This window comes from Rhinopithecus roxellana, chromosome 4 (assembly GCF_007565055.1).
Source record: "Rhinopithecus roxellana isolate Shanxi Qingling chromosome 4, ASM756505v1, whole genome shotgun sequence".
Taxonomy (NCBI): Eukaryota; Metazoa; Chordata; class Mammalia; order Primates; family Cercopithecidae; genus Rhinopithecus; species Rhinopithecus roxellana.
This window is the reverse complement of record NC_044552.1, coordinates 130,152,531-130,296,709: the sequence shown is the minus strand read 5'-3', so window position 1 is coordinate 130,296,709 and position 144,179 is coordinate 130,152,531. Positions and strand designations below refer to the sequence as shown.

Here is a 144,179-nt window from a genome sequence, read left to right as displayed (position 1 = left end):
CGAAGACATACTAAGAAGACCCCTTTGTGCATCATAATATCTCCTAGCTGGAGGCTAGAAGGTCACTAGTACAGATTTGTTTCTCGTGATTAAAGCTGTGCTTTCTGAAACTATAATCTTTAGTTACAAGTGCCTTTGGAGGTACAAATGAGGGATGCAGTGTTGTATTATGGCTACATACCAGGCTTGTGTGTGCTGCCTGGCTCCATCCACCATCTACCACCTTCCTAAGTTACCTGAGAACATCCAGCTCTTTAAGTCTAACTGACCTCTTAAAATGAAGGTAATAATAATGCCTATTTCCTAAAAATGTGCTAAAGGTCAAAATATTGCATAAATATAGCCTTTTGCTCAGTGCCTAGTATATGAGTGCTCAATAAACCTTAGCTATTATGATAGCTATTAGTAAGTCTTTGTTAGCCACTATCACTAGAATGGATTTAGTTAATCAGATTGATTTCCACAGTAATAGTTACCTAAGAATATTGGACAGGCAAGAGAGAGAAATCTTTCTTGATCTGTGAGGGGGAACTTTAGACAGTATAATTGTGAATTGAGGAGGAGTGGAGGGCTTAGGCATGACACATACCTGGATTTCAAACCTGATTTTATTACTTGCAGTACTTAGGATATTAACTTGGGAATTTACATAATTCTCTTGGCCTCAGTTGCTTTTTACATTAAAAATGTGGAGGCCAGGCATGGTGGCTCACGCCAGTAATCTCAGCGCTTTGGGAGGCCAAGGTGGGTAAATCATTAGGTCAAGAGATTGAGACCGGCTGGGCACGGTGGCTCAGGCCTGTAATCCCAGCACTTTGGGAGGTTGGGGCGAGCGGATCATGAGGTCAGGAGATCAAGACCATCCTGGCTAACACGGTAAAAACCTATCTTTACTCAAAATACAAAAAATTAGCTAGGCGTGGTGGTGGGCACCTGTAGTCCCAGGTACTCGGGAGGCTGAGGCAGGAGAATGGCATGAACCTGGGAGGCGGAGCTTGCAGTGAGCCGAGATCGCGCCACTGCACTCCAGCCTGGGCGACAGGGCGAGACTCTGTCTCCAAAAAAAAAAAAAAAAAAATTGAGTCCAGGATTTAGCCGGGCGTGATGAGGGGCGCCTGTAGTCCCAGCTACTCAGAAGGCTGAGGCAGGAGAAGCACTTGAACACAGGAGGCGGATGTTGCAGTGAGCCGAGATTGCGACACTGCACTCCAGCCTGGCAACAGAGCAAGACTCCATCTAAAAAAAAAAAGGTGGAAAGCAATACCTGCCTGTTTTGTAAAGCAGTATCTGGAATAGGGTAAGGCGAGGATAAATGAGTACATGATAAATAACAGCTACCTGAGGTGGGACTCCAACATTTTGGAGCCCTTTTTATTAGTTGTTTATTTTTCCACATCAGCCTAACATATATATGTTTTTATTAGGGTCATGCTACAATTAAAAGTTACTGAGAAAGAGGAAGGAAATTATGACATGTGTTACAACATGGATGAATGTTGAGGTCATTATGCTAAGTGAAATAAACCAGTTGCAAAAAGACAAATACTGTATGATTCCACTTACATGAGGTGCCCAGAGTGGTCAGATTCACAGAGACACAATGTAGAATGTGGTTGCCAGGAGCTAGGGGGAGGGGAACAGGAAATTATTGTTCAATGGGGATGGAGTTTCAGTTTTACAAGATGAAAGAGGGCCGGAGATGGAGAGTGGTGATGACTGGGCAACACTGACAACGTATTTGATCCCACTGAACTGTCCACTTAAAATAGTTAAGATAGTAAATGTTATGCTGTATGTCTTTTATCGCAAGGGAAAGATCACCTAGGGAGAACTGACACCTTCTTAGGACTGACTTTTCTATCCTTGATATTGAACAAATATCTTCATATTCATTCAGCTTTGTAATTGTATTCTTCAGGAGCACTTTTACATTTTCCTTATATACATTTGCACGTTTCTTATTAAATGTTTTATCTGGATATTTTCTGTTTTTAGAGGCTACTGTAAATATGAGCTTCTATCCCATTTATCTCCAGACTAGTAGTCATTTAAAATATAAAACATTAAGAAGCATCATGAAACAAACCATATATTGCAATAAGTAACTTATAAGGTCAGTCCAGGAAATGCAGAACGAATTTGCTCAGAACCATTTCAGTAAACAAAATTTGTACAGACATTTGTTCCTACCATTAAGTTACTGTAATACATGCTAGTTATGTAGTTTCTGAAATCTTAACCACAAAGAGAGATGGCTGTTATTGGAAATAATAAAATACCAAAGCACAATTGGAGATACAGTTGTAAAGGATACAGTTTGTTCTCATTTATAACTCCTCATTGTCTTCTAATGGGTGACCTTAGTCTCTGGAGGGCCCTCTGCTTTGCTGATGGTCTAGCTGTGATAATATAAATTAAGCAAATGTTGGGTTGAGTGGGAATAAATGGTTTGGGTAAGAAATAGAAGAGAGGCCTAGACTTCTAGTGAAAGATCCTGGACTGTGAAAGCCTGGAATGAACTGGGCTGGAAATTGGAGGGGAAAGGAGTGAGAAGGAAGCCCTCTAGCTGGATGGAAAGTTTGGGAGTGGAAGAAAATCCTGCCCTGTGACATTTTAATTCGTGTGTTGAGAACTGGGCCATGTCAACCTTTTCTCAGGTGAAATGGTCCTTACAGGTTGAGAAATCAATCCTTATGAATATTTGCACCTATTTTTTTTTTTTTTTCTTTTTTGAGAAGGAGTCTCGCTCTGTCCCCCGGGCTGAAGTGCAGTGGTGGGATCTCAGCTCACTGCAAGCTCCGCCTCCCGGGTTCCCGCCATTCTCCTGCCTCAGCCTCCCGAGTAGCTGGGACTACAGGCACCCGCCACCTCACCCGGCTAGCTTTTTGTATTTTTTAGTAGAGACGGGGTTTCACCGTGTTAGCCAGAATGGTCTCCATCTCCTGACCTCGTGATCCGCCCGTCTCGGCCTCCCAAAGTGCTGGGATTACAGGCTTGAGCCACCGCGCCCGGCCCGCACCTACTTTTTTTTAAAAAGCAATCCATAAACATTGTTATTTTTCCAGAATTGGGTTACTTCTCCCATCATGACTCCCCTCCTGACTGCACAGTGTTACAGTCAATTCTTATTTGTGAAATTTTGTGAGGAACCGTTTTAAAAACAAAGTTTCTCTTTCATTTCCAGCAATTGACTCTAATAACCCTGATTCTCATTGCATTTTGGATAAAGAGAAGGGCCTTGCTGAGGTCATTTGCATTTGCTGTGGCCTCCACTTTTGCTCCTCCAGATGACCTCCAGATTGCTGGCTTCTTGTTGGGTAAGTTCTTGGCTCTCAGGTCACCATGTCTTAGCTTCTTTCTGGGATATACCCATATCTAAAATTACTTTTATTTTTGTTTATTTCTTTGTTGCAGCTTCTCTTCCTAAAAAGCTTTGGTGGAGAGATGAATGTGGATCTTGTCTACTTTGTTAACTGCTATATTCCTGGTCGTCAGAATGGTGCACATGATAAGGCCTTAATAAATATTTGTTGAATGAACAAATTAATAAGATATGGTTAAGCCTCTGTATTTCTTTTGCTCCCTTAAGTTGCAATTTGTATTTATGGCATTGGCTGAAGCATAGGTTGAGTATAAATGGTTTCATCCTCATTGCAATAATTAAGAAATGTATGACAGCAATAAATTAAGAAAATGACTTTTGAGTTTCTTCTCTGCTCACAGCTTTTTAATATTAAATGACCTTGTGTTCTCACCGAATAATGATAAAAAATACATAAAAAATACAGTAAACCCAAAAGCCTCAAACAATTCTAGATGTTAAATATTTAGCAGCACAGAGAAAGAAAGGAAAAATTAGGGTGAGAAAGAAAGGAAAATTTAGGGTAGGAAAGAATGGGTGGATTTGGTTTGTACTTGAGAGTATTTTGTTTTTTTTTACTTGCTATGAAGGCCCTACTTTTCTTCTTTATATGATGCAGACTGTGATTTCTAGCAATATATTTATTTTAGCCCAGTTATAAAATCTATTTTTAAAAGCAAACATCATCTGCAAAATAGTAGATAGAAAACAGTTCAAAGCAGAAACATTTTTTGTTAATGGGTACAAAAATAGATACAATGAACAGGAATAGATACAATGAACAGGAATAGATACAATGAATAGGAATCTAGTATTTGATAAGACAACAGGGTGGCTACAGTCAGCAACACTTCGTGTACATTTTAGAATAACTGAAGGAGTACAATTGAAATGTTGGTAACACAAAGGAATGATGAATGGTTGAGGTGATGGATGCTCCATTTGCCAGGAGGTGATTATTATACATTGTCTGCCTGTATCAAAATATCTCATATACCCCATAAACATATATACCTACTATGTATCCATAAAAATTAAAAATAAAAAAATTAAAAAGAAGGAAAGAAAAATACCTTGGTCAAAGGTTTGGAGTTAAATATATTAAATTTTAAAATAAAATTGTATTAGGTTCAAAAATATTTGTCACCAAAGCAGTAATATTAATGTAGCTCACATTTACTGAGCAAATTTTAAAAACTAAAAGATGAACATAAAACAACTAGGCATTTAACTGAAAATTCTAGAGGAAAAAAAGCAACAAACAATAAGAAGAAGAAATAAATAAAAATAAATGTGAAAATTAATGAATTTAAAAGCAAGTACACAAATTAAAGGTAAAAATTAATAAGTTTGAATACATCAAAATGAAAGATATCTGTTAAGTAAAAGATTCTCAAAAAAGTTAAGGCATACACAATATACTGATATTCACAATATTGATAACTAACAAGTGTTATCTAGAAAATACAAGGAACTTCTTGGTGGCTCATGCCTGCAATCCCAGCACTTTGGGAGGCCTGAGGTGGGTGGATCACGAGGTCAGGAGATCGAGACCATCCTGGCTAACACGGTGAAACTCCGTCTCTACAAAAGAAATACAAAAAAATTAACTGGGCGTGGTGGTGGGCAGCTGTAGTCCCAGCTACTGGGGAGGCTGAGGCGGGAGAATGGCGTGAACCCGGAAGGCGGAGCTTGCAGTGAGCCGAGATTGCGCCACTGCACTCCAGCCTGGGCCAAAGAGAGAGACTCCGTCGGAAAAAAAAAAAAAAAAAAAAAAAAGAAAAAGGAAAATACAAGGAACTTCTTCAAATGAACAACAGTAACAGCTATCACCACAGCAAGTGAAACACTCTGGAAGAAAATGAGGAGCGGATTCCTAGGAAGCGGCATGGATAGCAAGCAAGCACATCAATAGATGGTCAACCACATAATAATCAGAGTGCTTCACAGGAAAGCCCCAGATCTTAGAGCTGGACGGCAAGCTTTGATATGCAAATGAAGGCCATTAGAAACTGGATCCACCCAAACATGGCGATTCCTGCCCTCTTCTTCCTGCCCTTGGCCTCACATGTGCCTGGCAGCTTGGCCGCCCCTATGTATCTCCACGTGTGCAGAACATCATGGCGCCCTATATTTGCACATGAAAAGGCTAGGGTGGGAGGTCCAGCTTTTTCCACCAGCTATGTGAGTGACATGCCTGGTCAAATCAATCTCCTGAGCCCTATGCAAATTAGACACTACCTCCTCCAGCCTCCTCATACAAGCAGCCACTTTTCCGAGGCACACAGGGTTTCACCTCTTGGCTTTGGAACCCACCTCCTCGGTCTCCGTGTGCAGGAGCTTCTTCGTTCTTTCTTGCCTATTAAACTCTCTGCTCCTTAAAACCACCACCAAAAACAAAAACAAAAGCAAAAAGAAACATAGTGCTTCAATGAAAACGGGAAACCATTTTATCCCCGTCATTGTAAATAATGAGAAAATCTGATATTACCATATATTAGCAGGGTTTTGACGAAAATTACAGTCTTCTTGCACCGCAGGTGAAAATGTAAAATGATACAGCCAATCTGGAGAGCAACCTGGGAATAACTGGAGAAATGGCGTGTGTGTACACAACAAGCTGGCAGTAGTTCTTCCCAGTATCACCCATGGCTAGTGAGTAGAATTTTGGTTTTGAAGGGAAAATTGCTGTCAAGTCCCCAAACAAGGGTGAACTTGGCAACAATCTTTTCACGGGATTTGTTTTGTTATGCAGTCTAGGTACTTGACACCCTTCCAGATGATGGGGCTTGGGAATTTGTGTCAGCTTTCCCCAGTCTCACATAGATACTCAGGGGACCATGTTAGAGGATATTTATTGAAGAGATGTACGTGGTAGCAGCTGTTTATTTGTAGGGAATGGATAAGTAAAATATGGGGCAGATATGCCGCAGAACACCGCACTGTTGTTAGAAGAGATGAACTGGATGAGCATTGTGGTAGGCTGAATAACAGTGCTCCAAAAATGGCTACATCCACATGTCCACAACCTTTGCAGCTGCGGTTAGGTTAGTGATCTTGAGATGGGGGTGGTGATCCTGGGTTCCTAAGGTGAGCCAATGTGATAACAAGGCTCCTTATCAGAGGGAGGCAGTAGGATCAACAGTCAGGAGTGGAACATGTGATGAAGGAAGTAAAAGGTAGGAGTGAAGCAAGCAATCAGCCATGAGCCAAAGAATGTGGGTGGCTTCAGAACCTCCAGAAATGACCAGTTCCACTGATAACTTGAGTTAAGCCCAATGAGACTGATTTTGGACTTCTGACCTCCAGGACCGTAAGAGAATAGTTTATTTTTTTTTGGTGGAGGCATAACTAAGAATCTTTATTGATGGACATTTACATTGTTTTCAATCTTACCCTTTTAAGTAGATCACAAAATGTACATATGTCATTGTGTCTGTGTTAGTTTGTCTTTAGGATAAATTTCTAGATGTGCCTGGTTAAAGCATACACAGTCTTACATTTTTGATAGATTATTTGTAATTTTGCCATGTTGCCCTCCAGAGGGTTTGTAACTATTTACATTCCTGCTTGTTTTCCCACAGTCTTGCCAAGATAGTCACTAAACTTCTGGATTTTTGACCTTCTAATGAGAGAAAAGTAGAATTTCCATGTATTTTTAATTTGCAGTCCTTTTGTAAGTCAACACTGATCATCTTTTCACATGTTTAAAAATCATTTGCAGTTATTTTCCTGTAAACAATCTGTTCATATTCTTTGCTCAGTTTTCTACAGGGTTGATGGCCTTATTGATTTGTAGGAGCTCTTTATGTAAGAGATTAGCCCTTTGTAATAGGAATTGTAAATTTTAGCAAAATATTTATGACTTCTAACCTAGGTTATCATTTGTTTCTTTGTTTTGCCTACAGAGGTGTCTGTGTGTGTGTGTGTGTGTGTGTGTGTGTTTGTGTGTGTGTCTGTTGGCATGGAGGATTTGTAGGTTTTGTATAGTCACTGTAACAATCATTGTTATGGCTTCTGGATTTTAGGTAATAGACTTTCCCACTTACAGGTTATAAAAGAAATGTGCTACATTTTAGATAATTTTTTTTGTTCTTTGAAGCCACTAAGTTTGTAGTAAGTTATTATAGCAGCATTAGGAAACTAACATAAGCATACAAGGTGTGTAGATGTTCAAATCAAGCAGTTGAGTAAAATAAATTTAAAAACATATTACATTTTTTTCTAGGATACACACAGACCCAAGGACTATAAGAAGTATATTCGGGAAAAGGGAATGGGAGTTAAGATGAAGGTAGAGTGAAAAGACAAAATAATTAAAATAGACTGTTTTGTCCAGAGTAAGTGTGATATGAGCCATAAAGAAGAGAGTATAGTGAACACTTCTCTGCATCTGAGATCTCCCATAACACTCCTCCTATTACATTGAAAACAAAGAAAGAAGGAAAACAATGGAATAAAACTGGCTGAAAAACACAGAGCTGGTTCTATGGAAAGACTTAGGTAAACCCCTGGCTTTTGTGACCACAGAAGAAAGGGAAAGGGAAGAAAACTGATTAACATTATCATTTGGTGTAAAAAATTGGTTTGGCCGCAGATATAGAAAATACTTAGAAATTAAATACTACTTAGATGAAAAACATTTTTTGGGGAGAATGGTAAATTACCAAAATTGATTCAAGGAATGGCTTAAAAAGCCCCAATGTGGTGGAAAATCAAAGAGGAATTTAAAATGTTCTCCCAAATCTAATCCTCCAGAAGCCAGATCCAGAGATTTCAAAAATAACCCAATTTCATCAATATCTTCAATAAATATGTGAGTCCTTAATCCGTTCTGCAATGTAGAAAATGACAAAAACCTTCTGTCCTACCCCTAATAGTAAGCCCAGGGAAGATTAGCAGTGTGATAAAGAGGAATTCCTGTTTAAGAAGCAGGTGACCTGTTTTCTAAGCATGCACATTCCACTTGTAAACTGGATGCTCTTGAGCAGTTATCCTAATATCTGCCTGCCTTATATACTCATCTGTCAAACAGGTGCTTAATAAATGCTGACATTAGCTCTGCCCTTCATCTCCCAGCTGTTCTCTGATCTTCACTATTGGGTATGCTGTTGCCTCCCCTCCCCCTATAATTCAGAGCACATATAGACTGGGGCTATATGCAGTCAGAATTGGCTCAGACACTGGAATGGGATGGAGCCTATATCCATAGGCTCCACAGGCTGGGATGGAGCCTATATCCATCCATAGGCTCCATCCCAGTCTAGTGTCTGAGCCAATTCTGACTGCATATAGCCCCAGTCTACTCTTCCCCATCTCTTCAATCCAAGACAGACTTTATCTTTGTGACTTTCATAGATTCTGGATGAAGAGGAGGCAGGGCTGACCACTGAACACCAACACGATTCCCTAGCAATCAAAGCTCCCCACATCCCACACTGTTCACCTCATCCCCCGAATAGCTTCATTTTCATGTCAAGGATTTTGTCTTTCTTCTTGCCAACCTGTCCATTTTTAGTCCAGGGTTTCCTGACTTGGTGACTAGGACACTAGAAGTTTGCAGGTATCAGTAGCAAGGGATTTCAGAATGCGTTCTTATACCAAATGTTATCTGTAGATTGAATATCTCATACACATAAGTGTTGCTATTTTTTCAGATGAACTTCTATCACTCTGAGTTCAAGCAAGAGACAGAAACCACATGGTAATGTAAATCAAGAGAAGTTTAATATAAAAAAATTATTCAACAGTGATGGAAGAGTAACTATAACAATGTAAAGAGAACTTTCAAGGGTATCTGAGGATTGAGGGAGAGTACCCAAGGAAGGACAACTTGGAAAGAGTGTTCTCTCCCTAAGGCTGGGGTTCAGGCCTTGTTGGAGAAGGTGTGTTTGCAGTCCACCAGATGTCAGAGAAGCCTGCTATTTTCCAGGACCAGAGCTGGTCCATAGCTGCTGGGCAAATAGGATGCAATCTCTTGAAGCACAGGCAAACTGAGGCTGTGGTTAAGTGCACAGTCAGGCCACTGCTGGGGACATGAGGCCTGGAGCACACAGTGCCTTTGTTGCAGGGCTGTGAAGTGGCCACAGGCTCAGGATCAGGCCAAATAGTCAGTGAGGGACTGTGCCTCTGGGCAGGTGGTAGGGGCAGGGCACACAGTGGGATGGTCTTATACATAGTATCACTGATGGATAATGCAGCTGGAGCAAGAAGAAGAAAAGTAGCACACCAGAATCAGGAAGAGAAACTCGCTTTCTTCTGCATTACTGCTCCAGTGGCATCTGCTGACAAAGCTTAACGCTGTGCTCACTGTAAAGGAGAAATGCTTAAAGAGTTCAGTGCATGTTTGTAGAGCGGCTGCTGAAGAAATCTGGAACAAAGAGGTAATAAATTGAAAACTGGCATAGCACTGGTAGAATTAGTGAAATATAAATTTATGTTAAATCTCTGCTGATTCCTAGTTGATTTTTATCATTATATATTTTTAATGAACAGATTTTTATTGTTATATATTTCTCAATTAACAGATATAAAGAAGAAGACAATTAGCACGTGGGGAGTCCACAAGACATTTTGATATGAAATGTGGGTCCTTCTTCTTGACAAGGTGGGAATATGCTGCTCTAGCAAGATTGCAGTGATGAATCCCAGGTGATGCCCACCTGTTGGCTTGACTCTAAAATAGTGTTTTCCTGTCCAGCTGTCGGGTTTCTGTAACTCATACTATTAACTCTAGTGTGAATCATTTGCATAAATTATGGTTGCAATTCCTGAACTCCTGGTGTATCACTTCTTGACCTTCTGAGTCCCAGGATGCAATCAGCCCTGCAAATACCTGACGTTTTCTCTAACTACCTGTTCATTGTCTCAAAAAGCAGTCTGGTCACTTGTCCTTCTCACGAGCTAGGATAATTGATTGAATGAATGAGTGAATGAATGAATGCCTGTCCCCCTCCTCCATGGTTTTCAGAATTATTATTAAAAATGCATATAAAGCCTATGTCGAAATGTACCAAGAGCATAAATCATCATAACTGCTATTACTGATAATAGCCACACTTTTAAATGAGGCTTTATTTGCCTTTCAGTAGATCTCATTTGCAAATGGTGGTTTAAAAAAAAAAAATAATTGGTTTCTACTTATAACCAAGCTCATTGGTAACTAAGCAATTCAAAAATTCCGTGGCATATATATTGTCAACAAGACTCTGTTTTTAGACTCTACTCACTTGCAAACCCATGTCTAAACATTGCAGCTATAGCAACATGCAGGCCCAGGTGCTAAATCACCTGGTTGGGAAGATAGAAACCATCTCACATTGCATCTAAGAACTCTGACCTGAATTATATTTTCCAGGAAGTAGGTGAGAGTAGGGGAGAGGAAAGAAGAAGGGAGAATTAAGAGCAAAAGTTAGTTTCATTTAAACTGAAACAAGTGGGTCAGCTGACATTGTGCTAAGTGAGCCTGCTCACTTTTCAGGTTAAAGTTTTTCCTTAAACTCAATTTTTTGGTAAAAGAAAAAAGAACAAGACAACGCCGGGATACAAATTGTGAAACTTGTAATGATGATGTGATACCTTAATTCGGTTGAAATGCATGACAGCGTAAGTCAGGACAACCTTTGGCTGACACAAATGAGGAGTTATGCTCAAGTGCACAACAGCTTTCCCATGAGCCACTTGTTTTTGGTTTTAATAAGGCTTCATCTCTTTAAGTGGATTACCAGTAAATTCTTCTGCTAGTTAATACTAGAAAACAAATGGGAAGCCTGAGGGTTTTCCCCACAATATGGCTATTTCTAATATCAAGATTGTCACAGCCATTTGGGGGATGGGAGCACAAAGTCAAGAGAAAGCATCAAAAAGTGTTTTGGGGTGGGGAAGTAACATGAAGAGACTCGTGCTTAAAGAAGAATATGTTTGCAGGTTGGTGATGTACACAGCTAAGCAGCCTAATAAACCGATGCAGTAATTCAAGTATAAACGCCCTCAGAAGTTAACTAGTCAAGCCCCTTTCTAGTACAAAGGAGGAAACTGAGCCCCAGAGATTAGAGAGGAACTTGCCTAAAATCTCTTACCTGGTTGTTGGCAGAGCTATGACCAGTCTAAAAAGGTTTGGCTACTATTCTTTTCACCAAATGTCACTGAACTTTAGAGGTGACATGACATTCTCATTTTTAATATTTTATATTTTGAGGTGATCTAAGAGTTGCAGATCCCAGGGGGTTATTTTTCCTTTGGGATCTTAGTTATAAATGTTCTTTTCTCTAACTGCAACCTCCTTATAGATTTCCTCTCTCTTTCCTCCAAGTCTACTCCAGTTGCTTTTCTTTTTCTTTTCTTTTCTCTCTCTCTCTCTCTTTTTTTTTTTTTTTGAGATGAAGTCTCGCTCTGTTGCCCAGGCTGGAGTGCAGAGGTCTCAGCTAACTGCAACCTCAGCCTCCTGGGTCCAAGCAATTCTTGTGCCTCAGCCTCCTGAGTAGCTGGGAATACAGGCTCACATCACCACTCCCAGTTAATTTCTGTATTTTTAGTAGAGTCGGGGTTTCGCCATGTTGGCCAGGATGGTCAATCTGGCCACTTGAACTCCTGGCCTCAAGTGATCCACGTGCCTTGGCCTCCAAACATGCCAAGATCATAGGCGTGAGCCACCATACCCAGTCTACTGCAGTTGTTTTCAAACCAATCATAGCATAACAGTTTTGTAACATTAGACATATTTCTTAGCTATTTTGTGTCTCAATTTCCACTATAATATAGAGAAAACAATACCACCTACCTCATGGGGCTGTTTTAAGAATAAATTAGTTAACATGTATATAATACTTAGCGCCTGGCATATCAATGCTATATAAATTTTACCTATTTTTAGAGATAGAAATGTAAGAGAAAGAGTTTCTGTGATACTTTGTTTATTTGTCCTATTCTGAAAAGTTCATGACACCTGAACCTGATCTTACATGAGCTGGTAAAGACTTGCTTGAAGGTCCTGAAGTTAATTCCATTCTTAAGGACTGCATAGTGAGCCTCCAAAATGCACATGGGGTGTTGCAGGGGAAGGTCTAGGATGGAAAAGATGGAAGGAAATGTCAGCTGGGGGATTGGGTGAATAAGAAGTTGAGAGATTAGAGAGAGGGAGACACCCATTTGAGGAGCAAAGAGCAGCAACTCTTTTGATCCCAAGGAGTGTGTGTGTGTGTGTGTGTGTGTGTGTGTGTGTGTGTGTGTGTGTGTTCCAGGTATGGTATTATGATCACAACTGAGATATTATATTCATCTGATTCTCAAATCTCCAACCACTCACCTCTTATGTGGGTAAAAGTTCTGTATCTCCAATAGTCTGTGAGGCATCTTCCCAGGAATATCCAGCTATTCACTCAGCACAACATGAGTTCATTTTCTTAGAGCCACCTCTGTTCAAAAACCCTATTTATGCCATCAGTAACACCTTCCCTCCAATCACTCAGGCTTAAGATCTGTATTTATTTGCAACTCTTTACTCTTAAAATTTAAGCTGTAATGTATGCTAGGTAAGTGATCATGAGTAGACTATTTATATTTCTGATCTTTGTTTACTTATTTGTAAATTGTAGTTAATTTTAACTACCATATAATAGTTGTTGAAAAGAATAATAAAACTACTACAGTAGTAGTATTTTTCTTTTCAACAACCAGTACAAGGTAGTGGAAATTAACTACTAAAAACTATTACTATAGTATTAATAGTAATGTGGCAGAATAGTATTAGTATTAGTAAGACTAAGTATACGGTATTAGAAATACAATACTACTAATAATAATGGCTAACATTTATTAAGTTCTATTTTCTCATTTAATCCTCATAACCACTCTATTGGGCAGGTTGTATTTTTATCCTTAGGTCATAGAATAAGAAAATGAGGCTTATGGAGGCTCATTCACATGTTCAGTAAATGTTTACTGGGTGTCTAGTGTGTGCCAGGAACTCTTCTAGAAGCTTGAGATTCACCAGTACAGAAGATAAGGTCCTCACTCTTATAAAACTTACAACCTAGTGGGGAAAACCAAGACAACAAATGAAATGATTACAAACTGTGAAGAATCCTGCAAAGTAAACAATAGAGTCTTGTGAGAGGGAGTAACAGGTGGCTGGGCCTGCTTTAGGTAGAGTAAGTCATGAAGGCATCTGGAAGAAGGTGACCTTTAAGCTGAGACGTAGGGATGAGGAGGATTCAACCCTGAAAAGGCCTGAGGGGAGAGTGCCAAGGCCTCTGAGCAGGAAGGAGCTGGCATACTTGAGAGACTTCAAGACAGGCAGGGGCTGAAGAAAAGTAGGGGCAGGAATGTTGGGGAGGATGAGGATAGGGAGGAGGGGCCTGGCCTAGAACATGGAGAGCCCCATGCACCACGGCCAGCAGTTTGGAGTTTTATTCTCATGCAATGGCAAAGCTGAATACAGTGAAAGCTGAGCAGCGAGTGGCTGATTTGAGTTAAAACTTTTAAATATTCCTCTGGCTTTATTGTGGCAAAAGGCTTATAAGGGTGTATGAGATAAACCTGGCATACTAAATAGGCACCTATTGCAGTAGTCGAAGCAGATGACAGTGCTTGGACCAAAGGAGCGAGTAGAGATGGATACAAGGGGATAGGTGGGGCCTATTTTTTAGCTGAGAGCTGTAGAGGAAAGCGAGGAGAAGGGAGGAGCCAGAAAGATGTTTCTAGCTTAAGCAACTGGGTGAATGGCAGTGCCAACAACAGAGTTAGGAGGACCAGAGTAGTAGAAACAGGTGTTAAGAAAGAGAAATGGGACATGCAATCAAGAGTTCTATTTTGGCCATGTAAAAAAAAAGATGATCCAATAGTCAATTAGAGAGTTGAATACAAGAATCTTGATGAAGAATCTGGCTAGAGGTAAAAATATGGGATTATCTGCATATACACTGTTTAGAACCATTGGCCTGCAGGAGAAAATACACAAAGAAGAGAAGGTGCCTCTGTTCTGAGCTCTGTGGAGCCCAGACATTTCTGAGACAGGCAGAAGAGAAGAATCCAGGTGCATGAGAAGGGAAGCTTGTCCCACAGCACCCAGTTAGTAAGGAACTGACTGCCGATGCAACGTTTGTGAGGAGTCTTACAAAGTGCCCTGGCCCCTGCAACCTCAATTACTGCAACAGCCCCTTCCGCCTCAAGCTCCTCAGTCTGACTTTCAAGGCCGGCTTTGACTCCTCTCTCCTTCTCCAACCTACTTCTGACACCACAAATATTCCTACACACCCTACAATTTACAAAGCTCTAGAAGCCTGTAGGATGCACTTTTATGTAACAGTAACCATTGCAATGATAACATTCGTTCATTCAACACATATTGAGTGCTTGCTGTGTGTCAGGCTCCCTTCCAGCCTCCGAGGAGACTCCAGAGAACAAAGTCTCTGCTCTTGTGGGTTGACACTGGGGAGGGGCTTCTCTAGTCTGTTTTTTTTTTTTTTTCATAGATCCCTTATTGGTCACACTCATTTCCATCTCTATAAATGTTCCCTCCTTCCTTCTCAGCCTCTTTCCTCCCCTCCACTTATCCAAATCCTCCATTTTCCATGGAAGCCAGCCAGGCTGAAAATAGCATTTTATGTTCCCACATATGAGCACTGATATATCTAAACATAAACACTACCTTATCACCGCTACTTCCTCCCACAGGGATGCACACCTACCTACCGAGTGACCTCCAAACAGAGACATCAACATAGAAACCTCCGCAGAGATAACCGGATCTCCATATTGCAAACCCATGCAAAAAGTAACCTAGAGAAACAGACGCCCAGATGAAGAGGGGTGTGAGTACAAGCTTTGGTGAGTAAAACCAAAGAGTGAATTTAGGGGGAAATTGGTACCGTAGAGAAAATGAATAGGGCTAGAGGAAATAGAGGAGAGGGTAAATAAAGGTCAACAAAGCAAGTTTAGGACATTCAGACGGAATGCTAAGCCTGGATAGCCCCTAAAGGACTTTTGGTGGTATTCTGAGCTCCCATGCCTAGCTCATTACCTACTGCCAAGATGAAAAGGCAGGGCTAGCCATGTTCAAAGCTTTTCTCAGGAGCCCAAATTCAGGGAAAGGCTCTTGCAAGGAAGGTCAGTGCATCTCCATCCAGCACAGGCTATATTAGGGAAATTTCACTGGGTGTTAACCTATTTAACACTAAAGCCTTCTCAACAATGTAGATTAGTCTAATGCTCTCTGATGGGGTTACGTAAGTAATTCTCTCCTCCGCTTACCTATAGCTAATAAACAACTTCCATTAGCACAAGTGACCTGGTCAAATAGTGAATTGTGATTTAGTACATGCGAAGGCTCATCTATATCAAACAATGGGACACTGATTAGTTTCCTTCTATTCCAGCAGATGGAGCCACTGCCTGGAAGGACTCAGTGTGCTTCAATGGCTGATGCCCACTCCTCAAAAAACAAAACCAAACCCAAAACAACAAGTGGTGTAGAGAGAAACAAGAATTACCAAAAGGGAAAATTACTTGGTCTAGAATTATTTTGTGATTGTCCAACTACCTGCACCAGTGTCTGACCGATAACCCACACTCAGTAGATAGTGAATGAATACGTGTGACATAATCTGATGACCAGACTGTAGCTTGAGTTTAGAATAGTAATTCTGTCTGCCTTTTTCTGCTTTGTTTTTCACTCCTGTCCCTTTGATATTTGTATATTCCTGTCCTTTGGACACCCACCTCCATCAAAGTGTCACAGAAAAGTTCTGTGAAACCTGACTACAGGGTCAAAGTGATGTCAAAGGGAGGTTTGGGGAGAGGCACGTGATAAAAACAGCCCAGCTGAGGTTCCCATCTGTTTCCCATGCCGTAGCACTATGCCCTAGGCGGTGTTTCTCGAAGTGTTTCCCCAGCGTCTGCATCAGTATCAGCTGGGTTGTTTGTCAAACATTCCAATTCCCAGGCCACACCCCAAAGAATCTGATTCAGTGCTGCTGGGCTGGGGCACTCTAAGTAGTTCTGCAAAATGCAGCTTGAGAATCCCACTTGCAGGTTAAGGAGAGTGAACAATCTTTTATCCTTAATCCTGAAATCTAAAGAGTAGTGAAAACTGAAAACTGCTAGGCTTTCAGAACTCATTTTGGTGGCAAAATCTGATCCATGAAGTGACATCACACTATAAATGATCCTTATTTATTGCACATAATGTGGACATTCACACACTTTGCTGCAGAAATATTAGTGTGTTTGATTAGACGTAGCTCTCCCTGACCCTACTGGGAATGTTGATGGATGTATAGTACGTACACTGTGCTGAACTGTCTTTCTAAAATCCAAAGAATTCTTTTTTTTCCTTGAGATGGAGTTTCGCTCTGTCGCTCAGGCTGGAGTGCAGTGGCGTGATCTCGGTTCACTGCAACCTCCGCCCCCCAGGTTCAAGCGATTCTCCTGACTCAGCCTCTTGAGTAACTGGGATGATAGGCGCGTGCCACCATGCCCGGCTAACTTTTTGTATTTTTTCTGTAGAGACGGGGCTTCACCATATTAGCCAGGATAGTCTCAATCTCCTGACCTCATGATCCACCTGCCTCAGCCTCCCAAAGTCCTGGGATTACAGGCTTGAGCCACTGCGCCCGGCCCAAAGAATTCTTGAATTCAGAAACACACTTGGCTTTAGGGGGTTCAAGTAAAGGGCACCTGTACTAAATCCTCATGTGCAGTCTCTAGGTGGTGTTTGAAGTAGTACTATTTGATTTTTTTTAACAAAAAAAGCCTAATGAAAGGAATGTTGGTTTGGGAGCCAGAAGACTTCATCTTTCTGGCTTCAATTCTCTACCCTGAGAAGGAGATGTCATTTAAATCTTCTGTCTCTAAAATTTTGATTCCACACCTTCTTGCTTTCTTAAAAAATGTTCAGACATTACTGCCATAAAGATGAGATTGTTGTGTATTGTTGTTTGTATTACAAATTTAGAAAGGTGAAAATCGTTTTCTTTCTCATAGGTTTCCAGCAGATTCTTGGCTGACATTTCTGTCAGTGATGTGAAAGAACATTTACCCAGATTCTATAGATATTTTGGTTATGCACTCAACAAACCTACAATGAAACTACCAGCATACAAAAGCAATTGTGAACTCCAGAGAGCGCTAGAAAACGTTATGGACGGGGGTATGGTTTATGTTAATTATAGAGGACTAAAGAGATGTAAAATAGGAGAACTGAAAAAGCCTCCAATTCCAGTGGCTCTTAGTGTGTAATTAGTCCAAGGGGCAGCAAGCTGCCTTCTAGCAGAATCCTTGTGATCCCAAAGCCTGCATGAGCGGGGCCCCTCTCTAGTGCTTTATACAGTAATTAATATTTAAATGATCTTGCTAAAGCCCTGTCAAGTCCTGAAGCAAGATTTTGAAAAACAAAACAAAACAAAAACCCATAAAACACAAAATGGAACAAAAAAATGAGCTCTGAGTTTGCTCTGTTGAAAGCAATGGGTGGAATTGCATCTCCCCATAATACGTATGTTGAAGTCCTAACCTCCAGTACCTTAGGGTGTGACCTTATTTGGAGATGCAGACATTACAAAAGTAATCAAGTTAAAGTGAGGTCATTGGGATGGGCCCTACCCTGATACAACTGGCAATTTGGACACAGACACGTTCAGGCAGAACACCATGTGAACATAAAAGTGGTCATCCACAAGCCAAATGGGAGAGGCCTGGAACAGATCCTTCCCTCACAGGCCTCAGAAGGAACCAACCCTGCTAACATCTTGAGCTTGTACTTCTGGCCTCCAGAACTGTGAGACAACAAATTTGTGATCTTTTGTTACAATAACCCTAGCAAAATACACTGTGACTCTCAGTTTCTAATCTGATGACAAAGGGAGGCATCTACAGTCTCTGAGGATGTTGTGTGTATTTGGGCACTCATTTCACCACTGTCCCACCACCATTTATGTCCTATTCTGTGTTTTCCATTTGTTTCGTCTTTCTAATTTTATCTTCTGTTTTTAAAAAAGTTTACTGTACTAGACATAACTTTATATGCTGTCTGAAATTCGTCTCAGGTTTACAAATGATATAAATTCGTAAACAAAGATTATCTGACCTTAAGCACATATGGCATACATGGTTGGGATGAAACAACTAACTAGCAAAATATTACTTTATAAAACAAATTAAACAGCAAAAAATTAAATAGTAAACTCCAACTCTCCTGGACCATTGGAAGAGGACCTGCAAGGGATGACAAAGATTTCATAGAGCAAACGATTTCTGCAGTCTGGGAAAGAACTCTTCAGGCAGCACACCACTTTAAAATGGTGCTTGACTCACCAGAACATCAGGGCTGTCTTCAACTTTTCACAACACAGAGCAGAGAGAGAGGAAGATCACTTCTAGATGGAGTGTGGCAGGAATTTTGTGAAGCGTATAAAGAAGTTAGCAAGTGTATAAAGAAGATAGCCATTTTCTAAGCATCTGCTGTGTAGCAGGCACTCTGCTAGACATTTGTTATGGAATGAATCATTTAATCCTTATAATAGATTTGCAAAGATATATTTTAGCCCACCCGCATTTAAAACCAATAAATATGTGGCTTAGAAAAGTAAATTAACTTGTCTAGGATCAAGTAATTAGTAAAAAGTTGAGCTGGGATTTGATATAAAGAAAAATCTGATCTAAACTTGACAAGATTTCTGCTTCTCCAAATTGCCTCCTTAAAGTTTACACATTGTTTGGTCTCTTCCATACACATCAAAATTATCAATACCTATAGAAATGTCTGATGAAAAGTCTTCCTTTAAATTAGAATATTTAGAAACTTTAGGCCCAGAGACTAAAAAGTATGTGAAATTAGTATAAAAGTATGTAAAATGTTTGTAAAGAAATGATGATACTTTTGTAGACCAATGTGGCATGCAAAACATGGGCCACAGAGGAAGATTAAGAAAAAAATATATGCAATCATAATAATAAAAGTGGAGTTACTCCAGACTATGCTTTTTGCCAATTCCTTAGTGCAAAGGGATTGATAGTTAATTATAGAACTACTTTCTATATTAATTCTAGATAATATATTCTAATCCTTAGAAAGTAGACTGTGGAAGAACTAATAATCGCCCTCCAGGATCCAATCTCTTCTTCTCATAAGAGAATTTATGGTTGCCCAGCTAAAGCTTCTATTTTGCAGCACTCTTTGCAGATAGATATAGCTATGGACTCAGTTCTGGCCAGTGGACTCTGAATAAAGGTACTGTGTGACACTGTTGGCTGTGCTCTAAAGCTAAGGGATGTGCCATCTCATCCCCTGTGCTCCCTTTGTTGGCTGGGAAGCTGGCAGGGTGATAGGAGTTAAGCCAGCCATTACAGACTTTCAGATGGAAACCAGTTGTTGAGGATGACAGAGCAACATAAAGCAGACCCTCAAGATTGTGGGGCTAATTTACCAGCCTGAATTGCCAATCTGCGTTTTTGTATTACAGGAAAATAAAGTGTGTGTTTTTAAAGCCACAGTTATTTTGAGTCTCATTGTAACTGCAGCCAAACCGATATTCTAACGAATAAACTATATTCTAGCTAATAATTAAACAGAACACTCCATTCCCCAAATCTCCTGAATATGAATGTATGCAAGAATTCTCCATGTAGAACTATATCATTTATTTTGGTATTCATATTATGGTCCATTTTCTCCCGACAACTCATTAGGACTTGTCATTTCCTTGGTTTCTGAACTCTCTTCAACGAAAAGTCTGCCAAGGGATTCTGGCTTCTCACGTTGTCTTGACTTGGGTCCAGAAACCCTGGGTCATTCCTTTTAAGTGCAGGATAGGTACAACTGGGAAAGTGAAGACACCATAGGATGATCTAATATTTATTAGTGATTTTGTTTATGCCCAAACAGTCCAAAAAGTGTCTGGAAATTTCTTCCATAATCTGATTTATAAGAACCCTTTGAAACCTGCGCAGCATGTTGGATCAGGATTTTCTCAGACTTGTCTGAGGTTTTTAGATCTAGTACATGGGCAGCTTCCTGAAGAGGGGTACAGGGGGAAGCATGTGTGTGGAGGAGGTGCTATAACCAGAATTCCCCTATAGTTGCCTTTTCTAAAATAGGGTTTAGAGAAGATGTGGGAGGAGTCCCCCTAAACCACTAAAATGTCTCAGTTGTAAAACTGATGACTCTTTGGTGAGCACACAAAGCCAACAGCTTCACGTTCTATAGTCCATTTAGATGAAGAAAGAAAAAGTAAAAGGGCATTTACCCAATTTCTGTGGATGATTGAACAGGCTATTGCACTATGCAAAACTAGGAAGTTCTAAGCAAATACTAGAAAACTTATTACAGAGTTTGAAGCAGAGTTAGTTTCAGGTAGGATCAGGAATTGCACATAACCTCTTGAATTCTTTGTCTTCACTTTACATATCCTATAGCAGAAAACAAGGGGTCAGCCTCATATAACGGATGCTAGAGTTTAGGGGGGCAAGGTGGGATGGAGGAGGCAAGGAGACCACCTGGGGATATTAGCTATATCCTGCCTTATAAGAAATGCTATAGGGGGTCGGGTGTGGTGGCTCACACCTGTAATCCCAGCACTTTGGAAGGCCGAGGTGGACGGACCATGAGGTCAGGAGATTGAGACCATCCTGGCTGACATGGTGAAACCCCGTCTCTACTAAAAATACAAAAAAATTAGCCAGGCAAGGTGGTGGGCACCTGTAGTCCCAGCTACCTGGAAGGCTGAGGCAGGAGAATGGTGTGAACCTGGGAGGCAGAGCTTGCAGTGAGCTGATTGTGCCACTGCACTCCATCCTGGGTGACAGAGCAAGATTCTGTCTCAAAAAAAAAAAAAAAAAAAAAAAAAAAAAAGCTATAGGGAGTTCTTCAAGTTGAAACAAACAGTAAAAAATGCTAACAATGTGAAAACATGTGAAAGTATAAAACTCACTGTAAAATAAGAATATAGTCAAATTCAGGATACTCTGATATTGTAATGTATGTGCATAAATAACTTTTAACTCTGATATAAAAGTTAAAAGATAAGAGTATTAAAAATAACTATATCTATAATAATTTGTTAATGATACATGATATAAAATAGAGGTAAATTGTGACATCAATAACATAAAATATGGGGAAGGAAAGGTAAAGTGTAGAGCTTTTCTAAATTTGACTACTTACTTTTACAGTGAGCTTTATACTTTCATATGTTCTCATGTTGTTAGTCAGAATCTTTTCATTTGTTTTCATGTTGTTAGTTAGCATCTTTTCATTTCAACCTGCAGAACTCCCTTTGGCATTTCTTATAAAGCAGGTCCAGTGGCAATGAACTCCCATATGCAACTGAAGTTGAGTTGTTTTCTGCTTAAAACAGACTATTATAACTACAAGATGCTTTATGTAAGCCTCATGGTAAGCACCCACCCAAAAAGCTGTAATAGATACACAAAAGATAAAGAGAAAGGAAGCAAAGCATATTACCACCAAAAATCATTACATTATAAAAGAGGACAACAGAGGAAGAATGGAACAAAGGAACTAAAAATTAGTGAGAAAACAACATGGCAGTAATAAGTTCTTCCCTATCAATGATTACTTTAAATGTAAATGGGTCAAATTCTCAAATATAAAGTCATAAAATGGCTGATGGATTAACAAAAGACCTCCCTATGTGCTGCATACAAGAGACTCACTTTAGCTTTAAAAACACACACAGGCTGAAAGTAAGGAGATGGGAAAAAAATATTGCGTGAAAATGGTTACCAAAAAAAGAGCAGGAGTGTCTATACTTACATGAGATAAAATATACTTTAAGTGGAAAACTGTCACAAGAGTCAAAGAAGGTTACTATATAATAATAAAGAGACCAATTCATCATGAGGATGTAACAATTGTACATATATATGCACCCAACATTGGAGCACCTAAATATGCATATATTAAGCAAGTACTAAAAGAACTGAAAGAAAAAATAGACAACAACAAAATAATAGTACGGGACTTCAGTACCTGACTTTCAACAATGGATAGATCATCCAGACAGAAAATCAAAAGGAAACAGCAGACTTGAACAATGCTATAGGCCAACTAGACCTGATATACATGTACAGAATATTCCGCCCAACAGCAGTAGAATACATGTTCTTTTCAAGTGCACATGGAACTCTAGGATAAATTATGTGTTAGGCCACAAAACAAATCTAGGAAAATTAAAATCTTATCAAATATATTTTCTAACTGCAATAGTATGAACCTAGAACTCAATTATAGGAGGAAAATTGGAAAATCCACAAATATATGAAAATTGAACAACATATTCCTGAGCAATAAATGGTTCCAAGAAAATATTTTTAAAAATCTTGAGACAAATGAAAATGAAAACACAACATACCTAAACTTATAGGATGAAACAGAAACAGCTGAAGAGAAAAGTGTATAGTAATAAATGCCTACATAAAGGAAGAAGAAAGATCTCAAATAAATAATCTAAACTTACACTTCAAGGAACTAGAAAAAGGAGAACAAACTAAGTCCAAAGTCAGCAGAAAGAAGGAAATAATAAAGACCAGAGCAGAAGTAAGTGAAATAGAGGCTAGAAAACCAAAAGCAAAATGCAATGATACTAAGAGTTGGTTTTTGGAAATAATAAACAAAATTAAGAAACTAGGTAAATTAACTGAAGAGAGAAAGAAAATTCAAGTAAGTAAAATTTTACATAAAAAGGAGATATTACAATGATATCACAGAAATACATAGAATCATAAAAGATTACTATTAACAATTATATGCCTGGCTGGGTGCGGTGGCTCTCGCCTGTAACCCCAGCACTTTCGGAGGCTGAAGTGGGTGGATCATGAGGTCAGGAGATCGAGACCATCCTGGCTAACACAGGGAAACCCTGTCTCTACTAAAAATACAAAAAATTAGCCGGGCGTGATGGCACACGCCTGTAGTCCCAGCTACTCGGAAGGCTGAGGCAGGAGAATGGCATGAACCTGGGAGGCGGAGCTTGCAGTGAGCCGAGACTGTGCCACTGTACTCCAGCCTGGGCGACAAAGTGAGACTCTGTCTCAAAAATAAAAAATAAAAATAAATGATATGCGAACAATTGGGTAATCTAGAAAAAATGGATATATTCCTAGAAACATACAATTTACCAATACTAAATGATGAAGAAATAGAAAATCTTTACAGGCAAAAAACAAGTAAGGAGATTGAATCTGTATTTGAAAATCTTTTAGTGAAGAAAATTCCAGGATCTGATGTCTTCACTGGGGAATTCTATCAAAGAATTCTTCTTAAAGAAGAATTAATGCCAATCTTTCTCAAACTCAGCCAAAAATTTAAAGAGGAGGGAGCACCTTCAAACTTACTTTACAAAGTCAGCATTACCCTGATACTAAATCTGGAAAAAGACATCACAAGAAAAAAAATTGTAAGCCAAGATGAACAATGATGTAAAATCCTCAATAAAATACTAGCAAGCCATATTCAATTGCATATGAAAAGATCACACACCATGATCAAGTGTGATTTATTCCTGAGATACAAGGATGGGTCAACATACACAAATCACAATGTGGTATATCTGTTATGTGATACACCACATTAACAGATTGAATAATAAAAATAATATAGTCATCTCTATAGATGCAAAAAACCCACATTTGACCAAATTCAACATCCTTTCAAGATTAAAACTCTTAACAATGTAAATATTGAAGGAATGTACTTCAACATAATAAATGCCATACATGACAAGCCCACAGATAACATCACATTCATTGGTGAAAATCTGAAAGCTTTTCCTCTAAGATTAGGAATAAGATAATGATACTCAATCTCAATACTTCTATTCAAGGTAGCATTAGAAGTCCTAGCCATAGCTATTAGGCAAGAAAAAGAAATATAAAACTTCAAATAATAAAGGAAAAAGCAAAATCACATGATCATATGATCTTATATATAGAAAACAGATCACATGATCTTATATGTAGAAAACCTCAATGACTATAGATTCAATGTCATCCCCATTAAGCTACCAATGACTTTCTTCACAGAATTGGAAAAAACTGCTTTAAAGTTCATATGGAACCAAAAAGACCCCGCATTGCCAAGACAATCCTAAGCCAAAAGAACAAAGCTAGAGGCATCACACTACCTGATGTCAAACTATACTACAAAGCTACAGTAAACAAAACAGCATGGTACTGGTACCAAAACAGAGATATAGACCAATGGAACAGAACAGAGCCCTCAGAAATAATACCACACATCTACAGTCATCTGATCTTTGACAAACCTGACAAAAACAAGAAATGGGGAAAGGATTCCCTATTTAATAAATGGTGCTGGGAAAATCAGCTAGCCATAAGTAGAAAGCTGAAACTGGATCCTTTCCTTACTCCTTATACAAAAATTAATTCAAGATGGATTAGAGGCTTAAATGTTAGACCGAAAACCATAAAAACCCTAGAAGAAAACCTAGGTAATACCATTCAGGACATAGGCATGGGCAAGGACTTCATGTCTAAAACATCAAAAGCAATGGCAACAAAAACCAAAATTGACAAATGGGATCTAATTAAACTGAAGAGTTTCTGCACGGCAAAAGAAACTACCATCAGAGAGAACAGGCAACCTACAGAATGGGAGAAAATTTTTGCAATCTACTCATCTGACAAAGGGCTAATATCCAGAACCTATAAAGAACTCAATCAAATTTACAAGAAAAAAACAAACAACCCCATCCAAAAGTGGGCAAAGGATATGAACAGACACTTCTCAAAAGAAGACATTCATACAGCCAACAGACACATGAATAAATGCTCATCATCACTTGCCATCAGAGAAATGCAAATCAAAACCACAATGAGATACCATCTCACACCAGTTAGAATGGCGATCATTAAAAAATCAGGAAACAATAGGTGCTGGAGAGGATGTGGAGAAATAGGAACACTTTTGCACTGTTGGTGGGACTGTAAACTAGTTCAACCATTGTGGAAGACAGTGTGGCAATTCCTCAAGGATCTAGAACTAGAAATACCATTTGACCCAGCCATCCCATTACTGGGGATATACCCAAAGGATTATAAGTCATGCTTTTATAAAGACACATGCACACGTATGTTTATTGTGGCACTATTCACAATAGCAAAGACTTGGAATCAACCCAAATGACCATCAGTGACAGACTGGATTAAGAAAATGTAGCACATATACACCGTGGAATACTATGCAGCCATAAAAAAGGATGAGTTCATGTCCTTTGTAGGGACATGGATGCAGCTGGAAACCATCATTCTCAGCAAACTATCGCAAGAACAGAAAACCAAACACCACATGTTCCCACTCATAGGTGGGAATTGAACAATGAGATCACTTGGACACAGGAAGGGGAGCATCACACACTGGGTCCTATTGTGGGGAGGGAGGGATAGCATTAGGAGATATACCTAATGTAAATGATGAATTAATCGGTGCAGCACACCAACAAGGTACATGTATACATATGTAACAAACCTGCACGTTATGCACATGTACCTAGAACTTAAAGTATAATAATAATAATAATAAAGAAAACCTCAATGACTACACCAAAAAAAAAAAAAAATCCCCAAAACTGTTACAATAAATAAATTTGGTAAGGTTGTAGGACACGAAATCAACATACAAAAATTAGTAGCATTTCTGCTACTAACCATGAACATCCAAAAAAATCTAGAAAACAATCCCATTTACAACATCATAAAAATATTTAGGAATGAATTTAACCAAAGAGATAAAAGATTTGTGCATTGAAAACTATAAAACATCTATGAAAGAAATTGAAGAAAAAAAATTGGAGGTATCTTGTGTTCATGGATTGAAAGAATGAATATTGTTAAAATGTCCATACTACCCAAAGTGATTTATAGATTCAATGTAAGCTCTATTGAAATTCCAATGATGTTTATCTTAGAAATAGAAAAAGCAATCCTAAAATTCATATGGAACCACAAAAGACCACAAATAGCCAAAACAATCTTGATCAAAAAGAACAAATCTGGAGGCATCACATTACCTCAGTAATTCAAAGAGTATATTATTGGCACAAAAACAGGCATATAAGTTAGTGGAACAGAATAGGGCCCAGAAACAAATCCACACGTTTATCGTCAATGATCTTCAACAAAGGTCCAAAAACACACAATAGGCAAACAACAGTCTCTTCAATAAATGGTGTTGGGAAAACTATATATCCACATAAAGAAGAATAAAATTAGGCATTTATCTCAAAATGGACTAAATACTTAAACATGAGAGCTGAAATTGTAAAACTACTAGAATAAAACACAGGAAAAAAGCTTCTTGACATTGGTGGGCTGGGCAATGATTATTTGAATATGACCCCGAAAGTATAGGCAACAAAAGCAAAAACAGACAAATGCAATTGCACCAGACTAAAAAGCTTCTGCACAATGAAGAACATAATCAACAGAGAGAAGAGACAACCCACAAAAATGGGAGAAAACATTTGCAAATGATTTATATGGTTTTGGGTTAATATCAAAAATATAAAATGAACTCAATCAACTAAATAATAAGAACATAAATAACCCAATTAAAACATAGGCAAAGGACTTTATAGACATTTCTCAAAAGAAGACATATAAATGTCCAACATATGTAATAAAAAGAAGCTCAACATTACTAATCATCAGGGAAATGCAAACCAAAATCCCAAGGAGATCTCACCTTACACATGTTAAAATGACCATTATCAAAAAGACAAAATGTAACAAGTGTTGGTGAGGATGTGGAGAAAAAGAACTCTGGTACACTGTTGATGGAAACATAAATCATAAATTGGTATAGCTATTATGGAGGTTCCTAGAAAAATTAAATATAGAAGTATCATGTGATCCAGCAATCCCACTTCTGGGTACATATCCAGAGGAAATGAAATCAGTATGTTGAAGAGGTATTTGCTCGCCCATATTCATTGCATCATTATTCACAATAACCAAGATATGGAATTAATGTAAGCATCCATTGGTGAATGAATGGATAAAGAAAATGTGACACACACACATACATACACACACACAGACACACACACACATAGGGGAATATTATTTAGCCTCTCAAAGGAAATCCTGTTATTTGTGGTTACAGGGATGAACGTGGAGGACATTATGCTGAAAGAAATAGGCCAGGCACAGAAAGACAAATACTGTATAATTTCATGTATTTATCTAAAAAATGTCAAACTCAGAGAGTAGAATGGTGGTTGCTAGGGGGTGGGTGGAAGGGGGAGGTATTGTTCAAAGGCTACAAAGTCTCTGGCAGGATGAATAAATTCTGCGGATCTACTATGCAGCATGACAGCTATAGGTAATAATAATGTAATGTATACTTGACATTTGCTTAGAGTGTAGATCTTACATATGCTTGTCACATATACACAAAAAGTTAACTATGTAAGGTGATGGATATGTTAATTAGCTTGATTGTGATAATCATTTCACAATGTATGCATATATCAAAACGTCATGTACACTGTAAACATATGCAATTTTTATTTGTCAATCGCACCTCAATCAAGCTGAGAGAAAAAGGACATTGGGAGGGAATTATTTTGTAAGGAGAGAAAAAAGTATAAATGTAATTTTTTTTTTTTTTGCCTAATGTAAGAAGTCTGTTCATCAAATTGACAAAGTCTAAGGTCCTAGGACTAATATTTGAATAACGTCATCACATAATATCTCTAAGTCCTAGGCAAATATTAGGTGAAAAAAATTAAACAGATATGGCTCCTGCTTTTGACAATAAGTTCCGAGTAAACAGTCTTGTTTGCTGTTTACAGATGACAGTGATCTAGTTTGAAGAAAGCTGTAATGCTCTAAGCTATGAAGTTGGTGTTTAGACTACAATATTATTTTCAACATTCTTGCTACCCTCCCAACATTTCTGCTGTGGTTGTATTGAGTTGAGCTACAATTCAGAAATATATGGGTTATGAACAGAGGCAGTGGCTTATGCTTATAATCCCAGCTCTTTGGGAGGTCTGGGGGGAGGATCGCTTGAGGCCAGGAGTTTGAGACCAGTTTGGGCAACATAACTAGACCCCATCTCTATTTAAAAATAAAAATAAAATTAAGAAAAGAAATATACGGCTTAAAAAACTTTCTCCAGAAGGAAAACAGGTTATGCAAGAAGCAGCCTGTTTTAATAGAAAGTAACTGTAGGCACCTAAAGACTACCTCTGCATGTGTTTATTTTTATTTTGTTGGCAGGGCATTACTGGTAGAAAAATGAGTATTCTTAACAAGTTTGAGTGAATAAGCTCCACATGTGGTCTCAAGCCAGGTCCCATCATCACATCTGGCACGAGAAAAGCACCACAGTTTTCTGAACCTTTTCCCCAGACTGCCTGAGCCTCTTTGCTCATTGGAAGGAAGAAATGCTGACGCAAGTTGGTTTCCAGACTGAAGTTGATACTCAGCCTTGCTGGCCAGCTCTCTTGTTTGGCAGACCAAGGTCTTCTCATGCCTCAGGCTAAATAGCAAGGAAATGCCCAAGGCCAGAATTATTTGAAATAAGAGGAAAGTTGGAGGTGCTGCCCAGTTCATGACTCAATGAAACCAAACTCTGAAACACAGCAATCCAGAATTGAGAAGCTAAAATAGGAAGGCCTGAATGGAGCAGTAACCCAGCCAGGACTTGACAGAGTATTTGGAAACAGGTGGCATAAAAGATTAAATATACCAGGCCTGAACGGGATTAATTAAGAATGGCAGGGGCCAGCTGAGTCAGGAACACATGGGCAGATCTGGAATAAGGCTTGGTTGATAAAGATAGGTGAGCCCAAAGTGCTTCAGATTATATAAATGATCCCTACCTTAAAATTTTGTACTGTAGCCGACATACAGATCACAGACACTAAAATCACAGAGAAATATTTGCCAGAAGCCTTTCTCTTGACCCCGCTGACTTGCGTTCTATGAATTGTCAGCACTGACCTGGGGCAAGAATAAACAACAGGTAGATAGACGTCCATCTGTTTTTCTAAGACAGGAAGAGATAGATATGAACTCAACATTTTTATTAGAACAAAAAGAAGAAATACATTTTAAGGCCTAACCTGTTCAATTTAATACTCTAATATCATTTTCTTATGTTAACATTTTTGTTTATTGAAAGTCTAACTAATTTAGTTGAGTAATAGAAATCCTCCATAGAAGGCAGGAGGCCTGACTCTGTCACACAATCAACACGGAATCCTAGTCACCAGAGTTAGCTTTTATGAACTTCTGGTTTACCTTCCTGAAAAATGGTTTTGTTTTTGAGGATCAAATATGATAATATTTATGAAAGTACTTGGAAAACTATAAATTTTATATAAATGGAATGTATAATTTTATGAAATCATTATTCCTTTTTTTTTTGAAACAGAGTCTCGCTCTGTCGCCCAGGCTGGAGTGCAGTGGCGAGATCTGGGCTCACTGCAAGCTCCGCCTCCCGGGTTCATGCCATTCTCCTGCCTCAGCCTCCGGAGTAGCTGGGACTATAGGCGCCCGCCACCACGCCTGGCTAATTTTTTTTGTATTTTTTAGTAGAGACGGGGTTTCACCGTGTTAGCCAGGACAGTCTCGATGTCCTGATCTCGTGATCCACCTGCCTCGGCCTCCCAAAGTGCTGGGATTACAGGCGTGAGCCACTGCGCCCGGCCATGAAATCATTATTCTTTGCTCACAGAATCAGAATCATGGCTTGATTACCCTAGGGACCAATTGGGTTTTTTGTTTTACTAAAAACAAAGAAAAAGAAAAATAAACTTTATTACTTATCATTGACTTATAAAGAATTCTGCTATAAGTCAAATTATTTAAACCGAGCCTAGCAATTATCTTCCTTTTTCCTTGTTTCTGAAAGGTAAGATTTTGTACACAACTTGCTACTAAGTACTGCTACAATTTGATTAGAAGGCTTAACACTTGAGCATCACAAAGAAACATCTTTTATGTCTTCTGAATAATAAAAGGGAATATTCATATTCTTACATTTCTTTGAACAGAAACATGTCTAAATGGTTCAAGTCAATGTTTAAAAGACAGTGGAATAAAATATTTAGACTACATCTGATAGATAAAGTATTGGCAGTTGATAAAAGAGCCCCTCAAGATAAACAAAAGTCAATCCAAAATAAAAGTGGCCAAATGACATCAACAGGCAATTCCTAGAAGTGAATGTGCAAATGATTAATAAACATATGAAATTTAAAAACCAATGAGGTATATTTGCACCCAACAAATAGTGCACAATGAAAAAGACTGATAATATGTGATGCTAATAAGAATATGGGAAAATAAGCAGGCTTATATATTGGTAGTTGGTAGTACAAATTATTGCAATCTTTTTGGAAAGACTCTGTGAATCACGGTAATTCTAAATATTAGTGCCAGAAAGGATGGTTGACTACCATCTTCATTCACTTATTCATGAAACAAATGTTTACTGCACACCTACCTTGTGCCAGGGATACAGGCTTACATCTGTAAAATAAATCTCTGCCCCTGTGGAGCTCACAGTTTATTGTGGGAGAGACAGACAATAGCCATAATAAGTAAGTACAGTGCATAGAGTATAAGGAAGTGATATGTACAATGGAAAAAATACAACAGGCCAGGGAACACCTGTAATATTGATATGAGAGTGTGGGCAGCAACTTCAGGTGGGGAGTCTATATAGGTCTGGACTGAGAAAGTGAAATCTGAGCTAAGACTTGAAGGAAATAGGGAGTGCGTCTGAGGATGTACAGGGGAATAAGGTTCCAGGTAGAGGAAACAGCCGGTATAAACATAAATAAGTAAATATAACAAAGTGGTTGAATATAAATATAAAGATGTCAATGAAAGAAGAGTCGATGGAGATTTCCCTTCCAAGGTTAACAGTTTCCTTTCTGCGTATTTTCTTCATTTATTTATTCAGTTAATGGGATCTGTGTCTGTAACATCTAGGAGGGTGTGTTGATCTGTCAGTTATCAAAAAGAGTCTCACTTTTGGTCAATCAGGCATGCTCATAGAGTCCAGAGACTTTTGGCAAACGACTTCCTTATTTTTTTCCATGAAATTGGTCATCAATCCATACAGAGTCCACCTGCAACAAGAGTAGCTTGAGTGGAATCGCTGAATCTCCTTATCTGGTCCCCTCTCTTGTCTCCTTGGAGCTTTTTTTTTTTTTTTTAATTTTCTGCCTACACTCAGAATCTGCTGGCAGCTTCAGAGCCTAAAGATTTTGCCAACTCCTTTAGGTCCTTCATATTGTTCAGTGAGGAACCCTTATGAGGGCAACAGACTTATCTCTTGTTAGTGTGAACTTCTGTTATTGCATTAGCATTGTGGCATTAATTTTGCTAACAAAAATGCTATTACATTACTCTGTTGAATCAGAGACCTCTATAATCATATAGTGGTAATCATTATACTTGACAACATTACGATAGATTTTCCTGTACTCCTTTACCATCTCTTCTGACCACTTTTCATACTTCACAAGTTTTCTAAATTTCTTTTGAGGTATAACGTACTTTTTGTATAGAGTTTGGTGGATTTCAAAATAAACGTGCCCTATTTACCACCCAGATTAACACTGCCAGCACTCCAGAAGCCTCTCTCTCATGTCTCCTTTCAGTCAATAACCATCCCAAGGTAGCCAGCATTCTAATTTGGATCACCATATGTTAATTTTTGATTATTCTTTAGACTTTATATAAATAGAATCATTTTGTAAGTACTCTTTGTACAACATTATGTTTGTGAAATGTATCACTTTTGTAGATAGCAATAGTTTGGCTGGGCGCAGTGACTCACACCTGTAATCCCAGCACTTTGGGAGGCTGAGGCGGCTGAATCACAAGGTCAGGAGTTCGAGACCAGCCTGGCCAATATGGTGAAACCCCGTCTCTACTAAAAATATAAAAAATTAGATGGGCGTAGTGGTGGGTGCCTGTAATTCCAGCTACTCAGGAGGCTGAGGCAGGAGAATCACTTGAACCCAGGAGGCGGAGGTTGCAGTGAGCCAAGATTGTGCCACTGCATTCCAGCCTGGGCAACAGAGTGAGACCCCTTCTCAAAAAAAAAAAAAAAAAAAAAAAAAAAAAAAAAAAAAAAAAAGCTGGGCACAGTGGCTCACACCTATAATCACAGCATTTTGGGATCGCTTAAACTGGGGAGGTGGAGGTTGCAGTGAGCTGAGATCGTGCCACTACACTCCAGCCTGGGCGACTAGAGTGAAACTCCATCTCAAAAAAAAAAAAAAAAAAAAAAAAGCAATAGTTTGTTCTTTGTCATCAATTTGTAGTATTCCATTGTGTAACTATACCAAGATTTATTTGTTCTACTGTTGGCAGACATTTGGGTGGGTTTCAGTTTTTGGCAATTGTGTGTAAAACTGTTACAAACATTCTTATAACATACTGCTTTGTGAATATATGCATTTATCCTCCCACGTAGACAGAGTGGCACACTTCTGCTGTAAAAGATCAAATAGTAAATCCTTTAGGATTTGCAGGTCATATGGTTTCTGTCTGTCGCAATTATGCCATTGTAGTGCCAAAGTAGCTCTAGAGAAGACATAAACAAATGGATGTAGCTGTGTTTCAATAAAGTGCTATTTACAAAGACCAGATTTGACCTGTACACCATGGTTTGTTGAACCTTGCTCTGTTCTTAGGTCTATACCAAGGACTGGAAATACTGTGTGTTAGGTAATGCTGTGTGTTATACACCAAGGAATGGTAATGCTGTGTGTTAAGATGTTCATTATGCTTTACCAGTTTTCTAAAGTGGTTGTATCAATTCACACTCCCACCAGCAATGAATGGAAATTTCATATATTCACCAACATTTCCCAAATATTTTTAAATTCCTGAAAACATTCTATTTTCTCTCATTTGTAAATCAGTGCCATTATTGCTATAATAGTAAAATGTTATTTTTTTCTTCTCTAAGGAGTCACTATGTCAATGACCTGTCACTAATGCCTCTTATTCTTGCAAAGGAATATTGAGGACCCCTACATTGTGCTTTTCTGCCCCTTTAATTTGATGCAAAGAGCACTTTATTGGCAGTTGGGAGACTTCAGCTTAACCGCACTTTGACTTTAGTATAGGCACTTCTGTGTCTCATTTCCTTTTCCTTTCCTTTTTTTTTTTTTTTTTTTTTTTTGAGACAGAGTTGTGGTCTGTCACCAGGCTGGAGTGCAGTGGCGCAATCTCGGGTCACTGCAACCACTGCATCCTGGGTTCAAGCAATCCTCCTGTCACAGCCTCCTGAGTAGCTGGGACTACAGGCATGCGCCACCACGCCCAGCTAATTTTTGTATTTTTGGTAGAGACGGGGTTTCGCCATGTTGGCCAGGCTAATCTCCATCTCTTGACCTCGTGATCTGCCTGCCTTGGCCTCCCAAAATGCTGAGATTACAGGCGTGATCATTTTCTTAATCTGTGAAATGGGGCTAAAAACATGTGCTCTGGCTATTACTCTGGGTTTTTATAATAACAAATGAAAAAAAGATGGATAAAACTAAATGATAAAAAACTAATTACACTACATGAACTGAAAAAAGCCATGTTATAGAACAGTATGTCTAGTATGATCCCAAATGGAGGAGTCGGGCAGGGAGCTGGGGGGTGATGATGAATATTTAAAGGTATAGAAAAAAATGCTAGAAGAATATTTCCCAAAATATTGAAGTGCAATTTTGGGTAAATGATCTAAAACAATAATTTTTTCTTCTTAATGTTCTGCAAATTTTCTCAAAATTTCTCATGTAAATGTGAATTACTGATATAATCAGAAAAAAAGTGAATGTTTACAAGTACACTGTAGATTGAGAGACTGCACCTTCTCCCCCTTGCTGGGTGGCCTCACTTGCACTCCATTGCTTGATCCTTGGCTGAACAAATCAACAACATAAACTAACAACAACAACAAAAATACACAGACTATGACAAAGTAAGGAATTATCATAATGAGCATTAATAGGTAGCGGGAGGCCTCTGTCTTTGGTTTTGTAAAATGTGATTTTTAGTATTCTATCGGCACTGAGGGGCTTTTGAAATATTATATTGTGTCAGGGCTTAGCAGTGGAAATAAGTCAAGGAAAGATGTCTCAAAATTGCCTGAAAACAGATGACAGAAGCAGTTTGCTTTGCTGGGAATCCTCAGCCTCTGTCACTTTGGGGTTGCACAGTGGAGGGAGGTGGGAGGAGCTTTGCTGTGGGTGGCAGAGGCCTGTCCTGATGCCAGTTTCTGCAGAATGCTGCAAACATCAAGAATGCAGAAGTGGCCCAGGCAGGCTCATTGGCACTCTAAACACAGCCCGACCCAAATTCAATGTGGAAATGAACTTTGAGGAAGAGTGTAAGGATGGGACAAGTTTGGCTTTCTTTATAAAGTGACCATTATCTTTCCTATATATAAAATTTACAGAAAGAAACTGCTACATTTTCCCTTCAGGCCATGGTAAAGGTTAGAGACGTGTATGAAGTGTATTTTCCAAAATGCAAACCTTTTTTGTTTTTCAAAGCAAATACAAGCTGTTTTATCAAGAAGTGCTGGCAAAAGTCCAGAAACTAGCACAGAACTGAGACGAAGGTTGAAAAGGGACGATTCAAAGGAAAACATCTGTTCAAGTGGGAACCACACCAGCACGTGGGATTTGGCTCCCACCGGAGGAGCCCGCAGACACCAGGTGTCACGTTTAACTGATAGTGCTTGTTGCTGACCCTGTGGGTGGCAGGAAGGAAGAGGAGTGACTGTGGCATTCGGCAGAGGATGAGCTTTGTCCTATCGCTGGCACAGAAGTTGAATTCTTAGATGGCTCAGCCACGGGGTTGTGTGGTGAACAGGGGGATTTCCACTTTCAAAAATAGTATGACTTCAGTTAGGTTTGAGATTGCCTTTTTGGGAAGTTTATTATATTTAGAAACCCCCATTCCCCCCACCCTGCAATGACTTTTAAAGTCCATCTGCAACATGGCACAAGTTTTCAAAAGTTTAGTGACTTAATTTATGCCAGGGTCCAATTTGGAGTCAATATGTTTTCTTAAAATGTCTGAAACAACCATTGCATTGACAAAAATACATTTTAATTAAAATGCTGAAAGTAGGAAAATGGCAAGGGACCTTTTTTTCGTCGTCGGGTTTCTCTCTACTTTTCAAATTTCCTATTTTGTGGTTTTCACAAAGGGTATTGATATCCCAGCTCTGGGCAGTGTGCTCTGCTCGCTAGCTTCTGGGAGCCACTGCCTAGAGCCAGGCAGCCACAGGAATCTCCATATCACCTAGAATATCAATTACACAAACTGCAAAAATAGAATCGACTAAAATAATTCAATAATGAACATTTTTGTTTAAAAAGTAAAAATCAATGTATTGCATTTAGAAGAAAGAAATCCTTTTAAAATACAGTAGTCCCATAAGGAAAGATGAGTTTTCAAAGATGAGCTTTTCATGGAGGCTAAGATGACAGCCCACTTCCAGTTCAGCAGGACCCCCTTGGTATGTTTGGCCACCCAGCACAGTGCAATGTGAGAAGGCAGGCAGATTATATATTGTGGATTTAATTTTGGATTTAGGGAGGCACATGGTCTGCCCAATTCGGTTTCCATTTTTTTCTCTTCTCCTTGAAAACAACTTTCTGTGCAACTTCAATGTGCCGTTCCTTTCAGTAACTCCAGCCTGTAGCTAATTTGGACCAGGACAAGGAGAAAAGCTATTTCTTGCTACGAATTGCTAAAGGATTCCTAGAAGCTAGTTCTTCGCCTCCATTTGAAAAGTGGAAGGAAGGTAAAGAATTCCTACTGATCTCCTGTTTGCTGCCTTGGGGCAGTGATGTCAAACTCTGTAATCAGCGGAAGCAGCTTTTTTTTTTGTTTGTTTGTTTGAGACGGAGTCTTGCTCTGCCACCCAGGCTGGAGTGCAGTGGCCGGATCTCAGCTCACTGCAAGCTCCGCCTCCCGGGTTTACGCCATTCTCCTGCCTCAGCCTCCCGAGTAGCTGGGACTACAGGCGCCCGCCACCTCGCCCGGCTAGTTTTCTGTATTTTTTAGTAGAGACGGGGTTTCACCATGTTAGCCAGGATAGTCTCGATCTCCTGACCTCGTGATCCGCCCGTCTCGGCCTCCCAAAGTGCTGGGATTACAGGCTTGAGCCACCGCGCCCTGCCCCTAGGGAGCAGCTTTTTATCACATATTTCAAAATATCTCCTTTACCTGATTACCATTAACTTGAAATCACTGATTTTTTTGGGTGCAGTCTCTGCCCCAAGTTTCTACAGAATGTTTTATAACAAATCTTTTGGGTTTTTTTTTCTTCCCAACCTATTAACCATTCGCCAGAATAAGCAGTAACATGACCAGCAGACAGTCTTTTTGGGTAACCCTGTGACTACCTTTCTCTGTTGGTGGAATTTAGGAACCATGTGTAGCAATGCAACAACTGAGCCTGCCAATCTCTAATGAGAGCTTGGGCCATTTCAGGCTACTCTTTCGTCCTAAATTCCTCTCCTCTCATGGAAATTTCCTTTCATCTATCCTATCCTTTTGCAAGACACATTCCAAGATGTTGACCAACTGATCTATTAATGAGCTTCTGGGAGTAAGTGAAAGGGAATTTAGGTGCCTATAAATGAAGTCTTATAAGTCCAACCCCTTTGTTTACTCAGAGGGCTGTAACTACAGCTGGCACGGGGGAGGGGAACTGGTCCTGGCAGGTCAGGATAAAGAGGTGTTTGGAATATTACCCCTTCCCTTAAGAGGTGGGCTTGGTTTAGTGATGGTGATTGACACCCAAAATTGTACTTGGAAGCCAACCAGCAGTCTACAGTTTGGAGGTAATTTTCTCTTCGAAGTTGGACCCAATCCCCCTTTTCCCTCCAGCTTAACTACTTTATTCCGGGCCAGGGCCAGTTTTGTTGATGTTTTTCAGAGTGCCACCTACAGGCGTCAGCAGAACCCCTAGCGCAAAAGAAGAGATCAATGCCAGTGTCTGGGGGGTAGAGAGGAAGTGGGCTTGAAGGGGTGGAAATTGGAACAGTTTTGGGAACAAAGCACACAGCCGGAGGCCTGAGAGGAAGACTTCCAGTGGGCAGGACAGTTTGGGGGTCCCACTACCACAGGGAGAGGAACTGGAGTCTGGTGGAAAGGGAGGGGAAAGGCAGAGTGGCAGAGCAGGTGCTCCTGCCGTGTCACCAACAGGGAAGGCTGGCAAATCATATTGCCCTTCCAGGACTCCGTTTCCTACTTGGCAGATTGAGGGAATTAATTTCTTTGGATCAATGCTTTCTCTCTGAGGTTCCTTCATCTAGCTTTGCCTTTGAGCAAGATGAGTTTCAGTGGAGCTTCTAATCCAACAGAAAGCTCTTAAAGAGAAACGTCGACAGGTCCTGGAAAGGGAATACTGATGGGATTCGTGAATGGCGAGAAGAAAGAAAAGACTGAGGATTAAAATTGTGAGGAGCAGTACAGAGGGGTGGGTGAGGGTGGCTCTGCTGCGCACTAGCTGTGCCTCCTGTGGCTGTGATAGCATCGCTCTGAAGCATTCTCAGCTATAAAACATAAAACCAGGATAATACCAGGACCTGTTAAATTGGTACCTGTGCAAATTGTGAGGTTACCTGACGATGAATGTGAAGATCTCAGCTCAGAGCCTGGCATGTGGGCGAGAAATGTTGGTTGCTGCTGTTATGCACATGAGGATGGAGTATGGAGTACAGTAAAGGAAGGAGAAGAGCACACTGAAGACTTTCGAGGGTGCTGTGGCTTAGGGAAACTCCCACTGGAGGTGCATGATCCACACAGACAATGAAGCAGTCTGGGTAAATCAGAAAAGACCTTGATGAAGGAAACCTATCAAATAAATAGATATCCCAGGCCAGTGCTATGCCAGTTTACATTGCAGCCTGCAGCCAAAGGAAAACTCAGTATTATTGACCTCAGGTTTATTTAAAATTATCATATTTTGCTCGTCATAGACTTTTTTTTGCATTAGTGTCTATTTTTAAAAGGCACATTAAAATACTATTTATCTTGATTATTGTGTTTTTGGCCATCTCCTTAAATATTGTGCTCACGGCAAGTGCTTCACTAACCTCATCCTAGTCACAGCCTTGTCTAAAACAAGGTTGAAGACTTGATCAGTCATCAAAGTCGATTCCATAACAAAAATGTAGTAACTTGGTATGGAAGGCCCAGAGCCATCTAAATGATGACAGCAGCAAGGACAGAAGGAAATATGTCTTTTTTTCTACTGACAATGGAAGGAAGTCTGAAAATACGAAATACCCCATCCTAGCACCCACTCCATAAAAAAAAAAAGAATCTGGGCCTCTTTAGACCCAGATTCTAGGAAAATTACTACAGCATCATTAAATAGCTTTGCTCCAGAATGCCAGGCATGAGAAAACTCTAAGGAAGCTTTCTAACTTAGGGAAGGAGCATGAAATGCTTTACAGGATTTGAGTAGGAGGGGGTAGGTCAAAATTCAGCTAGCTCCAAAGTTAGGTGGTCCAGGAAAGGTTCTCTGAAGAAGGAAGAGCTGTTCTTACACAGTAGCAGCTATTGGGCAATTTGGATTTTATCATGATGAATGAAGAGAAACAGAGGCTACAGTCTTGTGCAAAAGGGGGTGTGGAGAAATAGTTGCAAAGGATAGGACAGGCAAAGGCCACTGTGGATGATGCACAACCCTTCAGGGCCCCTCTCAGATCTGTCCTGGGCATTCACAGGTGGGAGTATTCTAGCAGATGTCCAGCAGGAAAATCAACATTTTCAAGGAACCTCTGATTATTACCTTAGAGCTGGTGGATGACAGTATCTTGGAAAGTTCTTGTTTCCCTTAGGCTCTTATCTGATTTCAAGAGAGACAAAAGCACCATTCACAGCTAAAATGACAGGCAGCATAAGCAGCAAACCTACTCAACAATGCTCACTTCCAGCTCTATGCTAGACCCGGGGGCTGCTCACAAGGGCCCTGCCCAAAGAGCTGATGCAGCAAACTCCAGGACACCTAAGTGACCAGAACATGATGGGAACAGTGCTTTGCTATCTATGTCACTTCACAGAGCATGGAAAGGGTTTTACTGTGAAGAGATTTGACATATGTTACCTAGTTTTGATTTGCACTATGGCACTGTGATTAGGGCAACAACTTTTAGCCATTTCTTTTATGGACGAAAAGACTAAACCCTTGAGTGGTTAAGTGGCTTGCCCAGTGTCACTCAGCTGGTTAAGAAAAAGGCTGAGGACTGAGTTTTTAAATTCCCATACTGCAGTTATTTCTAGGAGGCCACATAGTGGAAAAGTTTGCAGCTATGTACCCCTCTGACCCCGTAAGACCTCTCCTTCTTTCAAAAGTCATCACGGTGCTTTTGTTCCCTGATCTCCCTGAAGCAGGTTGGGAAAAGGGTGATAGCCTGAGCCCATCAGCCAGTCTTCATGGGCCAGAGTCCCCCAAGCTTCCTTGCACCCCTTCCTTCTTGCCTTCATCCCAGGGAAATATCAGTATCTAAGTGACCCCACCACCAGCCACCAAGAACATTTCTGACTGGGCTCTGTGGTCTAATCCTGGTTCTTTCTCTAGTGGAAGGGAAATACAGCAGAGGAAAATCCCCAGTGTGTCCCAGACAGTATTCAAATGTATTCATTAAGTGATAAAATATTGGTTCAAAGCCAGGGACATCATCATCATTATCACTGTCATTATCAATAAGTGCTGCAATTAGAAGGAACATAGAAGACTCTCTGTCTTCAGGGAATTTCTTGTAAACAGGGGCATCATAGGGAGATTTTTAAACAGAAAATCTCCACACTCTGTGATTGCTGAGGGGCAAAACCGAGTCAAGGTGCAATGGGAACTGAGAGGAAAAGGGACCATGATCTCCCTGGGGGTCTAATGAATAAATTCCCTGAATGCAGACCCCTTGTGAGGTTGTGGCCACGTGTATGTGCATGTGTGGAACATTTTGAAGAAGGTTCATTATATATAAATGAATCTTACTTAATCTTTTAGAATTATGCTTGGGGCTACAGGGTCACCCACATTTCTATGGTCAGGATTGGCCAAAGAATTAAGTAGTTGAATAAGACATTCAGTGACAATTTTGACTTTATCATGTCCTTGGGGCATGGTGCTCTGATCTGCTTTATAATCAGAGTAAAATGCAAACACAATTTGTTGAATGCCTATGCTATGTCAGCTAGTCTGGGCACTCAGGTAATTTCTGTGAACAAAACAGGAAAATGAGGTTTATATTCTAGTGGTGTAAGTTGGAGACCCTCTCAAATGACATATGCTTCCCTTGAGCAGTGGTTCCCAAGCTGCCCATCAGAATCACTGGGGACCTTTCAAAAAATTCCCAAACCTGGCCAACCCAGGCCAAATTCAGAATCTCATGGGTGGCTTATAATTTTTTAAGTTCCCCAGGTGATTCTCACGTGCAAGTTGGGTTGAAAACCACTGTCCTCAAAATTCTGGTGGACTTCCCTAAGGAGGCATGTCTTCCCCGCCCCACTTCCAACCACCCTTCGAAAATCATTTATATAATTCACAGATGAAGAAACCCAGACCTAAAGGCTCAGAGTGACATGTCCAAAAAAAAAGGGGCACATCGAGGTCACCAGGCCAGAATTTGAACCTAGGTCTTCTGATTTTAAGCCTAGTGTGTTTTTCATCACTTTGAAAGAGTTAAGAAAACTGAAAATTGTTATTGCCTATAGCAAAAATCTGAGGGACTCCCCAGGGAAGAGAGGAGATTGTCTGCAAGCCTCCTTGTCTCTTCCTGTCACTCATTAAAAACTTTAGCACCTGGACCAGTCTTCATTCTTCTAAGAAATGTGAATATCCAGGGGGCACATTCAACATAGAGCCCACTGAATGAGCTCTTTCCTGGGACCCCCTCATTGCCAATACATGTTTTCTGCACTTCATCTCAGACATCCACTCCTGCGGCCACCCGCTGGACATCACTGCTACTGTTACTTCAAATAAGAACTTCTCCATTGAGAAAGCCTCTCCTTCAGTGCACAGGCTTGAGGTCCCTCGCTGAAACCGTTCTCCAATCTCGGCAGACTTGGTCAGACCACCAATGTACTCACTCGCTTTTTTCTTTTTCAGTACCTCCCTCTTTCATTTCCCTTCATGCCTGGTTTGCATCCCTTGGGCCATCATTTTCATCATTATGGGGCAAGTACCATATTTGTAACTCCCATGCCCACTCCTCTAAACACTCTTTCCCTCGAACACCAGCTCACACACCTGCTGTTATTAATGTCTGAAGCCCTCTTCCCCTACCATTTTGTCTAATTCCTAATCATCCTTTAAGTTTCAGTTTAATTACTTCAAGAGGTCCTCCCTGACCCTTCAGTCTAAAGGAGGGACCCCCTTGTTACACCATTCCTTCTCAATTCTTATCATAAGCTGTATTTGTACATGTATTTCGGTGCTGTGTTTAACATGTCTTTCCCTGCCAGGCATGGGCATGGGGCTGTCTGTTTTGATTACTGATATATCCCCAGTGATTGACACACTTCTGGCACATAACAGTTACTTTATAAGTACATGAATGAATGAATGAATGAATGAATGAATGAATGAATGAATTTATTCATTCAAAGTCACCCAGAGTTATTTAGTGGTAGAGCCACAACTTACCCATTTGACTACAGTTTGACCTTTGAGATGAATTTTGCGATTAAATTTTCAATTGAGCCCCCTCAGATGCTCATTTGCATAGGCCCTGTTGACTGGACTCTGCCAGAGGTAGAGTTTGCCCAGTAGTGAATCCTAGAACCCCATGTGTTCTACATGATAGCATCAAGCAATTGTCCGTGGGGATGAGTTATGAACCCAAGAGGCCAGAGTGCATTGCAGTGGGGTTGAGGGTTACACGTTTTAAGAAGCTATGCCTCTGGCTCTGCTGTCTGCCCTAGAGATGGCACCTTTAATTCTTTCGTAGACTAGGCCAAAGGTGCCTTGCTTAAAGTGTCATTTCTCTAATCCAGTAGTAAGTGGGTCTTTTACATGCAATTTTAAACCTTTCTTCACATAAAATGTTTCTTTACATGGAAGGACCTTATAATTCCTGAATGTCCTCAACTGCTCTTGAAAAGGTCACCTTCAGACTGGGCCCCCCAGCTTTCATATGAGTCATTATGGTAACATTTTTCCCTATAGGCTATTTGAGATCCCTCAGAAATCTCAAACATGTGTTCCTACTTTGAATATTTATTTAGTTTCTGAAGGAGAAGGCTGAGCTAGAGACCTGGAGAATGAAATAAGGTATTAGTATCTACTGCCTTAATCGGTTAATTGATTGAGCACAAATGGGAGGCTGACTGTGCTCAGAGTTTTATAGAAAGTAACAAGATGAATGAGTTGGAAAGTTTGGGCAATTGGCCATCCAAAGAGAACTAGGGAAGAAAGGTCCCGTTTATTGTCTGCATGGTGTCCCACCAAGGACAGCACATGACAAGTCCTTCTGTCATTCACAGGTGTCCAAATAGAACACACGGTTGGGTGGCCTTCTGTAACTACTGCTTTCAAGTAGGCTGTGTAACCTTGGCTTCCAATCTCACACTGATTTTGATGCTTGAGCCCCTACCCCCTAGAGATCTGATGAAGAGGAACTGGAGAAGTTGGATGTCTGTAGCATCAAAAGGCTCTCCATGTGAATCTGATGCTCTGCCAGCACTGGGCGTTTGCCACCTTCATAGACATCTCTGAGCAGGAGGCCTTTGGTGATTTAGGTTACTGATGGTATGTATTTTTTTTAGTGTCAGAATCATCTAGTCCCTGCACTTTAGAGAGTCCAGTGTTTCACAAACACACAAAGAATATAAATCTATTGACGAACACACAGTTGCCTTTGTTGCTTGGAATTTGCTGCCCAGTGCTGCCCTAGTGTATAACCCAAAAACTTAGACATCCACTCAACAAGCAATGCTCTTCAAGCCCCAGGGAAGCTCTACAGTGTTAGGGGTGGGCCTGCATGACAGCACAGAAATCCAGGTCTTTTCTGAGGATAAGTCCCACTAGGCCCCATGTCACACATGTTCCTTTTTACCCTTAGCCTATCCTCTTTTTCTGCCTCCCAAACCAACTAGACTATCTTTTAGCTCTGCTAAGATGTTTTGATAAAAAAAGGAATGATCCACTGGAAGTTCATTCTCAGAAGATCTGTTTTCTTCTGATAAAGAACCCAGGGAGAACCCAACTGGTGAAAGCTGTAGCTTTGTTGGGGCTATTAGTCTTTATTGAACCATGAATTCCCCTGGACGGAGGCCTAAGCAGAAATCCCTCATTCTTTACATAAATAAACAAATAAATAAAATATTTTGGCTGGTACCTAATAAAAACACACACAGGCAAATCAAGTTTAGCACATATCCTGGAAACTCCCAGCTTTCAAACTTCAATAAGATAGTTAGTTGTAGGGTATTCAGCCCAATTAAAGCATATACACAAAATCCCCTTTTAGCTTAAAAAATGACAAGTAACAGGGTCTTTTTCTTTATTCTAGACCCTTTGATTGTGGTTTAGTGGCTAAGACTGAGATTAGTGAAGAGAAATATTACTAATCTGAAAACTTTTTTCTTGGGAGGAAAATGCTATGAAGTATCAAATTGTCCTAAGCAATTATTCAAACAACACAAAACAAAACAACCAGGCTAAAGATGATCTTCTAGCAAAGGGATTTGCCATGCTTGACTTCTGTGCTTATTTTGAAAGGAATGAGGGAAAATAGATAGGCATTATACCCCCACTCTGGCCATATGGTTTTAGTTTTATTTGGATCAGTGTGAACAGGAACTTTGAAAAGCAGAGACAGACAGACACAAAGAAAGAGAAAGAAAAAGGAAGAAAGAAAGAGAAAAGAAAAGGGAAGAAAAGAAGCGATTGTTCAGATTTCCGGCTTTCAAATAATGCCAAACCAGGATATATGCCCAGGCAATTTTGGTCTCAAGGCCCAAGGCCAAAATCACATAATGAAGAATCCCCAGCAGACATAACTTACTTTTAGTGGCATGCGTTTCCCATTTTGAGTTTAGAAACTCTGGTCTAATGTGACAGAGGTACAGGTTTTAAGATCTTCGGGGCCCTTTTGCTTTTCTTCAAAAGCACATAATGCCGTGATTCTCATGGGGGGTGGTTTTGCTCCTTCTAGGTGCATTCGACAATGTCTGGAGACGTTTTTTGTTGTCACAGATTGGAGATGGGAGTGGGTGGGGATGTGGAGTGGGCATTTTCTAGTCCGGAAAAATCAGAGATACAGCTAAACATCCTACAATGCTCAGAACAACCAAAAAATATCTGGCCCAAAATGTCAATAATGCCAACAATGAGAAACCCTGACTTAGTGGGCCTCCTTAGCCGACTACAGAAGTTACTGTGTGATGGACACACTCCCCGGGAAGATAGAGATTAAATAATTACAGCTATTATTCATTGATTCATTGATTCATATTATTCACTGATACTTGTATATCAGATGCTTCATGCACATTAACGTTTTAAATTAATAGACTTTAATTTTCAGTGCAGTTTTAGGTTTACAGAAAAATTGCATAGCAAGTTCTCATGTGGCACTACATCCACCCCTCAGTTTTTCTATCACTGACATCTTGCAGTACTGTAGTATATATACTACAATTGATGAACCAATACTGATATATTATTATTAACTGAAGTCCATAGTTTACATTAGAGTTCAGTTTGTGTTGTAGATTCTATGGGTTGTGAAAAATGTATAATGTCACGTGTCCACCATTATAGTATCAAAAAAAGTAGTTTCTTATCCCTAAAATCCTTTGAGCTTCTCACATTCTTCCCTCATTTCCTCCCCTCAAATCATTGGCAACTATTAATCTTTTTACCATCTCCATAGTTCTGCCTTTTCCAGAATGTCATTTAGTTGGAATCACATAGTATGTAGTCTTTTCAAATTGGCTTCTTTCACTAAGCAATATGCACTTGAGCTTCTTCCAAGTCTTTGTGACTTGGTAGTTCATTTAGTCTTAGCATTAATAATATTCCGTTATATGGATATACCACATTTTGTTTATCCATTCACTATTAAAGGGCATCTTGGTTGCCTCAAAATTTTGGCAATTACGATGAATACAACTTCTATAAACATTTGTGTGCAGGTTTTGTGTGGAAATAAAATTTCAGCTTATTTGGGTAAGTATCAAGAAACGCAACTGCTAGATTGTATGATAAGACTATGTTTAGTTTTCTAAGAAACTGCACACTCTCTTCCAAAGGAGCTTTGCCATTCTGCATTCTCATCAGCAATGCATGAGGGTTCTGTTGCTCCATATCACTGCCAGCATTTGATATTGTCAGTGTTCTGGATTTTGGCCACTCTAATAGGTGTGTAGTGGTATCTCAGTGTGGTTTTCATTTGCAATTCCTTGATGACATAAGGTATCGAGCATCTTTTTATATGTTTCTTTTTTGTCATCTGTATATCTTCTTTGGTGAGGTGTCCAAACATTTTGCCCATTTAGAAATTTGGATTGTTTATTTTCTTATTGTAGTTTTAAGAATTATTTGTATATTTTGGACACTGGTCCTTTATCAGATATGTGTTTTGCAAAGATTTTCTCTCAATCTGTGGATTTTGTTTTCCTTTTCTTAATAGTATCTTTCACAGAGCAGGAGTTTTAAATTTTTATAACATCTAACTTATCAATATTTTCTTTTAAAGGTCATGCTGTTGGTGTTGTGTCTGAAAAGTAATTGCCCACTTGAAGGTCACTTAGATTTCCTCTTATGTTTTCTTCTAGGAGTTTTATAGTTTTGTGTTTCGCATTTAGGTTGATGATCCATTTTGAGTTAATTTTTGTGAAAAATGTAAGATCTGTGTCTACATTGATTTCTTGAATGTTCCTTGTGTACCAGAACATTTCATGTCTATATATATATTTTATTTATTTATTTTAGATGGAGTCTTGCTCTGTTGCCAAGACTGGAGTGCAGCGGTATGACCTCAGTTCACTGCAACCTTCACCTCCCAATTTCAAGGGATTCTCCTGCCTCAGCCTCCTAAGTAGCTGGGATTACAGGTGTATGCCACCATGCCTGGCTAATTTTTGTATTTTTAGTAGAGACAGGAATTCGTAATGTTGGCCAGCCTGGTCTTGAACTCCTGACCTCAAGTAATCCATCTGGCTTGGCCTCCCAAAGTGCTGGGATTACAGCATGAGCCATTACGCCCAGCCAATGTACATTATTTTTAATCCTCATACTTCTTTTCAAGATTGGTACTTTCATCATTTTAAACTTGAGGAAGCAGAGGCTTAGAGGATTAAATATCATACCTAATTTAATTATGTACTAAGTGATAGAGGTGAGATTGCAGTTAGGTGTTTCTTGAGTCTGACTCCCCAAACCATAATCTTTCTACAACACTATGTTCTCTTTCAAACTGAAACAAAGATCCTTTTTGGAATGGGTTTGTAAAGTCTAATCTTTCACTCTAAAAATCCATATCCATTTCCGGGCAAAATTTATTTTGAAAATAAATAGTTATTTTAAGCTATACTAGAATGCTGAGACCCACACTGTATAACAGAAATTCAGGGCTTGACTTATCCAATAAGCTACAATGTATGCAATTACGTAATTCAAGAAGAGACCAACAAACACTAGTGCGGACCCTCAAAATGTTGTGAATGAGACGTTTCAATAACAAAGATGCATTAAAGTACGTTACCTAACAAGTACCTGGAGGTAGGGAATCCAGTCCAGCAACATCATCAGAAACACTTGCTCTCTCTCACGTTGAGTTCTATAATTCTTAGTGGGCTAATCTGTCCTCGGGCTTGTTGGTTCATGATGGAAAAAATGGTTGGTCCATTCATCACAGCTATACTCTACACAGAAAGAAGGGGAAGAAAATGGCACCTGCCTCCTTCTATTTATTTTATCTGGAAAGAGAGAACCGCTGATATAGTTTGGCTGTGTCTCCACCCAAATCTCATCTTGAATTGTAGTTCCCATATTCCCCACATGTCATGGGAGGGACCCAGTGGGAGGTGATTGAATCATGGGGGCAATTATCCTCATGCTGTTCTTGTGATAGTGAGTGAGGTCTCACAAGATTTGATGATTTTATAAGGGATTTTCCCCCCTTTTGCTCAGCACTTCTTCCTGCCACCATGTGAAGAGGGACATGTTTGCCTTCTACCATGATTATAAGTTTTCTGAGGCCCCTCCAGCCATGTTGAACTGTGAGTCAATTAAACCTCTTTCCTTTATAAATTACCCAGTCTTGGATATGTGTTTATTAGCAGTGTGAAAATGGACTAATACACCCTCTCACAAACTTTCCTTTACATCTCATTGTGTTACACGGCTGCTTTTAGGTATTCTAGACTCTATAATAGAGGCTGGCAAGAAACTAGGGGGCTGAAAAAAGATGTTGAGTGTATCCACTTAAAAATATCTGTGGTTGGGCAAGATGGCTCATGCCTATAATCCAATCACTTTGGGAGGCCGAGGTGTGTGGGTCACTTTAGGCCAGGAGTTTGAGACCAGCCTGATCAACATGGTAAAACCCTGTGTCTACTGAAAAACACCAAAATTGGCCGGACATGATGGCACATGCCTGCAATCCCAGCTACAGAGGAGGCTGAGGCACGAGAATCCCTTGAGCCTTGGAGGCGGAGGTTGTAGTGAGCCAAGATCATGCCACTGCACTCCAGCCTGTGTGACAGAGTGAAACTCTGTCTCAAAAAAAAAAAAAAAAAAAAAAAAAAAAATTGCCTTGGGAACCTCTTATCATAAAAGAGTCCTTCTCTTTCATCCTATCTCTTGCCCAACCTGTTCCTGTGTATAAAACCCCCAGCACAATGACTGCTTAAACTTCCCATCCAATTCTGGCTTCTCTAATCATTAAGTACAGTTTTCTCGGACTATATATATTTACTTAGAGAACCACTGGAACTGCCCACAGAACCTCAGTAAAGAAGCTAGATTGGTGAAATGGGAACTGCTACTTTAGAGAAAGAGGACCTCCACTGGCTGTCTCAAATCCTGGCATCGTCACCTAGAAGTCACTCAGTTCAATGAATTCATAAGCACCACGTTAGTGCCAGGGAACACATCAAGAACAAAGAAGAGAAATATATACTAAGGGAAAAGAAATCCAATTGTTACACTAAATCTCAAAAAAGCTTTCCTTTTCTCTGTGGTCATCTCCAATACCCAGTAGAGTACACATTCAGATGCATTTTGGAAGTCCTACCCAGAGTAAGCAGAGAAGAGAAAGAAAAGAAAAGACATCCAAATAAAAAAAGAGGAAGTTAAATTATCTCTCTTCACTGACAGTAAGTTTCCATACCTTGAAAACCCTAAAGATTCTGCCAAAGGACTTTTAGATGATAAATGACTTCAGCAAAGTCTCAGGATACAAAATCAACATACAAAAATCAGTAGCATTTCTCTATGCCAATAATGTTCAAACTGAGAATCGAATCAAGAATGCAGTCCCATTTACAATAGACACACACACACACACACACACACACACACGCACACACACACAGAGCTAAGAATACATCTAACCAAGGAGGCGAAACATCTCTACAAGGAGAACGCTGAAAGATTCCATCACTGCTGAAGGAAATCATAGATGACACAAACAAATAAAAAAGCATTCCATGCTCATGGTTTATAAGAGTCAATGTTGTTAAGATAAAGTAATCTACATATTCAATGTTATTTCCATCAAATTACCAACATCATTTTTCACAGAATCAGAAAAACCTATTCCTAAATTCATATGTAACCAAAAAAGAGCCCAAATAGCCAGGGTAATCCTAAGCAAAAAGAATAAAGCTGGAGGCATCACATTACCCAACTTTAAACTATGCTATGAGGCCACAGTAACCAAAATATTATGGTACTGGTAAAAAAAATAGACCTATAGACCAATGGAATAGAACAGAGACTCTTGAAATAAAGCTGCACAGCTAAAGAATACCCTATCCAATAAATGGTGGTTGGACAAGTGGCTAACCATATGCAGAAGAATGAACCTGGACCCCTATCTCACACTATATACAAAAATTAACTCAAGATGGATTAAAGACTTAAATGTAAGACCTTACACTATAAAAATCCTAGAAGAAAACTTAGGTAATACTCTTCCAGACACTGGCCTAGGCAAAGGATTTGTGATGAAGACCTCAATACAACACAATAAAAAAATAGACAAATGGGACTTAATTAAACTAAAGAATTTCTGCACAGCAAAAGAAACCATGAACAGAGTAAACAGACAATCTACAGAATGAGATAAAATATTTGCACACTATGCATCCGATAAAGGGCTAATATCCAGAATCTAAGGAACATAAATAAATGAACAAGAAAAAAACAAATAACCCCATTAAAAAGTGGGCAAAGGACATGAACAGACACTTCTCGAATGAAGAAATACAAGTGACCAAGAAACATGACAAAATGCTCAACATCACTAATAATCAGAAAGATGCAAATCAAAATCACATGAGATGACATCTCATACCAGTCAGAACGGCTATTATTAAGAAGTCAAAAAATAACGGATGTTGGTGAGGTTGCAGAGAAAAGGGAATGCTTATACAATGTTGTTGGGAAGGCAAATTAGTTCAGCCCCCATGGAAGGCAGTTTGGAGATTTCTCAGAGAACCAAAAATAGAATTACCATTTGACCCAACAATCCCATTACTGGCTATATACCCAAAGGAAAATAAACGGTTCTACTAAAGAGACAACCGCACTTGTATGTTTATCACAGCACTATTCACAACATCAAAGACATGGAATTAACGCATGTGTTTATCAACAGTGGATTGGATGAAGAAAATGTGGTACATATACATCATGGAATACTACACAGCCACAAAAAAAGAACGAAATCATGTCCTTTGCAGGAACATGGATGCAGCTAGAGGCCATTATCCCAGGCAAATTAATGCAGAAACAGAAAATCAAATACCACATGTTCTCACTTAAAAGTGAGAGTTAAACATTGGGTACACATGGGTGCAAAGATGGGAACAACAGACACTGGGGACTCCAAAAGCAGGGAGAGTGGGAGGGGGCAAGGGTTTAAAAATTACCCATTGGCTACTATTTTGGCTACTTGGGTGACAGGATCATCAAAAGCCCCAATCTCAGCATCACACAATATATCCAATAAAAAACCTCCACATGTACCTGCTGAATCTAAAATTTAAAAACAAGAAACTAATGTATTTCATCATCCAACCTGATATATACACATATCTTTTTATATTCTCACAGGCAGTTAATACTTATAGCATGTGGACCATTATATGAGTTCAGCACTAAGACTACAAGTGACCTGATACTGAACCAAGAATGTCTTTCTGGGTCAAGATGGGTCTATGCCAGAGGCATTTAAAATCCAGTGCAAGACCACTGCTTGGATATATCAGTGTAAGTGTGAGCACGTTAGTGGGGGCACAATATTGTGAAGCAGAATGATTTTTTATAAGTACAGAACACAATACATTCCTTTTCTCAAGAAGCCTACCTTTTAATTGGGGAGGTCATTCACTCACACTGACAAGTTGAAGGGGGGCATCGGGAATATAAATGCTAAAGAGATGCACAGAGGGGCGATCATAAACTTGGATGGGATTAATCAAGTCTTTTAGCAAGAGGTAAAATTTTCAATTATACTGATAAATGCAAGACTGCTTTTGTAGTTCAATTTGATTTCAAAGAGCTTAATTAAGAGAGTTAAACATGATGGAGGATATGGTAGACAGACAAAAAAGGAAGCAATCATACCTGTTGGATAAATTCATCAGTACACCCTCAGGGCCTGCCCAGGAAGAATCTCTAAACAGGAAATGAATTAAAATGAAAAGCATGGCCACCAGAGAAGAAGAGCTCAAGGGGCAGGATGAAGACAATTTGGCCCCGGGATCCTGTTGTTTCCCTAACACGTTCCCTTACTGTCCTCCTGCCAATGGACCTGCTTTGTAGCATGAAGGTGTTTCCCCAGCACTAACAAATGGTGAAGACGCCAAAAAGGAATGAAGCTTTAGCCGTCAATCTTCACTATCATTCATTTCCTAAATCTGCTTGTTTTTTCTGCTTGGCTTGAAGGGAGGAGGGTTTTTTTTTTTTTTTTTTTTTTTTTTTTTTTTTTTTTTTTTCCTGCAGAACAGCCTGGTGAGAGACTGTGGCTGTCTGAAGCGTAGAGGGGGACTCGCACTGCAGATGGTACCTGGTCTGGGTGTTTCAGCTGCAGCCAGCTGAAAGTCATATGGCCAGACAGGGCATTTCACATTCTTTAACTTCATTTTGGTTCAATCAGCATTGTCCAGTGCCTACACAGAGGTTGCCCTCTAATGTGGAGGCTGTGCTGGGCATTGGGGATTAAGAGGTGAGTGCAGCATGCTTGCCCTGTGGAGTTCACAGTGGAGTCTCTAATGTAAGTGTCTGAACAATGGAGGTTGGAAACCAGGGGAACACAGTGAGGGGCTCACAGCCCCCCATGAGGGTCATGGGAGACTTGTGAGTGGGCAATAAGCATTGAGCGCCTGTAAACAGCACTTTTTAAGAATGAAAACAACTAAGCCTTTGTTTACTTATAGGAAAATAAAATGGGAATAGAAAATATCCTGTTACTAAAAGGCCATTGGCTGGGTGTGGTAGCTCACATGTGTAATCCTAGCACTTTCCGAGGCTGAGATGGGAGGATTGCTTAAGACCAGCAGTTCAAGAGCAGCCTGGGCAACACAGATCCTGTCTACAACATACATAGGTAAAAATTAGCTGGGTGTGGTGATGCATGCCTATAGTCCCAGCTACTCAAGAGTGTGAGACAGGAGGATCCCCTGAGCCCAGAAGTTTGAGGCTGTAGTGAGCGATGATAGCTCTACTGCACTCCAGCCTAGGTGACAGAGCAAGACTTTGTCTCCAACAAAACAAAAGAATAAGATGACTGGGTTGGGGAGGAGACTTTGAAAAAGTTATGAATTTGAAGCTACATAGTTCAGCTGGTGAAAACAATGAATAATCCCCAAACAATTCATTTATAGGTGCCACAACAGCAGATATGGCTACATTATACTTGAAACTAGAAGTTTTAAAGTGGTAGATGGTAAGGCAGAGACAAGGAACCTAGAAACCCTATTAGCTAAGTAAACCTCTGGAAAAACATAGTATGATATTGTAAGAAAGAATCATATAAATATGTATGGATGTGTTGGCTTTATTTTAGATGATAGAAATTCCCTGGGTTTGTGTTTCTATAAATGGATTATACTTTGGAAATTGTGCTTGAAGTCATAAAGTGGAGAGGAGCACAGACGAGCACAGAAAGGGACCTCAGCCAAGTCACTGTGGTTTGACTTCCCCCAAGCCATCCTCAGTCCCTTCCTCCTTTCCCTCCTCCCAGGAGGCAAGCAGAACAGTCATGCAGTCTCTTTCCCACCCTCCCTTGGAGCTGAGGATGGCCATTTCACCCATTTCTGCTAAATGAGGCATTAAGTAGATTTGCAGGAGGACTTTTGGGAAAGTTATTTTGCTTTCTGATTAAAAGGACAGAACCTTTCCCTTGCCTTTGATTCCAGTTTGAGATGCTGAATTGAGGACAAAATCTTACAACCATGAAGCAAAATCACAAGGACAAAAAACAACACTTAGAGGTTATGCAGCCCTCTAAAGGACCCAGGAAGGGACTACCTCAAGACTTCTTGTGAACATTACCACTGAAAACATGAATTTTTTGGTATATGCCAATAAAAACATTCTTAATTTTTATAGAAGGATTAAGAAAGATGCCAACTGGTAGAAGCAAGATTTTCTGATCTCAACCCCGCCCCTAATCATACGCTTTCCCCTTCACCATTTCAGTTAAGGTAGATGGATGTTCTACGACAGATACATAAAATATACGCGAACGTCGTCTGAAAGGAGATAAATAACTGATGTTTATTTTCTTTTTAGGTATGCACAGCTTTTATTGACGAAGAAAACAACTGAGGAAGGAACCGAATAGTAGATAAATAGATCACTGAGGAGAGTTATAGCATGTCTGCCTATGATGTCTTCAGTAGTTGCCGTCTTGTTGAGAGTTGGGATTGAATTACCCCATCTTTCAAGACCCACTTGCACTGTCGGAGTAGGAGCATCTGAGCAAATGGGAAGGCTGTATTCTTGATTTCCTACACTTTGCTTCATTTTTCTGTTGGAGGTGAGCCCCCGATATTGGTGTTCTGTGTGCCTCTTCTTCCTCTTCTGTCTACCATTCTCTGCTTTGACCTCTTTCTATCCCATCAATTTCTCACTCAACAAGTGCCCAACTGATATCCCTACCTGACCCTCACAGGGCTCCTCTCTGCAATGGCACTGCTCTTCCTCCTTGTGTGCTTGCCTGTTCCCTCGCCTGGCTTCTCTCGCACTTTCTCTCCTTTCCCTCCTTTTTGTCCTTCTCATTTTGTTGTGTTGTCCCGCCCTCTCCTCTCCCCCTCTACTCCTTCCCTCCTTTCTTTTTTTTTTTTTTTTTTTTATTGCACATCACTCCTTTATTATACCGATCTGGAAAAAGGATTTAGTACACTTATGCTCAGGTGAACACTGGACCCATGTGGCAGAGCCAAGCAACTAGAACATGATTCGGAAATCAGTGAAAGACACTTGGAGAGGACCAAGGGGCGTTTCACTGCCATGAAACAAGGCAGGAAGGGATTCTAACACACACGGCAGGAAGCACTCCTGCCCCTCAGAGGTCGAGGAACTGATCCCATACTGGTATGAGGAATGGCTTATTTTCTGATGACCACATGTGGGACTATTTCAACCGCCACAAGAAACCCCAGAAGGGTTACTGTTTTGTATTATTTATATATACTATACTTTTTTAATAAAAGTAAATGTAACACATAACTAAATTCAGGATTGATCCCAAACTTCTAGAGCCAGGTCCTCTAGGGTCAGGGAGGAAACAGCCGTCACATCACCATGCAGGTTACATTCATCCTCCACTGGAATGACTAGAGCTCCCAAGCAGTGGCCTGACTGCAGAAGAGCAGAGGACTGGCTCCTGGGGACAGACAGGCTCTGTTGCTTCTCCTCATTGGTCATGGCTTAGCATGGTTCCTCCCCACAAGTCCTTAGTAAACAAAGAACTCGCAAAAACCCAAGTTACTACCTTTAAACTCTGTTGGATAAGGGGAGCTTTTCCACAGCTTGGACTAGAGAACCTATGCTCTAGAAGTGCTATTCTGACTAGATTGTACGAAGGGAGTGGGTGCAGAAGACAAAATGGCTAAAATGAAAATGGGAGCGACCGATCCCCATCTGCAGCTACAACTCAAGATGTCTACAGATGTGGTCAGTGTGACATGTGCAGGTGGGAGGGGCAGAGGGACAAGACAGGCAGGGAGGGTGCTCCTGGGGACAGTATCCTCCCGGCTGGCCTTCATTTCTTGGCCTTGCCCTGGGCAGCCACAGCTTCCATAGCTTTGCGAACCGTCTCTTCATCCCCCAGGAACTGCATGGGCTTGATAGGCTTCAAGTTCTTGTCCAATTCATAGACAATGGGAATACCAGTCGGCAGGTTCAGTTCCATGATAGCCTCTTCAGAGAGACCCTCCAGATGCTTGACAATGCCCCGGAGGCTGTTTCCATGGGCTGCAATCAGTACACGTTTCCCCTCCTTGATCTGGGGAACTATTTCTTCATTCCAGAAGGGCAGAGCTCTGGCAGTAGTGTCCTTCAGACTCTCACAGGAGGGTAGCTGATCTTCTGTGAGGTCTGCATACCTGCGATCCTTACTGATGTTGCTGTAGAAAGGGTGGTCGGGCTCCATCGGAGGTGGTGGGACATCATAGGAGCGCCTCCAGATCTTCACCTGGGCCTCACCATGCTTTGCAGCAGTTTCTGCTTTATTGAGACCGGTTAGACCCCCATAGTGCCGCTCATTGAGGCGCCAAGTCCTCACCACTGGCAGCCACATCTGATCAATGGCATCTAGCACTGTCCAGAGGGTCCGGATCGCTCTCTTCTGTACTGAGGTGAAGCAGATGTCAAACTCATAGCCAGCATCTCGCAGCGCCTGCCCGCCGCGCTTCGCCTCCTCGTGGCCCGCTGGGCTCAGGTCGGCGTCGTAGCAGCCGCTGAAGCGGTTCTCCAGGTTCCATGCGCTCTCGCCGTGCCGGATCAGCACCAGTTTGTAGGCGGCCATGGCGGCGGGCTAAGGATGCGGCACCGACTGCGGTTCGCAGATTCCGGAGTCCCCTCCTTTCTTTAAAGGAAAAGAACAGGTAATAAACCATGAAATTACACCTTCTACTGAAAATACTCACAATTGGTTAAGCAGATTACTGAGCAGAATTGGAAGTACCAAAGATGGTGATGAAATGATGAAATTCTCACACCCTCTACTTTTCATAAACTGACACGATTTAACCTTCCTCTACTTTAAAACCACAAAAGGAGAGAGACTTTCACTCCTGCTTCATGAGTCTCCTCTCTTCCACTCAGTTCCTGTCTTTATCCAGTCTCCTTCTTCTTTGGAGGGTCATTTTGATCATCTGGAGTGGTAGACCGTGGAATCCACATTAAGACACCCATCAACGATCAGAGGTGATGACTTAGGCAAATTAAATCTGAATCTCAGGGGCAAGGCTCAGACATGGATTTTTTTTTTTTTAATTCCCTAAGTGAATAAATTTGTAGCCAGATGTGAGAACCAATATTCTACCACATGCAGTTCTCAATATAACGCTGCCCATTACAATTGTGTAAGTTCAAGTTGGGCCTAGGATATAAGGAAACCCCACGTTGGTTTGAGAATGAAGCAGAAAAAAAACCTCCTCATGAGGGTATCAGGACTTCCCAAAAGGGTAAGAGGGGGCTGAGATGACAATGTGTAGGCGCTGCCCACGTTCAGGGGTATGCCCGAAGCTAAAATTATTTCCAAAAACCCCTACGTGACCACGGACAGCTCTGAACCTGTCATGCTTATATTTAGAAACAAAGCAGTACATACATGAAGGGATTCTATCAGACATAGTACAATTAAAAGAAATGGCTTATCTCTACCCTATAAAGAAAGGAGAATAAAGTATTATACACTAGTAGTCTTGTTGAGAAGTACCCAGAAAATAAATAAACTTTAAAAAAAAAAAAAAAAAAAACTCAGTGGGAGCTAGCACAGCCATTTCTAGGGTGGGTAATTTTGCAAAGTTTTCCTAGGTAGTTTTAGTGAAACTTTTAGGAAGTTTTTGGTTCCATTTAATGATTCAAGTTTAGAGTCCTGGGGTGTGTGTGTGTGTGGTGTGTGTGTGTGTTTGTGTGAGAGAGACAGAGAGAAAGAGAGAAAATGATTACAGAATGGATTTGATACACAGTTGGTGAGAGTCTATATTGGAACAAAATCTCTGGAAGATAATTTGGCAATGCTATTTAAAAAATGTAAAATTTTGCATTCGACTTCCAGACACTTATTCTGAGGGAATCATCATAGGATGATAGAAAGTCATAACAATTTTATAATAACAAAATACTGAATACAGTGCATATGCAATAAAACTGATTAATTATAATACGTACAATGAAATATACAATGCATTCAACAAAAATAATGTGGCAAAAGAATTTTCAGTAATGTCAAAAAATGGTTACATACATAGTTTGTGAAAAATATTAGGTTGCATAACTGCATGTACAATATGACCTGTTTGTGTTAAAAATATGTATTCACTTCTAGAAAAAAGCCCAAATGAGTATACTATCAAAACATTTATGGTAGTTATTCCCCAGAAAGCAAAATCTTTGAAAATAGGAAATAAGTAGTGCATTTAGAGCACATGGTAAGTCATTTAAAACTATATTGTTGAATTCTAATTAATTGTGTGATAGGATTATGGGCATTGTGATTTTCTTCTTATGTCTATTTGCTAAGTTTTCTGAATGAATAAATATTACTTAACTGAGAAAACAGATAGAAATTTATATATATTGACAGAGAAATGAAATAAACATATAAAATAAAATTTATTTTTTTAAAGTGGCAAAATAACAGAATAATGAATACCTTTTGAGTCTTTAATGTATTTTTAAACACACACACACACACACATCTTCAAAGTCACCCTTCAGATGACACAATTGTGTTTATGAAGAACCCAAAAGAAACCGTAGATATTAAAACGCAAATATTTACATAAAAGTCAATTGCATTTTTACATAACAACAAACAAGTTAAAAAAAGAAACCAGCCTATAATCTCAGCTACTTGGGAGACTGAGGCAAAAGGATGGCTTGAGGTCAGAGGTTTGACCTGATCAACATGGCGAGACTCTACCTCTTTAAAAAAAAAAGGAAAGAAAAAGAACACCCCCCCCCCAATTTTTTTTTAAAGGCAGCAGTCACAAAAGCAGAAAGTTAGAAAAGGAAACTAAATTGAAAAAAAAAAAGACAATAGTCACAAAAGCAATTAAAAACATAAGATACATATAAAAACCTTTTTCAAGAGAGGAGCAAGAATGTTATGGAGAAGATTGTAATATTTTAATTATAGAGCCCACATGGTGTGGTTTCAGACTGTGGCTCCCCTGAATTCATGGAAAAAATAAAATTCAAATTCCTGCCTATTCTTACCATATCCCCAAATCAATTTCAGAGATATTAAACATTTAAATATGCAAACCACAAAAAACCATTTTAGATGAATAACACCTCTGGAAATGAAAAGATTTCATAAATAAGGTTTTTACCCATAAAGGGAAAAAATTAAAATTTGAAAATGTTAAACTTAAGACTTTCTCTGAAAAGTCAGCTGAAAATTTGGAGAAGATATTTGCAACTGTATGTCTAACAAAAAAAGTAATAAAAATATGTAAAGGCAGCCTACAAATTAATAAGAAAATGAGTGGCAAACAGAACAGTAGAAAAACGATGGGAATTTTTTTTTTTCAAAATACAAAAAAGTAATTGACATGGTTATGTAAGACTGAACTTCACACACCCTTCAATCTGCCAATTTTACTCCTGGATATATACCCAAAATAAATTTTAGCATGTGTTTACCAGGAGACTTGGACCAGAATATCTATTTGATTTGTAACAGCAAAAACCTGAAGCAACACAGATTCAGGCAAATGGGATAATGGGTAAATGGAATTGAACAATGAGAACACTTGGACACAGGTAAATGACAAGTTAATGGATACAACATACCAACATGGCACATGTACACATATGTAACAAACCTGCACGTTGTGCACATATACCCTAGAAGTATAATTAAAAAAAGTATAATAAAAAAAGTATAATAAAAAATAATTTTAAAAAGTGTGGTATATTCATACAGTTGAATATTGGATAGCAGTGAAGATTAAGAACTATACACTATACTCATCAACATAGGTGGTAGTGAATGAAAAGAGCAAGTTACAAAAGAATAATTATATAAAGTTCAAAACTAAGCAAAATCAAATAGTACAGTGTTCAGGGATAAATGCCTATGTGGTAAAATTAAAAAGAAAAATGAAGACATGATAAACCCAGTTTTTTTCTCAAGAAGTCTACTTTCTAACTGGGGAGATGGCTCACTCACACGCACTAAATCATGCCTCTGGATTGGGGGAGATGAATAGATTGGGGAAAAGGTACATGAGGCTTCAAAGGTGTTGCAAATGTCTCATTTCTTAAGCTCAAGGGTGGGTATGCAAGTATCCATTTTATTATTATTCTTAGACCTTATACTTAGGTTATAAATATGCTTTTTGTATTATTTATTTCCAGTTTTTCGTTACAGAATAGAAACATTGAAAATGAGGGAAAACTTTATTAGAACTAGTTTGAGAGGTCTGCACATTTCTCTTAGAGACAGCATAAGATGGGTTTTTGAGATAGAGAGTTAGGATTTTTAAACATGACTGTGCACATTTCTGAGACCCGGTTTCCTTGTTTGTCAAATGGGGATAATACTTGGCTCATAATGTATTGTTAGGATGAAATTTGATCGTATATAATCTTCATAAACCCTAGCTTGTGTACTGTCATATATTAAGTATGTAATGTATATGGGTTATTGTTATTATTATTAAAATATAATATTACAATAGTGAAGAGTTCTTTAAAAATAAACAGAAATAGAAATTACAATTGGTCTTTTGAAATGAAATATACTGACATTATATTAAATGAATGCTGCATTATTTATAATATTGCTCTCAAATGTGAGGAGTATGCATGTGAGGAGTATGCTTTATTCAAATGACTAAAAATAACTGCTGTACATCATCTAAACTTTCTCACATTTTGCATGGGACATTTACACATAGTGTGTATTTTGTCCAGCATATCAGGCTTGATTACTAAGAATTACTGTGGGTCTTCAGAGAACCGGCATTGAAGAGCATTCCTATTAATGTTCACCTGCCTTCCAAAGGAGATAAAGGAGAAAAGTAAGATAAAGTTTAAAGAGGAGATTTAAGGTGACAGGTCTGAGCAGACATGGCCAAGAAGTGACACTTCAAATTACCCAAGGACCTAGAGACAGGCAGAGACCTTTGAAGGTCAGGGTTTTGTATGGGTGCACCATCTGGATGACTTCATTTAATGAAATTATATAAAAGCAAGTGGGTTTTACAACCCCACAGAGGTGGGCTTGGGGTAGCTTCCACTGAAAAGTCAAATTACTTCACAGAAAAACAAAACAAAACAAAAAAAGGTTATGTTGCTGAAACTTTTGAACCAAAAGGAGAAGACAGAATTTCCTCCAATCACAAGGAACCAAGAAAAATATCACATTTCCTGGCTGCCCACTCAATTTACCACCCCCCACCCAGTCCCCTTTAGTAACAGAGAAAGAAATCACAGTAGTGAATTAATAAAGCAGTGAGCCAGACTTTCCTTCCTCGTGTGATTCAGCCCTGCAGTTGGGGTGGCGAGGTGGCGGGGGGGCGGGTAGGGAGCGAGTTCTTTAACACTGAGCGCTCTGGACTGGCTTTCAATATTAGACATCCGGAGTTTTTGAAAATTAACACTGGAACAAAAGTGACTGTCATACGCCATGTCCCCTTCACCCGCCCTCAGTCAAAACTTTATTTTAAGGTTTCTTTGAGGCTGATTTAAAAAAAAAAAGAAAAAAAACTTAATGGGAAACACTATCTAGAAATTGAGAAATCAAACCAATACTAAAGCATGCTGTAGCAATTACCACCACCCATGATTGATTTTACTATAGGAAAAATGTGTTTTACCATAAATGACACTCCTTAAACTCCGTAACCAGCCTCCTTCCTCTCTCTTTCCAGCATATCTAGTTAATCATATATGACTGCAGCAAGGTGATGCAATAGTTTCAATGTAACTGTCTTATCTAGGCAAGGGATGAGAAGACCTGTGTGATTGAGGAGCTGGAGACACTCACAGCGTGGCCCCTTGGGCATAAGAATAGTGGTGAGAGTTTTTCCACTGAGTCTTGAAGGGGTATCTGTGGTACCTGCACCTTCTGGGAGGTGCCACCCGGAAACCCGGAGACCAGATAGGACTCCAGAGCACTGTGCTGATTTTCTTGCTCTGAGCTTACATTTCTGAGATAAAGATCTAAGAATTAATTCAATTTCCAGTCCCCTCACTTGCTTTGTGCATTTTCAAAACCTGAAAAGACCTACCTAAAACAGCATGCACATCCAGAGGTACTCCTGTTAACCGCTAGTGGCATTGATGACTATGAGATGCCCCACTGACAAGGAGATGCCCCTTCATTTTTGAGTCCCCCGCTGACATTCTCAGGATGATGTCTGCAGGAGACACACTTCTAAGTAGGTGAAATTCACACTACCAGGCAGGGTGAACTCTTCTAGACCACCAGAGAAAAAGCAACACTTTATGCTAAAACTTGGACAATACAAGTGTAAACAGTACTACCTGGGGCCAGGTGTGGTGGCTCATGCCAACACTTTGGGAGACTGAGGCGGGCCAATTTCTTGAACTCATGAGTTCAAGACCAGCCTGGGCTACATGGTGAAAATATCTATAGGTAGGTAGGTAGATAGATAGGTAGATAGATAGATAGATAGACAGATAAAAACAAAATTTAAAGCCAACTACTGGGGGGTGGTTGTCTCTCCCGACAGAGAATGAGGGAATCCTCCAAGCACAAATCTCTGTGAAATTCACCATTATCAATCTTTAGCACATGATAAAGCGTTCTAGAAAGCACCCAAAAGCTGCTCTGTCGCCCAGGAATAAGAAGCCTCAGATGTGAGCTGAGACTAAAGGTACCTGGACAGCTGCCCTCCTCTGAGGAGGAGAGGTTGGGCCTTGGTGCCCAGAGCAGTGGTGAGTAGTCATCTTATCTCTTTCTACTTCCCCTGTGAAACCTCTGCACTGGATTTTGACATCATAAATCAATCTGATCCTATTCACTATATGCAATTCACAGAAGCACTATGTAAAATACTTGAATAGAGATTCTGTCTTCTAGTTACAAGTTGTTCTTACTGTCAAAAAAGAAAATTGGCCTCAGTCGTTTCTTAAAATGCTAACATTTACTTCAAGAAGAAAATTGCGGGCTTTAACCTTTGTGCATTTGATTCTTCCACACGGTCATTCAAGGAACTAGGGTAAATAGACAAATAGTTCTTATAATTTAATGCTGCTTTTTAATAATAGATACTGTACTGATTTTTTTGCTAATTATATTAATAACTTCAAAGCCTTTTATGGAGGATGTTTGCTGGAAACAGAAAGTATTTTTATTTCACTGAAAAACGTGATGAGATTTGGGTTTAGGATTTTGGAGGGAGGACCTGGAGTATAGTGCAGTTGTTTAACAAATTTGTCAATATGTTCTTTTAGGATACCATATTTGGTCTTGTTGAAGGAATTCTTTTCTATCCTCAAGTCAGAAAAATATTCACCCATATATATTCCTCTCATAAAGTTTTGTTTTTGACATATAAATTCCTTACTCTGTCTATAATTGATTTTTAAGCATACTAGGAGCTGGAAATCCAAATTCAATTTTGTCTGTATTTATAATCAGTTTTCCAACTGTACTTTTTAAAGATTCCTTCCTTTCTCTACTTTTCAGCTATGTCACCCCCATCGTGTGACAAATTTCCATGTATTAGTGTGCCATATGAAGTGATAGTCTCACTGGTGAGCAAGGAAATCCAAGTCAAGACTGTTGAGATATCATCTACACCCTGTTAACTGGCCTCTCCATTCTATTCCACTGAAAATTTGTCAGTTCTTTTGCCAGTATGAAACTATTATTTATGATAAATTGTTCTTGTAGGATGAAGACAGCTAGCTCTTAGTGTGTTATCTTTCTAAATACAGTTAGATTTGGTTTTCCAAGAGTTTGTTTCTTTTATGTTGGAAAAAAAAAAAAAACTTGATGGCTGATTTGGGCCTGTATATATACATTGATGGCCGAGTTTGACTTGTAATTTTCCTTTCTTATTCCATTCTTGTCTAATTTTGGTAGCGAGGTCATATTGAATTCATAGACTGAGCTGTGGAATATTCATTCTTTCTCTATGAATTGTAGAGATACTATAAGAGATAGGTTTTCAAAAAATCTTTTTAAAAAGATTACAAAAGTAATGTAAACTCATTGTCAGGAATTATAAAAACACCCAATATTACAAAGAACAAACTAGAAGTAATTTATAGGCATTACCATCCAGAAAGTATTGTTAAATATATTTTGATATATTTCCTTCTAGAACTTTTTGTTAGTCTCTGCAAGATATGTCCAATTTCCTCTTTATCTATATCTGTATACACATAATATGCACACACAGAATTCTGACCATAGTAGCATATACTATTTACCAACTCTTTGATTACTTCATTAGAACTTCCCATGCCTTAAATATTCTTTAAAAACAGAAATTTTAGTACCTATTAAGCTGATTAATAACAAATTCAAATTAAGCTCCCTTTGCATCCCAAATAAAAAATTTAATTTTTTAGGTGAATAGTTAATGTTTAAAACTTAGTAAATAATATGTTAATACATATATTCACTTCCTGTTAAGCTTTGGGCACCTGCCACCTTCATTCTTAGCTCCATCCTGGTCCTGACGCAACTAGCCTGACCAAGCCTTGAAGTACATCAGGTGCTGTAACCCTACTCATAGGTACAATCTTGAATTTGTGCTGGATCCAAGGCCATTGCGTCTGGGGTGAGCTCCAACATCTTTGAGCCCCTTGAGCTATATCCTTTTTCTTCCTCCTGGCCTTCACTGAGCTTGCTCTGTCCATGTCACTAGGCAGCTTGCCCTGATTAACACTGAAATCCCTAACGGGGCCTGGAGCCAGGTCACGAACTGCACTCAGCTTCTCTGGGTCTTGACAACATGATATCTTATTGCCAGATATGTGTTCATTTATTCTGTTTATCAGTAGGTCAAGTCAATAAAAATATATTGAGTGCCTACACCATGCCAAGCTACTATGTGGGGGATAGTACTGTCTGGACTTTGATCTGCTGTTGAGATATCAATCCAAACAGCTAGATCTCAGTAAACCCTGCCAAATGCCTGATTCCAAAATTCACCATTGGCTAGACAGTCTGTTTTGCCCCAGATTGGACCTCTTAGATACTGATACCATGTCAAGCTTACTATATCCCTTTTGACACCATAACTTGAAGATCTAGCTATCCATCTCAGGTCCCAGTTCTACAGACAGGTTAGTCCCCAGTAATTCTGGTTTCTTTTCCTGTGCTCACGTCTCCCTCACCAATATCCTGCAAACTTTCCAGGTAAGCCTTCTTGGGTTCTGACCTTTACTATATTTATGATTTACAAAAATATCTTTATATGTATTTTCCCATTCTAGTTTTGAATCTTAAAATAACTCTTTGAGATAGGAGGGGAGGCTTGTTAAATTTCTGTTTCGCTAAAGAGGAAACTGTCTTTAAGAAGCCTAATGACGTATTTATGTTTAATAAATGGCCTCTTTAGGATGTGAACTCAGACCTTATCTCTCATTTTAGTGTTCTTTACCCTGGGGGGTGGGGTGGCTAACCTTCACTTTGAACAGACCTTACAATTCATTTCAGGAAGCAGCCAAGTCTTTGGTATGAAGGATTAATGTGTTAGACCTCCTAGGATGACACTTTAACCCCCAAATAATTACTCAAAACACATAAATATTACATACTATGTAGTTAGAAGGATAAAAATCAGTAGATGTAGGGCCAAGCATGGTGGTTCATGCCTATAATCCCAGCACTTCAGGAGGCCAAGGCAGACAGATCACTTGAGGTCAGGAGTTCGAGACCACACTGGCCAACATGGTAAAACCCTGTCTGTACCCAAAATACCAAAAAAAAAATGAGCCAACCAAGTGGCACATGCCTGTAATCCCAGCTACTTGGGAGGCTGAGGCAGAATTGCTTGAACCCAGGAGGCAGAGGTTGCAGTGAGCTGAGATCACGCCACCACACTCCGTCCTGGGCAACAGAGTGGGACTCTGTCTCAAAAAAAAAAAAAAAAAAAAAAAAAAAGAAAGTCAGTAGATGTAAAGGACCTTTGAGCAATGTGAGAATATGTTTCTTAGCTAGGCATAGACCTATCAAAGGGAAAGCTCTGTATGGCATCTCTTTTTTAAAAAAATTTAATTTTTATATTGAAATATAATTGTACATATATCTGTGCTACATGTGATATTTTGATACATGCATACAATGTGTAGTGATCCAGTCAGAATAATTAAGATATTTGTGACCTCACATAGTTATAATTTATTTGTGCTAGGAGCATTTCAAATCTCTTCTACCTATTTTGGAATACATATCCTATAGCCTTTCTGCAGACTGAAAGACGGCTTGGCTACTTCAGAGTAGAGAAGTCACCCACCCCAATATACATAGTGCATAGCAGTGTTAGGTATCACCACCTTCAAGAGCCCTTCTCAGCTTCCCTTTCTCTGTTGGGGCTGGAAACCTGGAAACAACATTGCCTGACCTGTGTTTCTAGCAGAGTTCTTATTTAGAGCTCACCTCCAAGAAAACATCACCTCCAAGAAAAAATCACCAGAGATTTGGAAAGCAAAGGAGAAGGAGAAACCATTATCTTCTGGCGACAGCTGTAGGTAGTGGATGTAGGCAGGAAGAAAACGTCATCAAATGTAATTCCTGAATTTTCATACTTTTGAAAATCATCAGCAATTTATCCTGAGCTTCTCTTGCCCAGCAAGAGTCTATCAGTTATCTTAGCATCACATTTCCTATGAAAAATCCTTTCCTGCTTAGAATTTCTAACATGGTATAGTTTTCCCCCAGTCTAGTTTCAACTGATTATCATATTTTCCCCATGATTTTGTCATTTTTACATTTATTTTATTATTATTTTTTGAGACAGAGTCTGGCTGTGTTGCCCAGGCTGGAGTGCAGTGTCAGGATCTCAGCTCACCGCAGCCTCCACCTCTTGAGTTCAAGAGATTCTGGTGCCTCAGTCTCCTGAGTAGCTGGGATTACAGGCCTGCACCACCACACTTGGGTAATTTTTGTATTTTTAGTAGAGACTGGGTTTTCTCCACGTTGGTCAGGCTGGTCTCAAACGCCTAATTTCAAGTGATCTTCCTGCCTTGGCCTCCCAAACTGTTAATATTACAGGCATGAGCCACTGCGCCTGGCTACATTTACTTTTGTTTCTCTGGATGGGAGCTCTTCAAGGCATGGATGTGTCCTATTTACTTTTGCATCTTCAATGCTTGCAATATAAGAGGCACTCAGTAAATGTTGTTAAAAGGGAACATAAAAAATAAATTTGGGTGGGAGGAGGATGAGATATTTTGGAGCAAATGAAGAATCGAATATCCTGAGTGAGGGAAAAAAGGAAATCTTCAAAATGTCACTCTTTGATTCTAGAGTTGCTTTGTATGGATCAACTAGCTATTAGCATTTAAGGCACTACCTTGAAAAAATCCTATGCAAACACCTCCTCTTTATAACAAAGTTGGACTTCTAAAAAAATCACAGAAATATTTGTACATCATGCAAATTCAGACTGACATGCTTCATTAATGTTTGATTCAATGGTGACATGCCTTCTAATGAGGTATATTAGTGGTGATCACCACAAGTGAAACTACTCATATTTAAACTTTTTTTGAGCCCATGGTTGGAGGTATAGAAGGCAGACACTGGGCAAAAGATGAAATTCTGATCCCTAAAAAACATCTTACATCTCAAACATTGTCTCAACATTCACTTTTAGAGAAAGTCCATACTGTGTCAGACATATGGTTAAGCATTTGAGACACAGAAAAATCAAGCTCCTCTACTTTAAGAAATTCACATGTATGATAAACATTAACCAATAATTATAAAATCATGACAGAAAGTACACAGGTTTCGAGGAAGTACCTAGGAAAAGCAGTTAAATCAGATTGGAGAGTGTGAGACCACGTGCCTCTTGGATTAAAGGACTCTATAGTTGAGTCATGAAGGACGCATAGGGCTTGGCTAAGGAATAAAAGTGGTGCAGTGGTGGGAATGGCAGAATCAGGCTCTGGATGGAGGACTCAGGGCATTCCTGGATTCTCTGTGGGTATGAATAGAGGCAGAGAGCCATTGGCCCACATATGACCAAAGGGCCTTGTGAGCCACATTAAGGAACTTGGACTTTGGAAATCTATTGAGGGCCATTAAAAATAAGTCTTACAGTCAGTGGAATTCTGCTCAGAGTTTAGAGACCTGGACTTCATTCAAGTCTTTGTCCCTAAAATCCTTCAGATCTAGGGTGTTCCATGGCCCCAGGAGGAGAACATAATTAGACGGATATTTAGAAAGATCCCACTGGCTGCATTTTGGCGGGTGGTTTGGAGGGCCTATGACTGAAAGTAAAAGGCCTAGTTACGGAGCTTTTGGGGTGGACCAGGTGAAGAGTAATCTGGTGCATGGGCAATGGTGTACTAGACAGATTCAAGAGGTTCCAAATGAATACTCTCTACCCTTCTTCTCTTTTTTTGGTTAATTAAAATTTTTTCATTAAAATTTTTTCTGCACATTTCATTTCATTTTCATTTACATTAAATAATTAATAATCTTCTAACTTTTACTGATGGCTTGGAATATATGCATGCTATATTATTATAACATCTGTTAACAAATTCTCTGACAATCAGGTATTTTCTTTCATATACTTTTAGATTGGAAGAGACATTCATGTGTTTTGTTCAGACGTGAAATATCAAGCTGTTCTTTTCTTAAAAATACAAAATCCTACATAGATAACAAAAGAAGCTTAAAGTTGGTTTAAGCAATATGTTTCTAAACTCGGTGGTTAAATAATTACAGTATAGTTTTCACAGACCCACAAACGATTTTGCTGCCTCTGAGGACATGTGTAGCTTGTGCTGGGTCAATGGGGTCAAGCCTCTTGTGGAGTCAGAGGCCTGTGTGTCAACAATTTCCTCTCTACTCTTTGAAACTACTCCTGTTTCGTTTTGTTTTTTTCACTGCCAAAAAAAAAAAAAAAAAAAAAAAAAAAGACTGTTCCTTTTTAATACCTGTGTTAACTGTTCTTAAAGTATCTACTTTAAGAGTCACAAACTTGTTGATGTCTTTAAACCCTCAAGAATGGATACAACTACCAGCAGACTTTTCAGTTTTCTAAACTTAAATTTAAGTCACTTAAAAGTTTATGTTTTCTAAAGATGATCATGAAAAGTGCTGAGTACTAGCTACTTCCTATTTTCTGACTCATTATTCTACTGGAAAATCTATAAAATTGGAATTCACAGAGAAGCATATTCAGTAAGCTAATTCAGTATTCAACCAATATGTCAATTAATCTCACCTTCATGAAACTGTTGGTGTGAAAGGGCATAGAACAGCCAGGGTCTGAAGGATTTCACCGGTAAGTCTTTGAATGAAGTCCAGGTCCCTAAAATCAGAGCAGAAGTTCACTGAATCATAGGACTGGGAAGATAATAGAACATTCATAAGATAAGTGTGTTTTAAAGGCAGAGGGTGAGTGGATGGGGCAGTGCAAGAGAGATTTATTCTACTTCTTTCCTTAGTCATTTCATATTAGGAATCCAAGCTTTTTTATTTTTTGAGATAGGGTCTTGTTCTTGTTGCCCAGGCTGAAGTACAGGGGCTTGATCATGACTCACTGCAACTTCCACCTCCTGGGTTCAAGCTTTTTGCCTGCCTCAGCCTCCCTAGTAGCTGAGATTACAGGCACCTGCCACCATGCCCAGCTAATTTCTGTATTTTTAGTAGAGGTGGGGTTTCACCACTTGGGCAGGTTGGTCTCGAACTCCTGACCTCAAATGATTGGCCCGCCTTGGCCTTGGTGCTGGGGTTACAGGAATGAGCCATTGTGCCCAGCCATCATGTTTCTTAATATTAGGAAATTCCTGCTTGTTTGCTGTGCTTCTTCAGGCTGTAAATCATATCTTCTCTTGTTTTGATTCCTGTGTAGTCTGACAACAGCTGGATGTCCTTCTTACTATAATAAAGTATTCCAATAATAATTGAAACTCTACATGCCAAATCTTACTCCAACAAACTCTAAGCATTTCCCAGATTCCTGACTTCTAACTCAAGGTTTTGGATAGTAACTGGAGGTAACACCTTGGAAATAGATTTTCCTCTGGGAGTTAAATAATAAACCAGTTCAGATATGTACAGAGTCACCAGAAGAGACAAACTATGGCTTAAAATTGAAAGTGTTGACCAGGATTAGAGGAAAGTGGACCAATCAGAAGGTGGGGGTGGTGACACAGAGAACAGGCAGGGTTTCAAAGGCAGAGACATTGGCGGGACTCATCAAGCCATGTATGTGGAGACAGTATCCTGAAGGACTGTGGCTGAGTAAGGAGAGAAGACTCACTCTATTGGGACTTGGAGATGGATAAAGCCCAATGTGCAGAAGGATACGTCAATCGCGCAGACAGTCACTAGCTCCCCTCAGTCTGACTCCAGGCTTATCAGGCACCCTGATAATAAGCATTGCTATGGAATGTGCCTCTAAGGAGGGATGTCACTGACTGGAGAATACAGTGTTTGTACCTTTTTGGTAATCAGTGGATCTTATGAAAATAATCAGTATCGGTAGCAGCATATCTCTGATCTTGACTAATATGATATTGTCTCCGGGACACTAAGTTTTTATGGCACTTCTATACTAAAATGGATTCACAATGGTAATAAATGCCACCTAGTGCATGTGCACATGACAAGCTGGTCACCTGCAGAAGAAGGTGCCTGCCCTCTTGTAATGCCCCAGGTACACACTGTAATTTTATTCGCTTTCCCTCAATTGCTCTTTGAAAACAGTGCTCTTTTGGCTACTAGCAATTCTAAACTCTGGCTGCATATTAGATTCACTGGAATTTTAAAAAAGGAAATACCCAAGACAGCCATCACAGGCCAATTAAAGCTGGGAATCTCTGTGCATTGGCATCACTTAAAAGCCCTCCTGGGTGATCCCCAGGATTGAGAAGCCTTAGCTGGGTTATCGATAAAAAGAACATTATCTGGTAGGGTGAGGGGGAAAATTCCCTGATATATGTTTGAAAGCGTTTAATGAGCATTTTACAGATGAGGAAACTGCGACTCAGAGACATGAGGCAACTTGCTCAAGGCTGAATAACTCGTGGGTAACGGAGCTGGCATTTGAACCTAAATATTTCTTTTACAAAACGTCATGTTCTTTCCATGATATCTGGGAGAATGCAGGACAGAAAGCACAAACTCTACCAGGTTCTGATGAAGGGAGAGAAGAGAGGATGGCAAAAAGGGGACAATGGAGTTTTCCAGAGGCTCCATGACATGTCGTGATGTCAGCATTCTGGAAGCTAAGAGTGTTTGCTTGTGAATTCTGGCTGTGACATTTTTCTCAGTTTTAATTTCTAAAATGGTAAATATAAACAAATAAAAACACATATAAACAAAAGCTCTCTAGAGTCTTGAATAATTTTTAAGACGGTAAAGGAGTCCTAAGACCAGAAAGGTGTCCCATTCTAGAGAGACTAGGAAGCCATAATATGTATATGTGTGTGTGTGAAGGCAAGAATGAATACTTAACTTGGTTTATTCTAAAAAGCATTGCATATCATGTTGGGAATTGGACTCCAAATCCTTTTTTTGTTCGTTGTTTTGAGGCGGAGTCTCTGTCACCCAGAGTGCAGTGGTGCCATTTTGGCTCACTGCAGCCTCTGCCTCTCAGGTTGAAATGATTCTCCTGCCGCAGCCTCCTGAGTAGCTGGAATTACAGGCGCCCACCACCAAACCTGGCTAAATTTGTATTTTTGGTAGAGACAGGGTTTCTTCATGGTGGCCAGGCTGGTTTTTAACTCTTGGCCTCAAGTGATCTGCCCACCTCCGCCTCCCAAAGTGCTAGGATTATAGGCATGAACCACCACGCCCAGTTCCAAATCCCTTTGATCTCATACCATCTTTAAAAACATTTTTTGAGCATACTTTTACAAAATATGAGTTATTGCAAATCAATTATAATGTACTATTATTTAAAACATTAAAAATCACCAAATAGAGGAATTTTAAAACAATGAGATACAGATGAAGTAGGTAATACTTTAAAATAATTATTTTTATTAATGGTAAAAGTATATTTTAACCTCAATAAGAAATAGTAAAAGATTAGTTAATATGTTTTATCGAAAAAAAAAGTCTATCACTTTGTGAGAAAGCCATTCCAAAATTATTCTAAGTTCATTTTGTTGTAATCCTTGATGATAATGACTGTCAGGGCTGAAAAAGACACCTCAAGAGAGCAGAAAAAATAGAAAAAAGATAGAAGATATGTAGAAAAAAATCACTGGGTGTGCCTGCTATTTCATGGTGAATCACATTTCATTGTCAGTTATCAAGTATGAAGAAGTTTTTGTTGAAACTCAGCTAGTAAATTCCTATCTTCTTTGATGTCAGTTAGTTGGGAAGTTATAAAGATAAGTTGAAATTCTCAACATATGGGTTCAAAATCTCTTGATACCCTTCATTTGGGTAATTTTTAAGCTGACTAGAAAATTTGGTTTGCAAGTTTAAGTGTGCAGATAATAGAGTTTTGTAGGTGGCACATCTGCATCATTTCTGAATGAATGAATGAATGAATGAATGAAGGTGCCTCTGGGACCCTTCTCTGAGCTAAATAAAGCATACAGTGACAGTGACCCATAGACACTGTCAACTTATATACCAAATATTAGCAACATGTGGTTTATATCATAATTTTTAAGATGAAAAAATAAACTCAGAGGTGTTCTATTTTGTTCCTGCACCTCCTGGCGGCATGCACCCTGCTTTGGGCTTTGGGAGCAATACAAAGCCCCCAAGAAGTCTTAATTAGAAGAGAAGCATGTCCAGGCCCATGATTTACAGGCGTAGGTCACTAATAAAGATACAGCAAAAAGTGGGTTGGAAAAAGGGATGAAGGAGTTTCCAGACCAAGCTAGAGCAGCAGAACGGGAGGGAGAGGGGTGGATTTGAGAGAGACATTTTGTAGATACACTTAAAAGTTTGGATGTGAGGCCAGGCGTGGTGGCTAACGCCTGTAATCCCAGCACTTTGGGAGGCTGAGGAGGGTGGATCACTTGAGGTCAGGAGTTCAGACTAGCCTGACCAACATGGTGAAACCACTTCTCTATTAAAAATACAAAATTAGCTGGACGTGGTGGCGCATGCCTGTAATCCCAGCTACATGGGAGGCAGAGGCAGGAGAATCACTTGAACCTGGGAGGCAGAGGTTGTAGTCAGCCGAGATTGCACCATTGCACCCCAACCTGGGAAAATGATAATGCCCCTTCCTCCCTGAGCATGGGAAGAAGAGGGTGGGGCATGAAATGTAATGAGTTCAGTTTTGGATGATATGAGGTCCCCTTCCCTCCCTCCATGTGGTATATGGGAGGCTTCCTGCAGCATTGGGAGTGACTATCTGGGCAAGCTGAAGCAAAGCCAGTTCCTTCCAAGCTTTATTTTTCAGGGTTCTAATCCCTAGGCTCTTTGTCTTTTTGGAAAGTTATTTATTTCTTTGAGACTCTGAAGAAAGCCATGGGTTCCAGTTCAGAAGAAAGTGAATGTACATACCACAGCGTAAATTTGTACTTGTGCTTTATAGGACACTCAGCCCCGGAGATCTGTCCATGTCCAGATGGGAGCCCTGCTCTAACTGGCTCCTTCAATGACCTCAAAACCTGCTCTGTTTCCCTATGTGCCAATCTTCTGAGTCAGAGATAATTTGCTAATTATAAGTCACTTCCTATTTTAGAAATCCTCATGACTTATGGTCAAATGCTAATGTTCATCACGCTGATTGATGAATTGTAATTTCTAATGCCGGGTGTGGGATGGCAGATAAAATGGAGACAAGAGGAGGTTCACTCTGGGACTTTGATTCCTCTGGGCCAGCATTCATATGGCTCATCCAGGATGGAATGCAGTAGGAAACACACAGCACCATCTGCGAATGATTCTTGCCTCACGGAACCAGAATCTAGTAAGAAGTACAAAAGAACTAGTTACATGACACCACAAGAAAGCAACCAGCCAATCCAGAATGTGGGATACTGTATGAAACAGATGACCCCATTGCTCTAACAAATGAATGGCATGAAAAATTAAAAGAGAACATTCCAGAAAAAAAAAGAGCCTTGGCTGGGTATGTGGCTCATGCTTGTAATCCCAGCACTTTGGGAGGCTGAGGCAGGCAGATTACCTGAGGTCAGAAGTTCGAGACCAGCCTGGCCAACATGGTGAAACCCCATCTCTACTAAAAATACAAAAAGTAGCCAGGCATGCTGGTACATGCCTGTAGTCCCAGCTACTTGGGAGGTTGAGGCACGAGAATTGCTTGAATCCAGGTAGCGGAGACCTCAGAGAGCCAAGATCATGCTACTACACTCCAGTCTGGGTGATGGAGCAAGACTCTGTCTCAGTGGCTGGCAAGAAGCCAAATAGGAACAGCTCTGGTCTGCAGCTCCCAGCGAGATCAGCACAGAAGGTGGGTGATTTCTGCATTTCCAACTGAGGTAACCAACTTATCTCACTGGGACTGGTTAGACAGTGGGTGCAGCCCCACAGAGGGTGGGCCAAAGCAGGGTGGGGTGTCACCTCACCCAGGAAATGCAAGGGGTTGGGGAACTTCCTAGCCAAAGGAAGTCGTGAGGGACTGTGCCATGAGGAAGGGTGCACTCTGGCCCAGATACTACACTTTTCCATGGTCTTTGCAACCCACAGACCAGGAGGGCCACCAGGCCCTGGGCACAAAACTGGGGGGCCATTTGGACAGACACTGAGCAAGCTGCAGGAGTTTTTTTTTTTTTTTTTTTTTAAATATACCCCAGTGGTACCTGGAATGTCAGTGAGACAGAACCATTTGCTCTCCTGGAAAGGGGGATGAAGCCAAGGAGTCAAGTGGTCTAGCTCAGTGGATCCCAATACCATGGAGCTCAGCAAGCTAAGATCCACTGGCTTGAAATTTTCATTGCTAGCCCAGCAGTCTGAAGTCAACCTGGGATGCTCGAGTTTGGTAGGGGGAGAGATGTCTGCCATTACTGAGGCTTGAGTAGGCAGTTTTTCCCTCACGGTGTAAACAAAGCCACCAGGAAGTTCAAACTGGGTGGAACCCACTACAGCTCAGCAAAGCCACTATAGCCAGACTGCCTCTCTAGATTCCTCCTCTCTGGGCAAGACATCTCTGAAAGAAAGGCAGCAGCCCCAGTCAGGGGCATATAGATAAAACTCCCATTTCCCTGGGACAGAACACCTGGGGGAAGGGGCGGCTATGGGCACAGATTCAGCAGACTTAAACATTCCTGCCTGCAGGCTCTGAAGACAGCAGCAGATCTCACAGCACAGCATTCGAGCTCTGCTAGAGGACAGACTGCCTCCTCAAGTGGGTCCCTGATCCCCATTCCTCCTGACTGGAGACACCTCCCAGCAGGGGTTGACAGACACCCAATACAGGAGAACTTTGGCTGGCATCTGGCAGGTGCCTCTCTGGGGTGAAGCTTCCAGAGGAAGGAACAGGCAGCAATCTTTGCTACTTCACAGCCTTTGCTGGTGATACCCAGGCAAACAGAGTTGGGAGTGGACCTCCAGCAAACTCTAGCAGACCTGCAGCAGAGGGTCCTGACTGTTAGAAGGAAAACTAGCAAACTGAAGGAACAGCATCAACATCAACCAAAAGGACATCCACACAAAAACCCCATCCAAAGGTCACCAACAACAAAGGGGAAAGATAGATATATCCACGAAGATGAGGAAAAATCAGCACAAAAAGTTTGAAAATTCCAAAAACCAGAACACCTCTTCTCTTCCAAAGGATCACAAGTCCTTGTCAGCAAGAGAACAAAACTGGATGGAAAATGAGTTTGACGAATTAACATAAGTAGGCTTCAGAAGGTGGGTAATAAACTGCTCCGAGCTAAAGGACCATGTTCTAACCCAAAGCAAGGAAGCTAAGATGCTTGAAACAAGGTTAGAGAAATTGCTAACTAGAATAACCAGTTTAGAAAGGAACCTAAATGATCTGATGGAGCTGAAAAACACAGCATGAGAACTTTGTGAAGCATACACAAGTATCAATAGCTGAATCAATCAAACAGAAGAAAGGATATCAGAGATTGAAGATTAACTTAAGGAAATAAAGCATGAAGATAAGATTAGAGAAAAAAAAAAATGAAATGGAGTGAACAAAGCCTCCAAGAAATATGGGACTATGTGAATAGACCAAACCAACGTTTGAATGGTGTACCTGAAAGTGATGGGGAGAACGGAACCAAATTGGAAAACACTCTTCAGGATGTTATCCAGGAGAATTTCCCCAAGCTAGCAAGACAGGCCAACACTGAAATTTAGGAAATTCAGAGAACACCACAAAGATACTCCTCGAGAAGAGCAACTACAAGACACATAATCTTCAGATTCACCAAGGTTGAAATGAAGGAAAAAATACTAAGGGCATCCAGAGAGAAAGGTCAGGTTACCTACAAAAAGAAGCCCATCAGACTAACAGCAGATCTCTTGGCAGAAACTCTACAAGCCAGAAGAGAGTAGGGGCCAATATTCAACATTCTTAAAGAAAAGTATTTTCAACCCAGAATTTCATATGCAGCCAAACTAAGCTTCATAAGCAATGGAGAAATAAAATCCTTTACAGACAAGCAAATGCTGAGAGATTTTGTCACCACCAGGCCTGCCTTACAAGAGCTCCTGAAGGAAGTACTAAATATGGAAAGCAAAAACCAGGACTAGCCAATGCAAAAACATACCAAATTGTAAAGTCCATCAACACTATGAAGAAACTGCATCAACTAACAGGCAAAATAACCAGCTAGGATCATAACGACAGGATCAAATTCACACATAACAATATTAACGTTAAATGTAAATGGGCTAAATGCTCCAATTAAAAGACACAGACTGGCAAATTGGATAAAGGGTCAAGACCTGTTGGTGTGCTGGATTCAGGAGACCCATCTCACATGCAAAGGCACACATAGGCTCAAAATAAAGGGATGGAGGAAGATTTACCAAGCAAATGGAAAGCAAAACAAAACAAAACAAAACTAAAACAAAGAAGGGCATTACACAATGGTAAGGGGATTAATGAAACAAGAGCTTGCTTGCTACCCTAAATATATATGTACCCAATACAGGAGCACCCAGATTCATAAAGCAAGTTCTTAGAGACCTACAAAGAGACTTAGACTCCTCTACAATAATAGTGGGATACTTTAACACCCCACTGTCAATATTAGACAGATCAATGAGACAGAAAATTAACAAAGATATTCAAAACTTGAACTCAGCTCTGCATCAAGCAGACCTAATAGACATCTACAGAACTCTCCACCCCAAATCAACAGAATATACATTCTTCTCAGCACCACATTGCCCTTATTCTAAAATTGACCACATAATTTGAAGTAAAACACTCCTCAGCAAATGCAAAAGAACAGAAATCACAGCAAACAGTCTCTCAGACAACAGTGCAATCAAATTAGAACTTAGGATTAAGAAACTCACTAAATACCACACAACTATATGGAAATTGAACAACCTGCTACTGAGTGACTACTTGGTAAATAACAATATTAAGGTAGAAATAAATAAGTTCTTTGAAACCAGTGAGAACAAAGACACAATGTACCAGAATCTCTAGGACACACCTAAAGCAGTGTTTAGAGGGAAATTTACAGCACTAAATGCTCACAGGAGAAAGCAGGAAAGACCTAAAATTGACACCCTAACATCACAATTAAAAGAGCTAGAGAAGCAAGAGCAAACAAATTCAAAAGCTAGCAGAAGACAAGAAATAACTAGGATTAGAAGAGAACTGAAGGAAATAGAGACACGAAAAACCCTTCAAAAAATCGATAAATCCAGGAGCTAATTTTTGAAAAGATTAACAAAATAGATAGACTGCTAGCCAGACTGATAAAGAAGAAAAGAGAGAAGAATCAAATAGACACAATAAAACATGATAAAGGGGATATCACCACAGATCCTACAGAAATACAAACTACCACCAGAGAATACTATAAACACCTCTACCCAAATAAACTTGGAAATCTAGAATAAATGGATAAATTCTTGGACACATACACCCACCCAAGACTAAACCAGGAAGAATTGGAATCCCTGAACAGACCAATAACAAGTTCTGAAATTGAGGCAGTAATTAATAGCCTACCAACCAAAAAAAGCCTAGGACCAGGCAGATTCACCGCCAAATTCTACCAAAGGTACAACGAGGAGCAGGTACCATTCCTTCTGAAACTATTCCAAACAATAGAAAAACAGGGACTTCTCCCTAACTTATTTTAAGGCCAGCATCATCCTTATACCAAAACCTGGCAGAGACACAACGAAAAAAGAAAATTTCAGGCCAATATCCCTGACGAACATCGATGTGAAAACCCTCCATAAAATCCTGGCAAACTGAATCCAGCAGCACGTCAAAAAGCTTAACCACCACGATCAAGTTGGCTTCATCTCTGGGATGCAAGACTGGTTCAACATATGCAAATCAATAATAGTAATCCACCACATAAACAGAGCCAAAGACAAAAACAACATGATTATCTCAATAGATGCAGAAAGTCCTTCAATAAAATTCAAACATTCCTTCATGCTAAAAACTCTCAATAAACTAGGTATTGATGGAACATATCTCAAAATAATAAGAGCTGTTTATAACAAATCCACAGCCAATATCACACTGAATGGGTAAAAGCTGGAAGCATTTCCTTTGAAAACAGGCAGAAGACAAGGATGTCCTCTCTCACCACTCCTATTCACCATAGTATTGGAAGTTCTGGCCAGGGCAAACAAGCAAGAGAAAGAAATAAAAGGTATTCAAATGGGAAGAGAAGAAGTCAAGTTGTGTCTATTTGCAGATGACATGATTGTATATTTAGAAAACCCCATCTTCTTAGCCCAAAATCTCCTTAAGCTGATAAGCAACTTCAGCAAAGTCTCAGGATACAAAATCAATGTGTAAAAACCACAAGCATTCCTATACACTAATAATAGACAAACAGAGAGCCAAATCATAAGTGAACTCCTATTCACAGTTGCTATAAAGAGAATAAAATACCTAGGAATACAACTTACAAGGGATGTGAAGGACCTCTTCAAGGAGAACTGCAAACCACTGCTCAAGGAAATCAGAGAGGACACAAACAAATGGAAAAACAGTTCATGCTCATGGATAAGAAGAATCAATATTGTGAAAATGGCCATACTGCCCAAAGTAATTTATAGATTCAGTGCTATCCCCATTAAACTACCATTGACTTTCTTCATAGAATTAGAAAAAACTACTTTAAATTTCACATGGAACCAAAAACGAGCCCATATAGCCAAGATAATCCTAAGCAAAAAGAGAAAAGCTGGAGTCATCATGCTACCTGACTTCAAACTATACTACAAGGCTGCAGTAACCAAAACAGCATGGTACTGGTACCAAAACAGATATATAGACCAATGGAACAGAACAGAGGTCTCAGAAATAACACCACACATCTACAGCCATCTGATCTTTGACAAACCTGACAAAAACAAGCAATGGGGAAAGGATTCCCTGTTTAATAAATGGTGCTGGTAAAACTGGCATCCATATGCTGAAGCTGAATCCCTTCCTTATACCTTATACAAAAATTAACTCAAGATGGATTAAAGACTTAACTGTAAGACCTAATACCATAAAAACCCTAGAAGAAAACCTAGGCAGTACCATTCAGGACATAGGCATGGGCAAAGACTTTGTGACTAAAACACCAAAAGCAATGGCAACAAAAGCCAAAATTCACAAGTGGGATCTAACTAAATTAAAGAGTTTCTGCACAGCAAAAGAAACTACCATCAGAGTGAACAGGCAACCTACAGAATGGGAGAAAATTTTTGCAGTCTACTCATCTGACAATGGGCTAATATCCAGAATCTACAAGGAACTTAAATTTACAAGAAAAAAACAACCCCATCAAAAAGTGGGCAAAGGATATGAACAGACATTTCTCAAAAGAAGACATTTATGTGGCCAACAAACATATGAGAAAGAGCTCATCATCACTGGTCACTAGAGAAATGCAAATCAAAACCACAATGAGATACCATCTCATGCCAGTTACAATGGCGATCATTAAAATGTCAGGAAACGCCAGGCATGGTGGTTCACGCCTGTATTCCCAGCACTTTGGGAGGCCCAGGCAGGTGGATCATAAGCTCAAGAGTTCGAGACCAGCCGGCCAATATGGTGAAACCCCATCTCTACTAAAAATATAAAAGTTAGCCAGGCGTGGTGGCGGGTGCCTGTAGTGCCAGCTACTCGGGAGGCTGAAGCAGGAGAATTGCCTGAACCCTGGAAGGTGGAGGTTGCAGTGAGCTGAGATCACACCACTGCATGCCAGCCTGGGTGACAGAGTGAGACTCCGTCTCAAAAAAACCCAAAAAAACAAACAAAAAAACCAAGAAACAACACATACTGGAGAGGATGTGGAGAAATAGGAACACTTTTACACTGTCAGTAGGAGTGTAAATTAGTTCAGTCATTGTGGAAGACAGTGTGGTGATTCCTCAAGGATCTAGAACCAGAAATACGACTTGACCCAGTAATCCCATTACTGGGTATATACACAAAGGATTATAAATCATTCTACTGTAAAGACACATGCACACATATGATGTATGTTTATTGCAGCACTATTCACAATAGCAAAGGCTTGGAACCAACCCAAATGCCCATCAATGATAGACGGGATAAAGAAAATGTGGCACATACATACCATGGAATACTATGTAGCCATAAAAAAGATGAGTTCATGTCCTTTCCAAAGACATGGACGAAGCTGGAAACCATCATTCTCAGCAAACTAACACAGGAACAGAAAACCAAACACTGCATGTTCTCACTTGTAAGTGGGAGTTGAACAATGAGAATACATGGACACAGGGAGGGGAACATCACACACTGGGGCCTATTGGGGCTTGGGAGGTAGGAGAGAGGATAGCATTAGGAGAAATACCTAATGTAGATGACAGGTTGATGGCTGCAGCAAACCACCATGGCACGTGTATACTTATGTAACAAACCTGCACGTTCTACACATGTATCCCAGAACTGAAAGTATAATAAAAAAAATTTAAAAAAGACTCTGCCTCAAAAATAAATAAATAAATAAATAAATAAATAAATAAATAAATAAATAAATAGAAGAGCCATTTTAACTCATTGCAGCCTTAAGCAGTTCTCCCACCTCAGCCTCCTGAGTAACTGGAACTAAGATGCCTGTTCACTCTTACTGCTATCTAATAATCCATTGTATGAATATACATCACAATGTATTTGTCTTTTCTCCTGTTAATGAACATTTGGATCATTTGAAGTTTGGAGCTGTTATGAATATTGCTGAGATTAACATTTTACTACCATTTTTTGGTGAACATATGTATGCATTTCTGTTTTATGGGTGTATAGCTAGGAGTAGAGTGTATACCACTGAGTGTATACCTAGGATTGGAATTTTTGGATCATGAGGTAGGTATATGTCTTAATAAATATTGCCAAACATTAAAAAAAAAAAAAAAAAGAGCCTTAATAAACGAAAGCAATAAGACTTTGTCTTGTATGGTGGATAAACTGAGAAATTAGAATACATACTTGGAATTTGGATATTAAAGAAGAAAATAATTTAGCTGGCTCTGATAATGGTGGTTATGTTAAAAGGACATATTCTGATGAATTAGAGATGCACACTGAAATATTTATGGGTATGAAGACCCAATATCTGTGATTTGCTTTCAAGGAGTCCAGGAAAAACAAAAAAGAGGATGTGATAGATGAAACAAATCGGGCAGAATGTTGGTAATTATTGAAACTGGAGGATGGCTATAGAGTGGCTCTTTATAGTACTTGTCACTTTTTTATTAAAGTTTTCTACTTTAAAAGTTAAAAAGTTAAAAAAAGATTATAAATATATTTTTAAAGTGTGATTCTAAAATCTGACTGATCATCCGAATCATCTGAGGAGCTTAAAAAAATAGATTCTGGGAGCTGCACAGTCCAGCGGAATCAGTTGTCTGCGAGTCCATTTGTACTGGATGGGAGGTGGGGATGAAGGCTTGCGCACGGAGGAATGTGTTATTTTTTTAATTTCCTAGTTCTGGCAGCCAGCACAGGCATGCTGCCTCCTCTGCTTTGTCTGACCCAGGAGATCTTACATCAGTCTTCCTTCCTCCCCACCTTCTTCTCTCTTTTCTGTCTTCCCTCCTCCTCCCTGTTGTTTTCTCTTTCTTCACTTTATGAAAGTTTAGGGCAGGAAGCTTAGAAGGACCACAGGGTCCTAGCATCCCTTTCCTCTTCCCATCAGAGGAAAAGTGCCCTTATTGTCAAGCGGGGCCTTGTGCTTGAGGACCGGGCCTGGACCTCATACAGTTATTATTTATGAAAAGCTGCCTTGCTACCATGGATGAGAGATGTGTGCATTGCTCAGGTGTGCCTCAAAATAAAGCTGCTTAGGAAGCACAGTCTTAATATCCGAGTCTTTCTTTTTCTTTCAGCATTCATCAATTGAAAACATCACAATCTGTTCTTAAATAATTTATTTTTTAATGTTGACTCTTGTGAAAACTTACATTTATTTAGAAATACTTGAAGAAATCCAACAAAGAATAGGTGGCTTTCTATTAGGGACAATTAAATGTGCAAATTTCAAATACTTTTTATAATAAGTATAAATAATTCCATTTTTTCACATTAAGAATGGAGATAATGATCAACACAAAATATTAAGGTATCAACTTTAAGAGAATTAGATGAAAACACTGAAGTTTATTTGATATCTTTGGAAAGAAATTATAAAGATTTGTCTGGGAAAAAACTTAGGGAGCTCTAAGGGGAAAGCGTGTCTAATAATATGAGTAAAGGCTGTGTAGAGCTATAGATCACATATATTTTCAGGTCATAAGCACAGACCCCAAAATGACAGCCTTTATCTCAGGGGAAAATGCATTTTCCCTCCTTTTTTTTTTTTTTTTTTTTTTTTTTCTAGAGCAAATATGACAGCAACCACAAAGCACACAGAGAAACTGTAAGCTAGCAACAGAAAGAGATTTCCTCATACTCATGGTTACTGGCTTTTGCTGTCCCAATACCAGGGTACCATGGGATGCAAGGGACTTCCCAGCCCCCCAGGACACAGTGTTAACACAGAAAATAAAACCATCACAAAAGGCCATATCTTTCCCTGTGACCATCCCCAATGTCATCCCTGCTCCTTCCCTATCTCATCTCCAAGGAGGTAGGACACTCAGAGGCATTAACAGAACACAGAGGATGGTTTTTTACTACATAGCTGGAGTTTCATAAGGAGAAGCACGAAACTTTGATGAATATATATACCTTGGATGCAATTCCTTCTTTCCCGGGGAGGCAAGCAAAGTGTACCAAAGAGGCCAATTTACCCGCTGTGGTCAGGAACTTGCCCACAACCTGACTCAAAGCAAATATGTTCTCTCAAGAGGACACTGCAGTGTTTTCCCCAGAGCTGAAGAAATATCTTCACTTAAATAATCTCGAAGTTTGTAATAAAATAAATAAAGTGAATTACACAAACAGGACTAGAGCTCCCTTTAAAAAGGCAGCTGGTTGAATTTATGCAAGCAGTGTATATACAAGCTCATGCCCCAACAACAACCAGAAAACAGGTTATTATTATTTAGCCTTCCTATTACACTTCTAGGGCAGCATTTCAATATAATTTAAAAAAAATCCCTCATACATAATGTAAGGGTATACTATACATGTACACACTTTTACTCCTCAGTTCAAGCTAACTTCTTTAGAAGTAAAGACAGTAATAACCCAAAGAGTTACACGTCTTCCCACTAAAATATTATTTTAAAAGGTGCATATTGTAAAGAGCAGCTTGTTTTTCTGTCAACGTGAACATGTTCAGTCTCAGCAGCCTCAGAATCACAGTCCATGGATGGTTCTGCATTTCTGCCGAGTCCTCAGGAAAGGACCCGGGCAGGTAGGGAAAAACCATGAACTACAAACACTCTCTGAATACGTCCATTTTCCCTGAGCTTCCTTGAGCTTCTTGCAGAGGGCCTCGCTGCCATGAGGATCTGGCTTCACATCTCTGAGAGATGCTAGGGGAGGGGAGGTGGAATGGCTCTGGCTTCTCCAACCCACCCGACTGCGTGTCTTTTCCCTTCTCAGCCAAGATGATGAAGCAGTCCTGATGGGCAGGGTGCAGGCGCCTTGGCCAGTCCCCGCACACCTTCCAAGTCCAAAGAAGTTCCTGGCCTCTTGCTTGGTAGGAGAGGAGGAACCTTGGGCTGAATCTGACATCATCCCTTGCCAGTTACAAGCTTTGCTTTCTAAGGCCACCTGGGCACACTCCCTGGTTACCAAACCTGAGCATCGTGGGCACCACAAAGAGCTTATCTTTCCTCTCCTGCTCAGACACCCTTGAGCCCACTGTTGCAGTGGCAGCTGAGGGTTCAGAGGATAGCACCATGATGACTGACAGCTCGAGGCCCCACTTCTTGCAGGAGGTGACCCGCCTGTTTCCGGTTAGCCATACATCTGCTTGAACTGAAAGCACTCATTGCAGTAGCCGTTGCACTTGGCATTGCCAAAGTGATCACAGGCCGGGGCCCGGCAGCGCTGCTTGGGGGGGTCTTCGGGGGCAGGCTCACCCCGCTGGGCCCCGGGGCCCATCCTCTGCTTGGGATGCTGGCACTCCATGCAGAGCTCCTCGCTGCGGCAGGCCAGGATGTTCTTGCAGGAGGCCCGGGTGCACTTGGGCCTTGAGGTGCTCTGTGTGGTTCGAGGCACATCCCTGCGCTGGCTCGATCTCTGAGTGGAAAGAACAGACAGACCATTAAAAAGTCAGGAAACTATTGCTCACATTTCTTAGGGAGAGCACAACGAAATCTCATTGGATAGTGTGGAGTCTACAAAGCGCTTTACCTGCCTGAGCAAGGGAACAGGAGAGCACTGCAGTCTATGAGCCAGAGCTCTTGAAGGATGTTTCCTTCCAGTCTCAAGGATAGCTGCCCTGGCCCCCAGGGAGGCTGAGGAAAACCGTCAAGCCTAAGTTGGCCTGCAAACTTTCCCTGGCTCTCTTCTGTTGGGACCAATAACCACTGTTCTTAGATAGCTTCTCTACCATTATGTGAACAACAGGCAACACACCTGTATCTGTCAAAGCTGGCTTTTCTGATGTACCATTAAGCGGAGGCCCCTGGGAAGCTCTGTCTGTTCGCTCCTTGTGATAAACGATTATTTAAGAAGGGCTGCTTTTTAGATGTCTGTGCTTCTCTTACAAATCAAAGAAGCCTCTGATCACTATCTGGCTTTTTGGAGGCTTGAAGAAGTTTTATGCAATGGCTGTGTTTCTTTGTTTTCAAATTCGAAAGTATTCTTGAGCATGAAAATCGGTGACAGCATTTCGGACCTGGGGAGCCACAGTGACATGGACATTCCCCTTCAGGTTCTGAACTAATCCTCTATCATGAGGGAACAGAACCTGGCAGAGACGAAAGCCTGCTTGTCACTGTCGGAAGCCAACGCTCCAGCAAAAAGTACCGGACACACGGGAGAGAGGGAAAACTCCTCAAAATGTCTCACCAGTTGCTCTTCTGTCCTTTTGGCCTCATGAAATCTCTGATTCTGAGCTTCAATGAAACACTTCTGGCAGTATCCTTCAAACATGGTGCTTCCAAGGGTGCCGCATTCCCTCCCCAGGCACGGAATGGTGTTCTGGAACCTGGAGGCTGTGGGACTGGCTTTCCCTGAGGCAGCGACAAAATCTACACAAGAGTGGATGCTAGTTAGTACCACATAGGGGTCACCCCACAGATACAGAGATGCTGACATTAGAGAAAAAAATGGGTTCCAAATACAGATTAGGCCAGCCTTAAATATATAGAAATATATATATGTACATATTTAAGTATATAAATTCAGCAAAAGAAATAATAACAACACTATTATGGAAACATCTTTGGCTTTACCAATCTCTCATTTTGAACTGGAAGCACTGATTGGTCACAGGAACAGGACAAAGAGCAGGCATTACCTGGTCACCCTTCTTTCAAATGAGAGATTTCCAAAACCACATCTGTTTCCTTACAGTGTCAGTAGACACTTCCTTCTCTCCAGTTACTACTCTTCAGATTTTAAGATTGTTCTATTATATGTAAGTTGCAAAAGAAATCTAGTTTAAACTTAAGACTGTCTTAGATATGCCAGACCTGAACGGTCTAGTAAAAGCAAATCCCATGAGCTCTGTCTACAGGGCACTCTGGTTTTTGGAATGTGATATTAGGAGCTGCTACAATCACGCAGTGCCTTTTGCCTCCATGGGCAGCTGGCAGGGCCACCGTGGCTGTCCCGTGCACAAGCCAGTAGAAAAGCACGGTAGGTCCTGACCACTCTGCCTGACTGCCCACACGGGATTTTTTCCTTAAAGGTCAGGAACAAAACCTCCTCTGGACAGTAGCTGCTATGTTAGGAAGTCAACCATTTCACTCACGTTTGTTTTCTCTGTACTCGATGAAACACAGTGTGCAAAAGCCCTTGTTTTCTGGAGTCCCAAAATACACGCAGCCAGCTTTTCTGCACTTGCTGGTCCCCGTCCTGTCTCCCGGAGTCCGTGCAGCTTGAGACAGGCAGCCAGCGGGGGCGTCGTTTCCAGCTCTGTGGCAAGAATGCGGGGAGGGGCTCCGGACGAGCTGTGAGGGATCTGACTTGGAACGCTGGTGACAGGAGGGAGGGAGGCTGGTGCTGAGGCTGGAGGAGGCCTCTGCTGTAGTCCTTTTGAAGCAAGTACTGCAGATCCCATTAAATGTCCTGGTGACATCCTGGAGGCAGGCTTGGCACTTCCCGGGATCCAAGTGCCTTGTGTGGTCTGCGGCGTGGCTGGCGTGAAGTTGCCGGGCGTTGTGGCAACGTTCACAAAATCCGTTGTGCTGCACATTCAGGGTGAAGGGGCAGCCGGGGCTCCTGCACTTCATGGCAGTGGTCTCACTGAACAGAAAAGGGCTGGGTGCTGTCGGTGGAGCAGAATGAGGCCCCCCAGCGGGCTCCTCGGGATTCCACGCTAAGGGCTCATAGGCTTCTCCCCGAGAGGCCCCGAGCGCCATGCCAGGGAGCCCCTCGGGGCCCGGCTTGGAGTTCAGCTTTGGGAGTTTGTTTTGATTCTTTTGCCGCCTCTCTGAGCACTCATGGCATAAAGGCTGGGTGTTCACAGACATGAAGAAGGGGCAGTTGGGCGTTTCACATTTTACATCCATGAGAGAAAGCTGGGGTAGGGAAGATTCCATGGGATTCTGGGCATGCATCTCTCTCCTCCCCTGCTCACTGTTTTCCTGCCATTTCTTGTACTCATGCTGAACAAGCTCAAAGTAATCATCTACCAGATTGATTTCTTTTGGTAAGTTAGCTTCATCCAACCTGAAGACCAAAAGGAAAAAATATGTATGAGACTACACAAAATCACACACAAGATTTTACATCATTAGCCTACAGAACAAAGTTTTAGAATGTGGATTATGGCAAGAATTGCAGAACCATTAACTGAAACGCAGGCCTGTGATGAAGAGCTCACACTTCACGTAACATGATCTGACACATTTCCCAACATGTTCTAGAGTCAAGAATGATGTCAGTTAGTTTGCTAAGACTTCCTTATTTTTAAAATCACAGTTTCATTTAATCAATCTTGGTCCATCCAAAAATTATAGATAGTTTTAAAACAAGGGCTAAAAAATAATCAGCTGACTCTTTAATTTCTCAGAGATCAAGTTCTGAGTAAAACATCACTTGGGCCATTCGTTTGGGACTAGTCTACTTTATAGTACAAACTCCTTTGGAACCTCAGGTTGGGTATTTTGCTATTACTAACTTTAAACTTGTGTCTGGTCTCCACCAGCATTAGCAGTCATGAGTAACTAAGATGCAGACACACTCAAAGGCACTTGTCTATTTACTGTTGACTCTGTAATTTGCTAATCTCCATGTTGAGAGACAGATTCTCTTATGGCCTCCTTGTCATCTCTTGTGCATCTCAAGTGCTCAGAAACAGGCATCTCTTTAACATAAAGCCAACGTTTAAAGGCTGGATACCTGCACAATGGGCATTCTGGGGCTTTCCTCCCATTCCATGTGGCAGAATCATGAGCTGCAACATGAACAATTCTACAGCCCCAGCTATGTCTGATGTGCCTGTTCTTACCAAGAAGCCAAGAGAGAAAGGTTTTTGTTTCCAAGTGTTTTCACTTGCTAGTCTTTTTAATACGTACCAGAGTAATTAAAATACAAAAACAAAAAACAACAACTATCCTTGATGTAAATGCACTTTGAAAACCCATAATTCTGCAATTCTGACTTTTGGGATCCAGATATCTAGGAAACTCATTATGGATAAATGACTTATTTCGATTTGAAACCCAAGTTAGTACGGCCTTACAGAATCCTCTCTAACCATGCACAAGGCTCTGAATTTGTTTCCCACTGGCAGAAACTGGCCACAAATCACTCTACTGTTGAGCTTCAGGGTGGCAGCAACTCAGGTGGCTGAGGTTAAAGACGGTTACAGATGACACAGAAGAGAGCTGAACATAAACTGCTTACTTTGCCGCATTGATGAGATGAGTTGTGCCATGGTCCCAGCCTTGGACAGGGATTTCTATCACCATTAAGTACTCTTTTAAGAGCTTCTCCTTCATCTCATTTTCAGGATCTGTCAAAAAGTGAACTTTTAAGTCTTCAAATCTTCCTCGGTCTCTGTTAACAAGTGGAACAGCTCGGATTTCTGAGGGAAAAAAAATAACACATAAGTAAAATCGTATTCTACTAAACAAGGCCATAGGTAAGTAGATCTCATTTTGAAAGTGTGTAAAATATATAATTTACAGAATAGAAAACTATTCTCAGCCACAGTTAAACCCAAAAGGGAAAACAAAATGTGCTACAATCTAATATAAAAATGCACTGTTTCCAGGAAACTCACAGAATATTAACCAGCCTGGAGGGGGTGGATCTTATTGGTTGAAGTCCCAGGCTTTAGAATCAGACTGACCTGAGTTTGAATCCTGGCTCTTGTCAAGTTGTGTGGCATTAGGCAGGTTAGTTGACCTCTCTAAGCTTTAACTGTCTAATCTGTAAAATCAGGCTACCAAGGCCTACATCTCACAAGAATGCTAAGAGGATAAAAATGCAATAAAATAATATATCCAAAGCACAGTGCTTATTCTACATGAAGCTATTAAAATAATAGCTAACAGGCCAGGCACAGTGGCTCATGCCTATAACTTTGAGAGGCCAAAGCGGTAGACTGCTTGACCTCAAGGGGTTGAGGCTGCAATGAGCCATGATTGTGCCACTGCACTCCAGCCTGGACAACGGAGGGAAACCCTGTTTCAAAAAGAAATAAAAAAGCTAACCTGACAGGCTTTACTTGCTCCATAACAGGCACTGTGTGCCTTAATTTATCATGTATGAAAGTGCTTTCCAAGTCATATTCAAAAAGATATGAGGGTATTATGAGTTACTGCTATTGCATTACTCTTACTAACCAAGCAAGTCACAGAACAATATATTTAAATAAAAATAATATACTTAAATAAGATTGTTTCAATAAGAAGCAAAAAAACCCCTGATGTTTCAGTGTCTAGTTACAAATCTGAATTAATGCAGTTTTCTCACCAGGCCCACTGTCCTTCAGGGTCACCAAGGGTACAAAATGATGGCTGTCATAGCCGAGAACAATGGGGTATCTGTAGCATTCCTGGGCAGGCCAGTGGAGAGGCAAGTAAATTCCACCCACTTTCAAAGGTGCGAAATTGGAACCTGATTCCAAACTTCTTAGCATTTTGTCTGTTCAAAGAAAGAGAAAGAAAAATGAGGCCCTTAGGTGACTTTCATCAAATTCCATTTCACTCTGTTACCTGAACTTTGGCAGTGTGGTTTTCTCGACGAGCCAAGCCATAAAGCTGAAAGCATTTAAGTACAGATATGTGATCTATAGGCATCTCACCTGAAATGACAATGATTGGCCTTCTGAGGATGTTGCAAAGGACAAATATGTGTATTTCTTCCAGTGAGTTGTACTGAAGTCCACTTCGGGCCATGGGTGTGTCTGTGGAAGCCATTTTGATAAGGTTGTCCCATTCATCATTCCAGTTCTAAGGGGAGGGGGTGAAAGAAAAAAAAAAAAAAAGCTTGAATGTACCCTGTACTAAAAAGTCATTCTGACATCACTCTACAATTATTCATTTATATAACTCAGCTTATTTTTCTCCTTTCATGAAACCATCATTCAAATGATCACCCTTTTTTCCCCATTTCTGTTTTCTTCCTTTACTTTTTTCCACTACAAGGCAAACTCAAAAGTTGGGGAGGACGGGGACAGCACCTGCTTTAAAAGAAAATCCCTGATGAGGTATCACATTGCAGCCCCTTATCCAAATGTTCACAAAAATTCCAAACTTGTGACTGAGGATGGTGAGGCACGTGTCTTAATCTTATTGGCTGGCTCAGCAAAGCTAAGGGCAATCAAACCGAAAAACAACAAAACACCAGTGGAAAAGGCCATGATCAAAAGACTTGCTGCTACAGGGAACAGATTCACAGCTGGGAATCTGCTAACCAAAAACAGGGCAAAAGCCTTGGGTGAGTCCCACTGGAGGTTTCTGGTGTTTTCCATTGAGTATGCTTCGCTTAGACAAATTCATGTGACCTAGTCCATCAGATGCCACCAGAGGGCAGGGACTCGTCCAGGGGTACCCTATGCCCACCATGGAGCTCTGTCAGTAGATAATCAGGGGGAAAAACATACCCGAGTATCATAGCAAAGCCCCGTTTCAACAAATTCCTGAGATTTGAGAGACTCCAGTTGCCAGCGGAATTTAAAGTTGCGTGTGTCTGTTTCCTTGAGCGCGCTGAACAGCGCCTTCCTCAGTACCAGGTCTGTGTCCTGAACGCCCCACATGTACTGAGAAGTGGCATGCATGAGGCAATTGCCATCACCTGAGGACAGAAAGGAAAAGAGAAGGAGTCAAGTTATCTGCATGGAAGGCCCAGCAAAGGTTTTCAGAATAAACCAGCCCTACTGCTATTCTAGTGGACTGAATGGTTTAATTTGGTTTAATTTCCTAGTCAAGGGCAAACTGATATTTCATAAGATGATGACAGCTTTAAGGAAAAAACAGTTCTTTTTATTCTTCTTTTTAATGAATGACACCAACTGCAAAGGAGCCAGGGGACCTTGGTTCTAGCTTACCTCTGCTCCTACCTAGTTTGGGTGACCCGGGGGAAATTCCTTGAGCTCTCTGGGCATTTTTCCTCTTTGTGAAATGAGGGCAGTGAGTGACGGTCTCTAAAGCCCCATTCCTTCCTACCATCCCCGATCTGCCGGGGAAGGCACTGGCATTGCTGCTCTCTAATTCTAAGGAAGCGCACACAAGGCAACATGCACAAACCAGGAAGAAGGCATGGCTTGCTAGACAGCTATAGTCTGGCTGTGACTCAATGGCAAATGACTTGACCATTCCACGTTAGCCTTTGGGCCCTGGGAGTTTCCTCTCCTGGTGTGTAAAGTGGTGTTGACAACACTGAATTACCTATGGCCTGCTAGTCCGGCTCTCAAAAATGCCTTATGCAAACCTGCTTGTTAGTAACTGTAAAGTACAAAAGTTAAAAATCACCTGGGTGTCTAAATTTGAAAATAATTCAGTGTTTAGGGCTGACATTTTGAGAAAAAAACAAAAAACAAAAAAACAAGTTTAAATGTATGCCATTAATTTGTGACATTTCCAGTTTAAAACTCACAATTCAATGGGCTGCATTTTTTTTCAGCCCCCAAACAATAAATATTTTGGGGGAATGTTTAAAACAAAAAACGTGCCGGGCGCGGTGGCTCACGCCTGTAATCCCAGCTCTCAGGGAGGCAGAGGCGGGAGGATAGCTTGAGCCCAGGAGTTCGAGACCTGCCTGGGTAATACAGCGAGACCCCGTTCTCCACAAAAAGGGAAAAAAAAAAAAAAAAAAAAAAAAGACAAAAACAAAAAACGTTAACTCCTTAATCTCCTTTGGCACGTGCAAAATAATTTTTATAAAGAAAAGTTAAACTGTTTCTTATATTACTCTATAAGTAGGGTAATAAAGTTATTTGAAATTTTATCAAATTGTAATGATAGTCAAACTGTAAAGAAACCAAAAAACCCTCAAATATATATCCACAGCCAGTATTCCTTCAATTTATACATTTAGAAAAACTAGCTAAGTATTCAAACAAATGAACAAAAAAGATCACCCAAGCCTTGTGTCTTGGCAGACGTGTAGCAATGATTGCATTCTGTTGAAATTTCCCCTTTGCAAAATCTAGAGCAAAGATAAGGCTTTTTTTCTTCTTGTGCTTACTTTCAGTTCTTTATTGAGATGCACCAGTATAAAATTCCCTAAGTAACATCTGGAATTCCCCAGTGCTAAGTTATTTGACTAGCAATTGAGCAACAGCTATTGTACTTTTTGTTCTGGTGTGTAGACATTTAAACTGCGAAGTGCACCCTGGACTTTCCAAGTGGGTGTGGTCAGGGTGAGCTGGAATAGGGCTACTCATTATACAAGTGAAATCGCTGCAGCCAATAGACGCTGGAATTTTTCACATGAAGTTTCAATTTTATGCCACCTACTCCCTTCCTCATTCACCACAGTCTCATATCCTCAAATGCAAACTTGTGAATCACCCCCTCCCCAAACAGATATTGCCTTTGAAGAACCCTCCTATCAAGGGAAGGATTAATTTTTTTTAAAAGGTGCTAATCAAAATCAAATAAAAAAAGTCATTTGTTTTCTTTCCTCCCTAAATATCTTTTCTTCCTTTTTTAGAATCTTAAGGAGTTTTCTTGAAAGTGAAGAAACAAAAGGATTTTGAGTCTAAAAATGATTTCCCAGAAAATGTTACGCAAATACACCTGCTTTTGTAGTTTTATTTCTAGTGTGGCTCCTTGTTGATTTAAATGACATGTTTGCAAAGTAAGTGTTTCCTATTTATATTCCTTTTTTTTTTCCCTAGTGGAAATAGAGCATTTCCTTTCTTAAGGAAATAAAGCAAAAAATCAGTTAATTCTCTTAATAAGGTTTTCCCCTTTCTACCACATTTTTAATTCAGCAGAATCTTTGTTTCTAACTCCCCCAGAGTTGACTCCATCTCTTTTTGGTAACAAATGTGAGAGGATTAAAACCACAAATTGTCAGGCACATAAACCCTGTGATGATGACTTCACATAATTACCTACTTCTATGTATCACTTAATTTAATGCCAAGAACAATGCAGACAGTAGCTATCCCCAGTTTTCTTTCTATGTATGTTTCTAAGAATCAGTGTTTCATAAATCTAGGCAAGATGTTGGGGTAATGTACAAGAGCCCCCAGGATCAGAATTTAAAATCTCATGTCCACCAATCACTCTAAGTTACCCAAGTCAAAAAAAGCCAAAGTTAATGTACCAATGAAGTTAATTAAGTTAGTGTTCTTATCGTAATCATTGTCAACAAGGATTTTCTTCCCTTGGACATATTATTTCTATTAGGATGGTTTGCGACTGTCACAGATATAAGGACCTGAGATTCCTGCTCTTATGTAGACTATGAGCATTTAATTGATCTTGTACAGTCTACTTGCTTATTGTCATAATTATCCACATCCATAGAGTAGAATTTTGTGCCTGCATGGAACAGTATGCTCTGACATTCCTGTTGATGCACATATTCTTACCCAAGGGAAATGATTAAAAAACAAAACAGTAAAGCTTGGAATAGGAAATAGCTACTAGTGGTAAAGGCCATTGGCAGAACAGCACAGACAGGAAGGAATTCAGTGACTAAGAACCCCTAAAAATAATGAAGCTGAAGTCTAAAATTCATGCTAAAAATTTCAGCTATCTATTTCACCTTGCAGGGCATGGGCAATAGAACCTAGGTCAGAGAGGAGGAGGAGACAAAAGAAGTTCTTCATGTCTCCAATAGCCATTCACTGGTTAACCCATAAAATGCTACCAATTCAAGAAGTGTAAGAACATCAAAAGCATTTTCTAATGACAATGGGAAACAAATGTACTACCAGTTTTCACACCATGCTTTCCTTTTGAACTTAAAGGCTTTTAACATTTCCATTACGGGCCAGCGAAGGGTATTTTACAGATGATTAAACATTTGCAAGAATGAGAAACAAATCGCCTAATTGGGGTATGGTGTTTACAAATGCATTCTCCAAGCCTCAATGTGCTCTGCAATATACGCAATCAGAAAATATCCTTAATAAATAGATTCACAAAACAAGTCTGCTATTATCACATGCCCCGAATAGAGATTCTATACTAAGGTCTCAATACTAAATCTCAAGACTGATTTGAGCTCGGGCTTGTGCTATTAAAGCTTGAATGGGGACCCAGCAGGCGGGAGCTATCACCCAGGCAAAAGAAGCACAACAGATCAAGTCTTACCGTTCGTTTTCAGCGCCACAAGCTTCCTGACTTCTCGACACCAGTTGAGTTTCTTCTGGCTTTCCAGGGAAGCCTGGATATTTTTGTCGATGAGGGCTTTGTGGATGATCTCCCGAAACTGAGGACAAAACTGGCAAGTTCTGAACATTTCCAGTGTGTATCGGTGCATGGTTTTAAAATGATGAATGATCCCATTAGTAGGTTTAAAAATATCTTCTGGAGTTCTCTCCCGTATCTTCACAGCTTTCCGCATATTGCTCAAATACAAAGCCTGAGGAAGGACTTGTTCAGCCATTGTGCTCTCCAACACCTGAAAAGGAAAGGAAAAAAAGCCATTCCATTAGCCTAACTTTAATACGACTCCTATATAGCTGCCTGCAGGAAACCCCAGTGTTTGATCTTGTCATTACCCTGATCTGTAGGCAAAAGATCTTAGCACCTCTACTCCTGGGATACTAGCTGGCCCCAGATATTAACTCACACTGGACTGTTTTAAGTTACATCACTTTAAAAGATTAGCCTAAACAGGAGAAGGAAGGCAGAGAGTGGGTACTGAGGAGGAGGGGAATAACCCGTGTTTTCAGTAACTTTTGTCAGGGAGCCAACCCTGTCTGTCAGCAACAGGTACTGCTCCTCAAAACCAACTTAAGCTCCCGTTTCATTCTGAGGCCACGCTGAACAGTGCTGGATTTGGGGAGTACCGGATGCCAGTTCAGGGCTCAACGTAGCCCTGACAAGTCTGTAGCTCCTCCCCTCAGACCACCACCAGGCAATCCTACTCTTGGGCCAAATCTTGAGTTGTCACTCCCTCCCTATGCTGGAAGGACAGTAAAATACTTTATGAAAAATCTTGCAATTTTATGCTGTCACTTAGGCTGCTAGCTGGTGTTTCCTCTTTATCCCCAAAGAAAAGTATTTATAAAGTGTTTATTCATAAAGTTTATTTTAATGTTTATAAAGAGTTAAAACCAAATGTTTTCTAATCAATAAAAAAGCCCATTTCCACCAAGATACTTCGCAATTTTAAGAGCAGTCAGCATTCCTTCAGAACCTCCCAATCGGACTTCATATCAGAATAAGAAACAGACTAACAATAGGCTAGGCATGGCGGCTCACGCCTTTAATCCTGGTACTTTGGGAGGTCGAGGTGGGAGGATCACTTGAGCTCACGAGTTTGAGATTAGGCTGGGCAACATAGTGAGACCTAGCTCTCTACGAAAACAAAAAATGAAAAACCACAAAATAATAATAGAACAATAAATTCTATACTTCTAAGAACAGATATTGGAGGTCAATCATTTTAACTCAACTGCCAATGAAATGTTATCATCACCCTCCAGGTACCAACACCGGGGCATGTCTGCCTGGCTTTTCACCCTGAAATCTTTAAGCATAATCAACTAGTAGAAGGAATGAAAGTCTAGAAGGAGACAAGGAAAGAAGTTTCCACCAGGAGGCCACTCTGGCAAATGAAGGAGGAAAGGCGGCAAAGACCAGCATCTACAACCCATGCCAACAGTGCAGAATGATGCAAGTTAACATGATGTGGGATCTCTCCAGTATGGAACAGTGTAAAAAGCCAGCTCTGATTCACTAGCCCTTAGTAGGGTGTCTGGCCACACTTCCTAATTTCCAAGAAGATGAAGAAGTTTTCAGAGCACAAAGACATTCCCTAGGAAATTTCACAGTGATTGTTAATTCCATTCCTGCAGCATCCTATTTGCCAGGGTAACTCTCCAGTTAATAAAAATGTTAAACCTATGGAAGAGGGAGGAGAAGAAATCTAGATTTTAGGGTAGTTACTCCTGCGTGTGTCTAGACTCTCTTAACACCATTGATAAGGTGGTCTAAATTCTTGTGGCCCACTCAAAGGGGAGAGGTTGGACTAGATGACCCAGGCTTTCTCCTGAGGAGTTTTCTGGTGATAGTTTTAGATTGGGATTCTTAATCTGATTGCTGGGAAAGGCATAGTGGGAGTCATTCTCTGGATCAGATGGTGCTCTCTTTTGATGTCAGACGTCCTCTACAGGTGGAATTGGGCAAAACTATAGCAGGACAAAAATAACGCATACACCTTTCCTTTGTGGCACAGCAAAAGTCTCTCTCACGATATCATCCATTCATCCATCCATCCATCCACCCACCCATCCACCCAACAAGCACTACCTGACCACTACTGAAGGCCAATCACCATGCTTGATGATAGGACTAAAAGTCAAAGATGACCTTATTCCCTTCCTTGAAATCACACTACCAACTTAGTCTGCAGCTAAGGCAATGGAGTTACAGGTACTGCTCAGATCCCACAGCCATTCAGGGGCAAAGTTTTGCCTAGGAGCCAGGTCTTTCAATACCTGCCCCTTGCAATCCCACAATACCAAACCTGTGGCTACAGTGCCTGCCACAATCAGATGGAAAGAGATAGGCAATAGGAAGATTTTAAACAAATGAGGTGTTATCTCTTTTTGCTTGTCTGACCCTTTTTTCTCTTCTGAATCTAAAGATTTTTCGCCAAAGATCTAAAATAGTGAGAGCTATAAACCATAGGGAAGACATGCAAATGTCAATATTGGATACCCCAGTGTGATCTCATTGGTAGGTTTAGCCTTGCACAGTCTGTAAAATTGCCTCCTTAGAAATCAAAACCCACTGTCCAAGTTTCCAGTTCTTGGACCTCTCTACACTTAAGATTAAAGAATAAATGTTTCAGATATATTATAAAGTGGCAAACAATGCAATATTACCCTTAACTATATTTTTTTTTCTTAACATTTGTTACCTCACTGTCTTATTTAAAGGTAATTTCTCAACTTTTGTCACTAGGATTCTACAGAACTTCTCCATTGCTCAAACTCTTCTCCCCCTTGTTTTATTTTTCCACTCTGGGCAGATATTTTTGTCTGCGTTGTGGAAATTGATGAATTATTTATCAACAAATACCTCATCCAAATTTGGGGATGTGCCTCTCCAAAAAATCAAAAATAGTACTAAGAATTGAAAAAAAAAAAAAAAAAAAAAAAAAAAACAAAAAATCAAAGCAGCACCTTAAACAATGAGAATGAGGCATTCATTGGCTGCTCAATAATCCAGTACATTAAGGTTGCGGGTCCAGAAGTCCCTTTGATTAACAATGGTTCCGCCAAAATGCTGCCCTGAGACACTTGACCAGACTGGCTTTCCAAGGCAAGAAGATCTGAGAAGAGGAGAACTGAAAACAAAGCGGGTTCAAAAAGAGTTAAGCTCCTTCCTTACTTAATGCCACTGCTTTCCTGAGAGGCCAGGTGGCAGGATGTGGGACGACACCGGCTGACAAAGACAGTCTAACCCTGGGGTAGGGGCTGGAGCAGGCGCCGGCGACCCACGTCTACATGCATACTTCTCTTTCACTGCTGCAGCTGGAAACGCTGGACCCCGCGCCAGGACCCCAGCCCCATGCACGGACCCCTCAGCTTCTGGGAAGCTGTCTCTGGGACTGAAGCCCCTCACCTCCGCCGGGCTGGCGGCCAATGCAGTACCCTACTCCCCGTCGGGCTGGACCCGCACAATTTGGGAAAAAGCCGCAGCGCTTCTGCAAGGTCTACGTGGCCATGAGCATGCAACGCTTGGCTCTCAAAAAGATACGAAAGGGGCAAAGCATCAACGACCACCCGATCAGAGGGCCCGAAGGGCGCCTCTTCACCAGTCAGCTGCTGCTTAAGTTCCGTGCATTATCCGAAAGGAACAGCTGGCTGGAGGTATCCAGGGCTGTCACTCCAACCTCTGGAGCGGTGACCTCAACTCCCAGCACTTCAAAACCCAGACAGAAACAAACATCCAACAAACTCCCACTCCAGGAGCGCTGCAAAACCAACGCCAGGTAGACGGTGCCAGCCAGGGGGTCGCTGCCCAACATGCACCCGCAGCCCTCGGCTGCGGTGATCCCGAGGCAGACGGCACTGGGAGGCGCAGTGGTTACCTCTCCGGGCCCCGCGATCCTTTCGCAAAGTCCCAAGTACGGGTCAAGGCAGCAGCGCCCAGCAGGCGGAGGTCCGGGCCGGGACCGGGCGGAGGCGACGCTCCATGGACGCCCGGGGTCGGGCTCGCTCGCTGGCAGGGTCGGCGGGGGGTGTGATCTCTCTTGGCGGCCGCTATCGCCGCTCCGCCCCCGCGGGCTCCAAGCTCGCTTGGCCCGCCACGAAGACTGCAGACTGCGCAGTCTGCGTTTCCCCGTTTTCAGTTGTATGCGGGTTGTAGGACCGGGGATTTCCACGGTACTTTCCAAAGTCACGTGACTCTCTGGGTAGGGCTGCGAATTGCGTCCCGCCGGCCGCCAGAGGGCGCAGGGGGCGAGGGGCGCTCGCGTTCTCCGCCCGCCCCGGCCTCCGGGCCCCGCCCCGCCCCCTTTCCCTGCCCCGCCCCGCTGCCCCGTCCCGCCCCGTCCCGGGAGAAACTCCCTCGCCCCGCCCCGGGGTGTCCCCGCGTGAGTCACCTGGGCATTTCGGAAGCTGGGGTCACGTCACATCCATGTGGAAATCGCGGTGATGGGAACTGGAAATGAAATAGGTTCTTTTTCGCAGTTGTTTTTCTGCAGAAAATCATCAACTGTGGAGAAGAAGAAGGGAAATAAGAAAAAAAGAAAACCCTAAAAACCACCCTGGCGCCCGGGCCCGCAGGCCTCGGCTGGCTCTGAAAAGTTTGGGCTGTGCACGTGATGAGCGCGTAGGCGGGAGCCCCAGACAGGACCCGGGCGGGGATTTCGAGAAAAAGCAACAGTGACAGCCTTTGGTCCCCATCTCTATTGTTCCTGCCAGCTCTGGACCCCAGGCTGCATGAGACGTAGGTCCCAGGGAACACCCGACCCCGTGGCCCCAGTCTTAGGTAAACTTAGGAATCAGAACAACATTCACCCCTATGCCACCGTTGCTCCATTTCCCCTTCTCTATTTCTGCTCACCAAGCATCCAGCTGACATTGCATTCAAGCAGCATTTCAGCTTTGAAATCGCTTCTAGTCCATCACCGTGCTTGCCATGTGTCTCCAAGGCTTTATTAGGTGTGTTTTTAGTTGTCCTGATAATCAGTTCACCCCAGGGTGCTGATGGCTGATAATACTGGCGCTCCCCTCCCCACCCCCATGCGTTGCATAGGGAGAGTGAGTCATGTGGAGATGGGTGCAGTCCCCTGGGCAGTGGGGGTGCAGGTCCTGTGCAGGGAGGAGGCTTAGGGTGCTTTTACTGTCTTACTGCCCTCTAAGCACGGGACCCTTTGGATCATTTACTAGATTGGCTAAACTAGAACCAGATGGAAATATTCTGTACTGTGGTCCCCTTAATTACATTTAAGAATACTCGTCAGGCCATATATCACAGGTTTTTCATTAGAAAAGTATCCTCTTCTTGCCTGTAAGTACCTGCAGAGATGGGGGTGCGAGCTGGGTGGAGGATGGCACTGTTTTGGCAAGAAGAAGTTTAGAGCAGGCCGGGGGCGGTGGCTCACGCCTGTAACCCAACACTTTGGGAGGCCGAGGCGAGCAGATCACGAAGTCGGGAGATCGAGACCATCCTGGCTAACACGGTGAAACCACGTCTCTACTAAAAAATAGAAAAAAAATAGCCGGGCGTGTTGGCAGGCGCCTGTAGTCCCAACTACTCGGGAGCCTGAGGCAGGAGAATTGGCGAGAACCCGGGAGGCGGAGCTTGCAGTGAGCCAAGATCGTGCCACTGCACTCCAGCCTGGGCGACCCAGTGAGAATCCGTCTAAAAAAAAAAAAAAAATAGAAGTTTAGAGCAGGGTGTCACTAGTGGCCTCTCCGAAGACTGGTCCTGGTCTTTTAAAACCGATGGCTGGAATTTCTTCCAGTTCCAAACCTCTTGTTATTTTTCCTCTCATCTTGTTCACAAATGTGCTATCAACATTCAAACAATGGATAGTCAGCTATCCATTGTAAATGGACCTTGCTGGAATTCAGGGCTAGCAGAAATGACAGGGTCTAAAATGACATTTATCAAGTACTTGCTATATGCTTATATATGCTTTTTATACGAAGCTGAAGAAGCTTGAGACATTTGTGCAGTTTCCACAACCAGAAGGGGCAGAGTCACCTGTGGCATTAAGCCTGTGTTACTCCAAAGCCCCTAATGACCAGTCTTATTAGACCATTCCTCTCAGGAAAGATCCTGTGAGACAGGAACTCTTTTGGTGCCCTGTCTCCCAGCCTCTCAAAACAGAATGCAGCTTCAGAGGTAGAAGGGTCTTGGTTCCACCTTCAGGAAACCTTCTGGGCTTCAGTTGAGCTGACAGAAGAAGATCGTGTTTCTGAAAGACCCTGCCTGGAATGTTAGTCCTCACACCACTGTCCCGCTGGTGCTCCTTTGTAAACAGAGTTGGCCTGCTCCCTCTCATCTCTGTCTGGCTCCATGGCTTCAATTCCTCCTGCAGCTTCCACTGTCCCTGTCTGGCTCATGTCTTGCTCTCTGGTGTGATGAGCTGGGAGTGCAGTAAGGAGGAGTGGCAAGCCCGAGGGGCCATGTTCATATCTGCCACTGCCAACTGTCCTGATGTAAATGCTTTGTCATCTTGCCTGCCAGGATTTGTGACAAGGTAATAGCAGTCAGATGCAGGAGTGGTCTGTAGCCCTCGATTTTGTTCAAACTCCACTTTCCATGATTCTACTACTGGGCTTGTGAATTGTCACTCCCACCACCCGGCAGTCTTTACTGTCCTTTCCACCTTCTAAATCAGCGCTGTGTTGGGCTGTACCCTTGGCTTTTCCCCTTCTATTATGTAATGCATTGACAAGACCAATGACAAATTTCTTGGCGAAACAGAAGGAAAGAATAGAAGAGAAGGAGAGAGTATAGATGGAATGACTTCTTATGGAAAAAAGGGGAAATACAATTTGGGGAGATTTGTTGAATAATTTGAAACCAAAGAGATCTAGAATGCCGAAAAGCCTTGAAGGAGACTTTAATTTGAGCTATAGGCCTTGTCAAGATGGACAGAACTCTTTAAAGAAGAGAATAATTATTAAAATCTAGTAGACACTTAGGAGAAAAAATATGTCTCCTTATTAGATGAAAAACGAATTCTGATTATGTGAAATATTTTTGGAGCGTTCCTGAGTTACGTGCCATTTTGACACCAATGCGGGGTTTAAGGGTCATGAACTGTGTAAAATGAGCACACATGACCTCTTGGAATTAAACGGTTTCTGTGAGACTGTGCTTGCAGCCTGTATCCCTGTATCATGCAGTAAAAAAGATGTGCTTGCCAAGATGGGGGGAGCAGGAAGAACCTGATGAAAGAGAGCACCACCTGTGACAAGTGAGAGGCGACCCTGCTGAGCTCAAACGTAGTTCATGAGCCTTTCTTAATCAAGAATCAGCAACAGTTTATTGGTTGTTGATTTTTTTTTTTTTGAGATGGAGTCTTGCTCTGTCGCCCAGGCTGGAGTGCAGTGGCACGATCTTGGCTCACTGCAAGCTCCGCCTCCCGGGTTCACGCCATTCTCCTGCCTCAGTCTCCCTCGTAGCTGGGACTACAGGCGTCCGCCACCACGCCTGGCTAATTTTTTGTATTTTAGTAGAGACGGAGTTTCACCGTGTTAGCCAGGATGGTCTCGATCTCCTGACCTCGTGATCTGCCCGCCTCAGCCTCCCAAAGTGCTGGGATTACAGACGTGAGCCCCTGGTTGCTGATTCTTAATTAGCATGCACCTGCAGTCCCAGCTACTCGGGAGGCTGAGAGGAAAGGGTCCTTTGAGTCTAGGAGTTTGAGTCTATCCTGGGCAACACAGTAAGACCCATGTCTCTAAAAATTAAAAAAAAAAAGAAGAAATTATATATTTTTAATAATCAGTGACACTCTCTTTCTGAGAGTGTACAGAATTCCAGGGCATGGTAGTCATGGGCCAAACTAAAATTGGACCTTTTGTGTCTTCTATACAATTGCCCCCTCCCCTTTTTCCTGCACTGTGCTCTATTGGAAAGGCAGATTCATAGAAAACATATTGGGAAGCACCCTTAGGTAACTATGGCAGCTTAGTTATTACAGGATAGCTTTGAATCGTGGTTCAGATTTTCAAATTCTGCTTCAAACATTACTGAAGAGTGATGTTTGCACATTCAAGATCACTACAAAGGCTAGTTCTGAGAATAAAGAGAAGCTCTCTGTGGATTATAAGCGTGAGAACTGGGATAATGATGTCATAGATTTCATCATCTTACGAATGCCAAATTCTACTGAATGTTGCTTCTTATCTAGGGACCTCAGATCCTTTACAGGTGTTATCTGGACCGAATGGAGAAACCCAAGACCCACCATGGCGGAGGGACAACTGATGTCCTTAGTGACCCCGATGAGTCATAGTACCAGGAACAAAGACCCTCCCCTGGGAGGGAGGCAGTTGGTGTAATGACAAGTACAGTTCCTTCTGTTCCATTTTGCCTGAAAGCATGGGATGCTGACATCTCAAACTTGTCAGAAAATCCACTGTCCCTGTGAATTCTGTTTTATTTCCTGTCAACACTTGGCTGAAACACTTGGCAAAGTAATTTTATTTTACATCATAAATATAAATATTCAATTCTTAGTTTCATTTCTGTTTCTGCAAAGGCTGCTATTAATGACCAAATAGGATGACAGAAAGCCCAGAAATGGGTGTTATTAGGAACTAGCTAGAATGCAGTGTTGGTTTTAGCAATAAGCCATGTGTTTCTGAGATAAATTAGTTCCTGTTACTTGGAATAGTGCAAGCCATTGTGAAAATTTGCCTTGACATTCCCCTTTCTCTTCATTTGTCCCTCAATCCCTTCAATCTAGTTTGGGGTCTCTATAATCCTGCTCCTTTGGCTGTGAGCCATCTCCATAAAAAAGAAATTTTAAAGGCTTCCATTCTTTCAGAGACCTGTTTTCTGGGACTGGCTGGTAAGATAAATCATGCTCGTTTTCAAACAGATTGCGATGTGTTACTGTGTTATATTTCTTGAAAAAAATGTTCTTACAGAACTTCCTAGAGCTTAACGGTGGAAATTCCAAGCACTTTAGCAGGCTGGAGAAAGAGCTGTGGTATTTCTATGATTCTTAGAGTCCATGTTTGTAAGACACACTATGGATTTAATAACAAGATTGGGAGGGGGACAACCTCATTGTATGAAATGTACACGTGTTTCTTCCTTTACTCACTTAGCCTACGTTTATTGATGCGATGAGATTTGTTTTTCTTCGTCACTGTCACAATTCATGTTTGATTCGAAGGCTTCTTGGAGTTTTGTGATTCCTCTGAGCTGATTCTGATCTTTGACAATGGTGTACTGCAGTGCTCAGATAGGCTGTTTGCAGTGATCTGCCTCTTCTGGCCTTTTTACTAATTTAGAATTGACTATAACATTACATATTCCTTTAAACTTCTCTTGAAGGTCTGCTGGAAACAGAGATAGTCCTTTAAGATGCTCTGTTCAATAACAGCTTTGGAAAGGAATTTGGCTCCCTCTAAGCCTTTCATTGTGAGAGCGGGTCTATTCTTCCATGACACATTTAAACAGCTTTATCTCTATATAGGAACCAAACGGGCCATTGCTTTACTAGAAACAATGGACTTTAGTTCTGCGTTTTTCTCTTTTAGCTTTAGTCCAGCATCATAATGTATCTTTTGAAAGATATTTTGTTCAAGAGATAGAAATCCAAATTTAAGTTAAATGGAACTTCTTGTCCAGCTAGCCATGTAAATGAGTCAACAGGGTGAGTCTCCGTGTTCCCTGATTTTGCTGAGCTCAGGCCAGCTTGCCTCAGGGCCCTGCACTTACTTTTTTCTCTACAGGGACTGCCCTCTCAACCGCTCAGCACTCAGCTTTCTGCTTACATGTTATTTAATCAGAGAAACCTCCCTGACTTACCCCACTTCCTGATCTTTCTGTCTTGTTTTCTTTGAAGCGTTTATCACCATTGAAAATTCTTTATTTATTGGTTTAATTGTTTATCATCTACCTTTCCCTACTAGAATGAGACTCTTTGAGAGTCTGCCATTGATGCTTGCCTATCATTGTACTCTGTACTCCCTGTGCCCAGAAATGTACGTGGTACAAAACAGGCACTCAGTGAATAACAGTTTGTTAGATGAATGAAACGATTGGGTGGATGAATGAAAAGATACCTTTCCTTTGGACATTTTTAAGCTTGCAAATGCACAGGCAATGAGAACCACCTCTCTTCACTCTCTGGCATTTGAGGCTTTTTATGTAAAAATTTAAACTAATCACTATATTAGAAATACTTAAATGTTAAAAAATAGTATGTCATAAAATTGAGGAAATACAGTATTTTAAGAGTCCAAACACGTTAATGCAGTTTACTGAGCCTAAGTGTTGGGTTAATCCTAGTGATTTATCTTTTTAGGTAGGTAAGGGAATAAACAGAAGATCAGAAAAGAAGAGGTACTGCTATTACATTTTAAGTTTCCAAATATACTACTACGTGTCTCTAATAAAACTTAACTCGTTGAAGAAGAAAATAGTCTGACTCTAAAAAGAGTGTGTGTTCCTGAGAAAGACTAGACCAGTTATTTTCCCCTTTCATGTTTGAATGAATAATCATCAGCAAGGGACAGATGCACTGACCCTCTGCCAGGTATGTTTAATATGGATGTTTATATGCTGTTGACAAAAAAAAAAAAAAAAAAAAAAAAAAAAAAGCCAATCTCTATAAAATATTTAAAGAGATTTATTCTGAGCCAAATGTGAGGACCATGAGCCATGACATAGCCTCAGGAGGTCCTGAGAACATATATACAAACAAGGCATTTGGGTTAAGCTTGATTTTACAGTTTAGGGGGACAGAATTTATAGGCAGACATCAATCAATGTATATAACGTATACATTGGTTTGGTCCAGAAAGTGGGACAACTTCAAGGAGGGTGTTGGGCTTATAGGTGATAGATGAATTCAAAGGTTTTCTGATTGGCAGTTGGTTGAAAAAGTTAACTTTCTTTCTAAAGAATTAAGACAGAAATGCCTAGGGTTAAGATAAGTGGGGAGTTGTGGAGGCCAAGGTTCTTGTTATGAAAATAAAGTCTTCAGGTAGCAGGCTTCAGAAAGAGTAATAGATGGTAAGTATCTCCTATCAGACCTTAAAAGGTACCAGACTCTTAGTTCAATCTCTCCTGGATCAGGAAAAGACCTGGAAAGGAGAGAGAATTATCTACTGAATGGAGAGTTTCCTTACAAGAGACAGCTTTGCCAGGTCATTTCAAAATGTATCAAATAAATATATTTTGAAGTAAAATACTTCGATTTCTTTCAGGGCCTCCTGTCATATTGCTATCTTATTGCTACAAAATGTCTGTTTTGTCAGTCTTAAGATCTCTGTTTTAATGTTAATGCTGGTCAGTTGTGCCTGAATTCCAAAGAGAGGAGAGTATAAGGAGGCATGTCCGACCCTCCCTTCCCATCATGGCCTGAACTAGTTTTTTAGGTTTCTTTGAAATCCCCTTGGCTGAGAGTAGGGGTCCATTCAGTGGTTTAGGGTTTAGAATTTTATTTTTGTTTAGAAAATTTATTATTCTTTTGATTACAGTAAGTTGGCTGTTTTCCCATATTAATGTCTAGAAGTTTTAAAATGTTTTTTCATGCACTTTAATTTTTTAAATTTATTTGTAAATGAACTTACATGCAAAAGTGGCAATCTTTTGTTTTATGTTAATGGGAAAAATGTTCTTATTTTTCTTAATTGGTTCTGCTCTCATAAAATCCCTAGAATTTAGCCTTGTTGATTTCTAGTTTTAATTAGAGAGCATTTAGAAAATTAGGAGAAAATGTTGCAATTGCCATATTTTTAGTATATGCTTTGCAGGGAGGAGGAGAGGGTTGGGGAGGGGTTGCTGAATTTTTCATACTTGAAATAAATCTACCAAATCTATCTTGGGATATGTTCAGCTCTCTACAGAAAACAACTAGAGAAGCATTATGCTTCACCTCTACAACGAAATGTAATTTTCTCTTGAAATAAGTTACTTTTATGGTATCTTAAGCAGTACAGCTGGGAACACTCAACTTGTTACAATTCAGGTGTGAAATAAACCTGTAAGAAATGCCTTGATTCTTGAGGCTTTCATGGTTGGTTCTTAGGTTCTCTGGTTGAACCAAACAGTCATTGTTTGGTTGGTTCTCAATGGTGTCAAACATCCTAACTTGAGCAAGTATGGGATTTGAGATTTTTGAAAAAGATTTTTTTTTTTATGAAATAACTTAATTCATACATACATCCCTGGCTTTGAACTTTGAGAAAATTATTGTACTTCTTGGGTGGCTGAAAAATTCTTGGCCTTAGGCATTTTAACTATAATTGTTCAGAATTGCAGTCTGCTACGTCTTATTCCCTTGCTACAGCTGTTTACTTTGTGATAACTGAGCGAACAATGCAGAACTCTGGATGCTGCTATTTTCAAAGTGCCTTTCTAGTGCTAAATTGGATAATTTAAATAAAAAATTCACCACAACAAAACATTAATAACTTTCTAAACTAATGATCATTTACTCTAAGCCTTAAAGCTTCTGTTTGTCTGAGTTGATAACTGTTTTTTTTTTAATTTTCAAATTCTTAAAATTTTTATTATTTATTTTTAGAGACAAGGTCTCACTCTGTCACCCAGGCTGGAGTATGGTGGTGTGATCATGGCTCACTGTAGCCTTCACCGACCCTTCTGTTTCAGCCTCCCAAGTAGCTGGGACTGCAGGCTTGCGCCACCATACTCAGCTAATTTGTAATTTATTACAGAGTTGGGGTCTTGCTTTGTTGCTCAAGCTGGTCTTGAGCTCCTGGCCTCAAGAAATCCTCTTTCCTCGGCCTCCTGAAGTGCTGGAATTATAGGCATGAGCCAATGTGCCTGGCCAATAACTGTTTTTTTGTTTGTTTGTTTGTTTGTTTTTATGTCTTTAAGGTACAAAGTCTTATAGAAATCATTTTGAGAAACTTTAGAAAAAACGGTGGAACTTTCTGCTGAGCCAAGAGATTAAGAGATTATTTTTTTCGCTTCTTAAATTGGCCTCATTTTGTTCATTTATAAAATGAAGGATCTGGATTCATTGGTCCCTAAGTCATTCCAATTCCACTATTTTATCTTTCTATGATTCCATCAAGAAAATTGTATATGATTTGATATTACAGTGGATAACATTTAACATAGGAATCTGGGTATAGGGTCTGAATCACACTGCTGGGTTCAAAGCTTCTTCTGCCACTTACTACTTAAACAACCTTTGGTAAGTTACTTGCTTCTCTGCTTTGGTTTTGAATTTGAAAAATTGGAGATAATAATAGGACTTAGGGTTATTAGGAGGATTAAATAAGTTAATACATGTGATGTGCTTAGAACAGTGACTGGCACATAGTAAGCACTCAATAAATGTTAGTTGTTATTTGCTCACTTTATTGACAGGAGAAGTCTTTTTATTCTAAGGTTTGCTTGGAATCAATAAAACTAAAAGCTACAACAAGGCATTTTTTGGTTGTTTTCCATATCTTGGGGGTAAAGAGTATTTTGCAAGGGAGTTCAAGAATTCCTTTACACATTTACTTATTTTTATAGGTATAGAACTATTGAATGGTAAAGTTTAAGATCTTAGAAACCATCAAGACTGATGATTTTCAAGCTACTTTCTACATAGAAATCCTAGAGTTCCTTGGAGAGGATATGAAGGTTATTCTCAAGTCATGCAGATGGAAGGACAAGAAAGGATGTGCCTCCATGGTTCCTCTTCAAATTCAACCAAAACAGTCTTGCTTCCATTGGCTTTATATAATACTGTAATTCTTGATAATTAATCTGATTTAACACAAATTTCCTCATTGAGTTTCTCCTCATGAAGAAACTGGGCCCCAGTGAGGTAAATCGGAATGACAGGAACACATAGCAGGTTACTGCAGACCAGAAATCAAACCCAGGCTTTCTGACTGCTCAATAGACCACATTCTACCATGCTACCATGGAAACTTTAAAATAGATGAAAGTAAAAACAAACAAACAACAACTTAAAAAAAAAAAAATAAAAAACCCAGAGCCTCTCTAGGAAATACCAATGTGCTTTTGCCAAGTGGGGTTTCTCTCACTTCATAAGAGCAGTAAACACTAAACCAAGGGAAGGCAAATTTAGAGGTTAGAAAAGATAACCAGAGATTTGGCCGGGCGTGGGGCTCATTCCTGTAATCCCAGCTCTTTGGGAGGCTGAGGCGGTTGGATTGCCTGAGGTCAGCCTGGCCAACATAGTGAAACCCTATCTCTAAAAATACAAAAATTAGCTGGGCATGGTGGCGTGCACCTGTAATCCCAGCTACTAGGGAGGCTGAGGCAGGAGAATCACCTGAACCAGAGAGGTGGAGGTTGCAGTGAGCTGAGATGGCGCCATTGCACTCCAGCCCGGGCAACAAGATTGAAATTCCGTCTCCAAAAAAAAAAAAAAAAAAAAAAAAGAAAAGACAAAAAGATGACAGAGATTTACCGGGGTGCGAGACTCATGCCTGTAATCCCAGTACTTTGGGAGGCTAAGTGGACGATCACTTAAAGTTAGGAGTTTCCGAAAAGATGCCAGAGGTTGGGCCTTTACATTGTTTTGTAAATTCTTCAAACCTTAATCTTATTTAACTTCCCCACCTATACAAAAATTAATGCAGTAATTGCTTTTTAAGGAAGCATTCCAAGGGCCAAATAATTCATATATGTCAAGTACCCTGGGATTCAGGAAAGAAAAATTCCCTGTAACTCTAAAGCAAGGATTATAATTTGAGGTTTCCTGACAGTTTTTGTAAGAAAAGAAATGCCAACCTTTCTTTTCTGGGCCAAATGCCAAGTTAGGTAATAACCCTTGCCCATTTTCTTTCCCCAAGCTATTTTAACTAGATAAGAACTGTGCCTTTATTTCCTTTTGTGAACTGACTTGGGATGTTGCCACATGCCCTTCAACTACTGTCAATGCTCAGTTTGCTGAGTGCTTTTCCCTTCAGAATGGAAAAGGTTTTGCCATAAATATCTAGCTTTCTTCAAGGTACAAAATGTTTTCCAAGGAGCAGAGGACAGAGGGAACAAACTTTCATGTTTCCCAATTGCATTAGTCTGCTCTCGTGCTGCTAATAAAGACATACCCAAGACTGGGTAATTTATAAAGGAGAAAGGTTTTACTAACTCACAGTTCCACATGACTGGGGAGGTCTCACAATCATGGTGGAAGATGAAGGAAGAGCAAAGGGACGTCTTACATCGCAGCCAGCAAAAAGAGAATGAAAGCCAAGGAAAAGAGGAAACCCCTTATAAAATCATCAGATCTCATGAGACTTCTTCACTACCATGACAACAGTACAGGGGAACAGCCCCCATAATTCGGTTATCTCCCACCGGGTCCCTCCCGCAAAATGTGAGAATTATGGGAGCTACAATTCAAGTTGAGATTTGGGTGGGGACAGAGCCAAACCATATCACCAATGCTAGATCCCTCAGCTTCAAGTTGGCTCCAGTGATCCTAAGAGGATCAAGGACACTCTACCTCCCTGCTTGTCCTGGATGTCTCTGACACATGTTAAGGGAAAAGCATTAATAAAGTGCTCAAGAAACAATTGTTCAATAGGCCAGTCTTATAGTCAATATTTCATCCCATGCTCTGTCCCCTACTCCTTGAAAAACTGCCCAAAGAAACAATGGATCCACGGAGTCACAAAAACAGGGCATCCAGTGACCCTCCCCATCTTACCAGCAATGTGACTTTCCCACAGTATAACGACGGCAGTGCCCAGATCCCGATATAAGCAGGGGTCTGCACTGAGACAGAGCTGAGTTCTAGTACCAACTACCCTCCTTATAGCAGTGTTATTTTAGGCAAGTTTCTCAACTTCTGGAAGGTTCTTTTCTCAGGCTTACATAGTTTTTAACTGAAAAGATCTTGGAGATGTCCATATCAACACAAGCAATCTACATTATTTTTATTTTTAATGGCTACACAGCATTCCATGATATGACTGTACCATTATTTAGCTATCGATGGACATTTAGGCAGTTTCCAGTCTCTTTCTACAGGAGCCAATGCTGCAATGTGGTGGGTCATAACTTTTTCTTTTTTTCAAATGTGGTCTTACTATTTCATCCAGGCTGGAGTGCAGTGGCATGATCACAGATCACTGCAGCCTTGAACTCCTGGACTCAAACAATCCTCCTGCCTCAGCCTTTAGAGCGACTGGGAGTACAGGTGTGTACCACCATGCTCGACTAACTTTTTAAATTTTTTTTGTAGAGACGGGGTCTTGCTATGTTGACCAAGCTGGTCTTGAACTTCTGGTCTCAAGAAATCCTCCCACCTGGGCCTCCCAAAGTGCTGGGATTACAGGAATGCACCACTATGCCCAGCCTTAAATAACTATTTTTATTTCCCTTTTTGTAACTGCTCAAGTCTTTTATGCATTTTTCCTTGGATAATGGCCTTCTTACCAAAGTTTAAGCACTCTTTATGTATAGGGATGAATCCTTAGTTTGTTGTACGAATTGCAAATATACATGTATTTTTATTTGTATATGCAAAGTTTGTCTTTTAACTTTGTATATGGGATAGTTTTCCAAGCAGAGTTTTATTTTATTTTATTTTTCATCTTGCATGGCTTTCCAAAGGACCAAGCAGAGTTTTTCAAAAGTTGTTTTATGGCTTCTGGGTTTTTAAAGTCATATTTAGAAAGATCTTTGCCACTCTGAAATTAAAAAATAAATAAATAAAGTCTCCCAATTAAAAAAAATTATGGCTTTGTTTTTCATACTTAAATATTTGTTCCATCTGGAATTTATTTTATTTTAAGCTGTAAGTAGAGACCTAATTTTATTTTATTTCTCCAGATGGCCACCCAGTTGTTACAATACCATTTACTAAATGAATTCATTCATTGCCAACTGAATTTAGCATATACTAAATTTCCGTGTGTGTTTTGTTTCCACGTTTGTTTGTTTGTTTTTGAGACAGAGTCTCACTCTGTCACCTAGGCTGGCGTGCAGTGGTGCGATCTGGGCTGACTGCAACCTCTCTGCCTCTCACGTTCAAGTGATTCTTTTGCCTCGGCCTCCCAAGTAGCTGGTACTACAGGTGCCTGCCACCCCAGCTTGCTAATTTTTGTATTTTTAGTAGAGACAGGGTTTTGCCATGTTGTCAGGTTGGTCTTGAACTCCTGACCTCAAGTGATCCTCCTGCCTCAGCCTCCCAAAGTGCTGGGATTACAGGTGTGAGCCACTGCGCCCAACCCTTCTGTGTATATTTTGATGTATTGACTTTCTAGTCTGTTCCATTAATTTTTTGTCTGTTCTTAGGCAAAGAAAGCATTGTATAAATTGGAATTTTGTAACATGCTTTACTATCTAATAGAATATCTTCTAACTTTTTTCTAGAATTTTCCTGGCTAATGTTACTTGTTTTTTCATATGAACTTTAGTATTCATTAATCTAGTCTTCCCCCAACTCCCAACAAAATTAATTACTATTTTGTGAGGGGTAGTGCATTAAACTTATGAATTAATTTAAGATGACTTTACATATTTATGATATTGGACCTTTTTTCTGAAGATTATGATATGCCTTTCTATTTAACTTTTTGTGTCCCTCAGTAGTATTTTGAAGTTTCTACGTATAGATGTCATAGAGTGTTTAAATATGAAGAGGGGATAATAATGGTACTTCCTGCAACGAGTTATTATAAAGATTAAGTGAAGATAATAGTCAGTGCCTGGTCATAACACACACTTAAAAAATTAAAGCATGACAAATGCACACTTATCGCCATATCCTGGACTATGTGTGACTAATCTAATAAGATAAATCGGTCTTTCAATAATCTCAAATTTCCATGGTTGTGACTCACACTTGGCTCTACCCTTGAAATAGGAACTCTTTTTCTACTTAGGTCGCACTCACTATGTCCAGCTCACCTCTGTGAAAGGTGAATTGAGATAACCAGAAGTCCCACCAGGGGTAACTGTGGCCATCCTTGGACAGGAGACATTCAGGGTATGGCTGCCCTGCTGATCAAGGGAAGTATCAGGACCCAGAAAGAGGTGACTGTATAAGAGTCACATTTCACATCTCCCTTGACAACTCTGGAGAGGAGGAAGAAAATATTAAAGATACATTATAGCTTTCAAAGCTACTTTATTTTTGTTTTGAAGGTAGAGGATCTCCCTCCATAGGGTAAGTGGGGGGTTGATAAGATTGCTCAGTTGTCAATCACATGGAGGGTCTGGATTTATTGTCTCCTGACACTCAGCACCTCATATCTGTATATGTAATACACCTTATGGCACACTCACTGTATAGTAGGTATTGAGCTAACTGTTTTATTTGCTTTATCATATTTAATTTTCTGAAGTAGATATCATTATCCCATGGTACAGACAAAATAACTGAGGGTTAATGTCACAGCTCTAGAAACTGGTAAAACTGCAGCTGGAAATTTGCTTGTCTTCAAAGTCTCTGCTATTAACCACAATGCTTAATTTAGCTGATTTTGAAGAAGCTAAATAAAACCAACTGTAAAATAAATTGAAATATGATTTGACTGCATGTCAGAGCATGCTCCCTCATCTGGAACAGAAGCATTGTCATGCTAGGTATTGTTAGTCTATACCTTGTTTTTGTTAATAAAATTGCACCATGACTGAGTGCTATAGTTCCTGGTCTATCTTGAAAATCAGTCTGAATATCCTAGGAAATTCAACTGTCTTTTCAGCTGCATTTGCAGGAGGATAAGGTTTTCTTTTTTATGTGAACAGAAAATGCCATCCTATCAATATCCAAGGAGTAATCTGTTTAATTGTCTTAATTTTTTAATGCCTTCATTTGGCAGAAAACTTATTTATGTCACACTTCCATTTGGCCTTTCCCAGGTAACCTATTCAACCTCTGAGAAACACATCAGCAAGTAGGAAAAATGGCCAGCAAATTACTTATTCCCCAAGGGAAAAGCATGTGGCCAATGAATCAGGGGAAATTGATTGCCCAGGGAAGAGAACACTCAAGGCGTTTCAATATGAGTCACCAAACATAAGGACTACCCCATGATCAAAAAAGGTGAATGAACAAAGCCAGGATTCCTTTTATAGTTTCCATCGACGCAATCAGCATGGGATTGTTCCCACACAGGCTGGTGAGGTCTGTCGTGTAAAGAGTGAGGGTTTGTCACTAAAGTACCCAAGGGGATGCTCTGTCAGAGAGGATGCTACAAGTAGGAATGGAGGGCCTAGGGCATGTGAAGCAGAACTGGGTGGGTGGGAAAGGTATTTGGAAGGTCAGAATCACATCAATGGTTGAATGGGGGAAAAGGCCTGGAGGCTGGGAACAGAAGTATGTGGAGACACGCATAGTTACAGAGCTGGCAGGAGATGGTGGCTGGACTAGATGTCAAAGGACCTCATTCCTACAAGAACTGGGAGAGCAAACCTGGAACTTATTCTTGGAGGAAGTGGAATATTTCGGGTTTTAGGAAGGCAGACACTTGGACAAAAAAACTGACTACTGGGGTGTAAGGGGAAGACTTGTTTCTAGGAACTGTGTCTGTTTTGCTTCTGTTTTGCTTATTGCTATATTATTTCCAAGAGGAGGCCCTCTGCTTGGCACATGGGAGGCAATTAAGTGTTTGTTGAGTGAATAAATGAGGCATAGGGCAGACACCCAGTTTTAGAATGTAGGGCATGTGGTGAAAGCAGGTCTCTGAGTAGGGTTGACTTGATGCCGACTCACCTGAGCAATGACTAAGGACATGGTTATTGCAGAGCCTCGGGTGGGGCTGAAGCTGCAGGTGGCATGTGCAGTGGCTGGGTGCAGGGCATAGTTGGGGGAAATTAGGAGGATGAGGAGTAGGCATGAAGCTCCTTACTTATTCAATGACAGCTTTACACATTATTGGTCTTCACTTTTGATCAAATATAATGAAAATGTTTCTCCAGTTTCCTCACTTTCCATGGAACTTCTTAGCAAGGAAGTCACGCGTCCCAAATGTCCAGGGTTCACAATTTTATGAGCTACCATTTAGTTTCCATTTATTTGCTTGCTATGTGGCTGGCACTGTGATGAGTTCAGTATAGTCAATATCTCTATTCCTCCCAGTAATTCTTATAAATTCTACTTTGCTTATAAAGTCCCAGCTGCTGCTGCTGCTGGTAGTATCTGCACCACATGTGGGGTAGCAAGAATCTACAGCAGAGTTGGCCAGATAGTAAATATTTCCAGCTTTGAGGGCCATATGTTCTCTGTCACATCTCTTCACCTCTGCCATTGAAGTTTGAAGGCAGTTATAGATAATACATGGATAAAATGAATGTGGCTATGTTCCAAGAGAACTTTATTTGTGGACACTGAAAATTGAGTTTCACATAATTTTCATATGGCACAAAGTATTTTTAAAGTTTTTTCAACCACTGAAAATGTAAAAAAGTTAATTCACGAGCCATAGTTCCCTGACCCCAGTCTAGAAAATTCAGTGGCCTTGATCCCAAAGGGTTGAAGAGCTTCCCAAAGAGGATAGCCCAGGTTCTGAGATTTTGTGAAATCACCACTAACTATAACAGGTGGCAGGCAGGTGACTAGATGAGGGAGCACCTCATCTAGAATGTGGGGTCAGGTTTGCCTGTGACAGCCTTTGTCACTTCCAGCAGGATGACACGGTAAAGTTTTTAATGTCTTAGTACCTTAATTTCCTCATGTCCAAAATGAGGCTAAAAACAGGGTGACTGTGACAAGAAAAAGAAATTAGTTAATGCAGGGAAAGCGTTTGTGATGCCTGACAGAGATGAATTGCAAGGTTAGACCTACAATCTTAGCATCACTGACTGAAACAGGCTGTGAGGACAAGAGTCCCTCAGAACCTGGCTGGACCTCAGAGTCAACCCACTCAAAGATGAACTGAGAGAGAATTTGCTGATCGCTACACTGCAGTTGTCAACAATCATACAATTTTAAGGAAAATTCTTTGAGGAATTCAGAACTAAGTTCAGTTCTATAAAGTGCAGGTGAGGTCAGCACAGAGTTCTTATGAAGATGCCTTTATAGGGCAGGCAGCAGAAACCCTCAGGAGGACTGTTGGCAAGACATAAGGACACGGTTGGCATTAAAGTAATCAGAACAATGAATACAGCTGACGGTTATATAGCATTTATTAGTATCCTCTGCTTGGCAATGCTCTAGTGTTTTCTAAGAAGAAAATATGTAGGTCTAGTTTACTCCCATGATCACTTTGTAAAGTAAGCACTATTATTAAACCCATTTAATAGATAAGGCAACTGAGACCAAGAGAGGGTAAGTAACACGCCCAAAGTCATGCTTTCTTTAAGTGGCAGCACAATCTGGCTGCTGCATCCTTGTTCTTAGTCTCCAGGCTGAGAGTCTTTAGCCCAGGCTCTCTAGTCCTCTGGATAAAATTAGCTTGGCCAGACTTGGGGACGGTGGGATCAGGGGTTTCCTTCCAGGGAGCAAATGGGGTTCTGGGGATTTGCAATACTTTTATGTCACTAGGTTATGACAGATAGCAAATATGATTCATGTGCAAATGGAAATAACAGATTTTGCCTTTGTATTTCACATTTACTAACCTCTCAAGCTGGAGCTCTGGTCTAGTCACACAGCATACTGTACACGTTCAGACTGTATCCTGCATTTTGATGTACATTCATTTTCAGAAGCGGGTCGGGGTGGCACACATATTTTTGTCTTTTTTTCTGTGTGGGTGATGACCCTGGCCTCATATGTGAACTATGCACAGACAATATGAAACAGAAGGTGCCCGTTATGGATCAGAAGGAAATGTCACTTGAACCAGGGCTCCTGAAATTAGTGCCTCTGATTACTTGGATCCTATGAGTCTATAGAAAACTTTGGGTGATTCCCCACATCATGACTGTTGTTTTTTCCCATCAGTAATCTAAAAGAGTTTTAGAATTTTTTTCTGTTTTATCTAGTAATTAAACAGATCTTCTAAAACTGGATTTGGAAAAGGAATTTTCAATAAGGGTATTCCCAACTGCATATGCCTCAGAGGATTTGCACTGGAAAATTGGTCTCACTCTATGCCCATATTTGGGAGCTTCCTCATTTGTGAGATCAGATTTCCTGGATATTCCAGAATTGCCTCCACCACGTTTTTTGTTGTTGTTGTTGTTGTTGTTGTTTTACTTGCAAAAGGGACACTGAACCTAGAAATGTTATGTTACCTTTTCTCAAAGGATAAAGAATGACATATGAACTGTCGATCTTCATATACAAACTGTGTTCATAAGCTTTGACCACCATCCAGTGTCATGTCTCTTGGTTAAGCAAAATAATCTCACATTCTCTAAATTTTCCAAGGACTTTTTTTCAGCTGATTAGTGACTATGAACCTCTACATTAATTCCTAAGGAGTTATAGATATGTCTTGGATTCTAGCCCTGCACATAATTAATATTTTTATGAATATAATGATAGTGAGCCCTTAACCACACATACATAACTAACTAGCATTTGTAATGTAGATTTCCTTTCTGTTTTCTTTTTTAAGGATTTAATACGTAGAGGTGGGTTTTTTTTTTTTTTTTAAATGAAAACTGTTTTCGTTTTATAAGAAATATGCCTTCAGCGATTCAAAGACTGAGCTTGCCTAATTTCTGTGGGATACACAGCCAAGAAAATCACTGGAAATAGTTATTTAAATAAGAGTCACACAAAAAAAGTCCTGAATTGCCTTAAACATACTTTGTAATAATGTCTTCATATGTTATGAGAGTCACTGCAGTCAATTATAAAAATACACAGAATACCAGGAATTCCTATCCCCAGTCCAGCCTCACTTGTAAATATCATATGCCCTTAAATAACTGACTTGGGACAGATCCTTATGGCAGAAATGTTGATTTTGTATTCTAGAAAGGGATTGTTTGTAATTCATCCAAACATATCCCATTAACTATATACTCACGGGAGACTAGGGGGAAAAACAAGAAAAGCAATGCTAAAATATATTTTCCAAAATACGTTAAATTTCAACCGGGCCTGGTGGCTCACATCTGTAATCCCAGCATTTGGGGAGGTAGAGGCGGGTGGATCACTTGAGGTCAGGAGTTCGAGACCAGCCTGTCCAACATGGCAAAACCCCATCTCTACTAAAAATATAAAAATTAGCCAGGCATGGTGGTGGGTGCCTGTAATCCTAGTTACTGGGGAAGCTGAGGCAGGAGAATTGCTTGAACCCGGGAAGCAGAGGTTGCAGTGAGCCGAGATCATGTGACTGCACTGCAGCCTGGGAGAAAGAGCGAGACTCTGTCTCAAAAAAAGTAAATTAATTAAAACAAAATAAATAAATAGAGATAAAATCTATTGAATTTGAAAAGAAATTCTTAAGGCAAAATGATTTCTCAAGGTGTTTGGATATTCAGTAAACAGATAACCTGACCAGCGTCATAGTCTAGGGGAAGACAAGTGTGATCTATGTTGTTTAGGTTCCCCTTGGTTTGATAAAGAATTTATTATCTACTATGAGACATGTATAACTCCCAAGAATCTATACTGAACAACCCAGGACAGTATACATTGAGAGCTATGTTGTGGTTCTCTGGGGCTATAGGAATTCAAAGGAGCCTAAAACAATAGGCAAGAAAGGGCCAGAGGCTGAAGCTCCATGGAGAAACTGATAGTTGAGGCCGGTCTTAAATGACAGGGACAATGCCCAATGTGTTCTGGAGAAAGGTGAGGGCCTTCCAAGAAAGGGAGGCAATGTGGGCCAAGTCATGGAGGTGGGAAAATGAGGCCGACAGGTTAATGGAAGCATGAAAGAACTAGGCTTCCATGAGCAGAAGCGAGCCGGGGCCCAGACACATTCAAGAGGCCACTGCAAGTCTGTGGAGGGACTTCAGTTGCGGTAGGGAAGGGAAATGGAGCCTCTGAAAATTTTAAGCATGAGTCCTGTGATAAAAATGGTGTTTAAAGAAGATTGATCTGGCAGCGAGGTACTCCGGGAGAGACTACGTCTCCCACTGAACTTCTGTTTGACCTCAGAAACACCTTCTGTTTCCCTCACTGTCCTGGAACTCTTTACTAGGCTTTCCTCCAGCCCCTCATCTATCCTGGCACAGAGCTCAAGCTCAGTCACATTGAGCTGCACCGTCACTGGTGCCTGATAGTTCTCTTTCTGAGTTCACCCACACAGAAAAATATATAGCAGCAGCCTATATATTTATATGCTGTAGAGTCTTAATTTGGGAGATTAACTGTTTCACCATCCAGCGAACCATTTACTTTCACATTTACTTACACATTTAATCTAATCTTTTAAATTTATTTTAAATATTAAAATAAATTTAATATTTTAAATGTATTTCTGGAATATTAGTTCAAAAAATATTTCATACGTTGCATTGTGCCACTTCTAATCCTCACAGACCAAGGGTAGGTAAAAATGCGTCAGTGGGTCCTCCATTAGGGACTGAGTTGTATTGATAGACAAGGCAGGCAGGGTGTCTGCCCTCAAAAAGCTTATCCACTGAGATTGGCCATAAGCAAATCATTACAAAATACTGAGTTACAATTGTGGTAAATGCTAAGAAGTACTAGGTAATAGGGGGAAGTTTGACAGAGGGTTCTAACACAGACTTAAGGCCCGAGGATTTGGGGAAAGTCTTCTTGGGAAAGTGATATTCAAAATGTGATCTGATTGAAGTGGAAGAAGGTAGAGCAGAAGCTGAAGGGTGTTAGAAATTCTGAGAAGAGGAAATTGCATTTCTGAGGGCCCTGGGGTGAAACAAAGTCCAGGGCATTCAAGGAACTGAAAGAAGGCCTGCTGGGCTGGAGTGGGGAGGCTGGGCCAGGGCCGCAGGAAGAGAGGCTGGCAGGAGGCAGATGGCACCCATCCTCATAGACCACAGGAAGGGCTTTCAGGATGCATCTCCATCTTCCTCAGAGGGTGCCGTCTACCCTCCCCTGCCATGAGTCACAGTGACTTCCTCATCCATGCTTACTGTCTTCTCTGATCAAATTCTCAAATCTAACTTCAGACACTACCCGAGCCATATCAGTGCAAGTAGCCCCCTTGGAGCACAGCCACATCTTAGAACTCAAAGTCAACTGAAAGTGCTCTACCTCTGGCATCCTACATGTTGAAATTCTCTACCCTGACCATAGCCACTTATCCCTATGTCTCCCACTGAACTTCTGTTTGACCTCAGAAACACCTTCTGTTCCCTTCACTGTCCCGGAACTCTTTACTACGCTTTCCTCCAGCCCCTCATCTATCCTGGCACAGAGCTCAAGATTAGTCACATTGAACTGCACCGTCATTGGTGCCTGATAGTTCTCTTTCTGCTTGGCCTTCTACCACTCTCACATTCCCACACTTTGCTCTAGAGGAAAGATGAACCTGTTTTCTCAGCTTCACTCCTAAGCTCTGCTGGGAAGCTTAGGTCACCTCCTGGTGATGTTACTACTGACTCATGTGGCTAACTTCAACTTGACCCTCAGTACCATTTGATAACCACTTGTGATTGATTGTTTATTTCATTCCTCTTAACCACTTTTAAATTTCAAACTTTTTTATCCTAACCCCCCATCCGGTTCCCCCTCTACATTTGTTTTCTGTCTCAGGGATGGGCAGTCCATCCTTGATTTCCCCATGCCAGGAACCCGGTAGTTCTCTGGACTCCTCCTTCCTCATCCTTATATTCAGACGGAAGCCAAATCTCATTAATTGTATCTATTAAGGCCCTCTCTTTTCAGTTTCCTTTTCTCTATCCAATAGTTGTTTCCCAAACTCAAACTGTCATTGCTTTTCTTGCTTCTCATCAGGAATTCTTCCAATTCTTCCTCCACATGGCCTCAGATGTGAAATCTTTGTTTTAAACTCATCAGTGACTTCCATTCCTGTAGGAGGAAAATCCAGCCTCCTTATACAGAAAACAGTAGCCTGGCCCTCACTCACTTCTCCATTTTTTTTTTTTTTTTTTTTTTTTTTTTTGTCCAGGCATGCCACCTCCTTCTCCTACCCCATTCTCTCCTTGAACCTTACACACTAGTGGTTTAAACTTGCCCTTCCTTTAACCCACTGTGCTACTGGCTGCCTCTGGACATGGTGTTCCCTCTGGCCAGAGTGTTCCCACCCACGTTACTCTTTACATACTTGAAATCTTTGTGATCCAGTACACAAGTTACAAGAAACCTCTTCTGAGCCGCCTTCTTTCCCTCCTCCTTAGGTAGTCCTGATCACTCCTTCCTCTGTACTCCAGTCCACCCAGTGGATATTTCTATTAGAGCACTTATTGTACTTAGTTGTAATAATTTGTTTTCAAATCTCTCTTCTTTAAAGCCATTATGTACTCCTTGAAAATGGGTTTCTGTGTTACTTGACTTTGCACGCTTGGTGCCTAGCACAGCTCCTGGCCTGCAGCAGTCACTCAAAGATGTCACCAGACCAAAGGACAATCTCTGGCTTGGTGAATGATCTCATGGTCTACCTTACTGAGATGAACTCCTCCTCATGTGGTACCCTTCTATCTCTTTCCTCTACTTCTTTTCCAGAGAAAGGTCTGTATGCTTACTCTCTTTCTTCAATCTCATTTCAAGGAAGAAATGTCCATGAACCTCTCCAAGGTCCACTGCAATCCCCGTGGCCAGGATCCAACAGGCTCCCATTTCTCCTGTGCTTCACTCCGTAAGTATTGCACCTGTCTTCCAGCTTTTGTTTCTTCTTCTACTTTGTCTTTTCTTTCTTGCCTACAAATAGGCTCTTTCTTTCCTATTAAGGTAAAATAAATCTCCTTTCCTAACTATTCCTTGATCATCCTGTCTACAGAAATTTCCCCCTCCACCTCTATCCCTGTGCCTGCTTGCTCATTTACATAATTACTTTCTTAATTGTAGTTATCACAACACAATTCCTTAATTTTCCGTTAACTCATTTTTTGTCCCCACTAGAATGTAGGTTCCATGAGGGCTGGCACCTATCCCCAATGTCTAGCAAATTGCCTTATGCAGAGACTTTATTTATTTAATTTACCTGTTGGATAAATAAATGCATGAGTGAATAAGTGAATGAATAAATAAGTCTATCTATCTTCTACTCAAACCCCCTTGAAATCTGCACTTGTAATGTTCTTTCCAGCCTGTCTGCCTTCTAGCTCACTGCTCCACTGAAATTGTTCAGTGTTTCCCAGTGACTCCTTTGTTACCAAACCCAGTGACCTTGCCATTTCTGTGCTGTTTGATAAACCTTCCTTGAAATTTTCTGTTACTGGTTTCTGAGACAATACAATGACATGATTCCTCTCTCACACTTCTGGTCATTCCTGTCACTTTCACTGACTCCTCTTCTTCCATTCAATTTCTTAATTGTTTTCTGGGAACTAGTCTATTCTAACACTATGCAACTCAGTTATCTCACCTATCCCAGATACTTCAACTGTGATCTCCAAGTGAATGAACTGCAAACCTGCACCTCTATCATCAGCCTCTTTCTGAGCTCCATGTTGGCCTTGTGTATAATTCCAAATGCCAGTAACCCCAAACTCACCACAACTCCAAAACAAATCTATAAACTTCCCTCTTCCTGGGTTCCATATTTCAGCCAATGACAGCATCCTCCTCCCACTCACATAGACTTACATCCTGACTCTGATCATCTCTCTGGCACTTCCTACTCATCAGTCACCAAGTCCTGTCAATGATTGTACTGCAAGATCTCTGACTTTAATTGCCATCCTTTCTTTTCCATTGGAATTCAGCCTTCATATAATCTTTAAAGCAACCTTCCTGAGGTACCAATTCTGAACACCCCAAGCCTCTGTTCAAAAAACCGTGATTGCATAGAAAACTTTTGGAAGGATTAATAAGAATGTACAATTTGAATTTCGTACCATAATCGTGACTTAGTATTATAATTTTATGAGTCTAATTTGAAAAAATACCTTTTATTGCCTGCCAAATTTATAAACTTTTCCACTAAATCATTTTTCCATCCACAATATGATGATCCCAACCTAACTTTCCACCATTAGTTTTCACTTACTCCATGCTCTAGCCAAATACATTATTTATTATATATGCTCACTTTTTTTTTTTTTTTTGATTCATGGTTAAACTAGTATAGGAGGAAACAGGTAGAATAAAAAGATGCCTTTTAATGTAATTATCATAAAGCATTGGTCTTCAATGAAGTTTATTTGCACATGTATAGCTCAGAAAATTGAGTTCATAAGGACCCTTACAGAGTCCATTGCACCCTCCACCACCTCCACCAGAACAGGCATGGATATGGCTGAGAGACCCACATACAGTTCACATCACAGGACTCTGTGCAGACAACCCTCAGTACCAGCCCAGAGCTGAGTAGACTCGCTGGGTGGTTAGACCCAGAAGACAGACAACAATCATTGCAGTTCGGTTCACAGGAAGCCACATCCACAGAAAAAGTGGGAGAGTACTACATCAAGGGAGCACCCTGTGGGACAAAAAAATCTGAACAACAGCCTTCAGCCCTAGACCTTCCCTCTGACAGAGCCTACCCAAACGAGAAGGAACCAGAAAACCAACCCTGGTAATATGATAAAACAAGGCTCGTCAACACCCCTCAGAAATCACACTAATTCACCAACAATGGATCCAAACAAAGAAGAAATCCCTGATTTACCTGAAAAAGAACTCAGGAGGCTAGTTATTAAGCTACTCAGGAAGAGACCAGAGAAAGGCAAAGTCCAGTGCAAGGAAATCCAAAAACTGATACAAGAAGTGAAGGGAGAAATATTCAAGGAAATAGACAGCTTACATAAAAAAACAATGAAAACTTCAGGAAACTTTGGATACACCTTTAGAAATGCAAAATGCTCTGGAAAGTCTCAGCAGTAGAATTGAACAAGTAGAAAGAAAGAATTTCAAAGCTTGAAGACAAGGTCTTCAAATTAACCTAACCCAACAAAGAGAAAGAAAAAAGAATAAGAAAATATGAACAAAGCCTCTAAGAAGTCTGGCATTATGTTAAATGACCAAACCTAAGAATAATCAGTGTTCCTGAGGAAGAACGCAGTGCTAAAAGGTTGAAAAACATATTTGGGGGAATAATTGAGGAAAACTTCCCCAGCCTTGCTAGAGACCTAGACCTGTAAATACAGGAAGGACAAAGAACACCTGGGAAATTCATCACAAAAAGATCTTCACCTAGGCACATTTTCATCAGGTTATCCAAAGTTAAGACGAAGGAAAGAATCTTAGGAGCTATGAAACAGAAGCACTAGGTAACCTATAAAGGAAAACCTATCAGATTAACAGCATATTTCTCAGCAGAAGCTCTACAAGCTAGAAGGGATTGGGACCCTATCTTCAGCCTCCTCAAACAAAACAATTATCAGCCAAGAATATTACATTAAAATATGTCCCATGTATGCCTATCAACAAAATCGGCATACATGGGATATATCTTAATGTAATAAAAGCTGTCTATGACAAACCAACATAATACTGAATGGGGAAAAGTTGAAAGCATCTCCTCTGAGATCTGGAACAAGAAAAGGATGCTCACTCTCACTACTACTCTTCAACATAGTACTGGAAGTCCCAGCCAGAACAATCAGACAAGAGAAAGAAATAAAGGGCATCCAAATGGTAAAAAGGAAGTCAAACTGTCTTTGTTTGCTGATGATATGATTGTTTACCTTGAAAACCCTAAGGACTCCTCCAGAAAGCTCCTAGAACTGATAAAATAATTCACCAAAGTTTCCAGATAAAAGATTAATGTACACAAATCAGTAGCTCTTCTATACACCAACAGCTACCAAGTGGGGAATCAAATAAAAAACTCAACCCTTTTTACAATAACTGCCAAAAATAAATACTCATGAATATACCTAACAAAGGAGTTGAAAGACCTCTACAAGGAATACTACAAAACACTGCTGAAAGAAATCATAGACAACATCAACAAATGGAAACACATCCCATGCTCATGGATGGGTAGAATCAATATTGTGAAAATGACCATAGTGCCAAAATCAATCTACAAATTCAATGCAATCCCCATCAAAATACCACCATTATTCTTCAGAGTTAGAAAAAAGAGTTCTAAAATTCATATGGAACCAAAAAAAAAAAAAAAAAAAAAAAAAGCCCGCATAGCCAAAGCAAGACTAAGTGAAAAGAACAAACCTGAAGGCATCACACTACCTAATCTCAAACTATACTATAAAGCCATAGTCACCAAAACAGTGTGGCACTGGTATAAAAATAGGCACATAGACCAATGGAACAGAATAGAGAACCCAGAAATAAATGCAAATACTTACAACCAACTGATCTTTGACAAAGCAAACAAAAACATAAAGTGGGGAAAGGACACCCTTTTCAACAAATGGTGCTGGGATAATTGGCTAGCCACAGGTAGAAGAATGAAACTGGATCCTCATCTCTCACCTTATACAAAAATCAACTTGAGATGGATTAAGAACTTAAACCTAAGACCTAAAACTATAAAAATTCTAGAATATAACATTGGAAAAACCCTTCTAGACATTGGCTTAGGTACAGATTTCATGACCAAGAACCTAAAAGCAAATACAACAAAAGCAAAGATAAATAGCTGGGACCTAATTAAAGTAAAGAGCTTTTGCACTGCAAAAGGAGCAATCAGCAGATTAAACAGACAACCCACAGAGTGGGAGAAAATCATCACAATCTATACCTCTGACAAAGGACTAATATCCAGAAATTACAACAGTCAAACAAATCAGCAAGAAAAAACAAACAAACAACCCTATCAAAAAATGGGCTAAGGACATGAACAGATAATTCTCCAAAGAAGAAATACAAATGGCCCAGAAACATATGAAAACATGCTCAACATCACTAATGATCAGAGAAATGCAAATCAAAACCACAATGTGATAGCACCTAATTCCTGCAAGAATGGCCATAATCAAAAAATAAAAAAACAGTAGATGTTGGTGTGGATGCAGTGATCAGGGAACACTTCTACACTGCTGGTGGGAATGTAAACTAGTTAAATCATTATGGAAAACAGTGTGGAAATTCCTCATGAATAAATTTAAGTTCTTAAAGAAAATTTGAGAACTAAAAGCAGTTCTTAAAGAAAATTTGAGAACTAAAAGTAGAACTACCATTTGATCCAGCAATCCCACTACTGGGTCTCTACCCAGAGGAAAATAAGTCATTATTCAAAAAAGATACTTGCACACACATGTTTATGACAGTACAATTCACAATTGCAAAATCGTGGAACCAACCCCAATGCCCATCAGTCAATGAGTGGAAAAAGAAACTGTGGTATATATATATAATGGAATACTACTCAACCATAAAAAGGAATGAATTAACAGCATTTGCAGTGACCTGGGTGAGATTAGAGACTATTATTCTAAGTGAAGTAACTCAAGAATGGAAAATCAAACATTATATGTTCTCACCGATATGTGGGAGCTAAGCTATGAGGATGCAAAGACATAAGAATGATACAATGGACTTTGGGGACTTGAGGGGAAGAGTGGGAGGCAGGCGAGGGATAAAATAAAGTGCAGTGTTTACTGCTCGGGTAATGGGTGCACCAAAATCTCACAAATCACCACTAAAGAACTTACTCATGTAACTAAATATCCACTGTACCCCAATAACTTATGGAAAAATAAAATAAAATAATAAAAAATAAAAAATAAAGTGTTCCAGAGGTCATCTCCTTCTAGTTTTAAAAAAATTGAGCTCAAAGTACATATCTATAGATGCACCCTGAATTGGAAACATTAATTTGCAACTATTACATAGCACAACTCAAGTTTCTTAAGATATGCTTAACTCACTGAAATGAGGCCTCGATGCAAGATGTTCTTCAGATGTCTGGAAGGAACCACAGCAATGATGATTTGTGTTTAGCCAATTTACTATTAGGGTTCCTGTTTCCCAACATCCATAGATTCCAGGGTCCAGGGCCCAGTTCCAGTGTATGGAGGACTTCTGGCAGTCAGTCACCTTACTTTTTCCTGTTCTGGGTGTTGAATTCCCAGGCAAACAGCCAACCATCTGGAGTGTGAACCTGATCACTTGCTTTTCTTTTTCTCTTCCCACTCTGCTGTACATATGCTGTACATTTTCAGGATGATGATTTCCCAGTCAGCCAGAGGATGACCTAGATCCATATATGCTCATCTGTCCCCCATTCCAGAGACAACCTTCCTCTCCAAATTAGAAAATGAGCTGTGCATGCCACTGTCTGCCACTAGCTCTAAAGTTTGGAGGTCCACATCCCCTAACTAGAATTCTATCAAAGAGAAAGAGAACTACCCATCCACTAGCATCTGGTTGACATCCTTCCTTTACCAAGCTATGGCTACTAATTCATACCTCAAGGAAGAACATCTGGAATACATTAAAAAAAATCTTTTCAAATCATTTTATTGTTTTCCTTCTTATTAGAGAAATTTATTAGAAACCCAATATATTTTTCTAATTACAATACAGTTACTGTCTCAGTGTACAACTACAATAGTATGGCAATAGAGTGTTGTGTATAAAATAGGCTGTTTGGGGAAATCTAACAACCTTTAATAATTTTATTTTTACAGGAAACCATATTTTGGTTTTCAAATAGCCAAATGTATGCAAGCTTTTGAAACATAATTACAGATGTTATGATTTAAGCTTTCTAACACACATGTATATATACACATACTTATGGACAAAGGCTGAATGGAAACATGGAAAAAGGAAAACTGTCAATGTGCAAAGTGTCAACAAAATGTTCTCCTTAATAATGTTATTATATTCATTTATGCAATTAAAAATTACCTTAGCAATAGATAACTGCAAAAAATTGTCATCTCCTCCCTAAAGGTCACCCTTCTGCATAACCATGATATGCTTTTCTATGTTCTCATAACATCTTATATACAAATCTTAATGTAATAGTCACATTGGAGCATAATATATAGTTATTTGCTTCTGTGTCTATTTTTCCAATTAACTATAATTTATTTAAGGACGGAGATTATCTCTTGTTAGTGTCTGTACACTATACTAGTTCAATAGCACACTGCCATGGAGTAGGTATTTAGCAAATTGTTGAATGAATGAAAAACGAATGAGTAGGTAAATTTCTTCATGTGGTATAGTGGAATTAACACATTCACATACTCAGCCGGTTAGGATAAAAATACATGAATATCATCTATGAAACTTGAAAACTTTGGTCAAAGCAGAAAATAACATTTTTTGAAGTAGAAATTACAAATAATTTCTAAGTGCATCTGGAGGAAGTGTAAACAAGAGATTTGGGGTGTTGTTCCTTTGGCATATTCCCTGATTTCAGGCCTCAGATGTTTTCACTTCCTCAAATTTTTGTTTTTGTTTTTGTTTTCTCAGTTTTTCCTGATAAAACTATTTCCTTTCTCCAAGCTTTCAAAGGTTTTGACCTGATCATGTATTACCCGAACCTTGAGGACTCTGATGGAAGAGTTATCAATGATGACAACTTGGGTGGAAATGGTCTATAGATTCAGGCAGATATGGCTGCATCACCATCGTATAAAGGAGGAGATAAGACTCCTAGAGGGAAAAAATGTAGGGTAATAGGGTTTGGGACTGAAGAAAGGACCACTGGAAATGTCTATGGTAAAAAGATCTTAATTAAGCAAATGAAATATTATGAACAGAGCAATGTGAATCAGTTAGTTCAGTATTTCCTAAACCTGCTTGATAACAAGGATCACCAGGAGATGATTACTTGTTAACAATACAGATTTCCACTCTTCTTTCAGATCAGAATTTTCAGCACAGAGGCCTGGAAATCAGTACATTTAACACATAGTTTCTGGTGATTCGTATAAGCAAGTAAGTTTAGAAAATTTAAATTCATTCATTTTAATTTCTTGATGTTCAATTTAGAAGGTAAAGTCCACAAATCCTCACACCCATATACCCCCATCTACATCTATGCCTATAGAGCCTTCCTTCCTTCCTTCCTTCCTTCCTTCCTTCCTTCCTTCCTTCCTTCCTTCCTTCCTTCCTTCCTTCCTTCCTTCCTTCCCTCCCTCCCTCCCTCCCTCCCTCCCTCCCTCCCTCCCTCCCTCTCTTCTAGCATATTCACTAAATGTGAATGTCTATGATGGGAATAAGATTGCTCATCATTGTGCAGGGAGTTAAAGGAAATACAAAATGCAGTTCCAAACTCTACAGGCTACTACTTGATGCAATTTACAAATTTGTAAACTTTCATTGCTGATTTGAGTATTTTACCTAACTGCATAATCAGGCATGGGGTGTGTGTGTGTGTGTGTGTGTGTGTGTGTGTGTGCGTTTCTGTTGTTTTGTTTGCTTGCTTTTTAACCCTGCTGTAGTTTGGATATGGTTTGTTTGTCCCTATCAAATCTCATGTTGAAATTTGATTCCCAAAGTGGTGGTGTTGAGAGGTGGGGCCTAGTGGGAGGAGCTTATGTCATGGGGTAGACCCCTTGTGAATGGCTTGGTTCTTGTATTAGTCCATTCTTATGCTGCGAATAAAGATATACCCAAGGCCAGGTGCGGTGGCTTATGCCTGTAATCCCAACACTTTGGGAGGCCGAGGCAGGCAGATCACCTGAGGTCAGGAGTTCAAGACCAGCCTGACCAACATGGAGAAACCCCATCTCTACTAAAAATAGGAAAAATTAGCCGAGTGTTGTGGCAGATACCTGTAATCCTAGCTACTTGGGAGGCCAAGGCAGGAGAATTGCTTGAACCTGGGAGGCAGAAGTTGCGGTGAACCGAGATTATGCCATTGCACTCCAGCCTGGATAACAAGAGTGAGACTCTATCTCAAAAAAAAAAAAAAAAAAAGAGACATACCTGAGACTGGGTAATTTATAAAGTAAAGAGGTTTAATTCGCTCACAGTTCCACATAGCTAGAGAGGCCTCACAATCCTGGCAGAAGGTAAATGAGGAACAAAGTCAGGTCTTACATGTGGCAGGCAAGAGGGCATGTGCAGGGGAACTTCTCTTTATAAAGCTATCAGATCTCATGAGACTTATTCACTATCACGAGAACAGCACGGGAAAGACCCACCCCCATGATTCAGTTGCCTCCCACCAGGTCCCTCCTACGACATGTGAGAATTATGGGAGCTACAATTCAAGATGAGATTTGGGTGGGGACACAGTCAAACCATATCAGTTCTGTTTTCAAGGAATTGAATGAACTCTTGCTCTCCTGAGACTGGATTGGTTCTGTGGGGGAATGGATTGGTTCCTGAGGGGCAGGACTGTTATCAAGTCAGGACACCCCTTGGGCTTTGACCCTCTTTGCATGTGTCTACTTGCCCTTTTGTCTTTTCCACCATATTTTGACACAGCACACAAGCCCTCACCAGAAGTTGAGCAGATGCTGGCGCCTTGCTTCTTGTACAGCCTGCAGAACGTGAGCTAAATAAATCTCTTTTAAAAAATAAATTACCCAGTCTCAGGTATGCCTTTATAATAACACAAAACATACTAAGTCAAATAGCAATTGAATAATGTTGGATAATCAAGCCGAATCATTAAATCTCTTTAAAAAGTCCCCAATTATTTTCCACTTGGGAATTTTGAATCTGGAAAATTTGAGTATTTTATATATAATAACGCCTTTTCTTAAAAAGCTGTTTCTGCAAACTCCAACACTATTTTCACTCTGTGCATTCAGTGTGCTAAGGGAGCATCCTGGAAATCTTTGGTTTGAATTAGCTGTAACTTTAGCCTCTGCCGATATTCTGACCAGCACCCTTTTCATTTTTAGGCCCTTTTTTGATCCAATCGGTCGCTTACTTTTTGAAATTTAAGTTTCTGCGTTGCAAATAAGTAATTTGTATTTGTAACATCATTAATAAATGAATACATGTCTCTACTTGCAATGGATTAAGAGAAAATAAATAAAACACTACAAATGGAAGCCTGTGGTAAGGAAGTCTATTGAACTTGAATTGTGTGAGGCCTTCATGTGCCCCTGGATCATCTCTCATTTATTTATTTTGAGGACAGAGCTAAGCACTAGCAGGTAGTAATACATAACAACTCTTATTAGTGCTAAAAGGTTTGTGAATTTAGTATGAACTCCTCCAACGAATAGCATACTTCTTGAAGGGAAAGACCTGGCTTTACTCCCCAATACTTGTCAACAGAGGGTGTCATATAGTAGATACACATAGATGTTTGTTGGACTTAAATTTGAATAACGGATGCCTAGGAATAATTGTTTTCTCTAGGTATAAGCCACAAAAGTGAGGTAATTTGTCCTTAGGTGAGTTATAATTTATTCTCTTTCCACTCCTCCAATACATTGTGAAAAGCAATAATAACAACTGTTTGGTTAGCAAGTTTTTCATAGAATTAATCCAGTTAACTGCTTGTAAAACTTTTGTCTCTCTCCATGCATCTTTTCCTAATATGGTAAATAACGCATTTCAGAGAGCGTTTTCTTGACTTGGTTTTACTATTAGTTAATTCTTTTAAAATGTCCCATTTTCACTATCAGAAGTTGCTCACTTCATGTTGGGAGCTGTGGTTTATTGAGGAGGGGGAGTTCCTTTAAGGCTAGTAATACTTTGGAATCCCCAGGGATGGTCCATGACAAAAGAGATTAGAATTCTGAAGCAACACCCTTCAAACCACAAGTAGTCCATCTATCATCTGAGTCATAGTCATCAACCAGGTCAGACTGAACATAAAAAGCAGGGAGAAAAGGAAGAAATCCTCATAAAAGTACATTGTACCCAGTGAAAAATTATTGTCATGCTTTAGAATTTTGAGAATCAACCCACTGAAACATTTTATACTTAAAATTCCAAAGAGATTGCCATATCAAGTCCCTACCATAAACTTTCCTGCATTATGTTAAGTATTTTTAGTTTTATTAATTTTGTTGAATACCTATTCTTTAAGTTGGTTTATAACTTCCTTGGTGGGTATTATTTTTTTTCTGAAGAAATGTTTCTAACATCTCAAGATTCAGATTATTTAAGGTACTTTTTATAAGTATCTACATTCCAATGAAATACAAAAAATTGAATTTATCTGAAAAAACATAAGCCATCAAATCATTTGTCAGAGCTGATCTATGTGGGTGATAGGTCTGCATAGGCTATAGATCACAGCCATGCACCTTAATCATTGAAGGGGTCCTGGAAGGGAAATTTATGTTATCTTAGAGAGCAATAAAAGCCAGGGGACAATCAAATGAAAATCCTTTTCCTTTCATAAATAACTTAATAATTAGCATTTATGAGAATAGCTGAGTAATTTTGGCTATTAACCAAACCTTTTTTATCCTGTTTTATGGCCCAGGCTTGGCTGACAAGTTGCCTAACCATGAGTGTATATGTAAATATATATATATATATTTTTTTTTTCTGCTATCACTACCACTTGTTTTAGACTTAGCTTTCATTTTGTGTGTGTGTGTTATCTTTTGCTCTCACAGGCAAAAAAAAAAAAAAAAAAAAATACAATTTCTTACAAATAATAAGTAAAATTCAGGTTCATGAGCCCTGAATTTATATGCCAACTTTAGAGCTTTTTAGCAGTAGGATTTGGGCTACTTACTTAACAGACTCCCTCCTTCCACTCCCCCTCCTCACAAAGTCATCCTTACCTCTAAAATGCAGGTAATTAGACTGACCGCCTAGAGTTGTAATGGGCAGATGTGAAAACATACTGCTAAGTTTCCAGCATCATGGTAGATGAACAAATGGTGATGTCCTCCAGCAGAAAGTCAATGTGGCCTACAAGAAAGGGCAGGGGAGAGGGGCTCCCAAGACCCACATTGAAGTCCTGGCTCTACAACTTATTAGCTGCCCACATTGGGAATTCTCCTAAACCTTCTCTGCATCTCAGTTTCTTCATTTGTAAAATGGGCAGAATATTCCTTAATCTACCTCTCTAAGTGGTTTAAAGGAAATAATTTTGTGAAACTGCCTTATAAAAATGATGAGATATTAAAATGTTATTAATATGATGACAAAATTTTTGGAGTTAACTTTTTTCCCTCTGGGGAATAGTATTGTTTCAACTGGAGTTCAATGGTTCCCTTTTGCTGAAGGTAGTGGCATTTCTCTCTCTCTCTCTTTTTTTTTTTCTGAGTGACTCAGTTGGCACTTGTTATGAGCTATCTTGTAGGTTTTCTTTTTTTTGGCACCTCGACTCTGTTTTCGTTTTTTCAAGAGTAAGGACCCAATTTTAAACTTTGTGGGCTGCATGCTGAGAGCTCGTAGGTGGAGCTGAAGGGGAAATCCTCCCTGGGGCACCATACTTAGTGTGGGAAGGGCCAGGGTTGTGGAGTGGAGCAGAGATGGTTTTCAGAGAGAATAGGAAAGAAAAACAGGAACTTTGATGACATGGAGAAATTCTGAGATGCAGGGGAACATTGAGGGGCTTCCATGGACTTGCCTTGATCTTAGCAAGAAAGAAGGCCAATAAGATGAGGGAAAGAGAGTGGAAGGGAGTTGGGATCTTAGGGGCTATATATCAAAGTGTCATGTTAACAGAATAACTAGCATATAGCTGACACTAAAAAAGTTTCTTAACTTTGAGATGAGTAGAAAATATTATTTTGTTATTTCATTATTCATGTCATATAATATTAGCATAGATAATAACATATAATAATAGTAACAGCATGTATTAGGTACTGAGAACAACCTTACTAAGTAGATGCTATGATTATCCTTATTTTAAAGATGAGAAAACTGAAATTTTAGAAGGAAGTTCTGAAACACTATTGTGGGGCATAGAGTATCAAGTTTAGTAAGGAAAAGTAAAATGATTATAAGAGAGAATCGAGGGTCCAACTGAAGATGGATGGCATGAGTTTAAGACAAAACTCTCAGCACAATTCCATGTTTACCTCAGCAATGTACTGCAACTTGGTGCAGTTGATTGAGTTGACTGAGACTTAGAATACAATGGTTAGGAAAACATCAACCTCTTTGCGCTCCACATTGGACTTAATGACTATGAGTCATGTCATATAGAGGAGGCAAGTTTTTCAGTGGAGATAGGAACAACTGAAATATGTTCTTCAGCCTAGTGGAGACAAGTAATTGTCATTGGCCGGTGAGTGTTTGAGATACTTCAAAGCAAGGATTGTGCTTCACCCCGCCCTCTCTAGCTAAACTCCTTGGCTAATGGCCTACATGATCTTAACTTCATTCTGGAAATACTGGTTAAGAGGATTCGGGACCGGCCATTTGGAGGCTGGTGAACCTGACAACCTACGCAACCTACATTTGCACAGCCCAGTTATTTTCTGACTAATGGGTCAGAAAGAGGGGGCAGAAGAGGAGAGAGAAATCTTCACCAAACAAACAGCTGGGCCATCTGGGTGGAATTGCTTAAGGCAGTTGCAAAAAAACGATCACATCATTTATCTCTCATTTAACAAGGGCAGGGCAGGGATACTAGCTGTGAGACGCTTCTGCTCCGGGAAAGGTAGGAACATTTGAACAATCTCTCCAGTATAGGGGAAGGGGGACATCAGAGTAGAAGTTGGATTGTTGAGTCACAAAGCAAATAGGTATCTTTTTGTTCTAATTAACTTGAGAAAGAAAGAATTTGGTGCTATATCAACCCAGTACTTAAACTTTTTGCCTTCATTCTATAAAAACTGTTTGTGAAAATTGTGCCATTATGACTTATTTTTTGATCCGGATAACGGAGCATTCTCTAAAGGGAGCAGATGGATTGATGAGGAGATTCCGAATAGTGTCACTTGTTAGGAAAGAGCGTGTCCCTGTTGGCCTGGGGGTGAGGGGAGAGGCTCTGACAAAGGTGCTTGGTCCCCAGCCAGGCTGTATGTGGTTCTTGTCTACCTGGGTCCACGTGAAGAGACACTGCCAGATTGATTTGGGATGTATCCTGGGCAGTGAGACTTTTGAAAGTGCCTTGGTTGATTCAAATGCACAATCCAGTTGAGAACCGCTGTTTAGGGAGAAGGGTGCCTAAATTATGAAATAAAAAGAGGCTTTTTATGGGAAAGACTCTCTATCTTTCTTCTTTAGCACCAGGAAAGGAACTAGTATTAGTGATAGGAAGTGATAATCAATGGGAAGCCAACTGGGGCTCAAAGGAAAGAAAGCTTTGATGCTTGGTACTGAAATGGAAGTGGCGTGGTAAGTGGAGAAGCCCCTGACGCGGGAGAGGATCAAGGAGAAGGTGGACAACCATTGACTGGGAAGGGTGAACTAGCCCAGTGATGGCTAGATAGTGTCAGGAAGACCGGAAGCAACCTCAAGTCCCTTCCCCTTCACTCAGAGCCACTCGGTTTTCTCTCTTTTTCTGTACTGGGTTGGGTTTCCCCATAAAGATTTTCTTTGAAGAAAGAGTCTGCTGAAAAAAAAAAAACTTTTAAAACCACATAACTAGTTGACCTTTATGGCTATTACCAATCTGAAGTTCTGTAGCATTAAATCTTCTTTGATGTTTTCTAAGAAACCAGACTACTGATTGATCCATTCTTCCAAAGGCTAAGGGGGAAAGGAAGGAGAGCTTAGAAAGGTGGAAAGCATGAGTAGAAGAGGGAGACTTCTGTTAGCTGAGGGCCCTTAACCCTGTCTAGGCTTGGAACCACCTGGGAACTTTTCAGTAAGACACCCTCCCAAACCAGTGATATCAGTCTCTGGGGATATATGCCTGGGTGTGGGTATTCATGAAATGCAGCAGAGTTGAGAACCACTGGCTTAATAGATGGGCACTGAGGAGAATTCTTTTTATACATCGAAGCCAAATATGTTAGACAACCAACACGGCAGTTCTTAAACTCCAGGTGCATCAGAATCACCTAGACTTGTTCAGACAGATCCCTGGGCTCCACCCCCAGAGTTTCTGATTTAGTATGCCTGTGATAAAGCCAAGAATTTGCATTTTTAACAAGTTCCAGGTGGTGCTGACACTGCTGATCTGGGGAACCACACTTTGAGAACCACTGCTTTAACAAAAGGAATTTACTTTTGACCTTAAAAACAACTCCCTAACATTGGCAAGTGATTGATAGTGTGCACCCTTGATATGATATGATGAGAATGGCACTTGGCCTCTGTGTTCTCCCTCCCATCAAATGCATTAACCCAGTCTAATCATGGGAAAAACATCAGACAAATCCCAATGGAAGGACATTCTACAACATACCTGACCAGTAATCCTCAGAACTATCAAGGTCAGCAAAGCCAAGAAAAGTCCAAGAAACTGCCACAGCTAAGAGGGGCCTAAGGAGACATGACTACTAAATGCAATGTGGTATCCTGGATGGGATCCTGGAGTAGAAAAAGCACATTAGGGGCCGGGCACAGTGACTCACCCCTGTAATCCCAGCACTTTAGGAAGCTGAGGCAAGCAGATCACTTGAGGGAAGGAGTTCGAAGCCAGCCTGGCCAAGATGGTGAAACTCCATCTCTGCTGAAAACACAAAAATTAGCTGAGTGTGTTGGTGGGCACCTGTAATCCCAGCTACTTGGGAGGCTGAGGCAGAAGAATCGCTTAAACCCAGGAGGTGGAGGCTGCAGTGAGCCAAGATCATGCCACTGCACTCCAGTCTGGGCAACAGAGTGAGACTCCATCTCAGAAAAGAAAAGAGAAAAAAGACATTAGGGAAAAACTGAGGAAATAATGTATCAATACTGATTCATTGGTCATGACAAAGGTACCATATTAATGTAATACGTTAACAATAGGGAAACTCAGTATTAGGTAGGGAGCTCTCTGTACCATTACTGTACTAATTACATTAATTCTATAATTTTAAAACTATTCTAAGATAAGCAGTTTATTTGGAAAAAAAAAAAAAGAACTTCTTGACTGCTACAATACAGACCATTCCCGATCATGGTTATGGAGGAGGTATCTTCAAAAGCATCAAGGTAAAAATATCAAATAATTGTATTTGTTTGAATGAAGACTTATCTGGATATAGGAGGTGAGTTACATAACATACCTTTATCTGTTTTTCTATGTGCTTGTGTGACTCAGATGATTGTGTGACTTTGAAATAATTTTTAAGGGCTATACTTTATATATACATATAGCATATAGATATTATACATAATACAAATATAATATACATATGTATATCAGCATACTTACAGCTGGTATGAAAGATAAGGTAGCTGATGCCTCTCAGTTTATTAGGATGCAGCCATGCAGTGGGAATACAATTTTAATTAGAAAAGGTACCTGTTGTAATGACTTAATATTCTTGGTAGACATTTTCAACCTTTTGATTATGCCTATCTGGAAACCATCAAAATGGTGATCTTTCTTTCTCTCTCTTCTTTTGTTTTGCAGTTGCAAGAGAACCTGCTTCAGGTGGTCTAAATGAAAGGAAGTCCGAGTCCTGTGCTTAGGTAATATTTAGCTACTGGTTTATAGTTATGGATGACATTATTCCATTGGCTTCAAGAGGGCACTTCATAAAATTCCTAACTTACTGATTCAAATTTTAATATATCCGTGGAGCACTGTGTGCTCACGGCAGGTGAGGATAGAGGTGAGAAGACCCAGCAAGTCCCTGGATATCCATATATGTTAATCAGCCAGGTATTTACATTGTTTCCCTAACTTGGCTTTAGTTCCCCTCAGCCTTTCGGGTGTTGGTCACAGATCGTGGTTATGGAGGAGGTGTCTTCAAAAGCATCAAGGAAAAAATATCAAATATTTTGATATTTGATACCAAATATCAAAATTTGCCATGGTGCCCAGCATGGTTCAAGATCAGAAGTGTCAAACACATCTGGTAAGGGAGATAATAATAATTCAAGGGCAGATGAATTGCCCCATGGACAGTGGATTACAGTATGGATTTGTTTGGACCATTTATCTTTTCTTTTGAATTGACTTAACTCATTCACAGGAGATAAGCAGGAAATCAGAAGCACTCCTAGGGATTGGCACTGGTCTAAATGACAGCTCTAAGGAGAAGCTTAGATACCAGATTCATCTTCCATCCAGCAGAAGCTCCCCAGGGATAAAACTGCAAGGTTAAATGTGAAACTCAAAATTTGAAACAAAAGGCTCTTCTCATCTGCACGTTTTTTCTTCCTAAATTGAGCAGTAATACTAGAAACAGAGTCAATTGAAGCTTAATAACTCCTCTGGGGTACCAGGCATCATTCTAATGAACTCGTTTCATCCTCACAGAGGCACAGATAAGGTAAGTAACTTGCCAAAGCTCACACTGCTTGGAGTAGAGTCGGGATTCTAATCTGGCTTGTCTGGCTCCAGAGCCCACGTTCTAAACCATTAGGCTCATTCTGCCTCTCTTGGAGAAGACACCAGAAGTCCCAATCTTGGCTAGCCTGGCTAGTCCCAGAGACCTCCACAGTTAAACAAGGTGTAGAAATAGAATGTCCCATCACTTAGCTATACTTCTATCCTTCCCCACTTCTATACAACTACCACTACCATTGCCACCAGCAACTGGTAAATATTGATGGAGCTTCTTTTCTTTGCCAGGCACTATAGATACAAAATTTTTAAAAAAGAGACTGCAATCCTGACCTCAGGAACTACAGAGGAGATAGACATCCAAGCAAATATGCCAACAAAATCCCAAATGGGGTCTAGTAAGGGAAAAAAAAAAAAAAAAAAAAAAGCTGGCATAGCCAGATGGGCAGGGACTCGCCTTGCTTCAGGGACAAATTTGCAGTAGTGATGAATTCCTTTCATTTTTAGCTTTCCTCCTATTAACTTCCCTGATTTCTTTTACTTACAAATGACATGTCTAAATAGCAGAGACTTGAAGTTCTCTTGTTGAGGTGCTGAGATGTTCAGAAGGGAGGTACCCTGTTTAACCAACAGATCATTTATAGATAAAGAGAGGCTTTAACTTAGCCTTCTTCCAGGGCAGGAATCTACTGTTCCATATGCAGTATCTTCTGGCAGCCTTGTCCTCTTTTTGTCCTTGTCGACTACAATAACAAACAGCTGTTGCCGAGGCATTGCTGTTGACGTGTTACCTTTGAAACCTCCCTCCTGTTATGGAATAAGCCTCTTCCAGATAGTGGATCATTAAAGCAGCCTTGTTGCCACGGAGACCCAAAGGGATCAGGCGTGGCGTTTGCTTGCATCATCATCCTCTCCGGGGGAACAACAAGGACTCTTCTGCGTCACGCGTGGCTGTCCTGGGGCTGGCTGCCACCAGACTTTCCCTGCGGGTAAAACCTAAACAAATGACCAGCTGCAGATAATATCAAGACTTCTGTTTGATATGTTAATAGTGACAACCATATTTCCACAATTAACAACGGTGGGAAGAAAACACTGTAGTCACCAGACTTGGGAGGAGAGGGTTTGTATTCACATAAACACAACCTCACGTCACTGCTTGCCACCACAAAGGTCTCTGTTCACTGTTTTGTTCTTGAAGATCATCCTTGTGCTCATCCTCTGATCTTGAATTTCTACATAACTTTCTCAGTTTATATGCCCTGTGGCAAGTGCAGCAAGCACTGTTTCCTGTTTCTAAACTTGTAGAAAATCATCCATACATCTTACAGTTGTCAGTTTTAACCAGATAACAGCGGCACTTTGTTGCTGCTTTTTTATCTTTAGCTTAGGTTAACAGGACCTTGGAAGTAAAGTTGTAGATTTATTCAATAGAGTATTCTTAATTAATTTGGCTAGATTTCTACATTATTCAAAATCCAAAAAAGCAGAAATGTATGCTTACATGTCTAAGACCTGAAAAATCCATGGTGACATCCCAAAATAAATGAAGATTTTAAAACAATAAATGACTTTTTTTTTTTTTTTTTTTTTCTCTGTGCTTGGGGAGAAGGAATGAAGGAAACATCAATGTTGCTTTAAGGAGTGAGGACCCCAAAAATAAGAATATATAATTATGGCAGATAGGGCATTATTCAGAATTGATAGGGCTGGTGTGCACACAAACATTTTAATAGTTCTGATACTTTGTGTACACCCTTGCAATGAAGTGATGACTTCATTAATTGAAGAATATTTATGCAATGCTACTATGTGCTAGCTGTAGAACTAAGCTTAGTCTCTTAAGATCTTAACATTCTGAAACTATTAAAATGTGTAATCACCATTTGTAAAAGTAAAATATACTAATCTAATAATTTGGAATGTACATTACAGTAAAAAAAAGCGGGGGAACATCCTATAAAATGTCACTCAGAGATAACCACCACTTATAGAGTGAAGTATATTCCTGCTTTTTGTGGATTGTGTGTGCGTATATATATATATTTAAGCAAAGCTAACAATATACTATTTTTATAATTTGGCATTTACTTTTTTCTTTTGCTTAACTTTATATCATAACCACTTTGCCACATTATTACAAGCTCTTCATAAATAATCTTACTAATGATTATGTAATATCTTATTTGTAACAAAGACTATCTTTTTTTTTTTTTTTTTTCATCAACACACTGCATGGACAGCAGATTTATTTTTTAAGTAAAAAATCTTTCTTGGCTACACTAACCAATGTTTTTTGTTTTTGTTTTGTTTTGAGACAGAGTCTCATTCTGTCGCCCAGGCTGGAGTACAGTGGCATGATCTCGGCTCACTGCAACCTCTGCCTCCCGGGTTGAAGCGATTCTTCTGCCTCAGCCTCACAAGTAGCTGGGATTACAGGCATGTGCCAACATGCCCAGCTAATTTTCATATTTTTAGTAGAGATGGGATTTCACCGTGTTGATCAGGCTGGTCTCAAACTCCTGACCTCAAGTGATCCACCCACTGCGGCCTCCCAGAGTGCTGGGATTATAGGTGTGAGCCATCGCGCCTGGCCACTAACCAATGTTCTTTAGAAAAGTTAACCTCATTCGTGTTTGGGGATGACACTCCCGTTCTCTTGCAGATATAAGTGCATACACAGACACACACCACAACCCTTGGAGCCTGACAGGCCGAGACCATAGATGCGAATCCAACATGACGACCATTTCTCATTCGCTTGTGGTGGGAGCTGTCCTCCTGATGGGCCAGGCCTTCATGTCTTCACTGACGAATTCAAGACACAGCACCTCGGATTCAGCATCCCTCAGCACCGCCACATAGCCATCCTCCCATGTGGGAAACCTCTGCTTCCTGGTGAGAGGTCGCTCGCTAACTCCATTAGGAGCACCGAATATGTGTCAAACACTGATCTAGAACAGAGGCCAACCACAAGGCAAATACAATTCTTTTTTTTTTTTTTTTTTTTTTTGAGAGGGAGTCTCACTCTGTCACCCAGCTGGAGTGCAGGGGTGCAATCTTGGCTCACTATGACAACCTCCGCCTGCCGGGCTCAAGAAATCCTCTCATGTCAGCTTCCCAAGTAGCTAGGACAACAGGTGTGCACCACCACACCCAACTAAGCTTTTGTATTTTTGGTAGAGATGGGATTTCACCACACTGGCCAGGCTGGTCTCGAACTCCTGGCCTCAGGTGATCCTCGGCCTCCCAAAGTGCTAGGATTACAGGTGTGAGCCACCATGCCCATCCCCAAGGCAGATATAATTCTTACCCTTGCAGAAGTTACAGTCTTGGAGGAGATAAGCATTTAATCAAGTAATTATGACATTTGCTACAGGAGTGCATAGCAGGGGGGACTTAACCAGAGGAGGTGACATTTAAACGAAAAATGTGAAAAACCTGTGAAATTAATCAGAAGAGGAGGAAAGCAACTCCACTACGTTTCCTGCTAGGTCTAATCTTCCCAACAGATGCTTGGACTCTCTTCATTACCACTAAGAAATACGAGCACACTCTTAATTTAGGTCAAATTTTTTCCCTCCTGGACTTGCAATATGTTGTTTCCTTTTTCTGGAACACATTATGATACTTTTTTGAAACAGCAAGATTCTTTTACTCCCATTGTTCCTGCTTCTTGAAGTATTAATCAGAATATTGTGTCTGCCATCCCCTTCTTCTGGTTATTTTCACACAGTTTTCACGAGTTAGTTTAAATGTCACCCCCCTGGTTAGGTCCCTCTGCTATGCATTCCTGTAGCAAGTGTAATAATTACTTAATTAAATGTATATCTCCTCCCAGCCTGCAGTTCCTCCCAGTATTGGAAGGATAAGAATCATATCTGTTTTGTGTTTGACTTCTGTTCTAGCTCATTGTTTGACAGATACTAGGTGCTCACAAAATATTGAAATGAATAGTGGGCATTTAGGGTGCCTCCACTTTTATTTTTAATAAGCAGTGATGAAATGAACATCTTTTATGCATGATGTCCATATTTTGGAATTTTTAAATTACTTTCTGAAGATAAGTTCTTGGAAGTAGAATTATTAGGTCAAAGGATGCAAACACTTGGAGTCCTCTTAGGAAACAGCACATTGCTTTCCAGAAAGTTTTATACTCCTACAAGCAGTGTATGAGATTTCCTGTTTCATTGTGCTCTTATCAACATGATTAGGCAAAGAAATCGTTTTTGCTAACTTGATAGTAAGAAAAATTCTCTACTGCTGTTTCACTTCTGCCTTTGTTAAGTAACAAGATGAACATTTTCCATCTGTTTTTTTATTTATATTTGCTCTATTGTGAGTTGTCTCGTGTCCTTTGCCCATTTCTATTCTGAAATCTTCATGTTTTTCTAATCAATGTTTATAAGCTCTATGTTTCAGAGATATTAGACAATTGTCTCTTATTTTTTACCATAGATTTTTCTATGTAGATGTTTATATTTTAGTCTGTGCCCTTCTTAATGTTCAGAAGTTTACCATTTCTCTGTGGTCAGGTCTATTATCATTTGCCATGGGATTTCTTACATGACAAACTCACAGTGCTCTTCACCAGCAGTGATCAAATAAATATTCAGCTATTTTTTTGGCATGTATGCAGTTTGATTTCTTTGCCTGTGTGTGTGTGTGTGTGTGTGTGGTGTGTGTGTGTGTGTGGTGTGTGTGTGCGTGTGTGTGTACTTGTGTATGTGCATTTATGTGCACATGTACTCGGGTCCCATCCACTGATAATTTAATTTGTCATCTGGCAGGAGGGGAGGGCTTTCTTTTGCAAAAAGGACTGACCAGTTGTCTCACCATGATTTGTAGATTTTTTGTTTCCCAATGATCTCAGGTGTCTCTTTTGACTAACTTAAAAATCAATATTATTGGAGCATATGTAGGTCTTCCTGGAGTGGGTCTGGTCCTTTTTAACCATCTAGGTTTTAGGGAGAGGCTTTGAGAAGGCACAGTACCTTCTTCTGCTTCCATTCTCCTCCCCACTCATCCCCCTGGCTCTGGGTGCCTCTGTTCAGCAGCAATTTCAATGAAGTTGAACTCTGAGCATCTAAGGAAAGCTTGAAATCTGAAACAGTAAAGGCACAGGGCATTTGCATGAGAGCCCACCAGGCTAATTTGGCCATGTTTGTAAATGTGTCTTTCAGGCATTATCAGAGCAAAGCTTTAGTTTGTCTGGCATTGGACCATTTTTAAAAACGTATAGCCTATGAATAGATGACTGCTAAAAAGTAAGTGCTATGGCAAAAGACAGATTATCTAGTGTTCCTGGATAATCATTTGAAGGTTCAGGAGACCCAAGTCTCTATAGTGATAGTTTCTTCTTTTACACAACATCGCAGAGCTGTGCAAAAGGGGGAATGCCAGTCTTAACTAAGACAAGAGCCGACCAAGTGTTTCCTTCACAGGAAGCCACTAGCCACGTACTCAGAACAGCGGGGGGAAGAGATATCTTTATATTAAGTTAATTTGCTCTTGCTTTCTTCTTCACCTTCTTGCTCACCAGCTTTTGACTCAGTTACAATATTATAACTGTTGGTCACTGAGAAAATTTAGAGTCACAGAATTTAACTTCTCAAGTTGTAAAGCATTCTCAATACTAATTTGATGCATTTTCCATAAATCAATATTGGAAACAAAAATGGGTGATTATTTGTATATTTCAAGAAGCAGAAGCAATGGGAGTAAAAGAACCTTGCTGCTTCAGGAAAGTAGAATAATTTATGTCAGAGTGCTACAGGATTGAAATGGAAACATTTTAATTCCTGTGCCCTGCCCCCAAAATGTGGATGCGGATTTTCCAAAACTGGTGAATTCAGCCTTTATCCAGAACTTAAATATAATGTCCCTCCCCAAGCCAAATCTTAGATGAATGTAATTAATATTCTTTTTTATTATTTATTTATTTATTTATTTATTTATTTATTTATTTATTTCAAGACAGAGTCTCCTGTCGCCCAGGCTGGAGTGCAGTGGTGTGATCTCGGCTCACTGCAAGCTCTGCCTCCCGGGTTCATGCCATTCTCCTGCCTCAGCCTCCTGAGTAGCTCAGACTACAGGTGCCTGCAACCACGCCCAGCTAATTTTTTTGTATTTTTTAGTAGAGACGGGGTATCACTGTGTTAGCCAGGATGGTCTCGATCTTCTGACCTCGTGATCTGCCTGCCTCGGCCTCCCAAACTGCTGGGATTACAGGCATGAGCCACTGTGCCCGCCCTAATATTCTTTTTTTAAAAAATCTATAGAAATTTTTGCCTGTGGGTGGCTGTTAGGGGAAAGGGGCTACAGGTATTTAGAATGTCCTAAGGTGTTGTAGGTTTATTAGCAAGTAATAGGTAACAAGTAGCAGAGAGACCCCCACCTTAAAGAATACAGAGCCTCATCCCCAGCTCTACTCACCCAGTGCCCATCTCCCATACCTGCTCTTCTTTTCCTTTTCTCCACTGTATTTATCCTCCTCTAACATGCTATTATTTCTCTTGTTCTGCTTATTGTCTGTTTTCTGTCTCCTTCTCTCTGAGGACAGGGATACTTACCTGTTTTAGGCACTAATGTATTGTGAGTGCCCAATACCATGTCTGGCACATGACGAGGCACTCTGTCAATATCTGTTGAGCTCAATTTAATCAACTCTTATCCCTGAAAAGAGCAGGGTTCTGATGAGGTGAGAGTCCTTCTGCTTAATGATGTCGTGCAGGACCTAGCTCTTTATAACTCTACTTTTTCTTTATTTTTGTTTTTATGTTTGCTCTATCCTAAGTCAGCCTCCTTCTGTGATTCCTAGATGACTCTTGCTCCTTATTCAAATACACCAAGAGGGACAGAGGGACTTTGTCTTGTATTCCAAAGCAGAGATCCTGAGACTCATGCTGAACAAATGGGCTTAGGTCACAGTCACTGTGGCCGGGGGGGATAGAATGTGCTGATGGCTTAGCCCAGGCCATGTGTTCCCTTCTTGCCACTCAGATGGAATTAGCCTGTCAGGTATCTTGTGAATCCCCAAACAAAAATCGAGGGGCTGCTGGAGAGGGAAACATGGAGAATGGATGGCCACACTACTCAACAAGCAAGAACAGGTTAATCAGTTAAAAGTTTACCATTACAGGCTGGGCGCAGTGGCTCACGCCTGTTATCCCAGCACTTTGGGAGGCTGAGGCAGATGGATCACCTGAGGTCTGGAGTTCGAGACCAGCTGACCAGCATGGTGAAACACCATCTCTACTAAAAACAAAAATATTAGTTGAGTATGGTGGTGGGCGCCTGTAATCCCAGCTACTTGGGAGGCTGAGGTAGGAGAATCGCTTGAACCCAGGAGGCAGAGGTTGCAGTGAGCCGAGATCACACCATTGCACTCTAGCCTGGGCAAAAAAGAGCAAAACTCCTTCTCAAAAAAAAAAAAAGGAAAAATTTACCATTACAAGCAGATAGAATTTGAAAACTCCTTTCCCCATTCTACCTAGTTTATGTGACTAGAGATGAGGTTAGACTCAGTTTGGGAGGCTAGACAACCAAACAAGACGCTGACCTTAAGAATCAAAAAATTGTTGCCTCTTCACTTTTCCTGTGGATATAACTTACCAGAGTTTACTTGCTGGGTACACCAGA

At 40.4% G+C, this 144,179-nt stretch overlaps 3 protein-coding genes across 5 annotated transcripts; 1 reads left to right on the top strand and 2 right to left on the bottom strand.

Moving 5' to 3' along the window:
* Positions 1 to 53,918: 53,918 nt before the first annotated feature.
* On the bottom strand, positions 53,919 to 55,649 carry LOC104675028 (phosphoglycerate mutase 1). Its single transcript, XM_010379498.2, has one exon. The coding sequence runs from the start codon at positions 55,600 to 55,602 to the stop codon at positions 54,838 to 54,840; it is 765 nt and encodes a 254-aa protein (XP_010377800.2). The 5' UTR covers positions 55,603 to 55,649; the 3' UTR covers positions 53,919 to 54,837.
* A 25,807-nt stretch (positions 55,650 to 81,456) lies between these two features.
* Positions 81,457 to 97,645, bottom strand: TNFAIP3 (TNF alpha induced protein 3). The gene is made up of 9 exons (XM_010379496.2): positions 97,343 to 97,645; positions 93,388 to 93,697; positions 89,721 to 89,911; positions 88,920 to 89,067; positions 88,589 to 88,759; positions 87,515 to 87,695; positions 85,416 to 86,335; positions 84,509 to 84,690; positions 81,457 to 83,734 (listed from the first exon to the last, which is right to left on the bottom strand). Exons 2-9 carry the CDS (start codon positions 93,680 to 93,682, stop codon positions 83,450 to 83,452), a joined length of 2,373 nt encoding a protein of 790 aa, XP_010377798.2. The 5' UTR covers positions 93,683 to 93,697; positions 97,343 to 97,645; the 3' UTR covers positions 81,457 to 83,449.
* LOC104675027 lies at positions 96,585 to 138,106 on the top strand. Of its 3 annotated transcripts, XR_749717.2 has the most exons (4): positions 96,585 to 97,243; positions 97,944 to 98,244; positions 99,803 to 99,964; positions 137,216 to 138,106. XR_749717.2 is itself a non-coding variant. In XM_030928883.1 (2 exons), the coding sequence occupies exons 1-2, from the start codon at positions 96,894 to 96,896 to the stop codon at positions 119,964 to 119,966; spliced, it is 366 nt and encodes a 121-aa protein (XP_030784743.1). In that variant the 5' UTR covers positions 96,585 to 96,893; the 3' UTR covers positions 119,967 to 120,013. The 3 variants fall into 3 exon arrangements, 2 of the variants coding, with proteins under 2 accessions (XP_030784743.1, XP_030784742.1); XM_030928883.1 differs by lacking the exons at positions 97,944 to 98,244; positions 99,803 to 99,964; positions 137,216 to 138,106 and adding an exon at positions 119,951 to 120,013; XM_030928882.1 differs by lacking the exons at positions 99,803 to 99,964; positions 137,216 to 138,106 and having other exon boundaries at positions 97,944 to 98,324.
* The last annotated feature ends 6,073 nt before the right edge of the window (positions 138,107 to 144,179 follow it).

What these genes read in the sequence shown, in the direction of transcription:
- TNFAIP3 (XM_010379496.2), bottom strand. Translation starts at nt 93,682, where the DNA reads ATGGCTGAACAAGTCCTTCCTCAGGCTTTGTATTTGAGCAATATGCGG. An exon ending in GGCTTTGCTATGATACTCGG is followed by an intron (nt 89,068 to 89,720) that starts GTATGTTTTTCC and finishes CCCTCCCCTTAG; the next exon opens with AACTGGAATGATGAATGGGA. An exon ending in CGAGTACAGAGAAAACAAAC is followed by an intron (nt 84,691 to 85,415) that starts GTGAGTGAAATG and finishes ACTCTTGTGTAG; the next exon opens with ATTTTGTCGCTGCCTCAGGG.
- LOC104675028 (XM_010379498.2), bottom strand. Translation starts at nt 55,602, where the DNA reads ATGGCCGCCTACAAACTGGTGCTGATCCGGCACGGCGAGAGCGCATGG.
- LOC104675027 (XM_030928882.1), top strand. Translation starts at nt 96,894, where the DNA reads ATGCAGTACCCTACTCCCCGTCGGGCTGGACCCGCACAATTTGGGAAA. An exon ending in CGCTGCAAAACCAACGCCAG is followed by an intron (nt 97,244 to 97,943) that starts GTAGACGGTGCC and finishes TCTTTTTCGCAG; the next exon opens with TTGTTTTTCTGCAGAAAATC.